General features: G+C 42.9%; 9 protein-coding genes across 12 annotated transcripts; 7 read left to right on the forward strand and 2 right to left on the reverse strand.

The window, feature by feature from the left end:
• The first annotated feature begins 17,588 nt into the window (after window positions 1-17,588).
• Window positions 17,589-29,316, forward strand: zmp:0000000896 (caspase recruitment domain-containing protein 10). Its single transcript, XM_038980775.1, has 24 exons — window positions 17,589-17,809; window positions 20,528-20,770; window positions 21,281-21,418; window positions 21,511-21,697; window positions 22,017-22,155; window positions 22,363-22,551; window positions 22,659-22,778; window positions 22,971-23,096; window positions 23,441-23,611; window positions 23,812-23,910; window positions 24,469-24,505; window positions 25,157-25,194; window positions 25,469-25,557; window positions 25,759-25,805; window positions 25,923-26,043; window positions 26,192-26,369; window positions 26,469-26,592; window positions 26,773-27,013; window positions 27,239-27,305; window positions 27,391-27,493; window positions 27,599-27,757; window positions 27,955-28,067; window positions 28,692-28,807; window positions 28,953-29,316. The coding sequence occupies exons 1-24, from the start codon at window positions 17,803-17,805 to the stop codon at window positions 29,158-29,160; spliced, it is 3,060 nt and encodes a 1,019-aa protein (XP_038836703.1). The 5' UTR covers window positions 17,589-17,802; the 3' UTR covers window positions 29,161-29,316.
• A 1,362-nt stretch (window positions 29,317-30,678) lies between these two features.
• On the forward strand, window positions 30,679-53,944 carry LOC120034369 (trinucleotide repeat-containing gene 6B protein-like). Of its 2 annotated transcripts, XM_038980896.1 has the most exons (21): window positions 30,679-30,957; window positions 32,525-32,612; window positions 32,866-32,887; window positions 35,867-36,226; window positions 36,370-39,039; window positions 39,126-39,281; window positions 39,377-39,561; window positions 39,693-39,755; window positions 43,800-43,958; window positions 44,207-44,341; window positions 44,600-44,824; window positions 45,038-45,133; window positions 45,335-45,530; window positions 45,833-45,985; window positions 46,116-46,283; window positions 46,404-46,547; window positions 50,533-50,625; window positions 50,779-50,994; window positions 51,185-51,255; window positions 51,714-51,853; window positions 52,190-53,944. In XM_038980896.1, exons 2-21 carry the CDS (start codon window positions 32,556-32,558, stop codon window positions 52,737-52,739), a joined length of 5,859 nt encoding a protein of 1,952 aa, XP_038836824.1. In that variant the 5' UTR covers window positions 30,679-30,957; window positions 32,525-32,555; the 3' UTR covers window positions 52,740-53,944. The 2 variants fall into 2 exon arrangements, with proteins under 2 accessions (XP_038836824.1, XP_038836826.1); XM_038980898.1 differs by lacking the exons at window positions 32,525-32,612; window positions 32,866-32,887.
• Window positions 53,945-55,318: 1,374 nt separating this feature from the next.
• On the forward strand, window positions 55,319-66,453 carry LOC120033923 (casein kinase I-like). 3 transcript variants are annotated; one of them, XM_038980320.1, is made up of 11 exons: window positions 55,319-55,668; window positions 59,860-59,950; window positions 60,526-60,636; window positions 60,936-61,084; window positions 61,490-61,718; window positions 61,933-62,103; window positions 62,269-62,417; window positions 62,779-62,968; window positions 63,395-63,534; window positions 63,848-63,914; window positions 64,037-66,453. In XM_038980320.1, the coding sequence occupies exons 2-10, from the start codon at window positions 59,875-59,877 to the stop codon at window positions 63,878-63,880; spliced, it is 1,248 nt and encodes a 415-aa protein (XP_038836248.1). In that variant the 5' UTR covers window positions 55,319-55,668; window positions 59,860-59,874; the 3' UTR covers window positions 63,881-63,914; window positions 64,037-66,453. The 3 variants fall into 3 exon arrangements, with proteins under 3 accessions (XP_038836248.1, XP_038836250.1, XP_038836251.1); XM_038980322.1 differs by having other exon boundaries at window positions 55,319-55,537; XM_038980323.1 differs by lacking the exon at window positions 55,319-55,668 and adding an exon at window positions 55,748-55,894.
• Window positions 66,454-67,283: 830 nt separating this feature from the next.
• Window positions 67,284-78,969, forward strand: LOC120033922 (transmembrane protein 184B-like). The gene is made up of 9 exons (XM_038980319.1): window positions 67,284-67,725; window positions 69,668-69,904; window positions 71,006-71,171; window positions 75,286-75,376; window positions 75,585-75,660; window positions 75,754-75,845; window positions 76,217-76,386; window positions 76,548-76,742; window positions 77,666-78,969. Exons 2-9 carry the CDS (start codon window positions 69,668-69,670, stop codon window positions 77,890-77,892), a joined length of 1,254 nt encoding a protein of 417 aa, XP_038836247.1. The 5' UTR covers window positions 67,284-67,725; the 3' UTR covers window positions 77,893-78,969.
• Window positions 78,970-91,741: 12,772 nt separating this feature from the next.
• Window positions 91,742-109,990, forward strand: LOC120034562 (probable ATP-dependent RNA helicase DDX17). Its single transcript, XM_038981161.1, has 13 exons — window positions 91,742-92,206; window positions 95,150-95,306; window positions 95,603-95,699; window positions 95,885-96,018; window positions 96,595-96,660; window positions 96,793-96,934; window positions 97,057-97,217; window positions 104,026-104,198; window positions 104,355-104,465; window positions 104,614-104,675; window positions 104,802-104,861; window positions 107,957-108,184; window positions 108,393-109,990. Exons 1-13 carry the CDS (start codon window positions 92,151-92,153, stop codon window positions 108,905-108,907), a joined length of 1,962 nt encoding a protein of 653 aa, XP_038837089.1. The 5' UTR covers window positions 91,742-92,150; the 3' UTR covers window positions 108,908-109,990.
• A 291-nt stretch (window positions 109,991-110,281) lies between these two features.
• Window positions 110,282-116,364, reverse strand: LOC120034349 (ADP-ribosylation factor-binding protein GGA1-like). The gene is made up of 17 exons (XM_038980871.1): window positions 116,091-116,364; window positions 115,415-115,499; window positions 114,743-114,818; window positions 114,508-114,606; window positions 114,293-114,416; window positions 114,083-114,183; window positions 113,855-113,935; window positions 113,358-113,495; window positions 113,129-113,210; window positions 112,893-113,006; window positions 112,608-112,751; window positions 112,435-112,508; window positions 112,062-112,252; window positions 111,588-111,793; window positions 111,329-111,498; window positions 111,134-111,244; window positions 110,282-111,002 (listed from the first exon to the last, which is right to left on the reverse strand). Exons 1-17 carry the CDS (start codon window positions 116,254-116,256, stop codon window positions 110,892-110,894), a joined length of 2,073 nt encoding a protein of 690 aa, XP_038836799.1. The 5' UTR covers window positions 116,257-116,364; the 3' UTR covers window positions 110,282-110,891.
• Window positions 116,365-116,438: 74 nt separating this feature from the next.
• Window positions 116,439-123,773, forward strand: LOC120034304 (MICAL-like protein 1). The gene is made up of 15 exons (XM_038980809.1): window positions 116,439-117,052; window positions 117,868-117,916; window positions 118,056-118,197; window positions 118,311-118,405; window positions 118,580-118,704; window positions 118,812-119,359; window positions 119,542-119,584; window positions 119,678-120,824; window positions 121,521-121,622; window positions 121,717-121,843; window positions 122,343-122,433; window positions 122,583-122,656; window positions 122,812-122,926; window positions 123,037-123,080; window positions 123,242-123,773. The coding sequence occupies exons 1-15, from the start codon at window positions 116,910-116,912 to the stop codon at window positions 123,364-123,366; spliced, it is 2,970 nt and encodes a 989-aa protein (XP_038836737.1). The 5' UTR covers window positions 116,439-116,909; the 3' UTR covers window positions 123,367-123,773.
• Window positions 123,774-124,216: 443 nt separating this feature from the next.
• LOC120034116 (DNA-directed RNA polymerases I, II, and III subunit RPABC2) lies at window positions 124,217-126,817 on the forward strand. Its single transcript, XM_038980555.1, has 5 exons — window positions 124,217-124,361; window positions 124,709-124,778; window positions 125,063-125,193; window positions 125,971-126,042; window positions 126,172-126,817. The coding sequence occupies exons 1-5, from the start codon at window positions 124,342-124,344 to the stop codon at window positions 126,260-126,262; spliced, it is 384 nt and encodes a 127-aa protein (XP_038836483.1). The 5' UTR covers window positions 124,217-124,341; the 3' UTR covers window positions 126,263-126,817.
• Window positions 126,818-131,437: 4,620 nt separating this feature from the next.
• LOC120034249 (transcription factor Sox-10-like) lies at window positions 131,438-134,629 on the reverse strand. Its single transcript, XM_038980747.1, has 4 exons — window positions 134,202-134,629; window positions 132,341-132,600; window positions 132,133-132,219; window positions 131,438-132,093 (listed from the first exon to the last, which is right to left on the reverse strand). Exons 1-4 carry the CDS (start codon window positions 134,606-134,608, stop codon window positions 131,438-131,440), a joined length of 1,410 nt encoding a protein of 469 aa, XP_038836675.1. The 5' UTR covers window positions 134,609-134,629.
• Window positions 134,630-141,497: the final 6,868 nt, after the last annotated feature.

Here is a 141,497-nt window from a genome sequence, read left to right on the forward strand (position 1 = left end):
ACACTTATTAAATGCTTGTAATTATACTTCAGTATTCCATAGTAACATCTGACTAAAAAATCTAAAGACACTGAAGCAGCAAACTTTGTGGAAATTAATATTTGTGTCATTCTCAAAACTTTTGGCTACGACTGTACTGTTGCAGCAGCAAACGCTTTTATGATGCATAAATTAATTGTATTTTCTTTTCTCATTAACAAATACAATGTGGTTGTTAATCAACTCTGGCTTTAAATTCAGTTGATACGTTCTCTTTATTTTAATTCCTGAAGTTAGGATATTTTTTAGGCCAATACAAAAACGTGCCACTAATTATTTGTACACTCCTGAAAAAAGGTGCTATCTAGAACCTAAAATGGTTATTTGACTCTCCCCATACGAGAATCCTTTGAAGAACCCTTTCGGTTCCAGGTAGAACCCTTTTGGGTTCCATGTAGAACCCTTTCCACAGAGGTTTCTACATGTAATCCAAAAGGGTTCTACATGGAACCAAAAAGGGTTCTTCCTGGAACCAAAAAGGGTTCTCCTATGGGGACAGCCGAAGTACCCTTTTGGAACCCTTTTTTCCCTAGATTGTAGGTCTTGAAGTCTACATAGCATTGCCATCCATCCCAACCAGCAAGAGCTAGGAACAGGGAGTTAGATGGAGGGGGTTAGGGGGGTGGGTGGCGGGATGCACTGCTGGACACTCCAAAAGGATACAGCCTTGTCAGGAATGCCCAAGAATCGACAAAGCCTTGATGTGCCAGCAAATAGTTTCCAAATTCCAAAGTGGTTAGTGATTGGGCTAATCTTGTAAAACTCCTTGAGCCCTGGTGACCTGGGCTGTTGGCTGTTTCTCAAACCATCAGGCAATCGGCAGGAAGGCAGGCAGCTCTGGAGAGTCTGGGGGTCAATGTGCTGCATTTCATGTCTGTCCCCAAAACACAAAACCACATACCACTGGGCTGAAGTTAGAAGGCAGAAAGAAGAGGGGGTGTGAGGACGTCAGACACCGAAGACACTGTGAGACCAGAACGATGAGGCATAGTTTGGAACCTTGATTTCCCTTACTCATACAACCCTCTCTCAGTCAGCTCCCTCCCTCTCTCCCCCTTTTCCTTATTTTTTCTCCCTCACAATTGCCCACTCCACTCTATCCCAAGGAAAACAGTCTTGGGCTGAGTATGCCGGTTCTTCAACAAAAAAGAGCATGACAGTTTTGGACCCTGGACCGATATTGGTCCCTAAAGGAAGGCAAGACCATTTTCCATCGCTCTCCTCTCTTTTTGTACCCTCTCAACTCTCTAATCCTCACCTTTTTATCATCTTTTCTCATGCTGTCCCCTCCATGCTCTCATTCAGAATTAGAGATACTGATGTTCTGCAGCTGTTGTCAACAGGACCTGGTAGTCCTCATACATTTACAGAAGTCTGTCTGACCTCATCGGCCACCAAATCCATCCTTTACGCCCACTCCTCCTCCTCTCCCTCCCTCCCTCCCTATTGGCTTCTGTGGTTCCGGCACATTCCCCTTCATGGGAAATGGATTTCTCCACTGATCACTTATTTCCTAGGCAACTATGAAAACCTCTCCTGCTATTAGTCTCTATTTGTTCAGTTCTCCAGCTGCAAGGCCTTCCTGAAGTGGGTGTCAGTGAAACCACAGGCACATCCACGAACCCCAGAAGCCTTGGTGCAAAGTTGAAGTAAAATATTAACTGAGGATCTGAGGATGAGAACAAACAATATCCACATCGTTCGGATGTTCAGAATCGCCCAGGATATCTTTGTATAGTGGCAAATTCTGGCAAACTTATAGGACCGTTTTTATGGGATGCCCTGTATGCTGGTTGAGGCATTGGAACATACAGCACTATTGTTTTAAAGTTTTGAGTGTAGACTTGACTGTCACAGAGTGAGGTCTGACTGATTCTGCTTAATTTTTGGTGGCTGTGAAGTTTCTGTCCCCATGGTCTTCAGGTCCTGATCCCTCATGATGATATTGGTGCTCCCACTTGACCCACTTCACTCATAAACCAGTCAGCAGGCCAGAATCCAATCAACCACTTACAGAAGCAACTGAAGTCAGTCACGGGTCAGTCAAGTTTAATAATGCATAACACATACAGTAGTAACACATGGTAAATGGACACATAGATCCGTCAAATTATACAGAATAAAGGGCCTTGGTCTGCATGTCTATGCATTCCTTTTGCATTTCTATCTATTCCTTCCTTTTCCTGTTTTAGGAAGTGCAATTCTCTTGGACTCCTTGTTTAGTCATTTATCCACACATCTATGCTTTTCTTCATACACTCTGTGTGATGTTGTGGCCCATTAGATCTGCCTCAGAATAGCCTACAGTGGCTGGGTACTAATGGAGTGTGATCTCCACAGTTCACAATCGCACTCACACACACACGCACACAGACACACACACACACACACACTGTTTACACAGTGGGAATGAGAGAGGAGTTGAAAAGGACTGATGGCTCCTTTGTGACCACTTAGGGGATCATATATTTTTATGCTCCACTGACGGCTTTTGAGTGTGGGAATGTGTGTGCGTGCTTGTTTGTGTGTATGCATGGATGCATGTGTTTCCTTTCAATTGGACATGAGTTCTGTGCCAATATGTTTTACTGTGCAAAATATGTTTTGATGAGGTATCTATGCAATACCAGTTGTCTTGTCATGATTTACAGTAATGAGATGAGTGTACATTTGCATGCATCACCTAAACAAACCACCTGAAGTGTGACAGACCCTAGAATCGAAGGGATTGAAGGGGATTGCTGGTGGCAAATGAGCAATGTGATGTCATCTGACACCCTGATGTAGAGAGTACAGATGCAGCCTGGGAACAGCAGGCCCTCTTCACACCAGAAGCTCTGAGGTTAAGACGGGAATCTGCAGAGTTCAGAGACTGGGGGGCTTTTCACTTTCATAGGCTGATAAAATATATGCACAAATGCACTAGCATATATACGCACGCACGCACGCACGCACGCACGCACGCACGCACGCACGCACGCACGCACACACACACACACACACACACACACACACACACACACACACACACACACACACACACACACACACACACACACACACACACACACACAGGCCTGAGAACAGTCACAACTGCTTATTATTTTTGGATCCTATTGTAGTCATATACACCCACAGTCGCCGCTGCGTACACAGCAGTCACACATGGGAATGTATACATTATTGAGTATCTCTGTTTGTAAGAGTGATTTGCTTTGATGGCCTCAGGCTGACACTGTTGTTGTTTTCCTGTTGAGATTTAGCCATTTTAGATTGAAACTAGAGGGGGGTTAGAGCTGGACCCATGCCAGTCACACAGACAGAAAGAGAGAGGGAGAGCTGGAGCTGAGCAGAAATTTCACATCCAAAATAAAGCTTGGAATTCTGTCAACCAGTGTTCCATTTCTTTTAAGGGGAGCCACATGAGCTAAATAAAATGAGGGAAACAGGGGAGGGAGAGGGAGAAAAAGATGAGAGAGAAACAAGAAGAGCCAAGAGACATGCATAAAAAGAGGATAGACGGACATAGAGACGTGGAGAGCAAAAGATGAAGGACGATAGAGCATGGAGGAGGGGAGGCCTTGGGTATGCATGAGAGGAGGAAAGTGAGGGAGGTAGAGGGGAAGGAGGGCTAGTAAAACAGGATGAGAAGTCTCTCAGACAGAAAAAGGATTTCTCCTCAGGAAATTGCTTTCATACAGTTTTTACAGGCTGCCAAGAAACACTTTCAGTAGTTTACTGTATATGGTTTTACTACAGTAGAAATACACTAAATTGTAAGATATTAACGTTTTGTTAGTTGATTGTAATAGGAACTCTGACTTAATTTGGAGTTAAAGTTATTGTTTAATGTGTGATGCTGTATTGCTCTTTTCTACCACACATAATTCCAATTGAGTGCTCACTGTTGCAAGTACATCAAAATACTTGTGGACATTAAAAAGTGTTTTCCCACTAGGCACAAACTGGTTGAATCAACATTGTTTCCACATAATTTCAACAAAATTCAATGCAATGACGTTGAATCAACATGGAAAACGGATAAAACTGATTGAATTTGCAAAAAGTAAAAAACGCAAAGACATTTTGGGAACGTTTTTCTTTTTTCCTTAAACTTCTATCCTAAATCCAATGACATATTTAACATTTTTGTTGATATCACGTTGAATTCACATTAGATGACAATTCAATTAAATGTTAATCAAAATGTAACGGTTGTCATTGGTGGAAGGAGAAGAGGACCAAAGTGCAGCGTGGTACGTATTCATAATAATTTAATAAAGAATGAATACTAAACAAAAACGACAAACGAACAGTCCTGTACGGTGAAGCAAAACACAGAACAGAAAATAACTACCCACAACCCATAGTGGGAAAACAGGCTACCTAAGTATGATTCTCAATCAGAGACAACGATAGACACCTGCCTCTGATTGAGAACCATACTAGGCCAAACAAATAGAAATATAACGACTAGAACGAAACATAGAAAAACAACATAGAATGCCCACCCCAACTCACGCCCTGACCAAACTAAAATAAAGACATAAAAAAGGAACTAAGGTCAGAACGTGACACAAAACTAAACTTTGAACTGATGTCTATGTCTAGTGGGTTATCTTTAATAAAGTCATATTGTAGAGTAGTTGTGCTGATGCTGCACTATGTTCATACAATCATCTATCCACTGCACCCAGAGCATAAATCGAAGTGGCAGACCAGTATGCATAAGTCACCACTCCGCAGACCTCATCCCTCAGTTAAGATGAATTATTTGTGTGTGATCACCAGAATGAAAACAGTTTTGAATTATGTTGCATCGACCATCTCTTTAGCCAGCCAAACAAAACAATACCAAGAATATACTGTAGTACAGCATGGGCCAAGAACAGCATGGTCAAGGGCAGGGGGCATAATGTGGGTCTATGCTTGCTTTCCAGTCCCCTACTGGTCTGTTCAAAGCCTCTTCAGCCCTTACTAAAACAAACCACTAACCTATATCTAGAACAGTCAATCAAACATACAGTACAAAGCTGGTGGGATATGGAAAAATACATCAACATATTTTTCAAATACAAATGGTTAATTTCTGTATTTTCCTCTGCCACTCTTCCAGAGCTACCTTGCCAGGCGTGCTATTAAAGTGCATTAGGAGAGCTGTGGAGAGCAGGGCTGGAGTCAGAATCCCTTATGAAACCCAGATGTTCTCCGGGAACGTAGGGGACAGCCAGGGAGGGGAGGGGAGGGATGTACGAGGGCGATTCAGGGAGACCATGGTGGTGCCATTGGGGCAGCGTCTCTTCAGACCCAGAGTCAAGGGTTTCCCTGCAGGGTCTGAGAATTATGCAGCTACCGCTCTGCCATAACCACACTGTGGATGGGATGGCATTGCACAGTCTGTGGTAAAATAGGAAGAGGGGGATCATTGCTATGACAGACTCAATTGGTCTCTGGTATACTGAAGGTTCCTAGTACTAGCATATATTAACCCATTCACTGTGTCACATACATTTCCCCTTCAGATTTATTTGTCCTCTTTGTGTAGAAGGAAGAGGATCTCCTCAGTTAGACTCCCATCCAGATAGAGACAGTGTGTGCACATGTGTGTGTGTGTGTTTGGTTTTACTAACTTTGTGGGGACCAGAAGTCCTCACAAGGATAGTAAAACAAGGAAAATTGTCGGGTCATTTTGCCGGTCCCCACAAAGAACAAGGCTATTTTAGGCTCAGGGGTTAGGGTTAGGGTTAAGGTTAGAATTAAGATTAGAATTAGGGTTAGGGTAAAGGCTTAGGTTTAGGGTTAAGTTTAGTTTTAGGGGTTAAGGTTAGGGTTAAGGTTAAGGTTAAGGTTTAGGGTTAGGTTTAGGGTTAGGGTTAGGTTTAGTGTTAGGGGTTAGGGTTTGGGTTAAGTTTAGTTTTAGGTGTTAAGGTTAGGGTTAAGGTTAAGGTTTAGGGTTAGGTTTAGGGTTAGGGTTAGGTTTAGTGTTAGGGGTTAGGGGTTAGGGTTAAGGGTGCGGTTTAGTGTTAGGTTTAGGGGTTAGGGAAAATATAATTGTGAAAGGGAATAAATTGTTTGGTCCCCACAAGGATAGTAAAACAGATGTGTATGTGTGCATGTGTGTGTGTGTGTGTGTCTGTGGTTGAAATAGTAATGTATGGAAAGGTTGGGTTAGGGGGTACATACTAAGGGACTGTGGGTCAAAGTCTCCGCCCTTTGTTTTTGTTTAGACTGCACCCCTATTTCCGTGAATTCTGACCGGTCAGGATGCCATGCTTGGCCCAGAGACAATGGATCATTGTTCTGTCCAGCCACCGCTTATGTCAGGCTAAAACAGGAAGCCTGACTTGAGTGTGCACAAATACACATATACTCAGACATGCACACTCATGCAGAGACACACATTGAAAAATTCAATCACACACATTGAGAGGCTGTGAGACTCTAAAATTCACCTCTGTGTTTTTACGAGACAGGCTATATATAGCCCTGTGTGTCTCCGGGGTCAGATGATACACTGAACATGACTTGACAGATGATCAGTATCGAGCCCTCAAGGTATCCTGCAATCCTTCCCCTTACACTACTTTTCCTTCTTCCCAGTACGTCTTCCTTTCAGACAATTTTTCCAGGGAAATTAAGCAATAATTTAGGCATATCTTGTAGTCAGGGCTCCTCAAAGAACCAAACAGGGGGTTTCTAAAAGTTATAACTCTTTCAAAGACATATTCTCTATCAAAGGTAAATAGTCTCATATGCACTTATAGTATGAGATGGTCACTTTAACACACCAATCAACAGATACACTACCGTTCAAAAGTTTGGGGTCACTTAGAAATGTCCTTGTTTTTGAAAGAAAAGCTAATTTTCTGTCCATTAAAATAACATCAAATTGATCAGGAATACAGTGTAGACATTGTTAATGTTGTAAATGACTATTGTAGCTGGAAACGGCAGATTTTTAATGGAATATCTACATAGGCGTACAGAGGCCCATTATCAGCAACCATCACTCCTGTGTTCCAATGGCACGTTGTGTTAGCTAATCCAAGTTATCATTTTAAAAGGCTAATTGATCATTAGAAAACCCTTTTCCAATTATGTTAGCACAGCTGAAAACTGTTGTCCTGATTAAAGAAGCAATAAAACTGGCCTTCTTTAGACTAGTTGAGTATCTGGAGCATCAGCATTTGTGGGTTCGATTACAGGCTCAAAGTGGCCAGAAACAAATAACTTTTTTCTGAAACTCGTCAGTCTATTCTTGTTCTGAGAAATGAAGGCTATTCCATGCGAGAAATTGCCAAGAAACTGAAGATCTCGTACAACGCTGTGTACTACTCCCTTCACAGAACAGTGCAAACTGGTTCTAACCAGAATAGAAAGAGGAGTGGGAGGCCCTGGTGCACAACTGAGCAAGAGGACAAGTACATTAGAGTGTCTAGTTTGAGAAACTGATGCCTCACAAGTCCTCAACTGGCAGCTTCATGAAATAGTACCCGCAAAACACCAGACTCAACGTCAAAAGGGAAGAGGCGACTCCGGGATGCTGGCCTTCAAGGCAGAAGGGTTGCAAAAGGGTTTTCTAATGATCAATTAGCCTTTTAAAATGATCAACTTGGATTACACAACTGACGATTTTCAGAAAAAAGTTATTTGTTTCTGGCCACTTTGAGCCTGTAATCGAACCCACAAATGCTGATGCTCCAGATACTCAACTAGTGTATAGAAGGCCAGTTGTATTGCTTCTTTAATCAGGACAAAAGTTTTCAGCTGTGCTAACATAATTGGAAAAGGGTTTTCTAATGATCAATTAGCCTTTTAAAATGATAAACTTGGATTAGCTAACACAACCTGCCATTGGAACACAGGAGTGATGGTTGCTGATAATGGGCCTCTGTACGCCTATGTAGATATTCCATTAAAAATCAGACATTTCCAGCTACAATAGTCATTTACAACATCTACACTGTATTTCTGATGAATTTTATGTTATTTTAATGGACAACAAAAGTGCTTTTCTTTCAATAACAAGGACATTTCTAAGTGACCCCAAACTTTTGAACGGTAGTGTATGTTTTACTGACACACCACAGAAACTAGAGAACCAGGTTTCACCAGTCAAAGGTGGAAGAAGAAGGGGGGGATTGAACGGACGGGGTCAGTTGAAAAGAGTGGACAATAGTGGAGTGGAGTCTTCCAGTTTGAGTCATGGGTGAGTCATAGAGACACAGTGGTTAATACCCTCTCCCTTTCTCTATATATGGATGTCTGGTCGAGACAGTCCATTGTATGAAACAGCCCATTGTGCGCCTCAACATGCACACATTCATGGTCCAGACACGCACACATCAAAACAGTCCTTCAACCGTTGTGCTGGATGCATTAGTGGACTGTGGTTCATTGTGTGAGACATTCCCCTACACAGTATACTGAAGTATGAAAAGATGTCTGTCTAAAACATTAACGTACAAACACAATTCCTAAATAGTGTCACTCACCTAATTATAACAGATAAAATGCACACACCACTAATACAACAGCATGTCCTGCTGTTACCCTGCAACCTCCCATCCCGTCCCCACCACACTCTTCCCATTGTTATGATCCTCATGAGAGATGACACTTCTGTGCCTGTTTGTTGACTTTATTCCAGATTTAGGGGGAATCTCTTGGGCCAAGGGAATGTGAGGAGGGAGATGTTTGCCGCCAAGAGTCGTGAAAAATGTCCCTGTGTGACCTTTAACTGTTGACCTGTCTCCGAGGGTCTAGACCACTCGGAGACATTTCTATGTCTGGCTTCTCTAATACGCACGCGCAAATGTGTGTATGCCCGTGCTCACACACAGTAACAGACACACACTCATTGGCATATTATCTCTGATAAAGAGATTGCCCCCCTCGATAAAGATGAGCAGAAAAATACTATATAAAATAAATAATACAAATACTGAGCTATATTGTATGCTCCAAAGATTATATATATATATATATATATATATATATATATATATATATATATATATATATACATGTACATGTACATGTATCATTTTATACTAATGCAATTGCTCAGGTGGGAGGACAAAGAGACCAGAGGTGGCGGGTTGGGATGTAGGGTTTGAGCCTTAAGGTAGAGGCAATTCCTCTTGCCTATGTTAATGTAGATAAAACAACAAAAATTCTGCATTAACATTCTACTTTTTAAAATTAATCTCAGTTTAAGGAACTGTATAGTGTATAGTGGCACTCGATAAAGTGGCATTTCATGGCATCCTTTTTCACTGGGGTATAAAAATGAGGTAACATGCATGTAAAATCCATTTGTCATCCATCACCATTAGGAAAGGCAAAGAGCTCACAAATGAAAAGAAACAAATGGTAGTTGACTTTCATAAATCAGGCAATGGGTACAAAAGAAACACAGTGCCTTCAGAAAGTATTCACACCCCTTGACTTTTTCCACATTTTGTTGTGTTACAGCCTGAATTTAAAATTGATTCAATTGAGATTGTGTGTCATTGGCCTACACACAACACCCCATAATGTCAAAGTGGAATTATGTTTTTAGAAATGTTTACAAATTAATAAAAAATTAAAAGCTGAAATGTCTTGAGTCAATAAGTATTCAACCCTGTTGTTATGTTAAGCCTAAATAAGTTCAGGAATAAAAATGTGCTTAACAAGTCATGTAATAAGTTGCATGGACTCACTCTGTGTGCAATAATAGTGTTTAACAGGATTTTTGAATGACTACCTCATCTCTGTACCCCACACATACAATTATCTGTAAGGTCCCTCAGTCAAGCAATGAATTTCAAGCACAGATTCAACCACAAAGACCAGGGAGGTTTTCCAATGCCTTGCAAAGAAGGGCACCTATTGGTAGATGAGTAAAAACATGTATATTGAATATCCCTTTGAGCATGGTGAAGTTATTAATTACACTTTGGATGGTGTAACAATACACTTAGTCACTACAAAGATACAGGTGTCCTTCCTAACTCAGTTGCTGGAGAGGAATTAAACTGCTCAAGGCTTTTACCATGAGGCCAATGGTGACTTTAAAATAGTTACAGAGTTTAATGGCTGTGATAGGAGAAAAATGTGGATGGATCAACATCATTGTAGTTACTCCACAATACTAACCAAAATGACTGAGTGAAAAGAAGGAAGCCTGTACAGAATAAAAAATATTCCAAAACATGCATCATGTTTGCAATAAAATGTGGCAAAGAAATTAACTTCATGTCCTGAATGCAAAGCGTTATGTTTGGGGCAAATCCAACACAACACATCACTGAGTACTACTCTGGCTGCATCATGTTATGGGTATGCTAGTCATCGGCAAGGACTAGGGAGTTTTTTTAAATGAAACAAAACAGAATAGAGCTAAGCACAGGCAAAATCCTAAAGGAAAACCTGGTTGAGTTTCCTTTCCAACAGGGTGAGACAAATTCACCTTTCAGCAGGATAATAACCTAAAACACAAGCTGAATATACACTGGAGTTGCTTACCAAGACGACATTGAATGTTCCTGAGTGGCCTAGTTACAGTTTTGACTTAAATTGGCTTGAAAATCTATGGCAATACTTGAAAATGGCTGTCTAGCAATGATCAACAACCAACTTGACAGAGCTTTAAGAATTTTAAAAAGAATAATGTGCAAATATTGTGCAATCAGGGTGTGCAAAGGTCATAGAGACTTAGCCAGAAAGACTAACAGCTGTAATGGCTGCCAAATATGATTCTAACATGTATTGACTCAGGGGTGTGAATACTTATGCAAATGAGATATTTGTCTATTTCATTTTTTTTATACATTTGCTAAAATGCCCAAAAATATGTTAACTTTGTCATTATGGGGTATCGTGTGTAAAAATCTATTTAATCAATTTTGAATTCAGACTGTAACACAACAAAATGTGGAATAAGTCAAGAGGTATGAATACTTTCTGAAGCCACTGTATACCACTTACCACAATTAGGGCAACAATTATGTTTAAAACTACTGGAACAGTGGTGCACTTGCCTGGTATTGGACCCAAGTGTATCTTGTCCCCATGCACAGTGAGGAAGATGGTTCAGGAGGGAAAGAAATGTCCAAGAGCCACAGTTGGAGAATTACAGAACTTGGTTGCATTTTAGGGTCGCCAATTCTCCAAATCTACAATTAGACGCCACCTCCATGCCAATAGGCTATTTGGAAGGGTTGCCATAAAAAGCCTTTATTGACACACACACACAAATGTGAACAACTGGAGTTTTCTAAACAGCATTGGTACTTGTATTGGAACTGGGTGCTATGGCCAGATGAGATGAAAACAAAGCTGGGATGCATATGCAGGAAAGAATACCTACTGTAAAATACGGTTGTAGATGTTTGATTTTATGGGGCTGTTTTGTTTCCGCTAGTCCTGGGGACTTTTTTTTAAGGTCAATGGCATCATAAACTATACCAAGTACCTGGACATTTTAGCCAAAGAACCTGGTTGCCTCTGCCACGAGGCGAAACTTGGTCACAGGTGGATCTTCCAGCAAGACAATGACCCCAAGCAGATATCAAAATCCACAAAGAAATTATTAATTGACCACAAAATCCACATTTTGCAATGGCCATCTCAGTCTTGAACACCAACCCTGTGGTTTGAATTGAAGAGGGCAGTCCATAAGTGCAAACCGTTGGATATCAAAGATCTGGAAAGATTCTGTATGGAGGAATGGTCTAAGATTCCTCCCAATGTGTTCTTCAACCTCATGCAATTATTTTGAAAAAGGCTAAGTGCCGTTGTTCTTGCAAGGGGAGGGGGCACAAAGTATTGAAAACAGGGGTGCTAATAATTTTGACACTTCTCTTTTTGAGATTTTTCTAAATGACTTGTTAAAGGACCAATGTAGCTGTTTTTATCTCAATATCAAATCATTTCTGGGTAACAATTAATTACCTTACTGGGATTGTTTTCAATTAAAATGGTAAAAAATAAACAAATATATCTTCTTGCAAAGAGCAATTTCTCAAGGAAGAATTTTGCTAGGATTGCCTAGGAGTGGTCTGAGTGGGTACGGGAAAACTGAAAACTAGCTGTTATTGGCAGAGAGGTTTGGAACTCTCTTTCTTAATGGTCTATTAATGATGATGTCGCCAAAACTCCATTCTTTTCAAACAGCTCTTTCCCTAAAAGGGCATTATCATAATTTTCACAATTTCCCAGTCTTATGCCAACCTCAGTGTGGAAATATATAAAACCTGGGAAAATCGTGTTTTTGACTGTACTGGGCCTTTAAACAAAATATATTACCAAATAAAATTATTTCCCCATTTTTTTGGAGCATACAATATAGCTCAGTATTTGTATTATTTATTATATAGTCTTTTTTTGCTAATCTTTATCAAATGTCCCAATAATTTCAGATGCGACTGTAACTGGTCAGCCAAGTATTGCTGTTCCATTTTCAACGTTACTGGAAGTCCCTCTAATAGGAAAGAGAAAAATGTCAGTATTTATTGTATTTGGCCTTGCCACAGCTTTCCATTTCTGTTTGTGTGCTTTTTCTCAAATGTGCCTAAACCCATTTAACACAACACTAAACATGTGGTTAGAAAATGCACATTCTAAAATCTAAATGTTTCATGAAGTCTGAGTGGTCAACAAAGCTGTCTATAAATGCAGTTCATATGTGTGGCAGTGCTTACTTTTAGATAGCCATGCATGCTACATACATCCTATAATTTAAAGGTTAATTACAACCACATGTTTCTGGAAAGAAAGTGATAATAATATGGCTGGCATGAGGCTAATATTGAAGAAGGTGATGTTGGGTGGTGCATTTATGTGCATGTGCAAGGTGTGTACATTTTGGGTAGAGGGTTGTTTTCTTGTAGGTGTGTCTCTAAGTGTGAGTGAGGGAGTTCTATAACTATACAAACTGAACCGCTAATGTTAATATGCTCAATTTTTAACTGGGCTTTATGTTACAGTCTGCGTCCTGCGCTCCACAGGGCCTGATGGAAAACACAGGCAGGTCTGTGGATGTGGCTGCTCTGCTACCCATGGCTCTGTGCCCAGATCCCAGTATAGTGTTCCGTGGTTAGCAGAGAGTGTCAGAGTCGTGTGTATAGGTGGCAGGGAAGTCAGGCGCAGGAGAATCAAACTTAAGGTAATGGAGTTGTTTAATAACAATAAATAAAATATAACAATGTCGGTACGAGGACCCGTTGCGCAACAATACAAACACGAAACTGAACATCAAACAATCTCTGACAAAGACATGAGGGGAAACAGAGGGTTAAATACACAACAGGTAATGAGTGGGATTGAAACCAGGTGTGTAGGAAGACAAGACAAAACCAATGGAAAATGAAAAATGGATCAATGATGGCTAGAAGACCGGTGACGTCGACCGCCGAACACCGCCCGAACAAGGAGAGGCTTCGACTTCGGCAGAAGTCGTGACAGAGAGGGAATTTCCTGGAATGGTTACTAGATCTACAAAACACAATGGGCTGAGTTTAATAGTGTTCGATGGTTTTTATGACTGAAAAATTCATTTATAGTGAGGAGAACCATGGAAGGAGAGTGAGAGAAGTTGATCTTCTCTCTTTGTCAATTTGAAGTGCAGTATGTTCCCAGATCACGATTTATTCTTTCACTCTTTAGTGGTAAGTCTCATACTGTATACCCATATTGACAGGCTCATCTCATTAACACTGATTAACATTTGTGATGATAATCGTCAATCCTAAAACTGGCTATCCACGACACATGTAGACAGTGGAGTTGGAGTATGACCTCTGATGTCTGGAGCATTGAGGAACAGACACTGTGTAGGTAAAACACACACACTCAGACATACATAGACACACGCGCACACACAGCAGCAAGACATTTCACCTCGAGGTGGGTTTCTGCACATAGTGCACAGCTGTCTTTGTTGCCAGTAGTTGGACATATACATTATACAACATTGTTCAGATTACTTTTGGTCTTCACTGAAATGTTTTATATTTAATTGTATCCTTTCATCCATTTTTGGTTTTTAAACAATTTAACATTGGCTGGCTCAGAGTCTCTGATCCGTGGCCTTTATACTTCAATTGGCAGCTGGCAGCTTCTTAATAGTGCTTTGGTGATTGACCAGTTCATTCAAACACTGTTCTAAAGGAGCCACTGTTCTAATGGAAGTTCTATGACCTACACACACAAAACAAAATATATATAGTGCAAAATAAGGGTTCTTTGGCTTTTAACCATAGCGGATCCCTTTTTGGTGCTATATAGAACCTTTTTTTAAGGTTCTATAAAGAACCATACTCATATATAGCACCAAAAAGAGTTTCGCTATGGTTATAACCCTTTTTGGTGCTAGATAGAACCCTTTTTAATGGTTCTTTATAGAACCTTTATGGAGAATAGTTATATAAAGAACCTTTCTCAATCTCAGAGGTTCTACAAAGAACCTTTTGGATAACCATGCAAGTAAAAAAAAATCTGGTTAGGCATGTTATATTGCTAAAATTCCATAGGTGTTATTATTGTGTTATTTGACAAGTTGGATCAGGCATGCCAGCTCTGGAACACCTAGTGGTCCCTGGGGGGAGAATTAAGAGCTGATTTAGTCAACAGTTCTCAGTTGACACAAGGCCATACGTGAGTGAGTCTTTCACAAGACACCGTCACTGGCCATAGTCATAATTAACATGTAAAAACATAACACAACAGGTTAGATCAACTTGAATGATTCTCTCACTCATGGTAAAACCACACCACAAAATATTCAAATTAACTGACACCCCTACATTTTATTTATCACAAAAAGATGAACAAACCCTTTTCTGAACTGCAAATAACCATTAAAGGGCACAAACCCTTACCAAATAATCCTTGAGGAAACCTATTTTCTAAGTGTGTAACCCTGTATTTATTTTATTCACCACCGGGTTTGAACTTGTTGCCAAAAAAGTGGACTGAACTCATTTGTGTGAAGTATATCTGTGTTTTGTAATTGCTGGCTAGGCAGCCGTTGACAAAGCAAAACAAAGAAGCTGCCAAGTGACAGTCACTCACCCCTCAGCAAACATCCTGTTTCCTCTGAGCTTGTGAGACCTGCCCAATCATAAAAAAACTATACAGACTATAATTGTTACTAATTATAGGACTTAGGAAATAATGTGGGTTAAGTGAGAGTGCTAAGCTATTTCACAGTGCTGTGTTCTCTCACTCCAACTTTTATAGACGTCTAGAAATGCAGGGGGGGGCAGCACGGGATTTTGAGAAACTCCTGCTCCTTTCCTGTTTACTCTCAGTGCTTCCACTGTTAGGCACGCATGCCTTAGTGAAGTGCATTGGCGTTTTTTGAGGAGCAGCCACTGTGTCTCCAGGAAGTCATTATTTTTCTGACTGACTGAGCTTGGTGACAGCCAGAAGGCTAGAAGCTGCTGTGTTATCTGGACTGGAGTGAGCGGCTGCTGAGACACCTGACCATCACAGTGGGCCCTGCCCTCATCATCAGCCTCTATCTGAGAGTTAATGGCTTTTGAAAGATGTCACTACCCAGCTGACTTATTTGAATCACAAATCACTCGGGGTGAATCCATTGAAAGAGAGCCCCTCCAACTTTTGAAAACAGTGCATAATGCCCAAAGAGAGCCTCCTCTGATGGGCTGAGGAATTTTCTCTAAGTATAGATGCATCCTATTTTTCTCTCTTCTTTGTTTTTCCTCTGACTTCTTTTTGTTTAAATAAAAAATTCCTAACACTCTGACACTCTGGATCCTCCTTTGTGTTGTTGCATCTTTTGTGTTGATCAGAATCTAAAACAGGAACATGCATAATCTCTTCCACATCATATGGGGACAATTAGAGGAGAATAAATTGCAGAGCAAGATTAGAATTTACTCTTTTGTTCTCTGTTTCCCCCCCAAAAGTGAGGAAAGACACATTCTTTGTGGGGACAAAGGGTTGATTCTGCTGCAGCAGAGCCGACAGTGAGGCCCGAGTCAGAGATGGGGCTGTGGGTCTACTGGGTGAAGGCCAGTGTGGTTGTGCTGGACTGGGACAACGCATTCCACCACTGCAGCACTGGGCTCTGGGGCTCTCTCAATGCCCTCTCTGTTTCTGTCACCTCAGAAATGACAAGAATGATGTCCCCTCTGGGCCTGGCCTGTGGCGGCAGTGCTTCTGAATGTGAGAAGCAGGGGAGGGCTTTGAGAAAATATGAGAACGAAAAAGAGATGGGGAGGGGGAGAGGACGTGCTAAAGTGGTTTCAAACATCTATTTCTGAACATTAAGGCGCCTATGAATATCTAAAAACAAAGTAATTTATGTTTTTTTGTTTGTAGGCCCCACTGCTTTGGCTTCTGTGCTGTAGGCCCTTCTTCAGTCCAGCAGCTCTGAGACACTGGTCTGCTTGTTTATTCAGGGGAGGCCCAGGGACCGAGGGTAGCTTGACATGTTCTTTCAGTGTGTCAAGAGAAAGACACATTCGTTTGTCAGGCACCCCATATTTCCTGTCTCACATTACACCCAATATCAGTCTTAACTGTACGCAATAAGTGGGCTTATCTAAATCTCATTGCTAAGGTAGCAGCAGCCTTTCAAAAGCAATTACATAATATTGAAATGAAATGATGTGTCATTGTGTATGTAAGGCATGTTCCCTCTATTGTAGACTGCTACAGCAGTTTTAGGAAAACTGATTCAAGATTTTGTAGTAAAAGAGAGACCATGAATGAGTCAGTGGACCAGGCCAGGGTGAGTCACATGCTGGGCAAAAGCCCCAGGGTATAGCTATCTAACAAAATATAACATAGGACAAATCTGTCCTATATATATTCAACAGAATTAATCAAATATGTAATAAAAACAACTGGTGTTATTGGTGTGAGCAATGGAACTTCCAAAGATATTGATGAAAGAAAGATCAATTAAACTGAGCAACTTTGTAAAGCAGTGGGTGGATTGCTCCACCTTGTGGAAAAGCCCTTTTCAAGCCCATCTTCAAAAGCAGCTTTAACACCTAATTGCGTTTAAGGGAGTAAACTCTAAAAGTTCAACAGTGAAAATGACTGATCTTCATGATCTTAGATCTGTATGGCCTGTAGAATTGGAAGTTGTCCTCTAGCCTAATGATGGCTGGTTACATTTGAACTATGGTAGGCTTTCCATTTTAACAACATTTGTTTAAAGTTAACCATACACTGTGTGCACAGGAATATCGATTTCCAAAGACGTTAAAATTAGCTTTAACGGTCAACTTTGGGCATGAAAACGGTCCAATTTCTCCGCTTTCTCGATTTTCAAACATAAAATTTCGCCCTTGGGTTAACCGGAGATACAATATTTGGGTTGACCTGGCTTTAACCTAAAGTAGCAGGCTTAAAAGAAAATGCCTGAGAGGAGTACCACATCCGGTTTCATCAGAAAAGGAAGCCTATGTTGAATTAGCTGTATCTCTGAAACCCGGATACATCCGGTTGTTGGAAACTCCTGGTTTGGTCATCTGGAATGATCAGGACAGTTGTGAACAATTGCTGATTGGTGGAATATGGTATGTGGAGGCAATTGTGAGGAGGCGGGACTGCAAAATTGGGGAGGACTGTGATACTGCGTCCCAGGTACAACACAACCAGCTTCTCAACGCAATAGCATAGCCATACTGGAATAGTAGTTTACGTTTCTATGTACTCATTCATCCTTTTATGATTGATCAAAATAAAAGTGGAATATCTGTCTGAGGAGTTTGCTTACAACACGATCAATCCTTAACAATGAGTGGTAAGTGGGAAATTAAGATTTCTTCTTTATTTTTAAAATGTATTTTACAGCTGACATTACAGAATTTCTTACCTGACTTTTTCAGATAAAGTTAGATGACTCAATCGGGGGTGAAAAGTTGCGGCACTGAATGACACTTCGCCCTCCTTATTGTCTTGTCAGTCACAGTTATTTTTGGTATTGTAGGCTCCGTTTAAATAGTGTAGTAAATATTCATATTGCCAAGTAGTCTGAGGGGTGTTGATTTTTATTTTGAGATGTTGACACTGCTCTTGGAAAAAGTTGTTCTTGATAAAAAGCATCTCATGATATCGGTTTTCTATTGACTACATGAGTAGTCTGCATGGGCAAAAGAGAGATGACAGGAAAAATTCCACAGGACACAGATGTGTCTCGACCTGTCTGTCTGTTCGCGAGGGGGGCGTGGTTATGGAGCACTTACTTACCCCTCATTGTCCGTAAATAGGTAACTTTAAAACATATATTATGTGCCTTCAGAGTTCTGCAGAAAAGGGGGGTGTCAGCTATGACACGGCATTTTAAATTGGAAAAAAAATCTATTTTGGTTATTGAACTACAGTAAGTGAAGGGGATTTACACCCGGTAACGGAATTACGGTAACGGAATTCGATCATGGGTCCCTGATCTGTACTACTAAACGTGTTGAGAGTCTCAATTGAACGTGTTTTTCTTAGTCCAGGGAGTTGGCACAACTGCTCCTCAGTAGTTGAGGAGATCTTTGTCTGCTATCGCAGTAGGTTTTTAAGTGTGCGATATGAATCACACCAGTGTTTGCATTCTTGAGCTCCTAGACAGATTGAATGTCCTCCCTATCATTGTTTACGACCCACCAACCAACCTTGTGCAACACCAGGAGAAACTTGAGTAAATCATTGGTGCAGATAATGCACCATCAAATGTGTTCATAGTACTGGAAGTTAATCCTACAGCCTGGTATACAGTGCATTCGCAAAGTATTTAGACCCCTTGACTTTTTCAACATTTTGTTACATTATAGCCTTATTCTAAAATTGATTAAATATTTTTTCCCCCTCATCAATCTACACAATACCCCATAATGACAAAGCAAAAACAGGTTCTTAGAATTTTTTGCAAATGTATATAAAAAAAACTGAACTATCACACTTCCATAAGTATTCAGACCCTTTACTCAGTACTTTGTTGAAGCACATTTGGCAGTGATTACAGCCTGGAGTCTTCTTGGGTATGATGCTACAAGCTTGGCACACCTGCATTTGGGGAGTTTCTCCCAGTCTTCTCTGGAGATCCTCTCAAGCTCTGTCAGGTTGGATGGGGAGCATCACTGCACAGCTATTTTCAGGTCTTTCCAGAGATGTTTGATCAGGTTCAAGTCTGGGCTCTGGGAGACTTGTCCCGAAGCCACTCCTGCGTTGTCTTGGCTGTGTGCTTGGGGTCGTTGTCCTGCTGGAAAATTAACCAACAACCCAATCTGAGGTTCTTAGTGCTCTGGAGCAGGTTTTCATCAAGGATCTCTCTGTACTTTGCTCCGTTCATCTTTCTCTCGATCCTGACTAGTCTTCCATTCCCTGCTGCTTAAAAACATCCCCACAGCATGATGCTGCCACCACCGTGCTTCACCATAGGGATGGTGCCAGGTTTCCTCCTGACTTGACACTTGGCATTCATGCCAAAGAGTTCAATCTTGGTTTCATTAAACCAGAGAACCTAGTTTCTCATGGTCAGAGTCCTTTAGGTGCCGTTTGGCATACTCCAAGCGGGCTGTCATATGCCTTTTACTGAGGAGTGGCTTCCATCTGGCCACTCTACCATAAATGCCTGATTGGTGGAGTGCTGCAGAGATGATTGTCCTTCTGGAAGGTTCTCCCATCTCCACAGAGGACCTCTGGAGCTCTGTCAGAGTGACCATCGGGTTCTTGGTCACCCACCTGACCAAGGCCCTTCTCCCCCGATTGCTCAATTTGGCCGTGCGGCCAGCTCTAGGAAGAGTCTTGGTGCCTCCAAACTTTTTCCATTTAAGAATGATGGAGGCCACTGTGTTCTTGGGGACCTTCAATGCTACAGAACTTTTTTGGTACCCTTTCCCAGATCTGTAGCCTCGACACAATCCTATCTCGGAACTCTACGGACAATTCCTTCGACGTCATGGCTTGGTTTTTTCTCTGACATGCTCTGTCAACTGTGGGACCTTATATAGACAGGTGTTTCTTTCCAAATCATGTCCAATCAATTGAATATACCAAAGGTGGACTCCAATCAAGTTGTAGAAACATCTCAGGATGCACCTGAGCTCAATTTCGAGTATCATAGCAAAGGGTCTGAATACTTATATAAGGTAAATAAGGTATTCTGTTTTTAAGCAAACATTTACAAAACCTGTTTTCATGTTGTGGGGTATTGTGTGTAGATTGATGAGGAAAACAAATTACTTAATACATTTTAGAATAAGGCTGTAACGTAACAAAATGTGGAAAAAGTCAAGGGGTCTGAATACTTTCCGAATGTTCTGTAATGTATGTTAAATGCAAAATAATCCCCTCCAGCTTTCATTGGAGCACAGCCAGAAAAGTAAATCCTTCTGCTCCTTCTCACAATGCAGCAGACAATGGCCATAAACTGTATTATCAACATAGTTTGAGTCTGTTCTCTTTATAACACAGAATAACTTTGGCTCCTCTTTCAAACCAGTCCTGTATTAACTTGCTTCCTCTGTACCAGGCATCACAGTATTGGTGAAGGATTATGACACGGGACAAGAAGAGGGGCGGCCGGTGTCCCCGTTCTCTGAGGAGTGCTGTGAAGAGCTATGGGACCGGGTGGAGGGGGTGAGGCACAAGCTAACCCGCATCCTGAACCCAGCCAAGCTCACCCCCTACCTGAGGCAGTGCAAGGTCATCGACGAGCAGGATGAGGATGAGGTCCTCAACTCCACCCAGTACCCACTACGTATCAGCAAGGCTGGTGAGAGAGAGGGAGGTAGAGGGAATTGGTGGGAGCGAAAAAGAGAGGGAGAATGAGAGAAAAATGATGGAAGGGAATGAGAAGAGTGTAAAAGGTAAGTGAGAGGAGGCAGGGAGAGAGGGGGTTGGTCGGAGAGAATGAGGTAAGTAGGGGTTTGTGCCGTGTGAGAAAAAGGTGGTTAGGAAGGATAGCAAGAGGGGAGTGAGAGACAGAGAGAGGGGAGACGGGTATGAGTAACGAGGCAGGAGATTGAGATGAAAGGAATGAAGGGGTGGCCACTAGCTAGGTAAAGGAGAGGGGGAGGTAGACAGATGGGGAGTGAAAAAGACGGGAAGAGAGGAAGAAACAGAGAGATGAGGTTAGAGAGGTGACAAAGAATGACAAAGGGATTACCTGGAATGTGAGTAGCTTTCACACTTGTGTCAGTACAGTACTTACAGTGTCTCCATCTTCAGGATGTATTGTCGTCTTCATCTTATAAACTTTAATGATGTCATAACTGTTAATCAGGACGTTTGATTGACATCCTGCATGGGCGGGGCCAGCGTGGCCTGCAGGCCTTCATGGAGTCTTTGGAGTTCTACCACCCCGAGCAATACACTCAGCTCACTGGACAACAGCCCACCCAGCGCTGCTCCATCATCTTGGGTAAGGATTTGTCCCCAAATATCCCCCTTCCACTCCTGTATGACCAGTGTTCCCCCGTCCCTCATTTACCTCCACTGCTGTGTCCCCCCCAGATGAGGAGGGTCCAGAGGGCCTGACTCAGTTCCTGCTGCTTGAGGTGCGTAAGCTGAGGGAGCAGCTGCGGGGGAGCCGCGTGTGTGAGCGCCGCCTGTCCCAGCGTTGCCGTGTGGCCGAGGAGGAGCGCAGCCGGGCTGAACGCAAGACACTGGACCTACGACATGACCGGCTGCAGATGGAGAGGTACACCACACGGAACCACACATACAGGGCTTAAATCACTGTGAGACAAATGACAGTATGAGAAGCATTAAAGTTTGATTCATTGAACTTCACAGGTAAAACCACACAAACATCTGGTTGTTATCCACAGGGCCCAACAATGTGCACTACACCCAAGGTGAATGACAGTATTTAGACTGGAATTTGAAACATCGAGAATGATATACATAAACTACATTCATGATGAGCCATGGTCCATGGCTGTCATACATTTTTTTAATAGGGATGTACAGTTCCTATGTCCAGTGTACTGAGAGCTGGCTGAATGTGTCTCCCACAGGCTGCGTCAGGACTGGGAGGCAGGCAGCAGGGAGCTGGGCCGGCTGAAGGACAGACACCTGGAACAGGCTGTGAAATACTCTCGTGCCCTGGAGGATCAGGCCAAGGCCTCCGCACGTGAGAGAGAGCTACTGGAACAGGTATAGAGAGGAGAAGGGGACAAGGGGTCTGATGGGTTGTTGAAGGAGAGGGATGGTGACTGGGACAGAAGAAAGCAGCTGGAGAAAGATAAAAGGATGGATGGAGGGTATACATTTTTTTGAAAGAGCTGTTGGGACATGCCTTTATAGGAAGCCTTTTCCCTGGTAGGATTCCCTTGTAATACTCTTACTCAACCTTTTCTACAGATGGAGCAGCTGAAGACCAGACTGATGGAGGCAGAGAAAGAGACTGACAGTAGTCCTGTCTCTATGGCGCCAGTCAGAAGGAACAGTAGTGTCACCCATCGCACGAACGGCACCCCCGCTGTTCCCGAGAAGAGGGAGAAGCCAGTACAGCACATTGACATTAATAAGTCAGGTCACATTGAAACACAGGTGAGAGCCACCACTCAGAGAGAATCTGATTCACCCTCTGAGTTTGTGAAGTTTTCCCGCTCCGACGGTGCTGCTCTAACTCTTGTATTGTTCCGTTTTGACCTCAGGCTCTGTTGGACATCCTGAAGCAGGACCGCAGGGAGGCAGCAGAGCAGAGACACGAGCTGTGTGGCAACATCGCCAGACTACAGGGAGAGCTGGAGAGCTCTGAGGATTTCAGGGACAAGGTGAGAGCAGAGAAAGGGCCTATTCACGCCATTCTGTCCCGTGATTCACTCTCAGAAGTCACTGAGCTGATGACAGTTTTTCAAGTTGTCTTTGTTAAGGTTTCATAAAGTGTTAAAACATGCCTCTTGTATATCAACACAATTGTATTATTCTGTCTTTGATGGTATGGTGTGGTGTGTTGTGTTGTGAAGCTGGAGTCTCAGTGTGAGCAGCTGCAGCTGAAGGTGAGGACTCTCCAGCTGGACTGGGAGACGGAACAGAAAAGGAGCATTTCCTACTTCAACCAGATTATGGAGCTGGAGAAGGAGAGGGACCAGGTCAGTAGGTCTGAGTAGGGATATGGGTTAGAATCAAGTAATCAATGTATGGTAAGGTTTTTGTTTCTGTTGGTTTAAATTGTTCATGGCTGTTTGGAAACTGAATGCACATGCACAGAGGAATATTGAGGTCGGAGTGTTAAGTTTGAGGCCTTTTTGCTGGATAATATAAGGCCCTTCTCTGCATAGTTGCCCCATTACTCACCGTAATACATAATTTTTGTCTAGTCACGCAGGTGTTTCCACTACTCAGTATCTCCCCCACTCAGTGTCTGTCTGTCTCCTCATAACTCATCTCTCTGGCACGTTCTCTCCTCCTCCCTCTGATACTGTAAATCATTCAGGCTCTGCGCAGTCGAGACAGCCTGCAGTTGGAGTATACTGACTGCCTATTGGACAAGAACCGCCTGCGTAAACGCATCGCAGAGCTTCAGGCCAATCTAGAGCAGCAGCAGAGAGAGCTGGAGAAAGAGAAGGACAGGAGCAGGGAGCAGAGTTCCCCCTGTATGCACTGTGTGAGTCTCAGCTACTGTATGTACACACATTCTGTGTACACACTTTTGATTATACTTGCACAACACAAGTGTGTTTTCCCTATTCTGTCAGACAGACAGTTTCACACACTCACAGAAATATGATAATCAAATTACAGTGTGGACCTGTTAGCCTTCTCCTGTACTCTTCTAATGTGATTGTCTCTCTGTCCCTCTCCTAGTCTCACCTGTCTCTGTGCAGCGAGGACCAGTGCTACGGGCCCTGCTGCTCCCTAGACCTCAGCCCTCTGCCCAACGGCACTCACCAGCTGCTCTGCAAGGTCAGAGTTCATCGCCATCTTATCATCTTCATTGGCAGCAGCTAGAATATTAGCAACATTATAGTGTTACCATCCACAGTAGCCACAACATTTATCTCTTCATAATCATGTAATAAATAGTCCTTGAGAAGTGTGGCAGTGTTGCTGTCCAACCCGTCTTTTCATTTGATTCATTCACAGACTTAAGTAGGTACCATTGAGCTGATCCCCATAATAATAATGATCATTTTACTTGGCATGATTATTCATGGTCTACTTACAGAGAATATTATTTTTTAGATCACGGTGAAGCAACTCATGTGTGCTAATTAGGTCACATTGTTGTTTTGCATGGAGTTAGAGATATGATGTTTTATGTATTGTTTATTTCACTTTAGTTTTAGCTACTTCACTTGCTTTGGCAATGTTAACATATGTTTCCCATGCCAATAAAGCCCCTTGAATTGAATTGATGTTGCCAGAGAGGAATTTGTGTAACTGTCAGCATGTTGGTACCTGTAGAATACCTTTCAGTGAACAGATGTTGATGATGTCTCTGTTTTCATTTCTGTGTCACAGTCTCCCTCTACAGACCAAACCCATGACCACTCCGAAGGTAAGCCTATATTTCAATTCAAATCAAATCAAATGTTATTTGTCACATGCACCGAATACAACAGACCTGCAGTAAAATTCTTACTTACAAGCCCTTAACTAACAATGCAGTTTTAAGAAAAATACCAACAAAAATATGAAATAAAAGTAACAAATAATTAAAGAGCAGCAGTAAAATAACAATAGCGAGGCTATATACTGGGGGTAGAGTTGAGATGAATGCAGTGGTTCCCAACCAGGGGTACTTGACCTATCCAAAGGGGGTACTTGAGAAGACTCATAAGACCATAGGCTTACTGGTAAATGCACACGAGGGGTACTTTAAGGGTACTCTGGGCAGAGCAAAATATACTTGGTGGTACAGTAACGGAAAAAGGTTGGGAACCACTGGATTAGGGGATTGGGGTTTTGCAAGGATAGCATTGAAGAAAAGAGCATTCCTGAGTTGATCCCTCTTTTTTTCATGTTTGCTTTATTTATTCTACATTTTTACATCACTGTAGCTGATGAAGGATAAACCTTGTATTTGAACTACTGTTTGAATAAGACATGATAGAAATAGGCATGAATGGCCAGAACAAATGTTTTTTTTTTGACAACTTTGATGAGAGAGGATAGACTTAGACTTCTAAATACATTATTTTGTCTGCAGGTTCCCGCTCAAACTCAGAGGAGAATCTCTTGACACCAGTGAGTTGTTGAATTACTCCACAACACTTTGTGACATGCCAACATATCAAAGCATCATGTCTCATCTAGCATTCATCTGTATTATATTAACAAATGTATTTTTCTCACTGAATAGTGTAGCTGTGAATACACACAGTATATGTGGATTGTTGAATAATTAATCAACTTTTTCAAGTTGTCAAGGAGACAATGAATAGGTTTAAATTGTGGGCCTGCATCGATGCTTTAGTCATTCTCTATTTCCCTTTTTGTTTGTGTCCTGTGTGTTTTACAGACAGTGGACAGTGAGAGGGATGTTAACAGGCTCTCCATCTTCCCCTTCCCTCCCTGTATGAACTCCATCAACCGCAGGGTCAACATAGAGTATGTCATACCCATAGAATTAGGAAATATAATAATTATTAATTTAATAGGATATCTATGGTCATACCATAGGTGATCAACTTTTACATTATTCTCTGATATGGAGATATCACTCTCTTAAATCTCATGTTATGCTGTACATGCATTTAAAACTAAATAAATGATGATGAAAACTCCTCTGTTTTTTTTATCCCTTTACAGGTTTGACCTGGACTCCTGGGGCAGTGATGAGAATGAGAACCTCACAGGTTTGGTTCAGTTCAGTACATCCCTCCTGTCTGTCTAAGTCTGTAGCTACTTGTAATACCTGTAACCCCGGCTAAGTATAGATGTGTGTAGTGATGTCTCATTATGTTGTGTTTCAGGAGTCCAGAGTGAGGTCTCCCTGTCGAACTCCTGTAGCTCCCTGCATTCTCACCTCTTCCCCCCTGACCTTGTCAACCTGCCCCCTGTCCCACCCCACAAACCCAACTACAGCAGTCTCGGGTATGTCTCCATCTCTTTGCTGCCTACATCAGGGCAGCTAATCCAACGTAGTGTAGGTACACTTGCTAACCCTTTATGGTGTGAGATATAATCTTAACTGTATACTGATAAGTGTAATTGCCATCTCTCTTTCCACTTCCTCTTTCAGTTTTGAGCCCCTGTCCCCCGTACCTAGTCCCCCCACTACGCCCAAAAGAGGAAGAGGCAGCCTGGCAGATGACATCACCATCATTGGGGGCAACCGCACAGGCATCTTTGTTAGCAGCATCCGAGCTGGTTCTCCTGCTGAGCAGTGTGGTCTGAAGGAGGGCAGTGAGTTACTGGAGGTGAGAAACAAAGGCATACAGACAGATGGACAGGCAAACAGATAGCAGAAAAACAGCCACACAGGCCTGAGTATAACTGTCTCTCTCCTCCCTGCCCAGCTGGAGAAGGTTCTGTTTGGTGGGGGCAGTGTGCTGATGGGCCAGTGCACTGGAGAGGTGGCCCACTTCTCTCTGCAGTGGTGGACAGAGCCCTCTTCTCTCAAACACCAGACCAACACAGAGGGTGAAGTTCTGAGACAGCTTTTACAGTTGTTTTCCTTGACTGATGTGCTTTTCCAGTACAGTACACCTTTATAGTGTATGGTCTTGGCCTTTATCCAGGCGTCAGGCTGTTTATAGAACAAAAAAAGATAAAAGAATAGAGTATGTGTAACTAACTGCCTACCCCTTTTCCTCTTCTTAGCCTACTCCAAGTTATGTGCCCAGCTCCCTTCTCCTACCTTCTACGGTGCTGACTCCTTCTACGTGCGCGTCAACCTGGACCTGGACCCTCATAGCGACCTGCCCTGTCTGGGGGTGCGCTGTGATGACATAATACACGTCACTGACACCCGTTACAATGGGAAGTACCAGTGGCGCTGCACCCTGGTGAACCCCTGCACAGGCAAGCCCTTGCAGGCGGGGGTCATGCCCAATTACAACCGGTAAGGGAGAGGTGCCATGTACTGTAATAATACCTTTGTGACAGAGTTCAAATGAACATGTTATATAATGTAAGACATTTTAATAAGCATGAGAAGAAGATTACACGTTCCATTAATCTATAACAGACAGTTGTGCAAATGTTTAGCTTTGTTAGACTGCACTCACAAACTGCATGGGACACGTAGTGATAAATGTGTGTCCCCCTAAATATTTCTCTATCTCAGAGCCCAGCAGCTGTTATTGGTGAGGTTACGTACCATAGCCCTGGAGCAGAAGGATTTCAAGAAGAAAGTAAGTCTCCTCTTGTCCCTACTGTGTGTGAATCTCTGGTAACCAAGGGTAACCAGACTACTGATTCCTCCATTCCTCACTGTAGGTATCCAAGAAGGGCTCTGAGCGTGTGCGATTGGTCAAGGCTGTGTCCCCCAGCTGTCGTGGGATTGGTTCCACCCCACAGGTCCTTTACACACTCAGCAACCGTAAGCTCCTCCCATATGACTTTATTTATATTTTTGTTTGTCCTTTGAAGAGTATAGTAAGATAAAAATGCAAGAACCTAAATGTGTGTGTGTGTCTTTGCTCAGGTCACGAGGAGCACCTGATTCCTTACAGTATGGTCAAGCCAATACAGGTCAAGACCAAACGGCCTGTCATCTTCTCCCCCTCCCTACTCTCTCGCGGCCTCATAGAGAGACTGCTTCAGCCAGCAGAGTCTGGACTGGACTTCAACACCTGCCAACCAGGTACACACACACACACACACACACACACACGCATGCAGACACACACATGGTTATTTACATACTGTCACTACACACTCAAATTTCAGAAGCACTAGTTGCATGATTATTGTCCTTCTTGCATGGTCGGCTGTGTTTAAAAGTAATTACTTGTAGATATGTTGTCTCTCTACCGCTTCTCATGGAGTGATGTATTTCAGAGCCAATCCAGGCCACAGAGAGAAATGATAAGAGTGTTTTCCTGCTAGATGCTTCCACCCCAGAGCAGGCTCTTGGAATCAGTCTGCAGTCTATTCAGGATGTGATAAGCCAGGTATACACTCTTTCATTCATTCGCTCTCTCTCTCACACACACACACAAACAAACACTTCCCATGGGGCAAAAACTGGTTGTGTCAATTTGTATTTTTTATTTAACCTTTATTTAACTAGGCAAGTCGGTCAAGAATAAATTCTTATTTACAATGACGGACTACCCCGGCCAAACCCTCCTCTAACCCGGACGACGCTGGGACAATTGTGCACCACCCTATGGGACTCCCGATCACGGCCGGTTGTTATACAACCTGTAATCTAACCAGGGTCTGTAGTGAAGCCTCTAGCACTGAGATGCAGTGCCTTAGACCGCTGTGCCACTTGGGAGCCCCAAAATGTTGCTTCCACGATATTTCAACAAGAAAATGTCATGTAATGATGTTTAATCGACGTGGAAAACTGATTGGATTTGAAAAAAGGCATCAACATAAGGGAATTTTGTATTTTTTTCATCAAAGATTTGATCTAAATCGAATGACATGGTGACATTTTTTGTTGATTTCACATTGAATTCATGTTAGTTGACAACTACACCTAATGTAAATCAAAACTACATGTTGAACTGATGTCTGTGCCCAGTGGGTTACCTTTCCCATATCGGTTTCTGTGTCTCGTCTCTCAGGACAAGCACTGTCTGTTGGAGCTGGGCCTGAGTAGTGTGGAGGGCCTTCTGAGGCAGGGGGTCTACCCTATCGTCATTAATATCCGACCCAAGAACAAAAAACACAAGAAGCTAAAGTAAGTGCCTGACTGACTATCTGTATTTGTGTGTGTTTACAAGACACTTTTAGATCATAAGTTATTCTATTTTTGTAGTTGTATGTTCTCTAATCCAATTTATAAACAGTAATTACAAAGTCTATCTATTTTGCCCCATTGACAGGAAGTTGCTGACCGGGCGAGGGGAGGATGGCGTGATGGAGGAGGTGTGTCAGGCAGACGAGCAGCAGCTGGAGACCCTGCCCCTGCTCTACCACACTCTGGAACCCAACACCTGGAGCTGCACCGAGGATCTGCTGCTCGCCATACGCAATGTCATCCACAGCCAGCAGAAGGCACTGCTGTGGGTTGAGTTGGAAAGGCTCCAATAGATCCCAATGTTATCGCCCAGTTTTATTGTTTTACTAAGCTAAATTTGATACAATTAAAGATAAATTTCACACACACCCATTTAGATACCTAGGTCTACCACAGTAAATTTTGAAGTTTCATGTTCATATGATGAATTAAACCTTACAAGCTCAGTAGTAACGTGTCTTTATGCTTTAATGTTGTATTTCTTGTCTACCTATGCTAAACATCAGCATTCGGCTGTGTTTAAAACAGGACCCCCCCCCCCCCTCCCTCTCATCTACTGTCAACCAATCAAGCCTCCACTCAATTTGACCTCTGCATGCCTCTGGAGACTACGAAATTGCGTCACACCATCCATACGGCACCTCAGGCCACATTTACGATAAAGCATGATGATAGCGCAGCGGTATAATAATGCCGAGGTCAAAACAACTGGGAACTCGGAAAAATACGAGGTCAAATCATGACATCAGTGATCCTAAGGTTGGAAAGTCGGAGCTCTAGAAAGTCCCCCCTCGTTCACGAGATGGAATTCCGAGTTGGATGACCGTTCAAATCGATTTTTCCCGTCGGAGCTCGTTTTTTCCGAGTTCCCAGTTGTTTCCAACGGATTGAAGTCGGAAGTTAGAGATTTCCGAGTTACCAGTTTTGAACACCGCATAACTCAAGACATTTTTCATTAATTTTGACGTTTTTGCTAAGGAGATTTTAGTCGCGCAATTTTGCATTTGACTAGGATATTTGGTGCAGTATTTCTCAAGTGACTTGCCTAGTTAAATAAAGGTTCAATAAAAAAACTAAAAAGGGAATAAATATGCATGAGGACGAGTCGTTTCTCATTCAAACGGCACATCATTGAAGTATCCCTACTGTTGACCAATCGCCGACGACGGGGCGTAGACTTCATCGACCGACTTCCGCTTGCCTCGAGAGAAAATAATGGTGTGCCTGAACTGATGAAAAAAAACATGCTGATGTCCAAAACAAACAAAAACATCACAAAATGTCATCATAATATATGCACGAACTGTTCCGTCTGGGAAGCATGCGGACGCCACTAGGCAACAAAAGAGAAAAACAACAACATGAGGAAATGTCACATAACAAGAGGGTATAAATAAGCAGTCAAATGAGGCTGGTATTTTGAGGTCAGTCTTATGATACAGATAATACGTTGTGTTCTGGAAAAGGTATGATGAAGAGAAGAGAGTGAATGCATTGATTATACTTATTATTATCTCATTCGGGAGCTGACTGTAAACCAAAGATGAGAAATGACTAGGTTATTGATGAGTTTTTGTTTTGCAATATCTAAGTTCACTGAGTTATGGCAGAGGTTGTTCAGTTTTCACTGTCTAGTTATGGTCCTGGACTGTTGCTTTGGCTTACAACTCTTTCTACCAAATTTGAGAAGTGTCATCTCTGATAACACTCTGGCTAATTGGATGTAAATGACGTCACGCTTGGGAGAGAATACGCCCCCTTGCTGCAGAGTGCAGATATCCATCCAGCCCCCCTCCCTCTGGTCAACAACACAAGCTTGCACAGAGAAGCAAAATGGCCGATAGTAAACTAACCGACCTCACAGCGCTTTGCAACCACCAAGAGGTTATACATGTGTAGTTTACAGCGAAAACTACATTCGTACGAAAGGATATACCTTAACTGAATTTCTCGATTGTCAACATTTCGTCTTTTGGTGATGTTATTTCTTATTTGGTTTAGCCTTGAACTACCGTTAGATTGCTAAACTAGCTTTAGCTAACTAGGTCTGCAAGAATTTCACAAAGTACTTTATGTTTGTGATTCCTGAGGTGAGTAACTTAGGTTGTTCATTACAATGTTGTAAAATGTGTGTGCTATTGGGATTTTTCTTACCTTGTTACGTTATAAGCGACAGCTAACGTCAGTCAGCTAAGTTAGCTACAGAGAACGTCACTGAAGTTTTATCGTAGCTTCTTTGGCCTTGTCAGTCACATCAGTCCAGAAACGACAGTTGATTGTACAGACAAGTCATGCTATGAAGCAGTATTGTTTAGTGTGTGTATGCATGAATAATTGAGAAACACACTCAATTCAATTAACATTGCTATTAACTATTGTTGATAGGCACGGAATACTCAGCTAATCAACAGTATATCTGTGTAGCCGATATGTATGGATGTTTTTTTATTTTGTATATATATTTTTTAAAACTGTATGGAGTTTATCTATGGGAGCTGGTTAGCAAACCGGCAACTGTACGTCGTGTTCCTTAACTGCCGCTCAAAGGTTAAGTCAAGTAACGACGTCAGTCGCTCGCACGAAAGGGCTATCTTACAGCTAGTTAGTGTCAATACTATTTTAACAATTTAGCTAGCTAGGTTAACACACATTTGTGTCGTTGCGTGACTTTATTCTCGAGAAGTCTGTTTCGTCCGTTTTTTCAAGTCCAACGCCACCGGGTGTCCAGCTTGGGGCTACTCTGTACTCGAGCTCGAGACTGGAATAGGCCTTTGCAAACGTCAGAGCGATACCACCAGGCAAGCTTCTGCTAGCTAACTAGGTAGCTAGCTGATTTGTATTAAGTGGCACTAGCTAGCATAATGTAACGTTAGCTATTATGGGAATTGTTATTTATTTAATGCCGCGTATAGATCCACATAACACAGTATAAATATTATTTTTTTTACTCCAATATTAGATTGCTTGCTAGCTAGTTCTTTACCTCTGACAATTTTGACCAGCTTAACTTGACTGCTGTCCTTAAATTGTATTTACAGACTAGACTACTACTACACAATTTGGACAAGAGCTTGTCCAAATTGCCAAAGTGCCTCCCATAGCGCAAACTTGCATTGTTTTTGTTTCCCATACATCCACTCAAAAGACCACATTTTCAGTTTACTAGCGTTTTCATTGGAGCGCTTTTGTAAAGCTGAGTCAAACAGGGGGACTAAAACTAAATGCCACCCCGTGATACCTGACCCATCTAGCCAACTAGCTCGCTCTATCCTGCACACACTCACCTTCTCGCCTAGTTCGTTAGGCCTTGACCTACGTGACAATTAAATATTTCTACCAGCAAACGGGTACTCTTTTTATACCAGTCAGGTACTGCCCAGTCTTACATTTCCTCTCTGTTGGTGTGCATGTGTGTTGTATGTTTGGAGTTATAATCGTTTGCTTGAAAATGAATAATTCAGGGTGGCTACCACAGACTGTTGCCAAGGTTGTGTCTGCTTAATACTATAGTTCTGACAACATTAACTAATTGTGTAAGAGTTCATTTTGATCAACTGTTGATAAAACGTTTTTAGGCAAGTCGCAGCAAATGTATGTAACTTGATGTTGATGCCTGTCGCCCAATATCAATGCCCACATCCATTTAAATGTGTCCAGATAGGAGAATCAGGAAAGGGAACAGCAGTTCATGGAAGACAAGAAAAAGAAGAAAGAGGATAAAAAGAAAAGGGAATCTTCCCAGAAGGTATATAGTATCCACTTTTCATCAGAAAACTAGGCCTACATAATTCAGAGTGCTCTGTCTGGTGTTTGATCCAGTTTCATGGCCCATTGAAAGTCAGAGCCACACTGTTCCGGCTGTGTTTTAGTTGTAGTCGTGACGGCAATAATGAGTTACTTGGCCTGCGCTCCATAGTTGCTTGTGGTATTTGCGCTTGACATTCATTACAATAATATGTGGGCTGTTTCATGGCACTGACGGTCTTCTATACTTTCAGGTGACTGAACAAAAAGTCAAAGGTATGTTTTTTGTTGTTGTAGTCCTGTATATACAGTACCAGTCAAAAGTTTGGATACACCTACTCATTCAAGGGTTTTTCCAACAGTCTTGAAGGAGTTCCCACATACAGTGGGGAGAACAAGTATTTGATACACTGCCTATTTTGCAGGTTTTCCTACTTACAAAGCATGTAAAGGTCTGTAATTTTTATCATAGGTACACTTCAACTGTGAGAGACGGAATCTAAAACAAAAATCCAGAAAATCACATTGTATTATTTTTAAGTAATTTGCATTTTATTGCATGACATAAGTATTTGATACATCAGAAAAGCAGAACTGAATATTTGGTACAGAAACCTTTGTTTGCAATTACAGAGATCATATGTTTCCTGTAGTTCTTGACCAGGTTTGTACACTGCAGCAGGGATTTTGGCCCACTCCTCCAGATCCTTCAGGTTTCGGGGCTGTCGCTGGGCAATACGCACTTTCAGCTCCCTCCAAAGATTTTCTATTGGGTTCAGGTCTGGAGACTGGCTAGGCCACTCCAGGACCTTGAGATGCTTCTTATGGAGCCACTCCTTAGTTGCCCTGGTTGTGTGTTTCGGGTCGTTGTCATGCTGGAAGTCCCAGCCACGACCCATCTTCAATGCTCTTACTGAGGGAAGGAGGTTGTTGGCCAAGATCTCGCGATACATGGCCCCATCCATCCTCCCCTCAATACGGTGCAGTCGTCCTGCCCCCTTTGCAGAAAAGCATCCCCAAAGAATGATGTTTCCACCTCCATGCTTCACGGTTTGGGATGGTGTTCTTGGTTATACTCATCCTTCTTCTTCCTCCAAACATGGCGAGTGGAGTTTAGACCAAAAAGCTCTATTTTTGTCTCATCAGACCACATGACCTTCTCCCATTCCTCCTCTTGATCATCCAGATGGTCATTTGCAAACTTCAGATGGGCCTGGACATGCGCTGGCTTGAGCAGGGGGACCTTGTGTGCGCTGCAGGATTTTAATCCATGACGGCGTAGTGTGTTACTAATGGTTTTCTTTGAGACTGTGGTCCCAGCTCTCTTCAGGTCATTGACCAGGTCCTGCCGTGTAGTTCTGGGCTGATCCCTCACCTTCCTCATGATCATTGATGCCCCACGAGGTGAGATCTTGCATGGAGCCCCAGACCGAGGGTGATTGACCGTCATCTTGAACTTCTTCCATTTTCTAATAATTGCGCCAACAGTTGTTGCCTTCTCACCAAGCTGCTTGCCTATTGTCCTGTAGCCCATCCCAGCCTTGTGCAGGTCTACAATTTTATCCCTGATGTCCTTACACAGCTCTCTGGTCTTGGCCATTGTGGAGAGGTTGGAGTCTGTTTGATTGAGTGTGTGGACAGGTGTCTTTTATACAGGTAACGAGTTCAAACAGGTGCAGTTAATACAGGTAATGAGTGGAGAACAGGAGGGCTTCTTAAAGAAAAACTAACAGGTCTTTGAGAGCTGGAATTCTTACTGCTTGGTAGGTGATCAAATACTTATGTCATGCAATAAAATGCAAATTAATTAATTAAAAATCATACAATGTGATTTTCTGGATTTTTGTTTTAGATTCCGTCTCTCACAGTTGAAGTGTACCTATGATAAAAATTACAGACCTCTACATGCTTTGTAAGTAGGAAACACTGCCGATTTTGCAGGTTATCAAATACTTGTTCTCCCCACTGTATGCTGAGCACTTGTTGGCTGCTTTTCCTTCACTCTGTGGCCCAACTCATCCCAAACCATCCCAATTGGGTTGAGGCCAGATGATCTGATGCAGCACTCCATCACTCTCCTTCTTGGGCAAATAGCCCTTACACAGCCTGGAGGTATGTTTTGGGTCATTGTCCTGTTGAAAAACAAAAGAGAGTCCCTCTAAGCGCAAACCAGATGTGATGGCATATTGCTGTGGTAGCCATGCTGGTTAAGTGTCCCTTGAATTCTAAATAAATCAGTGTCACCAGAAAAGCACCATCACACCACCACCTCCATGCTGCACGGTGGGAACCACGCATGTGGAGATAATCCGTTCACCTACTCTGCGTCTCATGAAGTCACGGCGGTTGGATCTAAAAATCTCAAATTTGTACTCCAGACCAAAGGACAGATTTCCACCAGTCTAATATCTATTGCTCGTGTTTCTTGGCCGAAGCAAGTCTCTTCTTCTTATTGGTGTCCTTCAGTAGTGTTTTTATATATTTTATTTATTTAACTAGGCAAGTCAGTTAAGAACAAATTCTTATTTACAATGACTGCCTAACCCGGGCGACGCTGGGTCAATTGTGCGCCTGTTTCTTTGCAGCAATTCGACCATGAAGGCCTGATTCACGCAGTCACCAGAGGTAACTCTGGTGGTCCTCATGAGAGCCAGTTTCATCATAGATCTTGATGGTTTTTGACTGCACTTAAATGTTCTTATTGTTCTGTATTGACTGACCATGTCTAAAAGTAACAGTGGACTTTCATTTCTGTTTGCTTATTTGAACTGTTCTTGGTCTTTGGTCTTGTTCTTTTACCAAATAGGGCTTTCTTCTGTGTCACAACACAACAGATGGGCTCAAATGTATTAAGAAGGAAAGAAATTCCACAAATTAACTTTTATATAATTGATTCCAGGTCACTACCTCATGAAGCTGGTTGAGAGAATGCCATGATAGCTTTGCGCAAAGGGTGGCTACTTTGAAGAATCTCAAATATATAATTTATTTTTGTTTCTGTGATTCCATGTGTTTATTTCTTAGTTTTGATGTCTTCACTGTTATTCTACAATGTAAAAATCAAGAAAAACCCTGGAATGAGTAGGTGTGTCCAAACTTTTGACTGGTACTGTACATCTGTAACACCCTTTCCATTCATCAAACAGGATAAGGATGAAGGAGGAAATAGTCAAGTTTATATTATGTTACATAGCATTAGGATGCATTTCAGCTTTGACTTTATTGACGTGGTTCATTCATTTCATTTTCTTTAAGTGCCAGAATTAACCAAGGCCACCTCCACGCAGTCACTAGCCACTCCTGGCTCTGTGTCTCCCAGCCCTGGCCCCACTCCACCATCGTCCCCCTGCCCTGCAGCTGGGTTCGCTGTTCCTCCGGGCGGGAACAATGCAAACCGGGCGGCTGTGGCCAACGGACAGCCCCCCACCGGAACTCAGCGCTATATGCCCAGAGAGGTGCCCCCACGATTCCGCTGCCAGCAGGACCACAAAGTGCTTCTGAAGAGGGGCCAGCCACCACTGTCCTGCATGCTGCTGGGGGGAGGCAGCGGTAGGGGAGACACACCCCCTCTTTCACAGGGAGATGCCCCCAATGCAACCACATCTGGATCCACAGGTGGGTCAACATTGAAATGAAAGGATGTGGTTTGGATCTGAAGTTGCCAGCAAAATGAGTATTCGTCCAAGTGTAATTAATATGCTGTTTTAACCTTAACACGGTCCTCAAGTTAACAAAGTATGTTTGCTCATTATCTACAGATCCCAATCTGGGTTCACCTTCTCCTTCACCCCCTCACTCCTCACCATCATCTTCAGTCGCTGCTTCTTCAACTTATGCAAATTCCACATGGGGGGTGGGCTCTGGCAGCCAGCCCCCATCTCAGGGCTGGGAGAATGTGATAGTGGATGGGAGTGACCTTGAAGAGTGGCCCAGCATCGCGGGTGGGGATAGAGTGGGTACCGAGGGGGCAGAGCTGGATGGCCCCAACAATAGCAGTGCCTCACGGACTGACAAATGCACCCAACAGCATCTGAGGGCAGGAGCTGGGAGTTCAGACAGTCCCTCCCCACCCTACTCTTCCCCCTCGTCACTCACTGAATGTGTCCTGTCTGGTGTCGTGTGGGGCTCTTCCAGTCAGCCTGGAATTGGAGTGGCCGCTGCAGCAACAACAGAGGGGCTAGTGCTCAACAATTCCAAAGTCTCCTTTCTTCCTGGGGCTCAGGAGAGCCCTCTTAGTGGAATTCCTGGTGCCAACTTCAACCCTAATGCCAACCCTTCAGCCTGGCCTGCCCTTGTGCAGGATGGAACGACAGGGGTTGGTGCAGCTACCACTGAAGCTGTGCCCTCATCCATCACAACATCCTTCTCTGCCAGTACCACCCATACTCATCCACTCTCCTCTGTGAATCAAGCTAGCCATCAGCACCAACTCCATGAAATGCCTGCCAGGGATGGAGCACATCTCCATGGGGACTGGGGGGGCTTGGGGCCGGAGCTTGGAGAAGGACCAAATCAAGGAGGCAGAGAACTTGTAGACAGTGGGGTTGTTGGAGGGAGCGGGAATCTCTCTGCCTCGTCATCCTCCTCCACAACCTCTTCCTCTTCATGGAGAGCCTTGCTCCCCCCCCCTAACCTCAACACAGGTGCCTCTAAGACTGACGGGTGGGACAGATTAGGGGGAGATGCAGCTCAGGGGGAGGAGGCCAACGTGTGGGGCTTCGGCAGCCAAGGTGAGAAAGCTGGTTTGGCAGGAGATGAGGCATGGGTCAGGGGAAATGATGTTAGCTCAAATACCCCAGTGGTATCTCAGGGAGCATGGGATGGGGCTACAGAGGAGGGTTGGGGCGGTACACAGGGGTCGACAGGTGTCAGGGGTTCCAGCAACCCAGCAATAGGAAGTAGCGGTGGAGGCGAGAGCAGCAGCAGCAGCGGAGGTGGTGGTGATGGTGGCATATCCCAGGATTCTGTCTCACCAACATTTGCTACTATGACAACAGCTTGGGACAATCAGAAAGGGGTTGATGCTGTGGGGGAATGGGCAGGTCAAGGCAGAGTAAGTGGAGGCCCCTCATGCTCTAGTGGAGGAGGGTCCAGGGCTGGGAGTCACAATCGGCACCAGGAGCAATCCCGCCACCGCTCCAGCAACCCACCCCCCAACCCTGAAGTGGCCTTAAAGAGCATGCTCAGCCGGTCGGACCTGGATCCCAGGGTGCTGTCCAACACCGGATGGGGGCAGACCCAGGTACAGCAGAATGTGGCCTGGGACCTGGATACAGGAGCAGCCAGTCAAAATGAGGGAAGCAGTTCCCCTGCATTTCCATCTCAAGCCGTTAATTCTACTGGTCGGCCTTCTGCTTACCCCGCAAGCAACAGCACAATGACTACTGATCGATCTGCGGGGGCCCACATGCCTACTATGAACACTGGCCCTGTACCTTCAAAGGGTGGCTGGGATGACGAGTCAAATTGTGCTCCACCATCCAACATGCGGAATTCTGCTTCCTCCAGGACGCCAGTGGAAGATATTGATGGCAGCCGGGGAAAGACGAGTGGAGCCTGGGGCGACGTCGGTACTTCAGAGAGCCATGGCAAAGGCTGGGGCAGTGAGGAGCAGGAGGGGAGAGACCGCAGAGGGGGCGGAGGAAGTAACTGGAGAGATTTCGGAGAACAGGGTGGTGGAAGAGGGAGTGGCTGGGGAGGTGGTCAGGAGGAGAAGGGGACTGCAGGGGGTTGGAAAGAGATGGGTAGGGAGGGAGGTGGATGGGAACAAAGAGGAGGAGGCAACTGGGCGCAGCGTGAACCCAAGACAGTCAGTGGAGGCTGGGGGGAAGGGAGGGGCAGAGGTGGAGGCAACACAGACAAGGGATCTTGGGGTAACATCGATGAGGGAGGCCCACAGAGGAGTTGGGGAAGTGGAGGTGACATGGGTGGCAAACCGCACCAGGACTGGTGCATGAAGCCGCATTCAGCACAGATACCAAACAGCCAAGTGGCAACACTGAAAGCCCCAAATCAACAGCAACACCAATCACAGACCCAACAGCCACCAGGAGGCTTGGGCAGGTCAGGAGGTCCTCCCACCCAGAATCAGAACCAAAGCTCGGGCTGGACTGCTGGCCCCATCCCTCAGACCCCCGTTGGGCCTGCTGAGGCCCCTGAACCAAGCGGGTGGGAGGGGCCCTCCCCTCAGTCCATCAGCCGCAAGATGGAGATTGACGATGGCACTTCAGCCTGGGGAGATCCCACCTGCTACAACAGCAAGAATGTGAACCTGTGGGACAAAAATAGTGCCCCCTCTGGTCCGCCACCGCCACTTCAAGGCCAAACTCAACAGGGTCCACCTACATCCGTACAACAGCCACCACCAAGGAGACAGCCTGCGATCCCAGCTAACCGGGACTCTAACCCTGGCAATGCACCTGGAATGGGTAAGCTATGCCCAACTTATTCCTTCAAAGGCCAACAACTTGTATTTCTGGCAGATTCTTTAATATGTTCTTCTCTGTATTACCAGGCCCAGTTATGTGGGGAGGGGGTGGCAACCTCGTTGGACAATCTGTGGATAATGGCACCGCTTCCTGGGGGCAGACTTCTGATGCACCATCTGGCTGGGGAGACCCAGATAACTCAAGCAAAACTGCTGGTTGGGGAAACCCCTCATCTAAATCTGGTAAGACACTTCAAGGAGTTTTCATTGTAAGGCAAATGTGTTGTTGGTTGTTACTTCTTAGGACATTGCATGACCCCTTTTTGCATGTCCCATAGGTTCAAAGTCAGTGCAAGAGAGCTGGGGCAAAGGAGAGGGCCCAGTTCCAGCCTCTCGACACTCCAGTTGGGATGAGGAGGAGGACGTTGGTGGAGTTTGGAACAGCACAGGCTCACAGACCAGCAGCAACTATAACTCTGGTGGCTGGGTGCAAGGCCCCGGGGGAAAGAGAGGCAACAGCAAGGTATGTTGTGATTAGGGTCTGCTTGCTCAATTTTGTTTTTATATCCTAATCTGTGGAACTAGGAAAGACATCTTTCTGATTGAGGGATTATGTTGAGCTACATTGCATGTTTATGCGTTTGTTCCCTAAAGGGTGGAGGTGGAGACAACTGGATGAACCCAATGACACGACAATTCCAAAATATGGGACTCATGGTAAGTCCTATTATGTCTCGGAAGAAAGGATGGTGACGATGCATTTTCTGTTGACGGGTAGGTAGCATAAACGTAACCACATGTAACATATGGATTTGCATTAGACTCCTCATCAAAAGTCCCAATACAAAGTTACACCTCACTTTTCGAGTTATTATATAGAACTGATCAGAATGCCGAAGTCATGCCGGAAAAAACATTTGCGGGGTGTGACATAATATGGAGGACCCGGCAAGCCAGTCTATTCCCTATAATGCAAACCCTCTGCTTATTGGCTACTTAGCTTATTCTTGCCTGTCTCAAAATACAACACTGCCTCTTTAAGACAAAAAAGCTCTGTACCTGACTCGTCTTTCAATGGTGTCTAGAAATGTACATGTTTTGTTCTCTGTATCACATGCGGCCGTGATTGGGAGTCCCATAGGGGGGGTTTGGCTGGAGTAGGCCGTCATTGTAATTAAGCATTTGTTCTTAACTGACTTGCCTAGTTAAATAGAGGATAAAAAACATATGAACAATGTGCACATGGCTACATGCGGCTCTCGCTTTGATCTCAAAACAACTCCATCTACTCATGTCCGCTCATGCCGTTAACACAGTCCAGTTCAAAGTAAATGGCACAGATCCATATATGGCAATGGTCTATTTGCATATAGAGCGACTGCAGCTCTGATTTGTTTATGCCGCCCCGGGCTGAGTAGTTGTACCGTAAGGGCTGAGTAGTGAGTGTCAATGCAATAGTATTATTCTCTGATGCGTTCTGCCTACATAAAAATCTCTTGTATAGTTCATTTTGTTTCGGTATGTTGCATTGAACGTGGGTAATATTGCGTTGATTCGATCACAATTACCAAAGTAAAGGGAAACGTTGATCGTGTTAACAGGGACAACTCTAGAACAGTGGTCACCAACCTTTTCTGAGTCAAAATGCAAGCTGAGATCTACTGCTCAGGTAAACATTTTTTTTACCTGACTTAAAACATTACCTATGCAACATTAACCAGTTAAAACAGTACTGTAGCTATCAGGTTTGTGCAGTAAGCTATAGGCCCAATACGTTATCACCACATATTTACTTTGCTTGAATTGCCCTGCCAATGCATTTTTGTTCGGGCCATTTTAAAATATATTTATTTTTCAAAATTTGAGGTTGGCTATATGATCACACTGGTAATAGATCCATTGTTGTATTAATTGTGAGACATAGCTGGGTGAGCATACATTTAAATAATTAGCTTTTTATTTTACTGTTCTTATGGGGCCGGCATCTGATGGTCAGTCTCAGCGGAGGGAGGAAGTAGCATACAGCCTCTTAACATCCCTCCGCTCTCCCTTTTCTCCACTGACCAAAAAGGGACACAGTCTTCTAGCTGATGGCAAAACTCGAGTTGCACTGCATTATTGCACAAATTCATGTTACTCCTATGAACAGAGAAAGTGAGATATTCCTCTGTTAAATACGACCCAAGCTGCTAATAATAACGCAAGTCTATAGATACTTTCCTACTCATTCATTACTGCTGCAGTGCCTGTTGTAGCACTGAGTGGAAATGGGAGAATGCTCATTTGATGGCTTTTAAAAGTATTGAATACAAAGTGTTTACAGCGCTGCGTTAAACTTCAACCCACTCATAAAAAAAATTATATCTTTGCTGTATTCGTTGAGTCTCGTCATGGTTTTGAAAACTCAGTATCAACTTTGCTGTAGTTTCCTTTTATGCCTGCTACGTTACTGCAGACACGGTCGTCTGAGCCATCTGATTGGCCAGCGGTAGACCTATAGGGCACTTTATTTGCTCTCTGGGCCCTCCGGGAAGGCAGAGATTGTGCCTTAAGACACACAAAATGGTTCAAAATGGCAACAGTTCTCCTACCTGGCGCACAGGGCAGCTGAATCGGGTGCGCTTACTGGCAACAGCGGTAAAAATAGGAACACAATGCTTTATCGTTAGGTTTTTATTTGGCGATCAACCGGTTGATCATGATTGACCAGTTGGTGACCACTCAACTTTCTAGAGCAGTGAAGTTATATCTTGTGCATCTCTGTGGGCTGATATTTCTGCGCGGCAGTCCCAGTGAGCTGTGCGGCATGCGCGCAGCTTAGAGAGAACATGTGGTTAGCACTGCTTGAGTCAGCCAGTTGCTGTCAACACCTATCTTACAGCTACATTAAAGTAAACCAAAGTTTTGGAAATACATAATGACATCTAACCAGTTATCAAATAATGTTACCAGTATATGCAGTTATCTTAGCAAGCCAGCTAATTTTGTTATTTTTGCCTGCCAGCTAACTAGCCTAGCTAGCCAATCACCACTGTCGACATGGCTAAGTAGTAAGCCAGAGAACACAACAAAAAAGACAGCAGATATAAAGTGAAAAGAGCGGAGACTTAACAATTGACGGCTGAGTTAGCTACCAAAGTCAAAGAGCCAAGGAGAGGACTTCAGAGGGAGAGTCTGCATGCTAATCCAATAGTGATTTATAGTAAGTTAAAGGTGAATAAAAAATTAAAAAATCCAATTTAACCAGGTAGGCTAGTTTGAGAACAAGTTCTCATTTACAACTGTGACCTGGCCAAGATAAAGCAAAGCAGTTCGACACATACAACAACACAGAGTTACACATGGAAGAAACAAACATACAATCAATAATACAGTAGAAAAAGTCTATATACAGCATGTGCAAATAAGGGAGGTAAGGCAATAAAATAGGCCATAGTGGTGAGGTAATTACGATACAGCAATTAAACACTGGAGTGATAGATGTGCAGAAGATGAATGTGCAAGTAGAGATACTGGGGTGAAAAGGAGCTAAATTAATAAATACAGTATGGGGCTGAGTTAGTTGGATGGGCTATTTACAGGTGCAGTGAGCTGCTCTGACAGCTGGTGCTTAAAGCTAGTGAGGGAGATATGAGTCTCCAGCTTCACTGATTTTTGCTGTTCGTTCCAGTCATTGGCAGCAGAGAACTGGAAGGAAAGACGGCCGAAGGAGGAATTGGCTTTGGGGGTGACCAGTGAAATATACTTGCTGGAGCGTGTGCTGCGGGTGGGTGCTGCTATGGTAACCAGTGAACTGAGATAAGGCAGGGTTTTACCTAGCAAAGACTTGTAGATGACCTGGAGCCAGTGGGTTTGGCGACGAATATGAAACGAGGGCCAGCCAATGAGAGCGTACAGGTCGCAGTGGTGGGTAGTGTTAAGTTCATGTTTTAAGTATCCCTATATTTCTGTTATTACGGGGTTATCACTCTGTCAAGAGTGCGCCTGCGTGGGAAGTTTGGTTGTTGATGGACCACAATAAGCCGAAACAGATATATTTGACTACAACATAATCATTTCAAACCTTGCTTACATTTTTATACGATCACGTCTCTTTATTATGCTTGGGAATACTTGGAACAGATTTCCAAAATAAAAATCACTTGGAACTGATTTATTGCTGTTTTTACAGTTTTATGTCCAATACAATTTTTTTCTATATAGATTATTATAATTTTTTTGGCACACACAACTTGACCCAAATAATATCACCAGTTGGGGAACCCTGAAATAGAGCTTGCCGTCTTCACAAATAACGCTCGGCACAACATCTGGTTTCATTCCGAATCCTGCCTTCCACTGGTTATACTAAGCCATCGAAGTCCTCCGGGGTGAAATGAGCACTGCATACAGTAGATGTGCGCACGGTTCCCATACTCCACCAAACACACAGGAGTAGAGGCGTTGCAGTTTTTTGCATGAATTTATATGGTTTATTATTTGTGGATGCACATAGTATCTCACCATGAATTGGAATGTAATTACATGCTAGCATGGCTAGTAGCTAACGTTAGCCAACTGGAATTAGCTAAGTAGCATCAATTCTCAAGATGTTGAGAAATGGGTAGTTCTGAAGATATCCTTAAGTTAGTAAATGTTTAAAAAATGCTAAAACATAAGTGTTTGTAGTGATGGTTAACCAGATCGTGACAACTAAGTTACTAAGTCTTTGATCACACTGTTACTTTGAGTAAAAACTCAAGCGTCCTACTCTTTTAATAGGGCGAGGACTTGAGTCTAGATAAAAAGTTGGAAGGAGATAAGAGAGGGATGAACGACTACAGCGGTGAAATGCGGAGAGGAGGAAGAGGTGGAGGAGGCTACCGTATGCCCAGTTCCAAAGACATGGGGCCTGGAGACATGGGGCCGTACAGTGACAAGGTAAGAGAGTCATACTCCTGTCAAAGGGTTCAAGGTGTCCTTGAAGCTGTGCGAAGCAAAGTTTGCGTGATCCGTCGATTGGCCTAGGTGGAGGAGGCTAGATATGTTGACCCTATCATTAGCTAGCCAGCAAACATCAACTAGCTTTTTTTTGTCAACTAACTTTATAGATATTTTCCTTTTAGCAGCTCTCACTAACTATTTATCATTTCATATTTAACTACTCCTCTGTATATCCATCGTTCCAGATGGGTGGTCATGGTTTATTTGGTGGCAGCGGTGGGATGCCTCTGTCTCGGGGAATGCACCAGCCTGGGATGCATCCCATGAACCCCTCCCAAGGGTTACGCGGACAAGTCCCTCATCAATTCTTGTCTGCGCAGGTACGTTACATGTGGTGTTCCTCATGAATATTAGTGTTTTTATTTAGAAAGTTGCTCCACGTTGGGTATGAGCAGGTCCTCTAACATTCAATAACAATATATTTTCTATCTTGTCTATAGATTACCATTTTGGAATATTGGCCAGGTTGTCTAACAAAACTTTACATTCTTTATCCAAGAGAGCTTTTTTCTTTCTCCAGCGTCCACAGTGCTAATACACATGGTGATGCTTCATTTTTATATTTTTTCACCTCACAGGTGCCGGGCCCCATGCTAAAGCAGATACCCTCTCCTGGCAGCAGTGTCGGAGGAGTAGGTGTCGGAGGAGTAGGTGTCGGAGGAGTAGGTGTCGGAGGAGTAGGTGTCGGAGGAGTAGGTGTCGGAGGAGTAGGTGTCGGGGGAGGGGTGTTCCCACCTCAGCTCTCCCCACAGCAACTTGCAGTGCTTAGTAACATTTACCCCCATGTGCAGCAGTTCCACCTGGTAAATATCGTCTCCGCCTCGATATTGTGGTTCAGGCCGTCTGAACCATTTATCACAATTTTCAAATTTGCTCAGTAATTCAAATAATCTTGTATTGATTGGATATCAAGTAATTGCCACTGTAAAACTGCTACTACACTGGCTCTCTCAGTGGAATAGAATAGTAAAACTACTTTGTGCCTGCCAACTCCATACCTTCCTCCACCCCCCCAGGCTTGTCAGCTCCTTCTGCAGCAACAGCAGCAGCAGCTCCTGCAGAACCAGAGGAAGTTGCCCCAGCCAATACGCCAGCAGCCTGATCCACAGCAGGTTCTGAACGTCCCATAGTAGTGTAGTGCCTTATCACTATACCTATAGCAGTTCAGACTAATTTAAATATTAGATGCAATAGTTGTGCTAGACTTTCAGCATGTAGTAGCTTTCTAGCCAGCTTGTTTTTATTCTCATGATGCAATGTTTTGTTTATGTACATAATTTTTCAATCTTTTCTCTTACCCCATGTCTCCATAGCTGGCTAGAATCATGGCTATTCTGCAACAACAGAGACAGCAACAACAGGGAGTGGTAGGTGGAGGCAGTGGGAGCTCCAAACTGTCCCCATCTCTTGGAGGGGCACCAAAACAGCCGATGGCAGACTCGATGCCCCACCCTGGTATGGGTGGCCCCTTGTCAGATCTTCATGCCAAAACACAGGGGATGTACTCTGGTAAGTTGCTTAGGTTTGGTCTTCGTTATTATCTCTCTAACACATCTCAGTCCAATCTGTCAGTTTTTAGAGCAGTCTACTCAGTATGACATCGAAGGCAAACCATTACTAAATCATATCCAACTAATTTGTGTAAACAGTAGCTCGTATATCACTGTTGCCGTGACGAAAGTCAAACAGCTATTCCGTGCTGTTTGATTTCAGGGGGATTACACTGGCCCAAGTTTTAGCAACACAGCCATCATCTTTGCTCATGACTGTATTGAATGAACCATCTGGCCATGTTTTTCCCGGTATCTCAGGGCTTGCTCCCGGAGGCAACCTGTCTGGGCTGGAGCTGGGCTCCATGGTGGAGGGGGTGAAGGATGGAGGAGGGCAGCAGTCCCGCTTCAAATGGATGATGGAGGGTCACTCTCCGGCCCCTTCTCCCCCCGATACAGCCCATCACAAGAATGGTGAGTCATTAAAATCCAATGTCTAGCTAATGACACAAATAATCATACCAATATAAAGCCGTAAAAGGAAAAGCCATGTCAAACTGACAAATTATTTGTATTTCTGTTTTTGTCTTGTGTGCTATTGCAGGTCCTTTACCCATGGCCATGAACGTTCGAGAGGGCTCCCCATATTCACAGTATGAGTTGCTCGGGGTTGATGATTTGGTAATGCCCCCTCAGGGCCCTTCTGACAACTGGCACCGTACCCCTGGAAGCAAGATGGGCACCATGACTGGGACATCCAGCTGGCCCCCAGGTAAGCTGCTTTCAGTACCCAAAGTGCCTAATGTGCAATTTTAAAATTGACATTATGAAACATTTCAGTTCCAATAAATGTCAATATTGCCAAGCTCAGTAGTCTTTTCTGTGGTGACAGAGTTCCAGCCTGGAGTGCCCTGGAAAGGCATCCAGAATGCCGACCCGGAGTCTGACCCTTACATGACCCCTGGCAGTGTTCTGGGCTCCCATGGACCCTCCAGCCTCAGTGACTCTGACCACCAGCTACTGCGAGACAACACAGGTACTCACTGTTTAATCACTGCTTCTGTGTAAGTATTGAATTAGATTAAACCTATTGGCACACCTTGGGCTGTTGCAGTGACCGTATTACTGCCACACTGGCGGTCACGAAAAAGCATCCATCCACACTGGTGGGAAAAGCATCCTCCATTCGCTATTTAAGTGCATAGATTACATTTAAAAAAATTCCTGCTGCCCCTGTTTTGGTACAGGTGCAGTGGTCCATGGTCCATTATAAATCAAAACAAATTTCACAAATATATATTATTTAGTATATGTAAAGACAAGATTAAATCAAGAATAGTCTGATGGGTGACAATTAGGGTTGCAAAGGGTCGGTAAATGTCTGGAAATTTTCCATGGGAAGTTGAGCACTGGAATTTGGGGGATTTTGCTTAAATTCATAGCTTAAACAGTGAACCTTTTTTGTAGGATACATATAAGGCAATTCTAGGTCTTGTGGCATATTTTGGTTAAACTATCCCCAATTCAATGGAATTGCAATCCTCTGCATGCACATTCTTCCATCACATGTACAACTGATTCTCAAGATCTTGCACACTAATGAGATGCTGTTGAGCCCACACTACTACATTGTCTGAGCCAAGGACTACATGCTTTCTGGTAAGTTTTGATTAAAATACTGGGTGGGGTGAATATATTTTATGATAATTTTTTTGTTAACTAGTAAGTAGTAGCCTACAGCAAAATGTGTTTAAATCATTTCTAACTTGTTAACAATTTCTGCTAGTTAGGTTTTTGCTACCATGTGGGTTTTAGTTTGCTTGAGCCTGCTAACTGAGGTGTGTTAATTCACCTGTTTCCATACATGTTTCATTTTAAAACATTTATCTTACAAAGGAGTTGTTTAATCTAACTGCTTAACTATTTATCTGTACGTGGAATTGTATTTGTTGTTTTTTTTAAACATTTTTTTCCTAATCTTTACAGGAAAATGCCACAGGCACTATCTGATGTGTGGAGACATTTCACTGCAGCTAATGTAGAAGGAAAAGCTGTGTACATTTGCAAGTACTGTGCCAAATCATATGTGAAGAATGCAACAAAGATGCAGAATCATCTGGCCATGTGCATAAAGTTCCCTCAGCACTCACAACAAGCAACCTCTGACAAAAGTCCCTCTACTTCTATTCGAGGTGAAAATGATGAATCAGATACCTTATCGATAGCAACAGCGCATGGTCCTCCTGGAATCAGAAGTTTTTTTGACTCAATGGAGGAACGTAGTCAGAGAAATGCTGATGAATGTCTTGCTCGAGCTGTGTATGCAACTGGTTCACCTGTGGTGCTCACAGGCAATGTGTATTAGAAGAGATTTCTGAATGTTCTTCGCCCAGCATACACCCCTCCAACCAGACATGCTTTATCTACTCATTTGCTGGATGCAGAGTTCAACAGAGTTCAAGTGAAGGTCAAGCAAATCATAGAGAAAGCAGACTGTATTGCAATCATCTCTGATGGGTGGTTGAATGTTCGTGGGCAAGGAATAATTAACTACATCTCCACCTCTCAACCAGTATTCTACAAGAGCACAGACACAAGGGACAACAGACACACCGGTCTCTACATTGCAGATGAGCTGAAGGCAGTCATCAATGACCTTAGACAACAGGAGGTATTCCCACTGGTGACAGACAATGCTGCGAACATGAAGGCTGCTTGGTCTAAAGTGGAGGAGTCCTACCTTCACATCACAACCATTGGCTGTGCTGCTCATACATGGAATCTGATCCTCAAGGACATCATGGCACTGAAAACAATGGATACACTCTACAAGAGAGCCAAGGAAATGGTTAGGTATGTGAAGAGTCATCAACTTATAGCAGCAATCTACCTCACCAAGCAGAGTTAGAAGAATAAGAGCACCACATTGAAGCTGCCCAGCAACACACATTGGGGTGGTGGTGTTGTCATGTTTGACAGTCTCTTGGAGGGGAAGGAGTCTCCAAGAAATGGCCATATCACAGTCTGCTGACACGGACAGCCCCATCAAGAGGATCCTCCTGGATGATGTATTTTGGGAGAGAGTGGTAAGCAGCCTGAAACCTATAGCAGTAGCCATTGCACGGATTGAGGGAGACAATGGCATCCTGTCTGACGTTGAGACTGCGCGCAGATGTATGAGAAGAAATGGGTAATGCCCTGCCCACTTCACTGTTTCTCCAAGCAGATGAAACGGCAGTTCTGAAATACATCAAAAAACGTAACGACTTCTGCCTGAAGCCCATACACACCACAGCGTACATGTTGGACCACAAATATGCTGGCAAGAGCATCCTGTCTGGTGCAGAGATCAACAAGGTCTATGGTGTTATCACTACCGTGTCTCGCCACCTTGGCCTGATGAGTGCAAGGTTCTTGGTAGTCTGGCGAAGTACACTTCCAAGCAAGGGCTTTGGGATGGAGATGCAATATGGCAGTCGTGCCAACATATCTCATCAGCCACCTAGCGGAAGGGACTTTGTGGATCTGAGGCTCTTTCCCCTTTTGCCTCCACCATCCTCCAAATCTTATCAATATCAGCCGCCTCAGGGTGTAACTGGTCCTTGTTTGGGAACACACACACCAAAGCACGCAACAAGCTGACCAATACAAGGGTTGTAAAAATTGGTGGCCATCTGGGCAAATTTGAGGCTTTTTGAGCCTGACAATGAGCCATCCTCAACAAGGTTGGAAAGTGACAGTGAAGATGAGGCCTCACAGTCTGATGTTCAAGAGGTGGACATTGAGGAGGTCCAGGGAGAAGACATGGAAGCCTGAGAGGAAGACAACCAATGCTTTACTTTCTAGACTATCATTTTACAGATCTATGTTGAAAATGTTTTTGGGAGATGTGATGAATCATTCAATATTCACTTTTTTTTTTTGTTCAGTGAAAACATCCCATGTGATGAGTCAATTCATTGAATTAAACTTCAACTCGTAACAAATGTTTTTTCTATTGGAAGGATTTAATCATTTGCAATTGTCTACTTATAAGGTAAAAAGTTTGTTTCTGTCTCCATATGATATGGTAAATATATCCAATGCAAAAAACATACATTTAAATGGTATTAATATTCATTTGCATATATTCCCCAAAATGTGCAACCTTTCTGGCAATATTAGCCTATCACTTGTGAAAATGTTTTAATAAGGTTTGTATCACAACTAAAGTGGCCAAATAACTTCTTAAAATGTAAGCACATTAATCAGTTTTAAAATGGTTTAGAGCCTTAATAGCATACATGAGCAGCGTGAGTTTCAAGTTTGGGGAAGATAATTTTCACTCTAAAAATTCACCTTTTTAAAATAAAAGCGTTACATGCATAATTGCATTCACTGACTTTTGATAATGATGTTTTCCACTAATGGAACATTTGCGCTTATAGCCTACTTCCATGTGCGCATTGCTGTGCTTATAATGTGAAGAAATAGCCTAAATGTTCTGATCTGTTGCGTCAGCCACATTGCGTAAATAACGTTTTTGATACTGGTGGTTGTATTAATTTGGGATCTATTGCTTCCCACAACTGGGGATGCAACAGCACAGGTAGGGGCATTCTCTAATATGAACAACTTTAAGGTCTAGTCCAATAGTTGAGACTGAGCTGTTAACCAAAGCTCTGTAAATTTATAATTTATTGAAATTAGCTGTTTCCCTTGTGTTCTGGGGAACACCACAATCCTGGAGGAGTTTGTGAGTGAGGAGGAAGTGGCTTGCTATTTTGCACATTCCCAGGTTAGAGGTGCGGATGGGGCCAACCCAGGGGCGGCCCAGGGCTCATCAGGAACGTGCACAGCGGTGGCTTGTAGGCTGTGTGGAAGCCAGGAGATGCTAAATGTGTTTGTTAATTAACGGTCAATTACTGTGAGACCGACAGTTACTTGATTGTAAGTCACCGACTGACAAAGTTTCATGACAGCCCTAGGCACACCATATGTTGTATTGCAGTATTTTTTGACACATCCTATCTCTGTTGCAGGGCCAAACCCCTCCCTCAACACCTTGCTGCCTTCACCAGGTGCCTGGCCCTACAGTGCCTCAGACAACCCCCTTGGCAATACACACAGCACAGGTAGTGACAGTCTCTAATATATGAACAACTTTAAAGTCTAATATTTGAGAGAATGAGCTGCTAACCAAGCTCTGTAAATTGATGATATATTGAAATTAGCTATGTTTCCCTTGGTAATTTCTTATGTGTTGAAAGTTGTGCTTTTTTCCACAGCAAAGTACTCGGAGTACAAACCCAGCTGGCCCCCAGAGCCCATCGGACACAATAAGCCGTGGAAGACCAGTCGTGTCAGTTCCCAGCTGCCACGCCCCCCTCCTGGACTGACCAGTCAGAAACAGGCCTCGACATCCCCATGGGGCAGCGGAGCCCCACGTTTGGCCCGGGGCTGGGGAGAGGGCGGGGACAGTCAGGATTCAAGATTTGGGACAGGTAATATTATATATCTGGATCAACCCTGTAGCGATTTTAACTGTTTCCTGGCCAACTTGATACGAAACCATTTATAGCTGTTGGGTTTTCAGAACTCATTGTAGTAAGATATTTATTAGATACCGGCTTTACAACAGAAAAAAGATTGGAAGACTACCCTTTGTTTTTGACTGCCCTCTTTCCTCCGTAGGCTCAGCGTGGAGTGATGGTGTGGCCTCCAGAGGCAGCTGCTGGCTACTGCTCAGCAACCTCACCCCTCAGGTACAGACAGAGAATTGATAAAGATGTTAGCACTAGCACCAATGAGCAGGGAGGGAATGAGCAGAAGGATGGGGGGGGGGGGGGGGGGGCTAGGGATTATGTTGTGGGTGATTTGGAATTTTATGTTTTCTGACCCATCGAAGTGGAAGTTATCACAGCTGTTAAATAAAATGGCCATTGAGAGGGGTGGGCGTGAATTTCTTGTTCATCAGCATTCTCCTTCGGTGTATTCTATGCAAATGAGCCGGTGTCATGCGTGACCCAAGTGTAATTGGATTGTGAAGTTGGCTGATCCATTCAATCAATTAATGATTGCTTGAATGGCGGTGGTATGAAAGGGCTGCTAAGGGAAAAACAGAATGGGAAAATTTTTAATTCTACTGCCCGCCCTTTTACAGTCTCACACTTGCCCACCACAGACAAACTGGTATCCCACAAAGGTTTCTGTTCCCCTACAGATCGACGGTTCCACACTACGGACTATCTGTATGCAGCACGGCCCCCTGCTGACCTTTCACCTCGGCCTGACCCAGGGCAGCGCCCTGATTCGCTACAGCACACGTCAGGAAGCAGCCAAGGCTCAGGGTGCACTGCACATGTAGGCTACTACCCCTCTACACACTAACAAACACCGGGCTGCTGACTAGTGTAGTGCTAAACGCCTGTAATGAAAGATTTACAAATTTGCCCTAATGTTAGCTCCATGCAGCATGTTTTAAAAAGCAGTAATTGCTCAATTTATATCATTGCAATGATTAATATATTTTTTTGCAGTCTTGAGCATTTTTTTCCCCCATTTACACACACAGAGCTTTCTTTTTAAAAACAAGGCTTCAGATTATAATGCTGAATCAGAGCCTGATGACCAGTTAGTAAATGTTCTACTACTTCACCTGTTTTACTAAAGGACACTGCCCTATTTTGTTTTCTCCAGGTGTGTTCTGGGAAACACCACAATCCTGGCGGAGTTTGTGAGTGAGGAGGAAGTGGCTCGCTATTTTGCACATTCCCAGGTTGGAGGTGCGGAGGGGGCCAGCCCAGTGGCAGGGGCAGCCCAGGGCTCGTCAGGAACACGCACAGCGGTGGGCAACAGCAGAGGGGGCTCCCCGGGCAGTGAACAAGCAGCAATAGGAGCAGGAAACAATTTGGGTGGAAACAGCGGGGGAGGAGGGGTTCTGGGTAGTGTGGGGCCTTCCGGCTGGCAAAGTTTGGCTGGTACGGGCAGCTCTCCAGAGGCCACCTCAGCCCAAGGTCCTGGGCTTGGTATTTTTGCTCAGTGGAGCGCCAACGGGGCTGTGAAAGGGGTAGGGGGTGGGGTGGGACGGGTAGAGGCAGGGAGGTCTGGGCTCTGGGGTGGTGTGACCCCAGGTTACTCCAGCAGCAGCTTGTGGGGTGCACCCCAAATGGAGGACAGGCACCAAATGGGCAGCCCAGCTGCCCTGTTGCCTGGTGACCTGCTGGGAGGAGGGGCTGACTCCATCTGACACACCTTCACATAAGTATATATTTAGACACATGACATACACTGGGAAACACACAAATACATATATAAATTACTAAATATAACCATGTAAACACACAAGCAGAAATGTGAGACATGCTTACACACATTCTCATGGCCAGACTTAAGCTATTATATAAACAAATGCAGGGACTGTTAGATGTTTAAGGCCTTTTAACACAGATGAAGATTTCAACTGCTAGACTTGAACCTGAAATTAAAGTATGTTGGTCTGAGAGACTGGCTGGATTGCATTGTGCTTAGTAGGTGATTTGATGACGGACTTACATACACATGCACACACCAAATACAAACTAGCCTTTCGGACAGATGGGCACTGTAACAGCATTACTCGCGTCATATAGGAAAACTACGTGATGCAGGACAACCTGCAGTTTCCATTCGTCCCTTATGGAGACTGAATCAAAACACGTGGAAACACTGCTCTGATTGATGACAGAACTGTATCTTATTGTGTATGTTAGTTTCTGTTTTGTATGGTTGTTTTTATTTTGAACAGTGGAATACTGAAATGTAATTGTTCCTTTCAAATGCTGACCTCCTACTGTTTTCTCTCAATCACGTTTGTTACTGTTACTATGATAATTGTTGAAACTCTGGCAGTATGAGGCAACATTGCATTTCTGAGTGATACTGTGTGTGGAATACTCAGTGTGTGTATGAATGAGACCAAGTGATAAACCCCTGTGTGTGTGAATGTGAGGATAATGTAGTGTGCATGTTACTGCCTGTCATGATTAGTGTGTGAGGCTGCTTACAGAAGGTCTAAAAATATGTTTTGAGTGCATTCGGTATATTGCTGACTGTGTGTGTTCAAGAACATTGGCACTAATGCTTAGTTTTATTTTCTCATTTTAATATTATTTTTGCAGACTCTTTTTTATTGTCCGAACTGCAATAATACATTTTTTAATTTTAATTACAAAGAGCTGAAGGCATATGTATTGAAAAAAGGACATGCCAAATCTTATCAAACTGTGGAGTGGTGGGGGGTTGTTTACAAGACACAGAAAGAGTTAGCGTGCGTTTATATGTTTTGTGTATCGTTTTAAATTAAGACAGGCTTTAACACTCCTGTTCAGTGTTTCGTTTTGAGATTTTACAAAGAAATTTATTTAAACAAAAAGAGAACAAGATTAATAATAAAGATGAAAGTATTGGCTTCTACTTGTCTTGTGGTCATTGAGAATTGTCCATCTATACAGAATGGCCTCTTATCCTCAGGTGTCCCAACACCGTTCACACACGGGTTCCTGTGTCCACGCCACTTCACATGCACTCAAATAAGCCGGTGTCCATCTGCTATGCCATCTTAACCAATCCTATTTACTGTACAAGCCACACAGCCTGTAAGAAGCATGTGCTTCTCCAGTGAAATATCATTTGCGGTGCAATTAGTATGACAGTATTGACTATTAAATCCTGTATGTTAAAAAGAGATGGGCCACTTTGATGGGTGTGGGGGCCACAAAAAAATCAACTCGTGGCTTGCGGGTCTGAATACTGACATCCATAACCACACGTGCAGTCAGAGCCAGCCCTAGCCAATTGGGGAATCTGTTGGTCACCCCCCCCAGTGAAATTTTGTTGGGCACCCCACCTTGCGAACAAAACATTTTGCCATGGGGCGGAGAGAAGATTTAGCAATTTTATAACATTTCCTGCAATTCTACTAATTTTGCCATAGGGTGGAGAGAAATGTTTGTAGTTTTGAATATGAGTGAGAGTGATTAACAAAATCAATGGGGGATCCCCGGTTGGTAATTTGACCATGATTACTAGAAGTTTAGATGGCTGGCAAAAAAAATGTTAGCTGATTAATTGGGCTAATTGAGTGACTGTCAGTGACTGACGTAACAAGAAAAAAACTTGATGCACAACCAAATTTGGAAATTGCACCTTGTGTGTTCCACTATTCTGACTTTCAACATCAAGTTGAGACCCCAACTGAGTTCCACAAAAGGGGGGGGGGCACCAGTTGCCCATCATTGTGCAAAACCATCAGGGTTCAGAGGTACTTTATGGGGACCTCTGCTGTTCTTTCACTTCTGCTGCTTGTGTCCGAACTCCAGGGTGCAGAACTATGGAGAACCCTTTGGTAATGTGCATGAGGACTAATGTCTGGATAGAATCTTCACTATCTCTAAACCAGAACCATTGCAATTTGTTATGATGGCTCTTGTCTTCACTCTATTATCCTTCATAACAATGTTCATAAGAATCTAATCATCCTGCAAATACCTATTCTCTGAATAACTGAACAAAAGCCAACTCTCTATGCTTGTGTTTACACAAGCAGCCCAATTCTGATCTTTACACTAATCTTTTCATATCAGCTCTTTTTCAGCTCTGATCTGATTGGTCAAAAGACCAATTAGTGAGTGAAAAAATATCAGAATTGGGCTGCCTGTGTAAATGCAGCCTATTTTCCGAGGCTGCCTATTCCTCAAATGTGTGACATTTAATAGTTGTAGCTGTTCTATTTCTTTAAGGCAATCCGGGTGCTTCTGACATCATAGATGTTGTCAATGGTGCGTTGCAAATAACGTGAAGGGGAGACAGAACTCTGATAGAGACGGCCATTCGTATTGAAGCTTCACAGGGACTATCAACAGGGAGTACAGCCGATGCAAAAGGAAAATTGGGGTATGAGAGCCACCAGAATCCGTTCCCATCCTTCGCTGCCCGGGGCCCAGTCTGACTGACATCCTTCGGATCAGCATTGCCACTGAACCACCTCTCGAATAAACCTAATATCGTGTGAGTAGTGTACTGGGGAACCGACGAAACCAGGGGGGAAAGGGATCTTGATTCGACCGAACCGGAGTCTTGTATTCAGAGCGTCGCAGAGGGGGAGGGGCGAATAGATGGCTATCACTGGAGAACATAGGGTAGGTACCCCAGTGTAAGGGTGCGGCTAGAATAAAGTCCAAATGTTACATGATCGTATACACTCAACTATTTGTGATGCTTGAAGTCATTTAAAATGGTGTGAATGACTGGTACATGGTTGAAGCGGCAAGCGTATTCTCGGGCTACTTACTAGCTAGGCACAACCACTGCTGTATACGGACAGTTGGTATTGTCACAGTAGCAACCTTTTGTTTGAAGTGTACGGTAGGTATTATTATTATTGTAACCAGTTCGACTTTTGAGTGATCGTAAAAGTCACAACTATTCAACCTAGTTGAGATGCTTCCCTTTTGATTGTTACCAACGCAGCGACAGCTTTCTAAAAGGTGACGTAAGAAAATGTTTAGTTGGGTTGATGATACTCAAATCCGTTAAAGGATTTTGTCCATGCAAATGTTACATTTCACGTTGCCGTACCTAGCTAATACATTAACACTAGGTAAAATAGACTGGCATAATGTAGGCCTAGTTGTATTGTTTCTGAAAAGAGACAGCCTCTTTTCATGTGGTTGTGAAATCCTCCTAGCTTTTTGTCAAGACAGAATTTGTCTTAAAGAGAACGCATTGTAATTCTATGTAGGTTACAGGCCCACACTGATGAAATGATTCAAGTCAGTAAATACTGTGTAGTGTTTCATGGGATTAGTGGTAATGGTTGAATATTGCAATACATGGTGCCGGAGTGTATGGTTTACACTGTAGTTACCAGGTCCTGATTGTTTCCTATCAAAATATAAAGCCTGGCTCTGAACTGTGATCTGTTGATAAAACCTCTCACATGACCCAGTAGGATTTATCAACTGTTAAATAATTAATGTTAGGCCTGAGCTGGGTCTCTACAGTTGAAACCCTCATGTTGTAATGAAACCTAACCCTTTATTAACCCTAATCCATCTACTACCATCACATCTGTAATTCTGTCTGTCACCTAGTCAGCTGATGCTTCTTCTGACAACACTACAGGCAATGGAGAGAACCTCATGCCCGTTTTTTGGAATCATTTCCGGAAAGATGTTTGGTCCCCCTTGGTAGGTTAAATATGCACAACTAGTCCTGCGCAATTGATTACTTTTTTCCATTCCCGAATTGGAATGCCCATTGCCCACAAAACGGTGGTTGACTGAGAATGCTTCTTCTCGTTCTTCCTTGTTCTGCTCTGTCGTGAGCTACTTGCATTTCCAAAGTATTCTGTTGAGAGGAAGTAGACCTTTAATCATGGTGAGGTATAATGTGGTCAGGGTTGTAGGATGGCCTAGGCCTAATTATAGGAAAAACATGACAAGGTCATACACACAATGAAAAACTCTATAGTAGTTCAGTAATGAGAACTGACTGAATCATGCTTCCCATCTGTATGTACGACATTGTCAACTGAGAGATAGAAAAAGCTTTTCTTAGGACACCTAAATTGGCGTGGCGCTCTATAAGTTATGCCTCATATATCCTTCTCCAGGTCTTGCTCTAAAGTTCATTGCACAGAGTCGTTTCTGGGCTTTGACACACATACAGCCCACGCAGCAGCGCCTTTGCAGTGGCTGCAGAATATGGGGTGGTTGAGGGTGCTAAATAAATGATGATGATGCTCCAGTGTCACGTGCAGTTTGGCTCAGAAGACTCACTTCCTTCCCTCCTCGTGTCTGACAATTTCTACTATCCAGGCCCCAGCTGACTCTGGGGAGCTCTCCCGGGCCCTTCCAGGGAGATATGTTGTTGCTCTTTCTCTTGTCTCTCTTTCAGGCCTCATCTTCCATATTTCCCTCTGTATTTCCCACTTTCTCTGTACCACCTCTCCTCAGCAGCCCTACAAATGTAATCATGTAGCCTATCGCTGGAATCCAGACTAGAGGTCGACCGATTATGATTTTTCAACTCCGATACCGATTATTGGAGGACCAAAAAAAGTTGATACCGATTAATCGGCCGACAATTACAACAATACTGAATGAACACTTATTTTAACTTAATATAATACATCAATAATCAATTTGGCCTCAAATAAATAATGAAACATGTTCAATTTGGTTTAAATAATGCAAAAACAAAGTGTTGGAGAAGAAAGTAAAAGTGCAATATGTGCCATGTAAGAAAGCTAATGTTTAAGTTCCTTGCTCAGAACATGAGAACATATGAAAGCTGGTGGTTCCTTTTAACATGAGTCTTCAATTTTCCCAAGTAAGAAGTTTTAGGTTGTAGTTATTATAGGAATTATAGGACTATTTCCCTCTATACGATTTGTATTTCATATACCTTTGACTATTGGATGTTCTTATAGGCACTTTAGTATTGCCAGTGTAACAGTATAGCTTCCGTCCCTCTCCTCGCTCCTACCTGGGCTCGAACCAGGAACACATCGACAACAGCCACCCTCGAAGCAGCTTTACCCATGCAGAGCAAGGGGAACAACTACTCCAAGTCTCAGAGCGAGTGACGTTTGAAACGCTATTAGCGCGCACCCTGCTAACTAGCTAGCCATTTCACATCGGTTACACCAGCCTAATCTCGGGAGTTGATAGGCTTGAAGTCATAAACAGCGCAATGATTGAAGCATTGCGAAGAGCTGCTGGCAAAACGCACGAATGTGCTGTTTGAATGAATGCTTACGAGCCTGCTGCTGCCTACCACCGCTCAGACTGCTCTATCAAATCATAGACTTAATTATAACATAAACAGAAATACGAGCCTTAGGTCATTAATATGGTCGAATCCGGAAACTATCATCTCGAAAACAAAACGTTTATTCTTTTAGTGAAATACGGAACCGTTCCGTAATTTATCTAACGGGTGGCATCCATAAGTCTAAATATTCCTGTTACATTGCACAACCTTCAATGTTATGTCATAATTACCTAAAAATCTGGCAAATTAGTTCGCAACGAGCCAGGCGGCCCAAACTGTTGCATATACCCTGACTCTGCGTGCAATGACCGCAAAAGAAGTGACACAATTTCACCTGGTTAATATTGCCTGCTAACCTGGATTTCTTTTAGCTAAATATGCAGGTTTAAAAATATATACTTTTGTGTATTGATTTTAAGAAAGGCATTGATGTTTATGGTTAGGTACAGTCGTGCAATGATTGTGCTTTTTTTCACAAATGCGCTTTTGTTAAATCATCCCCCGTTTGGCGAAGTTGGCTGTCTTTGTTAGGAAGAAATAGTCTTCACACAGTTCGCAACGAGCCAGGCGGCCCAAACTGCTGCATATACCCTGACTCTGTTGCAAGAGAAGTGACACAATTTCCTAGTTAAAAGAAATTCATGTTAGCAGGCAATATTAACTAAATATGCAGGTTTAAAAATATATACTTGTGTATTGATTTTAAGAAAGGCATTGATGTTTATGGTTAGGTACACGTTGGAGCAACGACAGTCCTGTTTTGCGAATGCGCACCGCATCGATTATATGCAATGTAGGACACGCTAGATAAACTAGTAATATCATCAGCCATGTATAGTTAACTAGTGATTATGATTGATTGTTTTTTATAAGATAAGTTTAATGCTAGCTAGCAACTTACCTTGGCTTCTTACTGCATTCGTGTAACAGGCAGGCTTCTTACTGCATTCACGTAACAGGCAGGCTCCTCGTGGAGTGCAATGTAAAGCAGGTGGTTAGAGCGTTGGACTAGTTAACTGTAAGGTTGCAAGATTAAATCCCCGAGCTGACAAGGTAAAAATCTGTCATTCTGCCCCTGAACAAGGCAGTTAACCCACCGTTCCTAGGCCGTCATTGAAAATAAGAATGTGTTCTTAACTGACTTGCCTAGTTAAATCGGTGTCCAAAAATACCAATTTCCGATTGTTATGAAAACTTGATCTCGGCCCTAATTAATCGCCCATTCCGATTAATCGGTCGACCTCTAATCCAGACAGCTGTCTGCTAATCAACCCGCTCAAGCTAGACACTCACTCAATTAATTTAGTTGTTTGCAGTTAATGGTCATCCTGTATTGGAATGTGCAAAGTGATTGTAAGATGGCCAACCGCTGGTTCAGGAAGAAATGTTCCATTAGTCAAAGTTTGCCTTCGATTTGAGGTCTAGTGAATTATGTTGTATTTGTATAATTTGTTTCAAATTAGCCTATGCCAAGTGTAAAATATAAGACTGTACGGTCATGGTTGCCTCGTAACATCTTGGCCTCTTCTCGTCTGTTTGTTCTGTGTCTATAGTGAACTTTCAACACCATGGATCTGAGAGTGGGGAACAAGTACCGACTGGGACGGAAAATAGGGAGTGGGTCCTTTGGAGACATTTACCTTGGTAAGTGGAAGTGCTCCATCTCCCACTGTTGGCATTTCTCTTCTTCCTTGTACTTTTCTTCATTTGCCTCTGTCTACTGGCCTAGTCCCTATATTGGCTTTTTTCCTCCCCTTAGCCTTAGACTTTCCATTCCCTGGGTGTTCAACCGGAGATTCTTTCCATTCCCTGGGTGTTCAACCGGAGATTCTTTCCATTCCCTGGGTGTTCAACCGGAGATTCTTTCCATTCCCTGGGTGTTCAACCGGAGATTCTTTCCATTCCCTGGGTGTTCAACCGGAGATTCTTTCCATTCCCTGGGTGTTCAACCGGAGATTCTTTCCATTCCCTGGGTGTTCAACCGGAGATTCTTTCCATTCCCTGGGTGTTCAACCGGAGATTCTTTCCATTCCCTGGGTGTTCAACCGGAGATTCTTTCCATGTTCATGGTTCACAAGTTGCTCTTGAGTCTAGCCCTAATGTGTGTGTGTGTGTGTGTGTGTGTGTGTGTGTGTGTGTGTGTGTGTGTGTGTGTGTGTGTGTGTGTGTGTGTGTGTGTGTGTGTGTGTGTGTGTGTGTGTGTGTGTGCACTTCCTCAGGTGCCAACATTGCCACGGGCGAAGAGGTGGCCATTAAGCTGGAATGTGTGAAGACCAAACACCCACAGCTGCACATCGAGAGCAAGTTCTACAAGATGATGCAGGGAGGAGGTGAGGAGAATGGGGGAGTGACTGAGAAGGAACATTAGTAAATTCCTAGTAAATGCCCTATTGAGACGTCTGAGTCTATTGGGATCAGGAAGTAGTGACTGTATCATAAATGGTAAATGTACCCATTTATTGCATTTATTTTATTTCAGAAGTATCATGTTCACCAAAAATAGTTTTGAGCACTGAAACACTCTTTCGCTGAAGTTGTTGTTGTAATGACATTAGCCGTAAAGGACGTATGCGCAAGTAACTATGGTTAGATGTACACTAAAAGCTACTTCTTTGTGCCTGCCTAACAGTGGGGATTCCCTCGATAAAGTGGTGCGGGGCAGAGGGAGACTACAACGTCATGGTGATGGAGCTCTTGGGCCCCAGTCTGGAAGACCTCTTCAACTTCTGTTCCCGCAAGTTCAGCCTCAAAACGGTGCTACTGCTGGCAGACCAGATGGTACAGAACTCTTATGGTGTCATCTTTTCCCCTCAATGTTCATTGTACTGTTTGTCCTCTATACCCTTTAACACTAACTCTGTCTGCTGTCCTAACTTTGCTTGTGCTGCTGTGTCACCCTTTTCTCTTAACTTTGCTGTGTTGTCGTATTACTCTTCTATGGTCTTTGGCTGTCCTTTCTCCACTTCCTGTCCTCCTCATTGTTCTTCCTTTTGCGCAGATTTGTTCCGTTACTTATTGTTGCTGTTTTTACCAATGTTGTGCCCCCGAAAGGCATTGGCTGTTGGAGGGTTTAAATTACGGTTAGCTTACAGTAAGGTTTTAAGGCTTTTACAGACCATGCCAGCAGAGCTTTCTGTTGTCTCGCTTCTCCTTTTCTTCTAAATCCTCCTCTGTCCTCCCCAGATCAGTCGCATCGAGTACATCCACTCCAAGAACTTCATCCATCGCGACGTCAAGCCCGACAACTTCCTCATGGGGCTGGGGAAGAAGGGCAACCTGGTGTACATCATCGACTTTGGCTTGGCCAAGAAGTACAGAGACGCCCGCACACACCAGCACATCCCCTACAGGGAGAACAAGAACCTGACGGGCACTGCACGCTACGCGTCCATCAACACCCACCTGGGCATCGGTAAGGGACTTTTTAAAAATCACCTCCTCCTGTTTGGCTGAAATATCTAAATATCTTCATGAATGTGATTTTCATTTTACCCTCCAATGCTCATGCCTAGTGTTGAGATGTAGTGACTATTGTCCCCTTGTCCTTAGCTTACATATTTTGATACCACTCAATCCTATCTATGTCCTAAATAGCAAATCATTCAAACCTGTCTACCGTTCTTCAGAGCAGTCTCGGCGTGACGACCTGGAGTCTCTGGGATATGTCCTCATGTACTTCAACCTGGGCTCTCTGCCCTGGCAAGGCCTCAAAGCTGCCACAAAGAGGCAGAAGTACGAACGCATCAGCGAGAAAAAAATGTCCACCCCCATCGAGGTGCTCTGCAAAGGATACCCCTGTAAGTGACTGCTAGTATCTGTCTGGGCTGTGACATTTGTATCAACGTGTGTGGACAACTATTTTCCTTCCCCATTGTGTTGTAACAAACGTTTGCATATACCACAGTCTCTCAATCCTGGATATTTGCTCACCCTTCCCTTTTATTGGCATTGCTTGTCTGCAGCCGAGTTCTCCACCTACCTGAATTTCTGCCGCTCACTGCGCTTTGACGACAAGCCAGACTACTCATACCTTCGGCAACTCTTCAGGAATCTGTTCCACAGACAAGGCTTCTCCTATGACTACGTATTCGACTGGAACATGCTCAAATTTGTAAGTTTGCCACACCAAAGCTCTTATTCTTTACAAGGAACTAAGTGCTACATTCTGTCTGTCTACACCAGGGCTCTCCAACCCTGTTCCTGGAGAGCTACTCTCCTGTAGGTTTTCACTCCAACCCTAATCTTGCACACCTGATGTCTAATAATTAGCTAGTTGATAAGCTGAATCTGGTTAGTTACAACGGGTTGGAGTGAAAACCTACAGGAGGGTAGCTCTCCAAAAACAGGGTTGTAGAGCAGTGGTATGTATACATTATCCAGTGTTTCCACATAACCAGAATGATTCTGAAAGATTTGGATGTAGTTCTATGTAGAGGTATGGGTTTACTGTAACCTGTGTGGTCTCCTCTCAGGGTGCCAGTAGGACAGCAGAAGACGGTGAGAGGAGGGGAGCTGACGAAAAGGACGAGCGTATCGTAGGAGGCCCTCGGGGATCTGCTGCACGGGGTCTCCCGCCAGGGCCAAACCCACCAGCTGCCAACAGAGTTAGGAATGGACCTGAGCAGGCCATCTCTAACCCTGCATCACGGGTGCAGCAGTCTGGTGAGCACACACCTGTGCTCTTTTAACTAGAGCTACAGTTGAATGGAATAAACATTTAGGAAATTATCCAAAAAGGGCAGAGAGAGAGAGAGTGTGTGTGTGCCTAACACATTTCAGTTAATTACTATAGCTCCCTCCTTCTGCCAATCAGTGTAATTTTGTAAATGCCGGATCTCTATGGCAAGACATCATTCATCCAAGTTTCATCAATCGGCCCAGTGCTGTCAGATTGCGTGTGACTAATTTACAAATGAACGGAGACCAAGCCGCAGACCACTTCCCCATTTCATTGCGGGGGACAATGAAATGGCTTTTGATATAGATAAATACTTTTGTAAACGCATTGACAGAAATGACGGTTTGCAGTCAACAGTTCTATTTTTAAATAGAAATAGAACTGTCTCCCTTGTATTCTTCCTCTTTCAGGGAACACGTCACCGCGGGCTATCTCTCGCGCTGAGCGTGAGCGGAAGGTGAGCATGCGGCTCCACCGAGGAGCCCCTGCAAACGTGTCATCCTCTGACCTCACAGCCCGTCTTGACCAATCCCGAATTTCCACTTCGCAGGTACGCTAACGCTACCCCATCATACATCATCACAAACCCTAAAACCCAGGTGTCATCCACCTGAGCCCAACTCCTACGACCAACTTTGAGGGGAATATCAACTGGAAAAATGTCCACCCTTCCAGAACAAGATTACATTTCTTGTCAAAGTTTCAGAGAACTTCCTATTAGTGTTTAGCTTCTATATTATGTAGAATGCAGTGGGTTGATTTATTATTTTTAGATTGTGCCACAGTTGTGGCACTCGTTCGCCCTCTCATTTGCACTCCAATTTTCTGAGTCATTTGTTCTCTCCCCTCTTCTCTCTCTGCAGGTCAGCATGCCATTTGAGCACCTGGGGAAGTGAAACCTTCAGCTCCACATGCACTGGATACTGACAGGTAAGGATGTCTCTTTCCCTAAGTTGACACACAGGACTTAAATGTACCTAGTTTGTCAGACAGGTGATAAATAACAAAAAAAACTCTACACATCTGACTAAATACGCAATCTTCCATTGCAGGGCTTCAAGAGATCCTTTGTCCCAATTTTTGTTTATTTTGTGAATTTTTGCCAATTGGACAGATAAGTGGATCTTGGAGGAAAGGACAGAGAATCATAAACCGATGACAGTTGGTCAAGGACTGCAGGAATTTCTCCCCTCCACCCTAACTTTGATGGGATAAACCTGGCCTATAATAGTACAAGGATAAGATGGTGAATAACACCCTCCTCTCCACTGACCTATTTACCCCATGGTAGCTTGGATCATACACCCCTTGCCACACACCTTTGTCCCTCCCCCACTATTCTCTGGGTGGCTGGCAGAGGTAGAAGACTGATTTGGGGGTCGAAAAAGCCAAGCAGGTGCTCCTTTGCCAAATATAGTTGCGGGCACAAACACGTTCCAAACCAAGGAAAGGTCAACTCGAAATTTGGGCTTGTGTGGATTTAGCCATTTCTGTTTACACTGCAAAGACCACACACACAAATGTACCCATGTATGTTTTAACCAGTTCATTTATAGAATAGTAAGGGGCTGTACTCCATTGGTATGATTTACTGTGAATATTTTGTGAATAGATCATATTCATTTGGTGGGGGTCCTGTTGAGGCTTGGGAAATTTGTTTATTATTTGATGTTTTAATTCGAAAAGGAAAGGTACAGCTGAAGAGAAGGAATGGTGAGAAAGATGGAGAGATGGGTGGGTGGTAGATGAAGCCATGAGAAAGGAAGAGCAAGTGATTATTAGCTGTAATGGTGTAGAAATAGTGTTGGGTTCTTTTCCCCTACTTTACCTCTTACTGGGTTCCTAATTCTCTACTTTACCTCTTACTGAATTCCTAATTCTCTACTTTACCTCTTACTGAATTCCTAATTCTCTACTTTACCTCTTACTGAATTCCTAATTCTCTACTTTACCTCTTACTGAATTCCTAATTCTCTACTTTACCTCTTACTGAATTCCTAATTCTCTACTTTACCTCTTACTGAATTCCTAATTCTCTACTTTACCTCTTACTGAATTCCTAATTCTCTACTTTAACCCTCTTTGGAACTGATGTTGCCCAAAAGCCAACACCTCACACAATGATTGAGGTGAACATGCATTTTCTACCCTTCTCCCGCTCTCATTTATTCACCACCTCATCCACACTTGGGTTTTTTTATCCTCCCTTTTTGCCCACTTTGGTCTCCTTTTTGATTTGTGTTCTTTGGTCATAATATTTGGAAGGTTGGTAAGGTCAAAGTAACCATGCTTATTTTAAGACTGTGCAACACTCTTAAGACATGGGAGAATCACAAGCTTATTGTATTTGACCAGAGACTGTGATGAACAAGTTGGCAAATGATGATGGCTATGATTTTCATGATTGTTCTTAACGTCAACTTTTACATTTTATTTTAATGCTTTTCTTTTTGTAGGTCTGATGGGAATGGACGAGCTCTGTACTTGATTGAAGGGGGGGTGCATGAAGTGGAATGGCTTCTTAAATTGTTTTTTTTTACTTCACTGTAAATATATTTTTTATTTCTGTGTAAAGCCAAAATGTGGTTGGTTGTTTTTAAGGTGTAATGTAGAAAAAGACATACTAAATGCATAAATTGCGGCTGGGGATCAGAATATTTGAAAATATTAAGTACTAAATTGGGAGGGATTTTAGAAACTTTTACATCGCCAACTGGTTCGTGTGTGTGTCGTCAGAAGTGTAGTTCTGGTGCATGGACTCTCAGAATTCCATAGGTCCCCTGTTAAGATCACAGGGCTGCTGGGGATAAACTGCAGGCTATACATTTCTCGTGCCTCATTATTTGAGATTGTCCATCTCACTGTTATTTTTCTGAAACTCCATTTTGTTTCTCTTGTGTATGAGGAAACTCTTGAAGTATTGCACTTTGTTTTTCCTCTTTTTGTCCCGTTTATTTTATTCCCAGCAGTTTGTTCATAGCCTGTTGAGAATTTGTCACTACTCTCCCCATCACTCCACTCAAAGCCTTTCCTGGAGGCTGTCCATGTTCTCCACCAAGGACCTGATATAGGGCTGTCTACTTTTCCTTTAAAACAAAAAAAAGCACTCTTGAAAAAGGGGATGCTGACAGGGGTTGACGTCATCGGCGCCTTCTATTTCAAAATAAGAGGTCCCTGGATGTCATTTACCAGCACCCTTGATGTCATTGATGATAACTGGGACTCGGATGCAGTCACAGTGATGTCACAGATTCTGGTAATGACCTGTGTTTGCGACGTGTCCCTTTGGCAAGCCAGTGTGACCCAGTGGCAATGTAACTACGGGGAGGGATAGTGCTTGTCAGGTTATCGGGAGTATACACTTTATGTATTATGTACTGATATCTTGTACAGTTCTTTAACACACTTTAACTTTATTTACAACAGTATTTGTGTATATTTTATGACCTAATAAAAAATAAAACTTCCACTCTTTTTAGTAATTTGTTGAAATGGCTCTATTCTACTTCAGTTCTATGCACTTGTGTACATTGTTTTATTTTTTTTGTATTTTGTTGTAGCTGTACACTGCATTTGGGAAATTACATGTTATTGTATCTAAAAGAGGACCATTTCAGGGGACTATGGAGGAGTGACTGGGTCTGAAATGCTTTTTTTCAAAATTCTAATTAAATTGTCAATCCAGTAATGAGAAACATCTCAGTACATATTTTTCAATCTAAACATACAATAAAGTAAAAGTCACTACACTTGAATACATGAAGATGTCAGGAATAATGAACATTTTACATTTCATTTGCTTTGCAGATACAAATTTAAAAAGGAGCAGGGTTTACATTTGTGAAATTATGTAAGAAAATATTGTTCTTGTCATTGCCTAATTTATAGATTTTAATAAATATTTAAGTTAAATTCTTCTGGAACGGATATATTACTGAAATTGAATGGAAGAAAGCTTGGTTGCCCCTTGATTTGTATATAAAAGTGAAAGAAATTAACTTTAAAATGGGGAAACTATTATCCAAATGTTTTGTGACAAGTTATTTTGGAGCGAGCTAAGTAATTGCGTTTATTTCATTAAGACGTATGTATTTACAATAAAATATGTAATAATATTCGAATAAATTAATTCAGTACCTTTGTTAACTTCATACTACCTGGTAAATTCTTCATACACAAATATTATAAATTTGGGTTTGTACAACGCAAGACCAGCTGGCATATACGAGTTACATCATGGGAAAGTGGCTGAAGGCGATGAAGCTACTGCGCCTGCGTGAAAGTAGGACCTGTGGAGGAGTGTCGCTGTTCTGCTACTGTTAAATCTAAGCGTAGTGAATCGCTAGGAGAGATACAGGGGAATAATGGAGCCGAATTCACGAGTGTTCCCCGATAATGCTATTTTGAAATGATAGTGACTGAATAAAGTTTTTCTACATGAGATGGACTATTAGTACAGACAAAAGTTTGTATTTGCTTAGGCTTTTAAGAGTTTGCGAGCAGCTACCTAACTAGCTATGCTAACGTTAGCTAGCGAGCTAGATAAAACTGTAAACATGGTTTAAATTGGTTGCTCATTTGACGTTATATTGCAGTAATTTTAATTTAGTATGAATTTTATTATTTTCATTATTTTATGAATGTGTGTCTGTCGTAGCTAATAGCGTATTTAGGATACATTTATGCTTGGATTCAAACAGCCGCAGTGTGTACACAAATCAAACAACTGCAGCAGAGGCAGGTAAGCCACCGCTCTTGCTGTGTTTTTGTGTTTATAATGGATGGAAAAGAACTGTTTACAAACGAACGTCAAATGTAACTTTCGCTTGCTGACAGCTGTAATTTCAGCTCCTGTTTTCATTTTGTGGTACAATGACAATTTTCATAATGACATCATCCATAAAGAGGTTTTGGTTGCCTTTTTTTCTGATATGAAAATGGGCAGCTGCTATTGTTTTAATGTTTTTTATTGAAGTCTTTGCATGGAAATTATGTTGTTATTCATTTATTCTCACTACAACGCCCTATTCTCCTTAGTATGTTATGCCTTTAGTATATCTGGAGAGGAAAACTGCAGAAATGTATCTCGTTTTATTTTGGCATCAATGTCAAAAAGCCTATGTTGGATGACTGATAGGATTTAGGTCAAAGTACAATAGATGGTATGAAATACACCCTCAGGCTCAGTCAGCAGGAATTGATGGAGTCTCCCCTGTCGTGTCTATATGAATTATCTGGTCTTTGAACCAAATGAAATGCACCAGACATGGCTCTCAATTACAACTGAACAGCAGTATACCTTATCAATATAACATGTTTGCTGTTTTTAGAAGCCATCAATATTGACCAATACTTTCATTCTTTACTACTGTCTCAACCCTTTCCCCTTTTCTTGAATAATTAAGCATTTGTGTCATGGGAAAATCGCATTATAAACCTAATAGGCATTCATTCTCTAGGTCTATACAGAATAGGCCTACATATTGCTGATATTCAACCTCAATAGTCATCAGTCAATAGTCTATGCTTATCACGAACCAATAGTTACTTGAGAAACCCAACTTGAGGGAAACGAGTGTGACACTCAAATGTAACTGTCCCTCAAATGTAATGCATACAGCAGGCTTTGTCCAGCAGCGTGAGTCACCCATGGCAACGACCTGCCTATATTTAGCTATGCATATTAATTGAATCCCCATTTTTAAATCAGTAGTTTTATTCTGAATGATTAGGTTATTTCCATCATTGGACTCCAGACTGATGCATATAGCAATCGCATTACCTAGTGAGCACCACTAATGCCAGGATTGAGTACAAGGGTGTGGAGTATCTACTGTCCATCTTTCTAATGGTCACTTAGCCTACAGTTTCCCATTAGAAAACTGCTATCTGGCTACTCTGCAATACAACAGTATTACAGACCTAATGAGCAATAGGGGTCTGTCACCTTGCTGACTTTGAGAATTGATCATGTGCTGCTGATGGCTAAAAGACTCAAACCAACATCATAAATGTTCACAATTTTTCTGTCTTTCAATAAATTCCTCATTAGCTATAGGTCCCACTGGCACTGATATACCCAGTCTGTCCTTCAGTGTGCTCCATAGAGATGTATTTTGTGTATTTGTGGCTCTCCTACGCTCGCCCCTGCTCCCAACCCAGGAGGAGAAGGAGAATTTGGGTCAGTGGGCCTTCAGCCCATGTCACACCAATTCGCTCTGTCTGACTGATTCACTCTGTCCCTGTGTTCTCTCTCAACTTCCATCCCCCTCTCCCTCACTCAGCTCCTTCTGGTTCCCCTCGCTCAGCTGCTTCTGGTTCCCCTCTCTCTCCCTCACTCAGCTCCTTCTGGTTCCTCTTTCTCTCCCTCACTCAGCTCCTTCTGGTTACTCTCTCTCCTCTCCATATCTTATTTAGATTTTCTCTATCCACTAGGATGTTAGTTTCAGCTTCAATTGTTCAATTGAATAAAGTAGTAGGTTTTTATTGGTATGCCCGAGACAACCATCCATGTGTGATGTGTTCGATAACCTTGAAAGAAACTTGGGTTTTGGTCCCTTGGGAGGCACACTGTTCCTTAATGGAGCTCTACCTTTTCTACATATTTAGCTACTTCTGTTAATGTGATTGTGAATATCCGGAAAACCCAAAACCCACCATATCCCCCTGTTGTCTCCCTCCAGATGATGGAGGAGCTGTGGAGACGTGGCATGCCCCTGTCAGATCGAATGGAAAATGACCCCCCAGCCGATATGGCCCCAGGGTCCCCGACCACAGCGGCCCCGTCGGGCTCCAACACCTCCTGGGTGCCAGACACCCCCCTGGTGACCCCTGAGGAACCATACTTCCTCATGACCTCCACTGCCCAGACCGTGTCAGGGTTCTTTGTCTGGACAGCCCTGCTAATAACCTGCCACCAGGTAAGGGGCTAGTGAACTCTTTCTCATACATACATACATACATACATACATACACACACACACACACACTCCTATGTTTTTCTGCATGTTGCATCTAACATATGCTTCAACTGTTTGTACTCAAATCATATGTTAGTGTGGTCTCACTGCTGCATAAGATGGATGCTTAGTGCCTACAGTAGTAATCTCAGTATGCACAAATCAAATTGCAGATAGAAACTGCAGAAGCATATCAAGGCATCCCTTCAGATTCCTCACACCTGCCAAGTCCAGGTTGATTATGCACTTTGGAACACCTCAGGCTGTTCAGCCATGATAAAGTAGTTGTGGCAGGTCTTCAAATATGTAGTCATGTTGCCTGCAGACCACTAACCTCCTGTAGGTTCAGAGCTACTGAAAGGCCCAGGTTAATGATTCCTCTCCATTGTGTGTTGCTGCTCACACAAAGGGTTAAAGATGAGCCGTCGCTCTGACAACAGGTGTACCTAGCTCTGCAGTGACATCAGAGAGCGGGGGCTGTTGCCAAGCAACAAAGCTGGTACAGTGCTCTCTGTGTGCGAGCGCCCTACTGTTTGTTATTTTACCAAAGGTGTGTGTGCCCAGGCCAGGAAAGGTGATAGGTGTAGCATTGTGTAAGTGGGAACCTGGGACAGGATGAAGTAGACAAAAGGTACTGATGACAGAGCCTGCTCACCTGAATGGAAAAACACAACACAGATCCTCTCATCACACACACACGCACGATGTCGACTGCTCTCCCCAGGATGTGGGCAGGACCACAAAGTCACAGTCACTGAGCCCTCGTGAAAACACATTGATTTCATGAGACACTTGTTTCAGCTAGCCCATTTTTAGCTAGCTCACGTTGACAGAGCTGAGGTCCCTCTCAGGGAGAAGGAAGCTGTTGAATATTCAAACACAATTACCCTCCTTTCACTTCATTGTCTATTTAATTGTCACGTTTATAGTTTTTAAATTGTTCTCCTACAATGAAGTACATTATAATCTAGCCAGGTCCTTTAGGAGCTGAGATTAAATTATGCCCTCTTCACTCTGTCCTTCTTTTTCTTGTCTATATATCTATCTTTCTCCCTTTGACAGATCTACATGCACCTGCGCTACTACAGCTCTCCCAATGAGCAGAGGCACATAGTTCGCATCCTCTTCATCGTTCCCATCTACGCCTTTGACTCGTGGCTCAGCCTCCTCTTCTTCACTAACGAAGAGTACTACGTCTACTTTGACACGGTCCGCGACTGCTACGAAGGTGAGAACCTTCCCACCCTGTCAATGGTGTATGACTCTTACCTGAATAGAATGCCTTGAGAAACATCAAATACATATAAGTACATTTGTTTTAGAGAGAAGATATACTGTGCTTGCAATTGGCATGGTGACTGGAGAAATGTCCACCACAGCTGTTGCCAGAGAGTTGAATGTTAATTTCTCTACCATAAGCCGTCTCCTACGTTGTTTTAGAGAATTTGCAGTACGTCCAACCGGCCTCACAACCGCAGACCACATGTGTGTGGGCGAGCGGTTTGCTGATGTAAACAGAGTGCTCCATGGCGGAGGGGGTGTTATGGTATGGGCAGGCATAAGCTATGGACAACAAACCCAATTTGCATTTTATCGATGGCAATTTGAATGTACAGAGACACCGTGACGAGATCCTAAGGCCCATTGTTTTAAAGGTATCTGTAACCAACAGTCATAGATTAGGGCCTAATTTATTTCAGTTGACTGATTTACTTAAATGAACTGTAAACTCAGTAAAAAAATTGAAATTTTGCATGTTGTGTTTATATTTTTGTTCTTTATACATTCAAATAGAGCTGTGATAGACATGGTTTGTGGTCTGTTGCTCATCCTGCTGGTCTATGGTTTGATGTTGCAATGGAAAAATGTATTTGCGCTAAGCACAGGTGCATTCCATTGTTTGCAGTACACTGTTAAGGCCGAAACCTTTCTGCTGTGCTACTACATGTTCTGTGTTTTTTAAAGCAATATCACACACGTACGTTCTACTCCATCGGAACAAGTACTCAACACATTTTTGGTAGACATACGTTCGATGATTGTGTTTTTGCATGTGCACTTGTTTTGTGTTCCGTAGCAGGAGTTGGAAACAAAATAATTTTACAATCGTTTTGTTCTGAATAGAACCATTATTTTTTTTCGTTCCATTCCACTTTTTCCGACCTGCAAAATAAAGTTCGACCCCAAAAGATGACAGGTTTATATTGTTCCTTTCTGTTCCTTTTTAAACCTCTGAAATAATATATATATTTTTTTACATCTAAGTCAACATTAAATTACTTCACCAAGTATGCAGTATGGATAGAGCAGCTTTCTATGGAACGGGCAAGCTATAGCTCAGTGAGTTGTTTACATGCGTGATGGAAAGACAAACCAAGTAGGCCAGTTGAGAACAAGTTCTCATTTACAACTGCGACCTGGCCAAGATAAAGCAAAGCAGTGCGACAAAAACAACACAAAGTTACACAAACAAACGTACAGTCAATAACACAATAGAAAAATCTATGTACAGTGTGTGCAAATGTAGAAGATTAGGGAGGTAAAGGCAATAAATAGGCCATATAGGCAAAATAATTACAATTTAGCATTAACACTGGAGTGATAGATGTGCAGATGATGATGTGCAAGTAGAGATACTGGGGTGCAAAAGAGCAAGATAAATAACAATATGGGAATGAGGTAGTTGGGTGTGCTATTTACAGATTGGTTGTGTACAGGTACAGTAAGCTGCTCTGACAGCTGATGCTTAAAGTTAGAGAGGGAGATATAAGACTCCATTTAATCTTTTTCCCCTACCCTCGCCCCAATTGTTAGATATTATGCACATTGATAGCTTGATACCTTGATACGCTTCACTCTATCCAATCAGAGTAGCAGGATCAATGTACAGCCCGTCCTTTTCTTTAAAGACAGGCAAACTGGCCAGTTGAGTTATTTAGACCATGTAGCACCTCACTTGACTGACATGAGAAAGATAATTACAAAAAATACTCTGATCAAGTCATATCCGAAAAATTGCCCATATCTGTTACTAACTCGTTTTGTCCGATTACTCGGCACACCTCTAGCAGGATGACACTGGAAGAAGTTTCTGATTGACAGAGGGAGGGCTTTGCATAGGCGCGGTTTGTTTATTTCGTGGAACTTATTATTCTTTTTTAAATGCTCGGAACGTTATTAACTGGTCCCCATGCTTTTAAAATAATGGTTCTGTTCCGGAGAAGAATAGATCACTTTCGTTCCTGGTTCTGATTTTGTTCCTAGAAAAATGTAGTTCTTTTGCGGTTTTTAGTTCTGTTTTCTGAACCGGTTCCAACCCCTGGTCTGTAGTATCGAGTGTGTGGGAATCTGTTCTGTCCCTAGTGACAGATGGTCTTTGCGGTCTCTCTGCCTTTACGAGAGTGGCCATCTTTGTTCTCTTGTTGTTTCCAAGGCCTGCTGGGATTGCTGGGGAGGGGAAGCCTGTTCCCTAGCAACAGTATGCAAACGACTGAAGCCTTGAGAAGAGTTTTAGAAACCACTCACTTATGAACAGATAAATTGTCTGGCTGTTCTGTACCAGCCGGCTGTATCTCAACATGAGTAACATCAACAGAAATTGGCATTAGCATTTTGTTACAGTGGTTACATAATACAGACAGGTGTGCCCCTTGCTTACCGGTCTCTGCCATCAAATTATTCCTGACAAACTCTATTGTACGTACAATGTACAACCCTATGTCTGTGGGGAAAAGGGGACCTCAGTGCGAAGGTGTGCTCAATGCATGAACGAGTGCTTTGCGCTGCACATTTTGTCTACCTTGTGTCAAAGAGAGTTGTGTGAGTCTACGATGCGTGAGTAAATGCTGTGTGTGTGTGTGTACTGTATGATGTGTGTGAGTGCTGGGAGCGCATGGATTGACGGCAGGGGAGCTGACAGCTCAGCCAGGCTGCACACAGTGGGCTCTCCCTGCCAGCACATGGCACACCGCAAGGGCAGCAGCTGTGGCCCCAGGGCTCCACACTGCTAAATATTGAGGGCCCCAGTGCTGTCAAAGTTACAAACTCTCTCTCTCTCACACACACACACACACGCACACACACACACACACACACAGACAGACAGATGTTGTGTATTTATACATGCATGTTTGCAAACATTCGAATAGCAGGAGTCAATACCATAAGGATGCCACTGGGATTCCAATTATTGTCTGCTCAGACCTCTACGCAGCGATATGTGTGCAAATACAATATACAAGGAAAGCAAATGGAATAGGCAGGGGTCCTTTATGGCTGGAGTTTCCAATGCCAGAAAAGAGACAGAACAGGAGAAAGAGCAGCAAAGCTTCAGGATTGATTCGTCCTGTAGTTGCTTCACCACCCTCAAATTAGCATGGACTGAACACCTGGGACAGCAGCTGAAACCACATTCCTCCCAGTCAATGACACCAATAACAGTGTTCACAGCCAAAGAAGAGACAGAGAAGTCCTAGTGCCTCTTCTGCCCCAATGAACTGGAAGTGATTCAGTCTGACTGGAGAGGATTTTCTCTCAACTCTCCATCTGTCCAAAGGAGTCGGGACCCACAACTGTGCTCTGTTCATTTGAAACAATTTATTTAATTTCCAAATCAATTTAAATCTCTATGAACCATTCAAATCTCTTAGCTAAATAATTTATGCTAATGAATGGATTCAAATAAACAGGCACGTATTAGATTATACCAGTACTGTACATGTGTTGTTAAATAGGATTGTAACTGAATAGTTTTGGACTAAACATTCAGCTGGATGGATATCAATATTTGGGAATCTCTGGAATACACGTTGTCACACACACACACACACACACACACACACACACACACACACACACACACACACACACACACACAGTGGGGGAGGGTAGCTTTGTGTGCACACAGGGGGACAGAGCGATGTTGATCCAAGCTAGAATGGAGGGCGGTTTAGCCAGAGGCCATTGGGGACAATGACTCAGTCGCTCATCTTGTTTTGCTTTCTGCACTGGCCCATGCACTGACACAGCACATCAGCATTCTGCTCATGGGAAATCGGGACCAAGGCCTTAATACTGTAGAGAGGAACATGGCCAATGCCTCTAGATAGAACATGTTTACTTCCGTGTGTGTTAGTGTTCTTTCTCGTAAATGTTTCTGGGTTCTCAAGGGATGCCCAGAGTCCAAACAGACCAAATACATACAGACAGACAGATTGATTTTGGATATGAAAGCTTTGCTGGGTTAACCGAAAGACTGCTGTAATTGCATAGTGGCAACTACCCCCATATTCTCTCAACTCTCTGACACTGCTTACATGTGTTTGTGTGTGTTTCCTCTGCAGCGTTTGTGATTTACAACTTCCTCAGCCTGTGTTATGAGTACCTTGGAGGGGAGAGTGCCATCATGGCTGAGATCAGAGGAAAGCCCATTGAGTGAGTCTCTCTCTATTATCACTCTTTGTCCTCTCTTATTAAAAAAAAAAAAGACAATTCATATACAATCCAAGAATGTCATTCAAACATCCCACAACTGCAGAATAGTAATGTATATCAATACTTTATTGTATGGTTAGAACCTCTTCATTCCATTTGGATCTTGAGATCACAGACTACCAAATGCTTGTGTCTTGGCTGTCTACAGGTCCAGCTGTGTGTACGGCACCTGCTGTCTCTGGGGAAGGACTTACTCCATTGGGTTCCTCCGATTCTGCAAACAGGTATAGTGAAAGCCTTCTTCTTACACATTATTTGTGAGAAACCCTTACATATGAACAGAGTTGTTACAGCATTACATATTCTCTCTCTCTCAGGCCACTCTGCAGTTCTGTGTGGTGAAGCCTTTGATGGCCATGATCACGGTCATCCTGCAGGCCTTTGGGAAGTACAGAGACGGAGACTTCAAGTACGTAGGGCTATGGGACACTGTCACTCATTCTACTCTATACTATATCAGATAATTTGCTTAACCTTAGTTGACCTCAAAGTTAATTGTTTCAAAAGCCACAGAGGGTTCATGTTTGTCTATAATATCTTTACTAGTTTGTACTTTTCTGTATGAACAGTTTAAATGTTATTTGTTTGTTCTCACAGATGTTTATTTTTACATTTACACTTATGTTTGTAAATCTGTTTTCACCGAAATGTCGGGGTTGTAGTTGTCAAGCATCTCAGAGTAGGAATTATATTACTTAATCTCTAAGACAAGACTGTGCTAAGACATCCCTATGTGTTGACACTGTTCTGATATATGGCTGTGCCTCTCTCTCTCTCCAGTGTGGCCAGTGGGTACCTGTATGTGACCATCATCTATAACTTCTCTGTCAGCCTGTCTCTCTACGCCCTCTTTCTCTTCTACTTCGCCACCCGCAACCTGCTGGTCCCCTACAGCCCCATGCTCAAGTTCCTCATGGTCAAGTCTGTCATCTTCCTCTCTTTCTGGCAGGGTAAGGAAACCTCTCGATCGACACACACACGCAATGTATCATAGATAATGCTGCATCCAAGTGTGCTGACCCTCTCTCCCAGATAATACACACAATGGGATTTGACAGTACTCTTATCCTCCTTCCTCGATTTCTCTCTCCCTCTCTCTCTGGGGGATAAGGTATGCTGCTGGCCATCCTGGAGAAGTGTGGAGCCATCCCTAAAATCAACTCTCCCGAAGTGTCAGTTGGGGAGGGCACCGTCGCCGCCGGCTACCAGAACTTTATCATCTGCATTGAGATGTTCTTTGCCGCTGTGGCCCTGCGCCACGCCTTCACATACAAGGTCTACATGGACAAGAGGCTGGACTCCTACGGTAAGGATACAGAGGGAGGGACTATCCATGCAGATTAGAGAGAAAACTGTTTAAGTAAAAGAAATAAGTCATCATTAGCATATTAGTGTGTTCCTGACTAAATGACACAAGCAGTTGCTTATGTTTCTGGAACTGTGTTCAGTGAAGATTCAGGACACTGGTTCTCCATGGTTGCTCTTCAAGTCTATTTCAGTGACTTTGTTCCACTGACCTGCTCTCTCTGTCTCTAAATGTTTCTTCCTCTCTTTTATTCTCCCTCTCTCTCCTCTCCACTCCCTCGGTTTTTTACATTATTTTTTTTGTTGAATCCTTTTTCTCCTCTCATTTATCTTCCATCTCTTCCTTATTCTCCTGTTCTGTTCTCTCGCCCTTCTCCTTTTTTATTGTTCAATATTCATCCTTGTATATTTTCTTATGTCCCTCCTCTCTCTTTATCTGTCTCTCTCTATCTGTCTCTCTCTATCTGTGCTGCACTATAAGGGTCCTTTCCTATTTATGGACAGTACGGTAGGTCTACCACTAGCTCAGCTGTGTTTGGCTTCTCACTGCCACAGTACTTTCTGGTTGACTCCATTTCTGTGATGTGCTCATATTTTGTTATTCTATTCTTTTTAACTGTTTCTGAGATATAGAGCTTAATTTTGTACAAACAATTTATTTTGAGCATCCTCAGGGCTGTCATACATTTGTATTGCCATTATTGTACAGTATGTGCTGCTTTTATCAATGTATTTTGTGATGTGTATGAGTTCTCCCCTTGCAATGCACTAGGAGCTCCACTGCCTGTTGCTGTCTGTTTGGTTCAGTAGTATTATGTGATCCTCCATTTTGTTTACTCATGGCATTCAGGTTGCTCACAGTAGGGTTCCACTCTTCCTTCCATTATCCCTCATCCTCCCTCTATTTCCATCCTCTCCCGGCAGGTCGCTGCGCCCCAATGAAGAGCATCTCCAGCAGTCTGAAGGAGACCATGAACCCCGGAGACATGGTGCAAGACGCCATCCACAACTTCTCCCCGGCCTACCAGCAGTACACACAGCAGTCCACCCTTGAGCAGCGCGGAGGGGCGCCGGTGTCCCGCAGCCACAGCAACCTCAGCACCCGCGACAACGAGAAGACCCTGCTGCTCAGCTCTGACGATGAGTTCTGAGCCCCCCTACACACCGACCGGTGGTACTACTGTGGGGTGGAGACGGGAGGGGCTTTATGGACTCTACTACAGTGCCGTATGAAATCGACAGGCTTGAGTACTTTGGCTGATCCACTTCATTGCATACATGAACATAGTACTCATATTCTCAGTCTATATTGACAATACAAACAACCTACTACATAGAGGTCCATTGTCACATACCACTGCCAATATGGATCAATACAGATACACACACTCGTGCATAGACCATTCCCAGGTGTCTTCAGGCTGTGTTTTAACACTCCAAAAGGCCTACCACACAGAGAAACACTCACCAACCTGCATGCCATTGACATGAGTGCCACTGAAATATTGTCAATTATACAGTATCCCCCCTCACCCTCCTGCCAGCTCTGCGTCTTGCTGAAATGTTGCAAATAGAGGGAGATCCCGCTTGGTCAGCAGGACCCTCTCTAACTTAAGATTTCAGAGTGACTTGGATAAGACACTAAGGGATCCCGAAATTAATGTATATTTTGATGTTTATTGACCTGATGGTATTCTTCTCATTTTAAACGAATCTATTATGAAGGGAGGTTATTATTATATGATGGGTGTTAGTGTGTGTTGGCATGAACAGGAAGGTACAGTGAGGATAATATAATTGTGGGGTTTTGGGGGTCATTTGGGGTGTCTCCCGGAATGTTATGGTTGTTGTTGACGACGTATGAGGGAACAGCTGTTGACAGAGGTTTGGTGCGGATTTCAGATTAAAGAGGAACGGGCTTCTTAGCAGAGCTGCACCCGGCCACAGCAGACAGGATTAGAATCCCGTAATTGGGGCATTATGTGCGGCACAGATCAGGCATGTTTTATCATCACGTTGGTCTAACGGTCATATCGCGCCGAACTGCGCATGTGCAGACCGTCTAATCAAAGGATGTCTTTTGATAATGTTTTTTGGACAAAAATGAAAACTTGTCAGTTTGTCACTTTCATGAGGTTGGAGTAATAACATGTTCAACTACTTAAGACATTGACTCAAATCTAGGTTGTGTCTTTAGATTGAGAAAATAAACAACTAATTTCACTGTTCTCATCTCAAACCTCAGCCTGGTCTGTTTCGTAGGTGTTCCTGGAAGACTTCAATGTTGCACCTCTGGGTTTAGAAACTCGGTGAAGTTGTCAAGGGTATGGGGACCAAGCAATTCTTCCCCCTGGTGGCAAGAGGCAGAGAGATTTCCAGCCCAGCCTCTGGGAGGGGCCTGTTGAGCAGAAATAGTTTCTTTGAATACATAGGCAAGCCTTGGCTATCTTCAGCATTAATATACTTCAGTTATACCTGAATATACCTGCTTTCTTCATCATGGCTGTTTTCTTGTCTTGTTAGGGTTGCTATGTTGCTGCTCAGTGTCACTAGCCTCCTCATTGATGTTTTTCCTTTGAGAGGTCTTTTTGCTGAAGACAACACACAAACAGATAATTTTGAAATGTTTTACTCATAAAAAACCCTCTCACTGACCTGTCAATTCCAAAACTGCAGTTTTACAAAAAATGTAAATAGGAACACTACCCATATTTGAATACTTGAGTGAAGTGTTTTTCTACAGCAGGGGTTCTTAAACGTTTATCTTGAAACCCAAATTAGACATTTTACCGTCCTCCCGTGACTCAAATCTTCCTCTAACGACCCAAATTAAGAAGAAATCTATATGTTATTATAGATGTATTCTCATAACTCGCGACCCGCCTCTCACATGCCCAGGGCCCACTTCGGGTTAAAAAAACCTGGTCTACAGGGTCCAATAAATACAGTACCAGTCAAAAGTTACTACTCATTCCAGGGTTTTTCTTTATTTTTTACTATTTTCTACATTGTAGAATAATAGTGAAGACATCAAAACTATGAAATAACACATATGGAATCATGTAGTAACCAAAAATAAGTTAAACAAATCAAAATATAGCCACCCTTTGCCTTGACAGCTTTGCACACTCTTGGCATTCTCTCAACCAGCTTCATGAGGTAGTCACCTGGAATGCATCTCAATTAACAGGTGTGCATTGTTAAGTTGTGTAATTTTATTTCCTTCTTTAATGCGTTTGAGCCAATCAGTTGTGTTGTGACAAGGTAGGGGTGGTATACAGAAGATATTTGGTAAAAGACCAAGTCCATATTATGGCAAGAACAGCTTGAATAAGCAAAGAGAAACGACAGTCCATTACTTTAAGACATGAAGGTCAGCCAATCCGGAAAATTTCAAGAACTTTGAAAGTTTCTTCAAGTGCAGTTGCAAAAACCTCTCATGAGGACCGCCACAGGAAAGGAAAACCAAGAGTTACCTCTGCTGCAGAAGATAAGTTCATTGGAGTTACCAGCCTCAGAAATTGCAGCCCAAATAAATGTAAGACACATCAACATCAACTGTTCAGAGGAGACTGCGTGAATCAGGCCTTCATGGTCGATTTGCTGCAAAGAAACCACTACTAAAGGACACAAATAATAAGACTTGCTTGGGCCAAGAAACACGAGCAATGGACATTAGACTGGTGGAAATCTGTACTTTGGCTCTGACTCCAAATTTGGGATTTTTTGGTTCCAACCGCCATGTCTTTGTGAGACGCAGAGCAGGTGAATGGATTGATCTCCGTATGTGTGGTTCCAACCATGACGCATGGAGAAGGAGGTGTGGGGGTGCTTTTCTGGTGACCCTGTCAGTGATTTATTATTTAATTCAAGGCACACTTAACCAGCATGGCTACCACAGCATTCTGCAGCGATACGCCATCACATCTGGTTTGCACTTAGTGGGACTATCATTTGTTTTTCAACAGGACAATGACCCAACACACCTCCAGGCTGTGTAAGTGCTAATTGACCAATAAGGAGAGTGATGGAGTGCTGCATCAGATGACCTGGCCTCCACAATCACCCGACCTCAAACCAATTGAGATGGTGTGGGATGAGTTGGACCGCAAAGTGAAGGAAAAGCAGCCAACAAGTGCTCAGCATATGTGGGAAATCCTTCAAGCATTCCAGGTGAAGCTGGTTGAGAGAATGCCAAGAGTGTGCAAAGCTATCATTAAGGCAAAAGGTGGCTACTTTGAGAAATATAAAATATAAATGATGCATTCCAGGTGACTACCTCATGAAGCTGGTTGAGAGAATGCCAAGAGTGTGCAAAGCTGTCAAGGCAAAGGGTGGCTATATTTTGATTTGTTTAACACTTTTTTGGTTACTACATGATTCCATATGTGTTATTTCATTAGTTTTGATGTCTTCGCTATTATTATAAAATGTAGAACATAGTAAAAAATAATGAAAAACCCTGGAATGAGTAGGTGTGTTCAAACTTTTGACTGGCACTGTATATGTCATAGGTTTGAATGTTAAGTATAGGCTACATACATTTAAGTGATTGTTTTAATGATGTGCCCTATGCTGTGTCTTTTGATTAAAATGAATATATTATTCCTGAAAAGACAGGATATTGTATATAAAGTTGAACTAGATAATGGAATATGTTTATTGGTGGGTATAATAATGATAAAGCACAGAATGCTTACTTCTGTATCGTCTTTGCTCCATATTCCTTATATTATTTTGTTTCATACTTTTGTGTTCATTTGTATATTGGTATTATTCTGCTTTATAGATTCTGATGCAATTTTTTGTCTTTGTGGTGTTTAAACAACCGCAAAATAAAAAGACAGATAAAATGGAATATTTTCATTTGGTCCTTTAGTGTGTGTTGAGTGACTACAGAGTGAGAGGAGAGTCAGTGGGATTGATTGATATTGCATTTGTTAATTTTTAGGTTGGCTGCATAAAAAGCTTAAAGTACCACTTTTAGGAGCTGGTCACTTCCCTATACAGAGAAGCTACAGTCTTCTGGTTCAGAGATGTATGATGCTACCAGGCAATGTAGTTGTTCTGTTTAGACGCCAAGTTTCAAGTTTTGTCACGTGCACAAGTACAGTGAAATGCCTTTCTTGCAAGCTCTAAACCCAACAATGCAGTAATCAGTATCAATGTAGTACTAAAAATAACAGGATAGAAAAAAAACACGAGAAAGTAAGAAACTATATACAGGGTCAGTGCCAATACCATATTTACAATGTACAGGAATACTATAGTGATAGAGGTAGATATTGTATGCACAGGGATACCGTGACTAGGCATCAGTATGTATGATAAACAGAGTAGGAGCAGCGTGAAGATTGTATGGAAGTGTGTGTAGAGTCAGTATAAAAGTGTGTGCATGTTCTGTGTTGGTGCGTGAGTGTGCATAGAGACAGTGCAAAATGTTTAATAAATACAATGGTCAATTCAGATCTGTGTCTTACCAGCCATTTTGTTAGCTATTAAGCAGTCTTATGGCTTGGGGGATAGAAGCTGTTCACTGCTTGCCATACCAAGCAGTGATGCAGCCAGTCAAGATGCTCTCAATGGAGCAGCTGTAGAACGTTTTGAGGATTTGAGGGCCCATGCTAAACTTTTTCAACCTCCTAAGGGGGAACAGGTGCTGTCGATCCTTCTTCACGACTGTGCGCGTGTGTGGACCATTTTAAGTCCTTAGCGATTTGAATCCCGAAGAACTTAAAACCCATCGACTTGCTCCACTGCAAAATTTTCTGATTTTGAGGATGGGGGCGTGCTTGCCCCCCCCCCCCTCCGTTTCCTGTAGTCCACAATCAGCTCCTTGGTCTTACTGATGTAGAGGTTGTTGTCCTGGCACCACACTGCCAGGTCACTGACTCCTCTCTGTAGGCTGTCTCATCATCGCCGATGATCAGGCCTATCACCGTCGTGTCGTCAGCAAACTTGATGGTGTTGGAGTCGTGCGTGGCCCACAGTTGTGGGTGAACAGCGAGTACAGAAGGGGACTAAGCACACACCTGTGGGTTCCCCGTGTTGAGGTTCAGTGTGGCGTAGGTTATGTTGCCTACCCTCACTATCTTCGGTCGGCCCTTCAAGAAGTCCAAGATCCAGTTGCAGAGGGAGGTGTTCAGTCCCAGGGTCCTAAGCTTGGTGACAAGCTTGGAGGGGACAATGATGTTGAACGCTGAGCTGTATGAACAGCATTCTCACATAGGTACTCCTCTTATCTAGGTGGGTGAGGGCAGTGTGGAATGCAATTGAGATTGCGTTGTCTATGGATCTGTTGGGGCAGTATGACAATTGGAGTGTGTCTAGGGTTTCTGGAATGATGGCGTTGATGTATGCCATAACCAGCCTCTCAAAGCACCTTATGATTACATATGCGAGTGCTACAGGGTGGTAGTCATTGTGGCATGAAGCCTCAGAGAAAATACTGTATATTAACACCTGAGGGAAGTCTCGTCTCCTATGGTATTTTATTTTTTTAAGTAACAGTAGTAGTAACAGTGGTTTGAATTATGAATATCATCCATTTTCAGAGAAAAGGCTGTAGGAAGCTAGAAATAAATATTCTCCCTATGGTCCTGGTAACTTTGATTTGAAAAGAAACTTGTCTGTGTAACGGTTAGCATTTATAGCTGGCTATCATGAAATGAAGGATTGACGTATCAAAAAAAAAAAAACTGAGAACGAGGGAATAAGTTCAGTTTTAGCAAAGAAGTTGAATAGCAGTTTGGGGACATTAAGATATGACCTCCCGAAGCCCTTTACCTGGTGAGTGTATTTCATACAGGACTTATTCAGTCAACCATGCCAATGCTTTAATGTGTCGTTAAGATATTGTATTTCAGTTCTGTTTCGACCTATCGATGCAGAAGAAATCTATTGAGTAGACTTGAGCAGGGATTCCCAAACGTTTTGGGGCTGGGGACCCCCTTTGCGAAAGCAAATTCATCAGGGACCACATCAAAATCAGAACATTTTGCAGGTTTAAAGCTAATTTCCTACAACTCTACACATTTTCCCATGGGGCAGAGAAACATTTGAACAGTTTTAAAGCTTAAATTACAATGAAAAACATAATTATTAGGGAATACAAGAAGTATTGAGTTGAACACTACTTCATTGATGGAGTACTGTGGTTCCTGGTGAGCCTCACAGGCCACGTTGTGCATCTCAGGGTAGCCTATATTGTAGATTAATAATATTGTATTGTATCCTCTAAACTTGTTCCACAGAACCTTTGGCCAAATTCGTTGAATCTGTTTTTGCTAGTAATATTTATTTAATATATATATATATTTTTTTTTGATCTGGCTTGCAGTACCTCGTCCGCATAACCCCTGGACTAGAGGAGGGCTGCTATTAAACTATTCTTCATAGCTATGAGGTTGTGTAGACTATTATATCCTTGTTGGAAAAACACTAACCAAACCTTTCAAATGTGTCATATACACCCCGCAAGAGGGGACATCGTCAGTAAGTCTCCAAAAAGCAGCAAGTGACATTTTAGAAAACATACCAATAGAGAGATAAAAGGATATTATGGCCCCACCTACTTTGTGAAGCACTGTCTCACCAAAGATGGTGACTGACAACAAATGAGGATATCTTACCTACAACGAAAACACATAAGATACTGTATAATGACACCAGACAGAGAAGGTGATACTAAGAAAGTTGTTACCGAGAGTCAAAAGGGGAAGACAAAGAATGTAATGACAGGAAAGAATGCCACTGATATAAGATAAGCATGTCCGCTGTGTTGATTCAAATCTTGGAAAAATACTTAGAAAATTTGATAGTGGAATATTTACTGACTTTTGGGCCAAAGGACTGAGCAGTGCTATTTATAGATGAAGTTGTACAATCATTATGCATTCATATGCAGTGGGCATCAGGCATGAGTCAGCCATAGCAATCACAGGAGGTTGGTGGCACCTTAATTGGGGAGGACAGGATCGTGGTAATGGCTGGAGCGGAATAGTATCAAATACGTGGTTTCCATGTGTTTGATGACATTCCATTCGCTCCATTCTAGCCGTTATTATGAGCTGTCCTCTACAGCCTCCACTGATAGCAATGGTGTCTTGATTGTTCATATTGTCTTTCTTTTTTTAACACAATGATTTATTTAACTGATGCCTTTTGTTAACAGAGGGAACTTTGAAAAGACACAAGCAATCCAAAAGCACGGAATTGGATCCTCCAAGCAGTAAGTAGGCTATACAGATGCATTTTAAAGTATTTATACAGTACATTCAGAAGCCTTTAACACAATGTAGATGACCTAATTTACTGCAGCACAAGTCTTTGGTATTATCATACCTAGATCTGCATTCTAGAGAGCAACTAATTTAAGAAGTTTACCATTCAAACCCAGCAGATTCGCTCAGTGGAAATTTACTTCAATAGTGGTTACCAACAATTTATTAAAAAGGGCCTACAATCTCTAAGACTGTCTGAGCAATATTTATTCGGTACCCTTAGTTATGTTTCAGTAGCTTGTAAAGTAATCCAAATGAAGCGTGTAAATTAGAAAAATTATCTGATTATCTTCTCTTCCCAATGTTTGCAATAATGAACTTGGTGCTGTGGGGGAAAAGAGGAGCTTGGAAGACTTCTACACAGGCAACTGGGTCAGACAAAGTCCAGCCCAGAGTGAACCTCCTGCTCAGTGTGTATGAAGAGACAGGGTAAGGTAGATAGACGCTTAGTCACCCTGGTGGAGCTGCCTGCTCTGTATGTGTAACGGATGTGAAATGGCTAGTTAGTTAGCGGGTACGCGCTAACAGCGTTTCAATCAGTTACGTCACTTGCTCTGAAACCTAGAAGTAGTGTTGCCCCTTGCTCTGCAAGGGCCGCGGCTTTTGTGGAGCGATGGGTAACGACGCTTCGTGGGTGACTGTTGTTGATGTGTGCAGAGGGTCCCTGGTTCGCGCCCGTGTCGGGGCGAGGGGACGGTTTAAAGTTATACTGTTACATTGGTGCCGTGACCCGGATCACTGGTTGCTGCGGAAAAAGGAGGAGGTCGAAAGGGGGGTGAGTGTAACGGATGTGAAATGGCTAGTTAGTTAGCGGGTACGCGCTAACAGCGTTTCAATCAGTTACGTCACTTGCTCTGAAACCTAGAAGTAGTGTTGCCCCTTGCTCTGCAAGGGCCGCGGCTTTTGTGGAGCGATGGGTAACGACGCTTCGTGGGTGACTGTTGTTGATGTGTGCAGAGGGTCCCTGGTTCGCGCCCGTGTCGGGGCGAGGGGACGGTTTAAAGTTATACTGTTACATATGGAGCGGCTCAACTCACTGATGAAGACGAAAGAAAGAAAGAAAGAAAGAAAGAAAGAAAGAAAGAGACTATCCAGAATATGCTGAGTTCAAAGTTCAATGACTTTATGGTTGTGTTGAAGCACAAAACCAAACAGAGAGCCAAGAGAAAATATGTAGAAGAGAGCAGTCAGGAGACAATCCAATTATGCAGGGGGCGATATCATGAGTTAAGCCATAGCTCAGAGGTGCCAGTTCTGCTTCAGGCTGTAGAGAAAACGATAGGGAACACAGATATATGCTATAGGACTAGTACATACTTGCATGTACAGATGTAGGATCTTAAATCTTAGCCAGTTTTCTACAGCAGGAAAATAATCCTTCAGCAACAGGAAATATGAATTATTTTTCTAAGAGTCAATACATTTTTCATAAGAGGAAAATCAAGTCTGACATTGCAAAGTGGAAATTACAAACTTTAGAAGCCTTTTTAAACCTCAAATACACTATACGTTTTAGAATGAAGATCCTACATCTGTACATCTATCCCATTACTGTAACACAGAGATGGAGAACATGAGGATGACTATCAGATCTCTGGAGGAGAAGCTCAAAACAACAGGTAAATAGATGTAAAAAAAATACATTCATTTGAATATATTATATATTTTCATGTCTATATGGAATGGCAAGCACAAAGTACGGGGCTTCAAGCACTGATACATTTTGATCATACTGATACAATAGACCCCTTTATGTGTTTGCAAACATTGCCGCACGAGGGCGATGCGTGCAAGTTGGTGTCAAAAGAAGGGGAAGTTCTTATAGAACGCCAGAAAAAAACGCCTCTATTTACATGTTGCTTATGAGTGCATTTCACACTACTTTTGGATTATAATTGGATTTTAAGGCTCGTATGAATGTCCTGCTTAATATATTGTGTGCGTCATCATCGCAAATCAACTGCATTATACTTGAAAAACACGTAAACTTCAAACAAAAGTAAAATGTATTTTTGGCTAGCTTTTGCTACAGCCTATTATGTAAATGAGCGTTACTATTCTAGATAGCTATTTTGGATGCAGCAGTTGTTATTTTTCAAAGATCACAACCAAATTGTAAGCGTATGAGACCCTCCCCCCCAAAATGTATTTTGTTTAGAAGTAATACAAATTTTGAATGTTGAATGGGCACAGATAGCGATGGATTTCTTACTGCAGCCAAAAGTCGCGCGCATCTGGGGTCTATGAAGGAAGGCTATCAATAGATGGCAATACATTGATTGATAATATTGATCAGCATCATTATCAACTTAGTTTGTCAAAAATACATTGCTGTGTATATACTGTATAAGTGGCAAACGTTTCATTAACCATATTGTATCGTTATGATGTGGTTAAAATGGACTGTAAGACTTGTCATACGCTTGCATGACCCCTAATAATGGCTCATCTTATTATAATTCAGTTGACAATTTGCTACATAAAGAGACATAACATTACCAATATTTCTGCCACAGCTATCTCATAATCTTCAGCTAGTATGAACTGCATGTGTAGTAAACATTGTATCTTGTTCTGTCACTAGGGAGATTGGTGGAGAGTGTGCTGGGGAAGACATTAGGAAGAGTGCAACTGGAAACACCATCCTGGGAAGAGACTTGTTCAAGGAAGATGTCTATGCTGGATCTGTCACCTTTGAGTGTCAGAAAGAGATGGGAGACATCGTAACAGTGATTGACACTCCAGGGCTGTTTGGCACAACGGTGGATAATGTGGAGATCATGAAAGAGATTGGTAAATGCATCTCTATGGCTGCTCCTTAGCCCAACGTCTCTCTCCTGGTCCTAACTGTGGGACGCTTCACTCAAGAGGAGATAGAAACAGGGAAGATGATCCAGAAGATGTGTGAATACAACATGTCCGTGTACACCATTGTACTGTTCACTAGAGGAGATGACCTCAAAAGTTTTGTTGAAACAGCGAGGAACAACATACACCACACAATTCAGAAGTGCAGGGACACATACATACATACATACATACATACATACATACATACATACATACATACATATACACATACACAAAGGTATATGGACACCCCTTCAAATTAGTGGATTCGGCTACATCAGCCATACCTATTGCAGACAGGTGTATAAAATCGAGCACACAGCCATACAATCTTCATAGACAACATTGGCAGTAGAATGGCCTTACTGAAGACCTCTCCAAGACCTCTCCATCACATTGACAACTCCACGGTGTCCCTCTCCCAGAGTGCAAAGAACATTGGCGTGACCCTGGACAACACCCTGTCATTCTCTGCAAACATTGACTCGCTCCTGCAGGTTCATGCTCTACAAAATCCGTAGACTACGACCTATCCTCACACAGGAAGTGGCGCAGGTCCTAATCCGGGAATCTTGTAATCTCCCATCTAGACTACTGCAATTCTCTGTTGGCTGGGCTCCCCGCTTTGCATTCAAACCAAAAAGTAAATGTTTTGTCTCGTCAGACCACAGAATCTTTTTCCTTATGCTGTCAGTCTTTCACGTACCTTTTTGCAAACACCAGGTGTGCTGTCATTTGCCTTTTTCTCAGGAGTGGCTTACGTCTGGCCACTCTCCCATAAAGTCCAGATTGGTGAAGTGCTGAGACAGTTGTCCTTCTGACAGGTTCTCCTATCTCAGCCAAGGAACTAGTTATGTCAGAATGGTCATTGGGTTCTTGGTCACCTCCCTGGCCAAGGAAGTGCCCAGCAGATCAAGCAGAGATGGAGCTGGTCTAGTATGATCACCAGCAAGGAAGGTTGTTGAAAAAAACCCAGTATGAAACCCCAAGATGTTGTAGTCTATAGTCCTCTTCAGAAAAACCCCAGGATGGAGTTTAAGATACAATAATCATTTGAACAGTTTGCTACTACAGCGGATGAAGGAGAGGAAAGAGCGTGGAGATGTGGAAGTGGACAGCGAGGAAGACGGAAAAGAGCTGAGTGAAGAGGGAAGCGGTGTGGTGAGGAAGATTGGCGTCAAGTATAAAAACTAAAAACACTCCGGTAGCTAAGACATTGAACCTGACTAGAATGAGGATGAATTACCTGCGATGGCAGGTGCAGTGAAGACCGGCAAGTTCTAGCCTCGTCCGATGATGGTAAAGGGTATTCTGGCCTAGTGGAAGTGAGATCTTGAGAGAATGGATCCTTGCCTTCTGGCTGATCCATATGTGGTGTCTAGTTGGGTGGAGAAGAGGTTGGGGACTTGAAATCGGTGAAAGTAACTCGAAGTGGACTCCTGATGATTGTGTGTCTTCCGCCCAGAGGGATGGGGCGTTCCGCACCACGCTCCTCGGGATAAGAACGGTGACTTGCCTTGCTCTCCGGAGCAGGGCGCTGTTGAAAAGAGTGATAACTGGGGTGGCGTTAAGTGTTGAGGAGGATCAACTGAAATGGAAGATTCCTGGTGTCTGTGACGGCCACCGTTTTGTGCAACGCAGCTACAGTGGAGAGCATGGTGAAACAGAGAAGACACTGTCTGTCCTGCTGAGTTTTAAAGCAGTGTCTTTACCCGACTAAGTCAAGTTAGGATGTGTCAGTTATCCCGTGAGAGCTTTTCTCCCAAACCCATTATGGTGTTTTAGGTGCCAAGCTCATGGTCATATTGCAGCAGTGTGTAGGATGGCGATTCCTAGATGTGAGAAGTGTGCAGGGCATGAAACAAAGGAATGTGTAGTATTGGTGTTACCTGTAAGGGTACACATGGTGCTGGAGATCAGAAGTGTCCGGGGAGAGAAAGGCAGGTAAAGAGATCGGGGCGAGTGATCCTAAGAGAGTCCCTGTGAGTAGGCTGAGACCAATACAGAGTGATAGGAATAACGTGCTTCAGTACAGTTGGTTTCTTAGCGTTCATAGCCAATCAACTGTACCACAGAAATGGAACTTAATCACAGAAAATAGATGTTGTGGTGGCAGCTGCAGAGAAGTACTTGTGTACGAAATTTTACTGCAGAAGTGTCCCATCCTCACAGGCTGCCGGCCTAGTGTAGGATCAGATCGGGCCAAGTAGTGGTGAAGTTTTAATGGGAGTAGAGTTAGTTAGTAGGGCAATTTCTATTCCCTTTTCCCCATCTTTTTTTGTGTCACAAAGTGTAATGAACTCACATTCCAGAACAGTAGGCGGAAACACGGACTAGATAAGAGAAATAGATGAATAGGGAGGCCGTGACCAGCCTCACAATCCAGTACTGTAGATGGCAGTGTATTTACCTTTCAGTTGGTTGCGATCCGCCAATACAAATTTAAAGAAGAAGAACTCTAGCTAGCACAGGGGAAGCAGAGTCAATGAGGGGTAATTTGTTTCCAATGGATCTGGATGGCGAGCTGGAAGAACAAGGACAAGGGCTTGAAGGAATGGCGATGTTAGCTAGCTATAATGAGAGGACGAGAAGGACAAAGGCTTCCGGAGTGGAGGAATATGGAAGGTGGATGGGTGAATTAGAATCTATCCTAGTGGTGGCAGGTCGTGTAACACCAGAAGCGGATGCGGTGTTTGATTTTGTTGGCGCGAGTGGAGTTGGTGAGAATGATAGGTGGACAACGGTGAGAAAGAAGAATGGAGCTAAAAGGGCTAGTTGGAAATGAAGATACATTTATTGTTGGAGTGCGTTTCACCAGCAAGGATGTTTTTTGGGTAATCCGTTTGGGGTCTCAACGATGGTAAAGGACACATTGGAAAAAGTGGAGTCGGTCAGAGTGACCAGAAGTGGTATGTTGTTGATTTTGTGTGAGTCACAAGAACAAAGGGAGGAAGCGCTGTGGCTCTACAAACTATCAACGTAGGATTTGGAAAGCTATGATTTTCCGAGTAGGACACCTGAAGTGGTAGACGCACGTCGTCTGACCCAAATGATAGATCGAAAGAAAGGAAAGCCTACTGTTATTGTCTTTTGATCAAGCGTTTCTCCCGACTCATGTAAAACTTGGGTATGTGAAACATGTGGTGAGACTGTATCTACAGAAGCTGCTACAGTGTTACAATTGTAAAAAAAAAAGGACACATGACAAGTGTTTGTCGAAGGAATAAATATGTTGTAGTTGAAGAGTCAGATGAAGCACATTGCTGTAATTGTGATGGGAATCACATTCCCAAGTTCCTGGAGTGCCCTGTAAGGATGAAGGAGGTCGCAGTAGCAAGGATCAGGGCTATCCAGGAGGTCTCCTATGTGGAGGCAGTGAAAATAGCTGAAAGAGCGAGTGGAGATGAGATGGCAGTGGATGCCCCACAGCCTGCAGTGAATGGAGTTTAGGAGAAGGATCCCGAAACACTAACAGTGAAGAAGGTGGACTTTGTTGCGTTTATTGCGCAAGTGATAAATTGCACAGAACAAACTTTTTTTATTTTTTATTAACAATTTGAAGAAACTAGAACTCATTGTGATGACAGCAAACATATTTCTGGATCTCCAGGACTTTACAGACAAAATGTTACAGGGAATACTGAATGAATATACTGAACCTTTGTAGGGATCTGAATATACATTCGAATCAGACTGAAGGAGTACAGTTTGTTTTATTTATATTTGAATATTATAAGTATATTTTTTCACCCTTCCCTTCTCCATATTATTTTTGCGTTAAAGCTTATCAGTTTTCACCCCATCCAGTAGTTGGAGGCATGCACCTCTAACGTTGTTTGTGGACCGCCGTAATACCATAGAAGAAGAACTCTAGCTAGCTCAAGCTAATAACAACAACACTCTGCAGCGTATATAAATATTTGGCTGCAGTTTCCGAGACGTTAAGCTATCACCTGTTTGCGTTGGTTTGTAGTAAAAACAAAAACTAGATACTTGTTCATTTGTCAAAAATACCACTTTATACATGTTCGTTCAATAATATTTAAACAAATTTTGTCCCAGTTTCACATTTTTGTATAGCTAACGTTAGCCAGCTAATGTTAACACAATAAGGGCCTTAACTAGCCAGAGTTACTGTAACGTTGATCGCTTGACATTTTGAACGCGAGAATCTAAGGCTTGCCTGCAAAAACTTGCCCCTGTTCCAGCGGAGAAATATATTATATATATATATTTAGCCAACTAACTAGCTAGGTAGAAGTCAAGTGGTTTTTAAAATGAGGGGCGGTTCATCGTATGGAGATCGAGACAGGGACCGTGGTCGCGACAGGGGGTAAGTCAGGCAGTTCGCTATTTACCTGGAAACCCGAAGATTAATTGCATTGATTTCTACGTCGGCATAAATTAGCGTTTGAATCAGGAAGGTTTCCTCATACGACCTCTGCAAGCCATAATGTTAAATGAAATGATATTTTAGCTTACTTTACCGGTTGTTTTTTTTGCAGGTAGGAATGTGAGAGTCGACAATATATCCACAGGAAAGCATACGCTAACTTTTCAAAGCGTTGGTAGTGCGTTCAGATATCTATCACCTGAAGCATGGGCACAAGATGAAAATACATGTGTAACAGTGTTGCTTCCTTCCTCGCCCCTACCTGGGCTCGAACCAGGGACCCTCTGCACACATCAACAACTGCCTCCCACGAAGCGTTGTTCCCTATCGTTCCACAAAAGCCACGGCCCTTGGAGATCAAGGGAAACAACTACTTCAAGGTCTCAGAGCGGGTGATGTCACCGATTGAAACGCTATTAGCACGTACCCTTCAAACTAACTAGCCATTTCACACCGGTTACACTCACCCCCCCCCCCCCCCCCCCCCCCCACCTCCTTTTCCGCATCAACCAGCGATCAGGGTCACGGCACCAATGTAAGCTAGCCATTTCACATCGGTTACACATGCACGCCACGCAAGCATACATGGTTCTGGGCACGTTACAGGTGATATAAATCTGCATGCATTTTGATAAGGTGATTTTATTATACTTTACTGTGGGTACAGTGCATTCGGGAAGTATTCAGACTCCTTGACCTTTTCCACGTTATATTCTTGTTCTAAAATGGATTAAATTGGTTGTTTCCCCTTATCAATCTACACACAGTACCCCATAATGACAAAGCAAAAACAGGTTTTGAATTTATTGCAAATGTATAAAAAGAAGTTATATTACATTTACATAAGTATTCAGACCCTTTACTCAGTACTTTGGTAAAGCACCTTTGGCAGTGATTACAACCTCAAGTCTTCTTGGGTATGACGCAACAAGCGTGGCACACCTGTATTTGGGGAGTTTGTCCCATTCTTCTCTGCAGATCCTCAAGCTCTGTCGGGTTGGATGGGGAGTGTCGCTGCACAGCTATTTTCAGGTCTCTCCAGAGATGTTCGATCGGGTTCAAGTCTGGGCTCTGGCTGGGCCACTCAAGGACATTCAGAGACTTGTCCCGAAGCCACTCCTGCGTTGTCTTGGCTGTGTGCTTAGGGTCGATGTCTTGTTGGAAGGTGAACCTTCACCCAGTCTGAGGTCCTGATCGCTCTGGAGCAGGTTTAAATCAAGGATCTCTGTACTTTGCTCCGTTCATCTTTCCCTTGATACTGACTAGTGTCCCAGTCCCTGCCACTGAAAAACATCCCCACAGTATGATGCTGCCACCACCATACTTCACCGAAGGGATGGTGCCAGGTTTCATCCAGACTCGACGCTTGACTTCAGGCCAAAGAGTTCAATGTTGGATTAATCAGACCAGAGAGTCTTGTTTCTCATGGTCTGCATCCTTTAGGTGCCTTTTGGCAAACTAAGCAGGTTGTCATGTGCCTTTTACTGAGGAGTGGCTTCTGTCCAGCCACTCTACCATAAATGCCTGATTGGTGGAGTGCTGCAGAGATGGTTGTCGTTCTGGAAGGTTCTCCCATCTCCACAGAGGAACTCTGGAGCTCTGTCAGTGACCATTGGGTTCTTGGTCACCTCCCTGACCAAGGCCCTTCTCCCCCGATTGCTCAGTTTGGCCTGGGTGCCCAGCTTTAGGAACAGTCTTGGTGGTTCCAAACTTATTCCATTTAAGAATGATGGAGGCCACTGTGTTCTTGGGGACCTTCAATGCTGCAGGAATGTTTTGGTACCCTTCCCCAGATCTGTGCCCCAACACAATCCTGTCTCAGAGCTCTACGGACATTTCCTTCAACCTCATGGATTGTTTTTTACTCTGACATGCACTGTTAACTGTGGGACCTTATATAGACAGGTGTGTGCCTTTACAGATCATGTCCAATCAATTGAATTTACCACAGGTGGACTCCAAGTTGTAGAAACATCTCAAGGATGATCAATGGAAACAGGATGCAAATGGCTACCCAGTCTATTTGCATTGACCCCCCCCCCCCCCTCTACGCTGCTGCTACTCTCTGTTATTATCTATGCATAGTCACCTTAATAACTCTACCTACATGTACATATTACCTCGACACCGGTGCCCCCGCACGTTGACTCTGTACCAGTACCCCGTATATAGCTCCGCTATTGTTATTTACTGCTGCTCTTTAATTAGTAGTTATTCTTATCTCTTACTTTTTTTAGGTTTATTCTTAAAACTGTATTGTTGGTTAAGGGCTTGTAAGTAAGCATTTCACTGTAAGGTCTACACCTACATACTTATATAAATAAGGTATTTCTGTTTTAAATTTTTCTAAATTAGCAAACATTTCTAAAGAACTGTTTTCTTTTGTCATTATGGGGTATTGTGTGTAGATTGATTTTAGAATAAGTCTGTAATGTAACAAAATCAAGGGGTCTGAATACTTTCCATTGTCTTGCATTCCCACTGTAAAAAGGACCAACAGTGGTAACCGGTAGAGTATGTTTCAATGTCATTTTATTCAACATGCTGGTTTGTAGAGGTTGTGAGTGGAAACTTTCCTGATCCAAACACACATTTTTGGCCGATGTGTAAATTCAATACAATTCAGCATCGTGTTTCCAGTCAAGATAGCTATATCTCTACTAACTTTAGCTAACAAGAATATCTAACCAAAGATGGATAGCTACAATGAATCTATAAAGACCAGCTACTTAGCTAGCTTGCTATGTAATCCTCTTCATACCCTTTGGGACCAATGGACAAAATGTGATCCCTCCAATTCTTTCTGTCCTTGGCAAATGTTGTGTACAGTGAGTCTCGCTTGAGGTAATCAAATACTAATCTATGTGCTTGTCATCTTGTTAGGAGTCCTCGTTTTGGGTCTAGCAGAGGTCCCCCTCCCAACAAGAAGTTTGGGAACCCAGGGGAGCGTTTGCGCAAGAAGAAATGGGACCTAAACGAGCTTCCAAAGTTTGAGAAGAACTTTTACAATGAACATCCAGATGTCCAGCGCATGAGCCAGGTATTTCCCCACACCAGTGTGCTTCAGTCATGGAGAACCACAGGTGTGTGTGCATTTCTTACAGCACATTCCAGTAGGCCAACTATGACATCTGATTCAACTAATCAAGGGTTTGATGTTTCGTGAATCTGTTTTATTTGTGCTGGGCAGTCTGCACACTCTTGGTCTCCACTAAGATTGAACAGCACTGCCCTATTGACTTAGTCTGCAGTTGTTGCCAGATGTGCCACCCTTGACACTATTGGTGGACAGTTTTGTTCTTATTATTATCTCAGATATTGTTTTCTGTCTTTCAGTATGACTTGGAGGAGTTTCGCAGGAAGAAGGAGATCACTATCAGGGGGTCAGGCTGCCCGAAACCTGTCAGTAGCTTCTCCCAGGCCCATTTTCCCCGTAAGTACAAAAACTTTTCAGTACAACTGATCTGCCCTGGCGTCATTGTGAAAATGCATATCGTTTTCACCTCTGGGAAACATCTATTCTGGCAGGTGATGTGAACTGAACCTTAGTTTTGTTAACCAATGCGATTTATAGTTATTTAGTTATGCTTAATAGATGTTCTTATCCACTTCACCCAGAGTATGTGATGGATGTGCTGATACAGCAGAACTTTAAGGAGCCCACAGCTATCCAGGCACAAGGCTTCCCTCTGGCCCTGAGTGGCAGGGACATGGTGGGCATCGCACAGACAGGTTCTGGGAAAACCTTATCGGTGAGATGCAGCTGTAGCTCCGTCATCATACATTCACAAGAACAGAACAGGATGAACAAAAAGTTACAGCAACACTTAGGAACAATAGCCGCATGCACACTGTTCATATCTGTAGACATTTTTATTAATTTCTTTCTGCCCATTTTTACACATACCCCTGTGTTGACTGCCATACAATATCCTCAGTTATCTTGTCTGCATTCTAGAGCCTGACCGATATGTGTTTTTGGGGGTCTGATACCGATTAAGATTTTTTTGAGGGGGACAAAACGTACCAATATGATATACCTGCAGATATACTGTTTTACAGTGGACAAATTAATGTGAACATTTTCCACACTGACTTTTTAGAAATGGCCATCCAAAAGAGTAATTGTCTAAGAAATATGCTGCAAATGTTATGTCTTACATTGTGACAGTAATGGCACATCATGAGAATGTCCACAAGTGTCCCATTTTTCATCCTATTCATTGAATATTGGTTATAGTGGAATTGATCGGGCTCTACTTCCTTCTATTATTAATCTCTCCTGCTTGATGTGGGGTGTTTATCACCTTGTTGTTGTATCTCCTCAGTATCTCCTGCCTGCCATTGTGCACATTAACCACCAGCCCTACCTAGAAAGAGGAGACGGACCAATCGTAAGTAATCCATTTTGGATGAATCTTACAGCATGTTTCCTATAATTGTTCAGATGTATGGATATCAGCCACTTCCAAAATGTATTATATTCAGGGAGTGTTTTTTTCTATCCCTGTTCTGTCTCTGTGCAGTGTTTGGTTCTGGCACCAACTCGAGAGCTGGCCCAGCAGGTTCAGCAAGTGGTGCATGAATACGGCAAGTCATCACGCATCAAGAGCATCTGTGTCTACGGGGGAGCGCCCAAGGGACCCCAGATCCGTGACCTGGAGAGAGGTAAGGAAAAAGGCCTACACACTAGTCACTATAACCTATATGCTGAAGAAAATACATACTCTTCCATTACGCATGTCTGTCTAAACCAGAGAAACCTACCCTGCTCTCTTTCTCCCTCCCAGGTGTTGAGATCTGCATCGCCACCCCGGGTCGTCTCATTGACTTCCTGGAGGCAGGGAAGACCAACCTACGGCGCTGCACCTACTTGGTGCTGGACGAGGCTGACAGAATGCTTGACATGGGCTTTGAGCCTCAGATCCGCAAGATTGTTGACCAGATTAGGGTGAGCAGGGTTCTCTAGTCACTCAAGCAAAGTGACCCTCATTTTACAGCTGTTATTACCTTATCTCTTTCCAATGCATTAGCAACACATTGACGCATTTCAGGCCTGCCTAAGACCATATACACTGAGTAGGGCTGTCCCTCACTACAAAAAAATATTGATTGACCGAGAGTCGTCCTATTCCTTTCGACCAATCGATGGTCGAAATGTTTGAACTTAATTTTCCATATATAGACACACACACTGTGTTTGAATGAATTCAACTACATACAGTGGCTTGCGACAGTATTCACCCCCTTGGCATTTTTCCTATTTTGTTGCCTTACAACCTGGAATTAAAATAGATTTTTGGGGGGTTTGTATCATTTGATTTACACAACATGCCTACCACTTTGGAGATGCAAAATATTTTTTATTGTTGAACAAACACGAAATAAGACCAAAAAAACAGAACTTGAGCGTGCATAACTATTCACAAAGTCAATTTGTGTAGAATCACCTTTTGCAGCAATTACAGCTGCAAGTCTCTTGGGGTATGTCTCTATAAGCTTGGCACATCTAGCCACTGGGATTTTTGCCCATTCAAGGCTAAACTGCTCCAGATCCTTCAAGTTGGATGGGTTCCACAGCAGAGGGAGCACCCCCCTATCCACATCGACGGGACAGTAGTGGAGAAGGTGGAAAGTTTTAAGTTCCTCGGTGTACACATCACGGACAAACTGAATTGGTCCACCCACACAGACAGAGTTGTGAAGAAGGCGCAGCAGCGCCTCTTCAACCTCAGGAGGCTGAAGAAATTCGGCTTGTCACCAAAAGCACTCACAAACTTCTACAGATGCACAATCGAGAGCATCCTGTCGGGCTGTATCACCGCCTGGTACGGCAACTGCTCCGCCCACAACCGTAAGGCTCTCCAGAGGATAGTGAGGTCTGCACAACGCATCACCGGGGGCAAACTACCTGCTCTCCAGGACACCTACACCACCCGATGTCACAGGAAGGCCATAAAGATCATCAAGGACAACAACCACCCGAGCCACTGCCTGTTCACCCCGCTATCATCCAGAAGGCGAGGTCAGTACAGGTGCATCAAAGCAGGGACCGAGAGACTGAAAAACAGCTTCTATCTCAAGGCCATCAGACTGTTAAACAGCCACCACTAACATTTAGTGGCCACTGCCAACATACTGACTCAACTCCAGCCACTTTAATAATGGGAATTGATGGAAATTATGTAAAAATGTATCACTAGCCACTTTAAACAATGCCACTTAATATAATGTTGACATACCCTACATTACTCATCTCATATGTATATGCATATACTGTACTCTATATCATCTACTGCATCTTGCCATCTTTATGTAATACATGTTTCACTAGCCACTTTAAACTATGCCACTTTATGTTTATATACCCTACATTACTCATCTCATATGTATATACTGTACTCTATACCATCTACTGCATCTTGCCTATGCCGTTCTGTACCATCACTCATTCATATATCTTTATGTACATATTCTTTATCCCTTTACACTTGTGTGTATAAGGTAGTAGTTGTGGAATTGTTAGGTTAGATTACTTGTTGGTTATTACTGCATTGTCGGAACTAGAAGCACAAGCATTTCGCTACACTCGCATTAACATCTGCTAACCATGTCTATGTGACAAATAAAATTTGATTTGATTTGATATAGCAATCTTTAAGTCATACCACAGATTCTCAATTGGATTGAGGTCTGGGATTTGACTAGGCCATTCCAAGATTTAAATGTTTCCCCTTAAACCACTTGAGTGTTGCTTTAGCAGTATGCTTAGGGTCATTGTCCTGCTGGAAGGTGAACCTCCGTCCCAGTCTCAAATCTCTGGAAGACTGAAACAGGTTTCCCTCAAGAATTTCCCTGAATTTAGCGCCATCTGTCATTCCTACAATTCTGACCAGTTTCCCAGTCCCTGCCGATGGAAAAACATCCCCACAGCATGATGCTGCCACCACCATGCTTCACTGTGGGGATGGTGTTCTTGTGGTGATGAGAGGTGTTGGGTTTGCGCCAGACATAGCATTATCATTGATGGCCAAAAAGCTCAATTTTAGTCTCTGACCAGAGTACCTTCTTCCATATGTTTGGGGAGTCTCCCACATGCCTTTTGGCGAACACCAAACGGGTTTGCTTATTTCTTTCTTTAAGAAATTTCTTTTTTCTGGCCACTCTTCCGTAAAGCCCAGCTCTGTGGAGTGTACAGCTTAAAGTGGTCCTATGGACAGATACTCCAATCTCCACTGTGGAGCTTTTCAGCTCCTTCAGGGTTATTTTTGGTCTCTTTGTTGCCTCTGATTAATGCCCTCCTTGCCTGGTCTGTGAGTTTTGGTGGGCGGCCCTCTAGTGGTGCCATATTCTTTCAATTTTTTTAATAGCGGATTTAATGGTGCTCCGTGGGATGTTCAAAGTTTTGGATATTTTTTTATAACCCAACCCTGATCTGTACTTCTCCACAACTTTGTCCCTGACCTGTTTAGAGAGCTCCTTTGTCTTCATGGCGCCGCTTGCTTAGTGGTGTTGTAGGCTCTGGAGCGTTTCAGAACAGGTGTGTATATATACTGAGATCATGTGACACTTAGATTGCCCACAGGTGGACTTTATTTAACTAATTATGTGACTTCTGAAGGTAATTGGTTGCACCAGATCTTATTTAGGGGCTTCATAGCAAAGAGGGTGAATGCATATGCACGCACCACTTTTCTGTTTGTGTTTTTTTGAAATTTTTGAAACAAGTAATTTTTTTCATTTCACTTCACCAATTTTGACAATTTTGTGTATGTCCATTACATGAAATCCAAATAAAAATCAATTTAAATTACAGGTTGTAATGCAACAAAATAGGAAAAACGCCAAGGGGGATACATACTTTTGCAAGGCACTGTATGCACTGAGCTTGTCTGATGCTTTAAGCAAACTGTTTGATTAAATAATTAAGACACATGACTGGCGCACGTTGTCTCGCTCTCCTCCCTACTGTAGCAAAAAGGCACCACAGCACAGCAAGTGTTAATTTTACTGTCCGTGCTGAAGCTGTAATGTCATTTCAGCAATTTAGTTTCTGACCGAAAGGTTCTGTTACAGAAATCCCTATTTTGTTTAGGAAAAACATTCCCTCAACCCTCGCTCTCTTAGGGATAGCCCCCTTTTTTTACATTTTCACGTAAATGACAAACCCAAATCTAACTGCCTGTAGCTCAGGCCCTGAAGCAAGGATATGCATATTCTTGGTACCATTTGAAAGGAAACACTTTGAAGTTTGTGGAAATGTGAATTGAATGTAAGAGAATATAACACAATAGATCTGGTAAAAGAAAATACAAAGAAAAAACCAACCGTTTTTTTCTACCACCATCTTTGAAATGCAACAGAAAGGTCGCACTTCCAGCCATCACTCTGGTTGTAATTCTGAAGGTGTCCACAAGATGGCAGCAGTGTATGTGCAAAGTTTCAGACGGATAACTTGAAGTATGAGCGAACTACATGACATTTAGTGTGAAGTCACCCAGGTACATTTGGGCCAATCGTGAAGGAGACATTTGCTTTCATATTACATTTTTCTGCAAGAATATCATCAAATCTGTATACTTGGACTTTGATATAGCTTTTCCAGTATTAGTAGCCTTATTATAAGTTCAACATTCTTCATAACTCTAAATATATCTTATCATTTTTGTCCAAAATGAAAAGGCATGCTGTCGTACAAGGTTAGTAGCTACATTTTACGACAGATACATGGTTTCCCAGCTCATTGGCTATCTAGCTAGCTTTGTTTGACCCCGATTGGTGCTTATTTGACAAAGTTAGAGTTGTTCAAGTGATGACCGCCCGTGTCATCGGCATGCCATAAAGGCGTCGCTTTCTGACCAAATTTGGTGTCCTATAGGATATACTACACTCCTAATGATATAGTGAAGTCTCGTTACGTTCTAGGATCTCTGAGGAATACATATGAACGTGATTTGACTGGTTGAAACAACGTTTAGGGTTAGATTCTCACAGATTCCTTTCTTTGCAAATTGAACGAGTGGAAATACAAAATCGATCGTGCATGCTATATGGACCTTTTTAGGATATGAAAAAGGATTTTATCTAACAAAATGACACTTCATGTTATCTCTGGGAACCTTTGGATGGTAAACCAGAGCAAGATTTCAGAATGTAAGTACACATTTCACCTTCAGAGATGAATTTATCAAACCTATCGCGGTGAAAAAGTATTTTGTTGTTAGGAGCTCTCCTCAAACAATAGCATGGCATTTTTTTCCGCAGTAATAGCTACTGTAAATTGGACAGTGCAATTATATTAACAACAATTTAAGCTTTCAGCCGATATAAGACACTTATATGTACCGACATTTGTTGTTTTTCTCTAAAATCTGCAATAGCGACACAAGGCGCTGCATGATTTACAACTGTCCTGTTGACGGGACGCCGATCCCTAAGAAGTTTAAGGGAAACATATAAGCATCGCATGCATGTGACCAATAGGGCCTGACCTATAGCCTATCATAATCACATCAATAAATTGGTTATAACAGTTGCTGTTAGATTACAATATTATTACCTTTTCTGACCATTTGGAACAGTGTAAACAGAAACTGTTCTAACGGGGGAAAAATATATACAAAGCCTTTTTTACAGCAGACTAAAACCAGTTTCATGCATTCGTAAATTGCGTTTTATTTATTGTTTAGGCTAATTATTCAAAGCTCCCTTTGTTATTTAATTTGTAAGCTAAAATGCTTGATTGCATTTCAAAACATGAATGTATTGTATGCTGTGTGATGACATGAATGAATGATTGATTGATTGATACAGGAGCCTATATATTGAAATATAGGCCTAAGTAAGTTACGGTGTTAAGACTAAACAGGATGCGCTCTATGGCCTACAGCTCGATAGTGGTTATACAAAGCCTACTAATGATAACAACATTACTAATAATTGTAATATCAATAAGAAGGAGATCAATAAAAAGGAGGGTATAGGAGCGAGAGCTGCGTGCATATTATGTGTGTCAAACAGGTGCTGTGAGATTACAATTAAATTTTTCTGCCTGTTTGGAACAGTGAACAACACTAAATAAGTAATACCAGTCTGTTCTAACAGGAAAAAAAATTGTGACGCCTTTATTATAGCATAGCAAAGAATAAAAACAGCCGAGTCTGTGAAATTGCTTTATCCGACATTTTGCCATTGCATGAGGGCTGGTGCTCATGGAATCATTAGGCTATGAAACAAACACTCCAACAGGCAACAGAAGCAAGATCAGTCTTATTTCTGTAGATATGTACAGATGATTTATAAAGATCGGTCTTATTTCTGTAGATATGTACAGATGATTTATAAAGATCGGTCTTATTTCTGTAGATATGTACAGATGATTTATAAAGATCGGTCTTATTTCTGTAGATATGTACAGATGATTTATAAAGATCGGTCTTATTTCTGTAGATATGTACAGATGATTTATAAAGATCGGTCTTATTTCTGTAGATATGTACAGATGATTTATAAAGATCGGTCTTATTTCTGTAGATATGTACAGATGATTTATAAAGATCGGTCTTATTTCTGTAGATATGTACAGATGATTTATAAAGGTCGGTCTTATTTCTGTAGATATGTACAGATGATTTATAAAGGTCGTTCTTATTTCTGTAGATATGTACAGATGATTTATAAAGGTCGGTCTTATTTCTGTAGATATGTACAGATGATTTATAAAGGTCGGTCTTATTTCTGTAGATATGTACAGATGATTTATAAAGCCAGGCACATTTAACAGTTAGGCTATTGATTATAGACCTAATTAAGTTGGGGTTTCCTCAATTTTCTTAGACAATCAGGTTATGGCTGTTTCCTCGTTGCTGCTGCTGCCTCCGCCGCATTGTTCTCAATCCCAATATGCTGGTTAATTTGCTATAATGCACATAGCAACAAAGGGAAAGGTGCCAATTCTACAGCGCACTGAAGATTGTTTCAGAACTGCGGACAGCGACTGTATCCAACGCGGGAGAAAGCGCATTTGTTATAAATTAATATTAGATTTATTAGTGTTGCACCATTATCTTTTACATAGTATAACCATATACAATTTCAGTATCACGTCTTACAGTGATGGACTGTGCTCTTTCCATGACATAGTTTTCACCTGGTCAGTCTATGACCCCTTATTGATGTCATCCACTATAATCAGTGTAGATGAAGGGGAGACGACAGGTTTAAGAAGGACTTTTAAGCCTTGTGACAAGTGCGACATGGATTGTGTATGTGTACCATTCAGAGGGTGAATGGGCAAGACAAAATATTTAAGTGCCTTTGAACGGGGTATGGTAGTAGGTGCCAAGCGCACCGGTTTGAGTGTGTCAAGAACTGCAACGCTGCTGAGTTTTTCACGCTCAACCGTTTCCCGTGTCTATCAAGAATGATCCACCACCCAAAGGACATCCAACTTAACACATTAGAGTCCCTGTGGAACAGTCTCGACACCTTGTAGTTCATGCCCAGATGAATTATGGCTGTTCTGAGGGCAAAAGGGGTTGCCACTCAATATTAGGATGGTGTTCCTAATGTTTTGTACACTCAGTGTATATTTCAGTAGATGGACTACTACAAATTCTTTATTCCAAATGGCTAGTGGTTTCTAGTCTATATCCCCAAACTGCTGCTATACTGTAATAAAACATCTGATACTGCTGCTAGCTACTGCAAAACGTGCTTGTGTTTTTTATCAAGAGTTTCTAATGCTGCTCTCATCCCAGCCTGACAGGCAGACCCTGATGTGGAGTGCCACCTGGCCCAAGGACGTGCGGCAGCTAGCAGAGGACTTCCTGAAGGACTATGTCCAGATCAACGTGGGAGCCCTGGAGCTGAGCGCCAACCACAACATCCTGCAGATTGTGGACGTGTGCACGGAGAGTGAGAAGGACAACAAGTGAGGCTAATACTTGTTCACTCTACTCCACTGAAACATTAGCGTTAGTGAATGGGACTGTGTTGATGTAGACTGATGAGGCTTGGTCGTAGACCGATGTAACTAACTTTCCAAAGAGCTTTCATTGGCTAACATGTTCGCTCTCCTTCTCCCCAGGCTGCTCCAGCTGATGGAGGAGATAATGGCTGAGAAGGAGAACAAGACCATCATCTTTGTGGAGACCAAGAAACGCTGCGATGATCTGACCCGCAGAATGAGACGCGATGGGTGAGCAAGGGAAAGGAACACACACACACTCTGGGAGTAATTAATTGATTCCATTGAATATAAAATACTTCTGGCCATGGGGTTGTACTACTTCATAACAATTCCCAGTTCTCTGATCATCAAGCTAACAGGTTGGTTTGCTCCTCAGGTGGCCAGCGATGTGTATCCATGGTGACAAGACTCAGCCAGAGAGAGACTGGGTGCTGACAGGTAAGACGTGGTTTATTAGGAGTATTATATGGGCTAGTATAGGCCTAATTGGTTTTGGTTGTTGTCGTGACGCCTTCCTTTGTGTCCCTCAGCTGATCTCTTGGCATTTCCCCTCTCCTTCTATAGAGTTCCGTAGTGGCAAGGCTCCTATTCTTATTGCTACTGATGTGGCCTCACGTGGTTTGGGTATGTACTGTGTGCTCAGAATAAAAGCACAGTCCCTCTGCATGAATACAAACACAGACATATTCCCTCAATGGGCTATGAGTAGGACACCTAATTGTTCTTAGATGTACAGTATACTAGCCTCATTGCATGTAAGAAACCCAAGAAATGTATAGATGTATTGAATTCATGAAATGGCCTCCACAAAACACATTGAAGCAGATTTCTGTGAGTACTGTTGCAACTTTGTTTAATATGAAGTGTGGCTTTCTTGTCAGTAGTATTTCTTAGATATGTATTTAAGAAGTATGCCTTATTTCTGTAACTCATTTTTCTTTGTGGAATGCCAGGTTCCTTGAATAACAGGGCTAGGAAAATCCAACCATTGAGTAGATCTAAAAACATAGTAATTTGAGATACCTTTTGTCAGTGTGTGAAGTATGAACTTAAAATAACGGGTATGGAGAGTGATGCACCCCCTTATGGCAATCAATTTTTATAACCAAATTTTGTTTTGTTTCTGTGTTCATTTATTTTCTTTCATTTTGTTTTTGTTTTGTTTCCAAGTCTCTCTTCCGGCACTAGAAGCGCACAGGCCCACTGGAGCCTGCAGCCGGACCTAGGCATGACTAATCGAGCCTGAGTTGCGGAGAGAAACACAGGGGAGAGGAGGCCTGATTTATCAATCACAGACACAGACATCTCTCCGAAAACCCAGAACAGAGCCCTCAAAAAAACTCTCCCCCTTCCAGCAAACTGACTGCCTGGACGACAGAGGGGGGGGAAGGGTTCTGCTGGGATTCCAAATTTTAAACTGGGGCGGGGCGGTCAGCTCAGAGGGCCAAGAGGGGGGCGGCCTCCCACAAGCTATGCCATCAGCCTGCAACAGTAACGCACCATATGTAGTTCCTTTCATAAATGACACTAATATAGCTACACAATGCTAAGCAGGTTTGTTTTACTAAACAGCTTCAACGTTTTCAGAGGATTTCTCCATTCCCTTTGCTAATATGGAGCATTTTCAAAAAGCCCTAGTTAGACATCTTTGAAGATACTAAATGAGGCTTGGCATCATTGGAGATCAATTGATTGATAAGTAGTTTGCCAGAAACATTCTTCAAGTAAATCTAGCATACAGTATAGCTAGTCTTAAATGGAGACAAATAATTTCCCCAGAGGTTAATAGATACAGTGGTGCGTTACAAGAAGACAGTAAAAGGCGGCAGGCCGAGCATTTGTCGCTTTGCTGGAGGCTCCCCTCTAAACTGCCCCTGCAGCCCCCTATGCAGCCTGACACCCCCACCCCCACCCCCACCACTGGCTGTGCCGGCCTCTCCCTCTGCGGGCGTCATGTCTGGTCCTGGCTGGCAGGAGTCCTGGCCTGAAGGAGCCTCTCTATATACCCCCCCTTCTCTCTGTCTCTCTCTATTCCTCCTTTTCTCTGCCCACCCCTTAATCTATCACACTTTACACTGTCCATTTACCTGTTCATAGTCCACTGTTTAGAGATACATTCTCTTTCTACCTCGACCTATGCTTATTCTGACCTTGGTCATGTGATCCCTTGGCCTTCTTCCCAAATCTTTCATGCTTTCATCTCTTTACTTCAAATATCGAATGACTCTTTGTGTGCACCATGCAAAGACAACCCAGACCTGTAGAAATGATTCAGAAAAAATGGAAACGTTCTACCTGCACTCAGCAAACCCCAGTCAGAATCATGTCCTGACAACATCTGTATATTCGCCCCTCTACAAATGCTCATGTTCCCTGGAAAAGCCCCTTAATGTTGAGTATTTTAGCTCCCCAAAACCTCCACATCACCACCCCAGTGTCTGTTTCTTGTTACTGCACTTGAACCCCTGGGCTCCTGGACACGCTGTCAGTCTGGGAAGGACCCGGGGGGACTTCCCTGGGTCTTCCATTTGTCTCCTCTGAACAGATTTCTACCAAAGACCTTGGATAATCTCAACAACCCCAGAAAATATCCCCCAAACTAGAATTAAACATCAGGTATTCGCTAGAAACAGGAGAGGATGCTTACCATACAGGTAGTTACAGGAAGTCCATATTTAGACCCCTGAAGTATTTGAAGTACCCAACAGTACAGAAACAGTAGCCCATTTCCCCTATTCATGCCCCTGATGACATGAAGAGGCAGAGCAAGGGTGTGGTGTCAGACCCAGTCCAGCCTGGGTTCTGGCTCTGCCACTCCAGTTGGGAGGGATGTGTGGAGGAGTGATGGGAGGGGGGAGGACCCATGTTGTCCTCCTCACTCTCCTACCCCTACAGACCTCCCAGGACTGGTCAGGGGGGGACAGAGGGCGCTAACCTTGTAAGTCATCTCTAATACGGGGTAAGTACCTCACCCCACCTTCCCTGTTCACATCCACCTCATCGGTCCGTAGGAAAGAGACATTTTTAACCCACAGCAGTGTTTTCAGAGCCCTATGTCAACTGTAATGAGAAACAGACTTTTAAAAAAAGTTAAATTCCACCCTTTAAAGAAATCTTACCATTTGCCAGTTTTGTCAATGGATACAGATATACCCCATTTATTTATTTGGAGTTTCAGCCCCACTCAAAATGGGGATGTTCAAGCCCTATTTGTAATTATTTAGTCTATCTGGTATTGGTTGGCTGTTATTGTAACGTTTTGGTCATGAGGAAGCGGTATATTCAGTGCTTGACCAAAAGCATTTGAAATATATAGTGGCTGGAATACTGTGGAGCCCATTGTATTTTTCGAGGAACATAGTGTATTGGTTAACAAATAAAATTGACAGCGTTGTAGTTATGTTGGGGTAAGTAGGATCTAAGTGTTTTTCCATTATGTACCGATTACATTGTTCACTAGACAGGTAAGCGAGGTTTCAGAGTTAGATCTGTGTCTTATGGGTATTGTCTGTACCAAGTACATTTCTAGTTTTGCTTGGTGCACAAAGCAAACATCTTAAAATAGGAATAAATGAACTCTCCATTCCTCTCCCTGACCTTTCCACAGGTGGCATATTGTTGTGAAATGTTTCTATCAATCAATGCTGCTTTTCCTAACTTGTCCTTGTCTCTTCTCCCTCCCCATTGACTAACCCTCCCTACTTAACTCCTTACCCAAGATGTGGAGGATGTCAAATTTGTCATCAATTATGACTACCCAAACTCCTCTGAGGACTACATCCACCGTATCGGTCGTACTGCCCGTAGCACCAACAAGGGTACAGCCTACACATTCTTCACCCCGGGCAACCTTCGTCAGGCCCGTGAGCTCATCCGTGTCCTAGAGGAGGCCCGGCAGGCCATAAACCCCAAGCTGCTGCAACTGGTCAACACTGGCCGTGGAGGAGGTGGGAGAATGAGGGAGAGCCTTCAAGGGAAATGTCTGGGGGGAAAGAGTTACCCCTGTAGATTTTTTTGAAGTGATTGACAGTGGGCTGTTGACTTGAGGTTTCTTCATTGTACGTTGAACAAGCTAGTTTTTTACAGTATGTGTCAGTGTGTCCAGGTATTTGCAGCATTTTATAACTGACTTCATCTTCTCTCTTTGGAATGCAGGAGGCAGGTCACGTTTCCATGGCAACGGCTCCAACGCCAACAACCCCAACCTGATGTATCAGGATGAGTGCAACCGGCGCATGCGCCCCGTGGGCAGCAAGGACAGCCGGGGGAGCAGCAGCGGCACGGGGAGCAGCAGCAACATCAGCCGCAGCAGCATCAGCCGCAGCATCAGCCGCGACAGCCGAGATGGAGGGAGCAGCCGTGCCGGGGACAGGTCGTCCTCTTCCTACAGGGGCAGCAGGGACAGCCGCAGCTATGGCTCCAGCTCCTCCTACAACCAGTACCAGAGCGGGAGCAGCCAGTACAAGTCCGGGAGCAGCAATGGGGGGCAAGATCAGTCAGCGGGGCAGTTTGGTTCAGTCAGCAGGTCCAGTAAGCCCCCTCCACCCCCCTCAGGGCCGCAGCCCCTCATGGCCCAGAAGTTTACCCCAGCCCAGCCCATGATGGGATTAATGGGGCACTCGCCCTTCCAGTTTGCTCCCCCCCCCCCTCCAACCTCACAGAGAAAGTAAAGCTGGGGCTAGCCCTCACCACACATTCATACAATCCCCAACATCAACCAGAAAAGTCAGTTGTGTTAGGATTTAGCTTGTCAGGTTTTGAGATTCTGGAGTACTGTGCTTGAAATCTTGGCCTTAGCTGACATAAATCCAGAAGTGTTTTGTTAGATTGGTGAGCGTTAAAAATAAAAAGTCGGCCGATTTGTTGTGGACATTCAACAATGAACTTGCCTGACTAACAAGCAGTTTGACATCAGTGCTTTGAAAGGATTTGTTTAAGCAAAATAGCTGTACAAATGCTGATTGTTCTTTCAGTAGTTAGACCACAATTGAAGTGGAATACACTTGTGCTTAAATGTAATACTTATACATTTGTAGGTGATAAAAGCATTTTCATTGAGGTGCCGTCTAATTTGTTTCATGTTGCTTTTCCCACAAAATACATATCCAGTGCTGTCAACCGTTAAGTAACTTTTTCAGCATATTGTCCTCAAACATAAAGGTTATTTCATTATTGTACAAACCGGCTTTCTTAGTATAGTGAGCTTCGAATGAGTTGTTTCAGTGAACGAATGTGTTATTTTGCATTTCGGTGTACGAGGCAGGTGCTACCGTTTCTAGACAACTTTTTTTCTCAGCTCATTCAGATGTTGTGCTTTTGGTTCTTCAGCTTTAGTTAGTTTGTACATAAGTGATTATTTTCCCATTTAGAAATTCTCTGAAAAAGGTGATTAGTAAATCAGTTCCAGGACAGTATTTTGAAATATGGTTAGACATTTCCTGTCATGAGGTAGTTATTCGACTTTTGTTTGTTCATTCAAACCATTATATACACTTATTTTAATTGTTTATTTTGTGGGATCATTCAACCCCTCGGTAGCTGGAGCATATATTAACATTTTTGTTTCTCTATTGAACTCTGTAAACCTGTCACACATACTTGTTTCTTCCTAGTGTAGAGATGTATAGGTTTGTGCTTAGCTGCTTCTCTGTAGTTGAATCATTCTAGTATGTAGACAAGACCAACCTGTAAAATCACTTTTTTACTGTCTGGTTTTGTTTTTCAGGTTTCAATAAAGCTTTTGAATGTTTAAAGTGTCTTAACATTTTGTTTCTGTACTCCACTAGGTGAGGTATTGATGGTGCTCCAACTACCATTGTGTGAATGAGCTTGGTTAAGATTGTCAGACTCCTACATCTTAATGACAACAGTTTAAACCAAGAAAAATAACTTAGAACATTATTGAAAATATGTATTCTTTGCAAATGTACATAACAAAAGTTCCAATATTTATAGAGTTGTATTGGAGATGCCTGGTGGAATGTGTTTGGGAGACTCAAGCCTTTGATGATTCAGAAAGACAACTTGACAGACATTCATCTTTCTTTAAAACAGATTTATTCCCAGAACAGGTAATCTGAACCAGCACGGAGTAAAAGACACATGCAATGTCTGAAAAGATTTATCGAGTAACAGGTAAAACCGACAAACCATCCAAATGGACATGATAGTGAAAACAAACCTTAAATAGGACTTCACTGTTAGAATGTCTCATTCTACATGACAAGGATATCAGGCAAACCATTATCCGTGCAGAAGGAGAGGAAGAGTGCTCCATTATCACAGTAAGCAACCCTGGGAGCATGGTGGGGTAAACAACATCAACAGTAATTCAGCAGGATAGTCTACAGCTATATAAAAAGAATGAGACAAAGATGAGCCTTCCCCAAAGGGTCCATTGCATGTCTCCCGGAGCATGAAAGTAAACAAATAGGTTGTCCTTCATTCATAGAATTTATACTATTTGTTAAAAACAAGATATGGCTGTGCAATAGTACTATGTATGTTGTAAAGCTGCAGAGGACATTACTCCAAAGCATAAAGCGAACACCCAGTTGAGATTGGCTAAGCAAGGTAATCAATAGAAGCATTTTTAAAAAGCAAGGTTTATGCAGTGTCTGAGTGAGATGCCACATCTTGTCAATCTGTTGAATGTTAAAGATTGCCCCATGTGTCTGAAGGTGGAAACTGTGCTACAACTCCTCTTTCATCATGGTTTTCCTCTCCTAGCGCAAAGGTTAGCTTGTATTGCAACTGCACCTTCTCCTGGAAAAGAGAATTGAGGGTTGCAGAAATCTATTTGGCTTCATAGTTTATAATTACAAGAAAATGTTCATGTTGGGGATGTCACATGGGTATATAACAGGCCTTCAATGAGTGTCTACACAGTCTAGTACCTTGTGAGGGTTGGCCAGCAGCAGGATCTGTGTGATGGCAGCAGGTGGGAGGATTGGGTTGAAGGGTGGAAGCTCCGTTCCTGATGGGGGCTGTAGCTTCACTCTCATTGTCTACAACAGAGGACATGATGTCAACCCTACACTGACAATGGAACTGAAGGTGAAAAAGGCAGATTAAGAGAGAAGAGTTCTTACGTCAGGGACAGAGGCGTGGAAGAGGATGTTGCTGACTGGAACCGGGGCGGAGGAGAGCATGGAGATGATCACCACCAGCACATCAGCAAGAGAGGGCGGAGAGTCACGTGCAAAGTGGAAGAGCACCCGCAAACTGTGGCTATCAAACACCGTCACAGGCAACAGGCTACCTGGATACAACAAAGACTTTAAAACACTGTTCAAATGTGATGCATTATTAGCATAGCAAGTAGATACTAAAAATATTATAGATACTTACTGGGCTTAATGGACTCAAGTGGCACAAAAACATCTGTCAGGGTAATTTCTATAGGGGGAATGACTGTGTGAACCGGAGAGGTGTCCAACAACCTATCACCTAGGAGAGCCACCGGGTGATCAGGGGAGAAGGCCGGGATAGGACTTGGATTAGTTCCAGATTTGTTCTGGAGATCTCGTAGAGTAGGTTTGAAAGGTTGCTTGTCCCTGAAAATAGATAAAGGTACTACATAAAAGGTTGAACAATGTTGCTGAGTGTCTGTCATGTTGTTATAACAAGTTGGCATGGTCAGCGCCTCATGATCCTTCATATATTGTTTTGCTTCTACAGCACTTGAAGTGACTTCAAATCATAATGAACACAGTGGTCCATCAATACTGTACTAAGCAGCAACATAACTGGCAGACTAACACGGATACGTGACACAAACATCTCCTGCGGTGTAAAACCATCCCATAGTAAAGGGTTAGTTACCATTTGACCTGCAGGCCCTCTGGAGGTAGGGACTGCTGCAGCAGCGTCTTCCCCAGCAGATCCAACTCATCTAAGGCTGAGCTTCCAGACGTGGCTCCAGTAGAAAGAGGCTGGGTGTAGGGGAGCGGATCTGGACTCAGTAGTACACTAGGCGCTGCTGGGATATCAGTAATATCCACACTGTCGGAAGACTGTTGCAAAGAAAGCGACACCATGTGTAAGACATTACACTTGTTAAGGTATAATCATGAACCTGCCTAAGTAATGGTAATCTATCAAGCTAAAAGAGACTCAATGGATTTGGTGTAAATGGAATATTATGCATCGTCTCGCATCATGTCTCCCTGTGTGAAGTCCTCAGTTCTCCACTCACCTGGAAAGAGTCCCAGGCGGTAGAGTCCTCAGGCTGGGAGGCCGGGTTGGAGGTGTGGGTTCCCTCACTCAAACCTGGGAAAGATAGGCACAAAGTCACCCACAATTAACACACACAACATGGAAGTAGCAGAGGTCCTGGAAGACTTGATGTAATATGCTGTCTGCCCTTACCCAGTGACATTAGCTCATCGTCAAGGAGACTGATGCCCATCTCCTGAGAGGGAGCATTTAGGCTGTCTGTTGGAGTGGGGAGTTCTGGGTAGGAAGGAGATGACGTGTCCAATCCCGATAAATCAAGTAGCGCCGCACTACTTCCTGGAAGAGATAAGTGTACAGTGAGAGGAAATCTTTAACCCATGCATGTAATCATATACTCTAGTCCCCTCCTACCAAGCTTCTGTCAAGTGACCCTATCGTCCCTATGGATGCATGTGTCATTGACCCATTGTTGCTCACCTGTGAGCCTTCGTGTATTAGCTGAGTTGTTCCCGTTCACCACCTCTCCCTTCACCTGCTGCCTGTACAGGTTGATGACCTGAGTCAGGCTGTCGTTGGCCTGGAGGATCTCCGCTGCCCGCCCACACACACACACAGAGAAACAATTGTAATATACTGTATATTGTCACCCACATATTCTTCTCTCTCTGTGTACCATACACTTAAACACAATTGAGGAGTGTCTGAAACCTCACCCAGAGCCTCATCATTGTCCTCTGTATCACTGGCCAGTCTGAACAATGTGGGTCTCATCTTCTCACAGCGCTGGTACAAGTCCTAAACACACAAATACACACTATCAAATGTCTGTATCTGCATGTAGTGCTTTGTATACATCATATATAGGTGATGCGGTTATGGCACTGTGGGAGGTGTCTCTGGTTTGTCATAGCATGGAGTTGCTTGTGTAAAGGTGCCACAGACCTGGATGAGCTCTGCATTGCTCTGTGGGTTGGTGGTCCTGTCATAGTCCTCCAGCAGCTGAGTCAGTAGGCTGACACTCTCGTTCACATCCTGGATGGCGTTCACACGCTTGGACAACTTCTCTGCCCGCTTCTGGTCCTGAGACACACACAAGTCAGGAAGAAGAAACCAGGAAGAAGAAACCAGGGAGGGAGGAGGGGGAAGAAAAGTATCCTTTGTCCCTAAACTAAAGGAGTCATGAAAGCACTGAATGATTCTGACAAGGAGACCACCCCTCAGGGCAGAGCGCCCACTTTCTCACTCAGTCCCCTTACATGACTAGAAGAGTACTAAAGCACTTGGGCATTCACTTTCTCTCCCATACTAACACACACACAGACCAGATAATACAGTTCACACTGTGCAATGTGATGTACATCTCTGTATTACTGTAATGTAACAGCCTATATATCTACTTTATTCATACATTTAGGCGAGCTTGAGAAAAGAGACTGTACCTCCTGCACCATTTCCTGGATCAGTTTGTTGGCTGCTTTCAGGTCCTCAGGGTGAGTGCTGTTCAACAGGCGAGTCAGTGTCTACCAAGACACCAGGGAGGAGGAAGAATTTAAAGTTAGGGAAAGGGGTAGTAAATGGAGTGGAGAATGCATGGTGAATCACATTTGTAATGCAAAATTTGAAGAAAAAAAAAATTATGTTTCTTTTGTTTATTAACAATGCCTTACCTTTGACTTCTCCTCATCCTCAAATATGGCATTTTTTGGTCTGGGAGGTGGAAGCAGGAGGAGTTTGTCAGCTGGAAGAACTGGGTCCTGTTTGACAATACCTGGTAAAAAAATAAAAAACACAAACCAAGGTAAACATAACATTAACAACAACTGTGCGTACATCACTATCATAGCTACACTGCAGTCACTAAGTATAGAACAGCTCACCCTGTTTTTTAAGCATCTGGTAGGCATCAGCGATCTTTGCCTCGTCAGGCAGCCCCAGTGTCCAACTATAGATGAGCTCCAACACCTTCTTCTTCACTGGCTCTGGAGCCCGGGTGCCGAGGTACTGAGGGAGAGAGCAGGAGCATGCTGAGTGAGAGCTTATCCAATTTTATCAGACTTGCTCAGTGAAAGGCACAGACAGAGCCAATCATTACCTTCGGAGAGACCACTTTGATGAGCTCATTGAGGAAGCGAAACTTGCCCACCTCACTGTGGAACCTTTCACCACAGCTCTTCATGCATCTCTCCAGCACCTGGTTGTACACACATCACAAGTGAGTCACACAATTAATTTATTCAATATGAATGTAGGCACACACACTAGACAGAAGGCTGTCAACTGTATTGGCTCGGATTCCTTTTACAACGCACTGCCATCACTCAACTCACCACGAGTGCCTGCATGGCCTCCCACTCCTGAGGTGATTGGATTTTGTGAGCCAGTAGCCTGGTGGCCAGCTGGGGTCTGAAATGGAAAATAAAGAGTTTGATGTGGCTGAAGTTGGCAGCAAATCTATCTACCATTGACTATTGTATGACATGCAATTTTACCTCTCCCTCTACTCTAGACAACACCATGTTTTTATTGAATGACACAGATGTCAGCACAGGGTCAGTGTCAGAAATCTTAAAGGTGGAATATGAAGAAATCGCTCTGCCATTTCCTGGTTGCAAAAATTCTAAAGTTTACCTAACTTCAGTTTATGTGGCAAAACAAGCGATGTATAGTGTAGAGAATCATTGTACCATCTAAACATCTGTGAAATATATTTTCAATAACTACAAATATTGTATGAAGCTGGTGTACAAAACCAAAAGTATGATGCAAAAAAACTAAACGTAGGAATGGGACACATAGAACAAATCTACCACTTCTTAGACTTGCTTTCAATGAGAATGACAGATCTATAACTCACATTCCTATGTGAATTTGGACATAGCCCAAAAAGTTTCATATTGCAGCTTTAACTAACAAGCATGTACTCAGTACAGCTACTCCTGAGAGGTGAAAACAATATTGCTAAGACATGTACATGTTATGAGACACTGACATTCACATACCCCTCCAAATCATTGTTGAGCTGGTCACAGAAGGCCTGGATGCTGTCCCAATCTGCGTCTCTGTTCAGTGGATTTGTGGCCTTGTCTAATGGGAGAATTAAGGAAATTGGGGAAAGGGGAAGTAAAGGTTCATCTGAATATTGTTCGATAGTGACACATATCCATGTTAAATTCAGGGAACTGTCAAAAATGGAGATGAACATCAATCAACTCGTTGCAGAACTGTTTTAAAAACAGATAATAGCAAGTACTTTAGCTTTCCAACAGTACTTTGGACACGACTTTGCAAGGGACTCCAACTCCAGTTCTCCCACTAGCTAGGCTTCCTGCATTTGACAGCACACTCACATAGGTAAGCGTATAACACTGGCATGATATGAATTCACGATAGGTGGCTTGCTGGTTCCCGTATCTAGCAAGAGTTTGATGCATTCTCTCTAGTCTAGGTGGTTCTGGGAATCTATCTGGCTAGCTAGCTCACGTTAACTTTACAGTTGGCTAGCTAAACAGCTAGCTAGCTTGCTGTTTATGAGAGGTCTAATGTTACAGTCCCTCTCAGTTTGCACCTTGATTTTGCTTAAACTGTCATCTCGGTCGACTGCGACACGGTTATTTTTCCAAGGATGCATGCTCCAATAGCTCTCTATACAACCTAAATAACTTTAAAAATACTTACTGATACGTGACTCCAAACTCTCAGTGTCAGGCGGCGCCGCCATCACTACGGGAATTCTCTTTACCATGAAAGTGTCTCGCGAGGAACACATTTGAGAGCTCCCCTTCTCACCTCTCCAACAGTGATGGGTGGATGATGAACGCAATGGCAGCTGGCCCTGGCGCATAATAATATATAACACAGAAAAACGGTTATCATACTTTCTAATGAACCTTCTCGATCATACTGTAGTTGTTTATTGCAAACCTGTGCAACCAGTTTCAGATTTCTACCGGTTTTCTCTACCCTCTAGCGGCACAAAGGTGTACTGCTGTACATGTGTAGTCAGTACAGTTACGGTGTGGTACAGTAACGGGTTTGTTTTGGTGTTTATTCTGTGTGATCAACTCTTCGGGATAGTACATTATCTCGGAAAGCCACGATCGCTAAACAACGTAACACATTTATGAAAATGTAAGCCAAAAGTGATTCGAACGAAAAAAATACCTGGGTGAAGAGATTTATTGTTGTGTCAACATTTTACAGCAAATCAACCGGCGAAAGTGGACGTTGCTCGCTATTTTTTACTTCAAGGATCTACTTCGCTGAGATTAGAGAATTTGGGGGAACAACACATTGGAAACAAGTTACAGTGAAGTCACATATGTTTTCTCAGTAAAAACAATGTTGAACTTGGTTTGACTTGGTCGACAAATATAGCCAACAAGCTAACGTAGCTAGTGGGTGTGCTACACAGGGTTGAATATCCAGGATCTGACAGGTTGAGGTTGAAGTGATTGTTGACTTTCTCAATTTAACATGGGAGGATGAAATTCTATCATGGGGTCATTGAAAGCTTTACAAGAATGGTGTCGCATAAAATGCGAAAATTACCCCAATGTGGAGATAAGGAACATGTCTTCTTCATTCAGAGATGGATTGGCGTTTTGTGCCATTATCCACAAACACCGACCTGATTTGATGTAAGTATATCAAATAAATTAGAATAGGAATGTGAACTCTCCTGTAAGCTTCCCCATCCTCTCTTCTACTGTGGGCCATCACTGGCACCCAGTCTCCCACACAATCCTACCCCTGTAGCTCTGCCCCAGTCAATGTGTTGTATGTGAGTACATTGTTGACAGTAGGCCTATAGGACTCAGTTCCTGCCTGTCCTTAGGCTGATCCAGAGCGGCTGGCAAACTCTTATCTTTAGCTGTAGCAGGGACCTGAATCCTGTCACAGTGGATTTGTCTGCCCTGATACACGGAACCACAGCATGGCCTAAGCTCCAAGTTAACTCTCCTTAATCTTCCTCTATCCTTTCCTCTCCCCCCTCCATTCTTTAATGGAAACGTCTCTAATGTTAAACATGTAAAGTGTGGTGTGCCGCAGGGCAGCTCTCTTGGCCCTCTCCTTTTTTCTATTTTTACTAATGACCTGTCACTGGCATTAAACAAAGCCTGTGTGTCTATGTATGGGGATGATTGAACCCTTCATGCGTCAGCAACCGCAGATAGTGAAATCACTGGAACCCTGAACAGAGATTTGCAGTCAGTTTTAGAATGGTTGGTAATAACCTAGTCCTGAACATCTCTAAAACTAAGAGCATTGTATCTGGTACAAATCACTCCATACATTCTAGACCTCAGCTGAATCTGATAATGAATAATGTGGTTGTTGAGCAAGTTGAGGGGACTCAATTACTTGGTGTTACCTTGGATTGTAAACTGTCATGGTCAAAACATATTGATTCCCATCATTTGTATCACATAGTACTATTCTGCTTTTGCTCCAGAGACTTCAACTCCCTCTCCAAAGATAACGTTTATGAAAACAACCATCTGGTGAGTTTTACGTAATTATGTTTTACCTGCATGCATGCATAACTGTCTCAATGCATGTTTATGTTCATACATTGTACTACATCTGTTTATATTGTCCTATCTGTCTGGCATTCAATTATTGATCCCTGTCTTCTACCAGGCATTTGAGGTTGCACAGTCAAAGCTGGGAATCCCTGCATTGCTGGATGCTAAGGACATGGTGTCCACAGAGGTGCCAGACCGGCTAAGCATCATCACTTACCTCTCCCATTACTACCACTGCTTCAACAAGAAGTCTCATGGTGTGTGGCTAAATTGTGTCATAGTCAAATTGTGAAAACAGCACATGGTTGGTTCCACCTGTCTTTGTTTGTCAAATGTGTGTGTATTCAAAGTGTGCATCTTTACTAAGCAGCCGGTCCAGCCAGTTTGAAGACGCCATGTGTCGCAGAGTGCTCCAGTCACTCCAAGACACAACCTGACTCTCTTGGAGGTTTGCAGCCAGCCAAGGTAATGTAATAAAGTTGTTATGAAGCCATTTTTATTTGAATTTGTTATAATTTTTTTATTACTTAATCTCAACTCTGTCCACAAAGTTATTTATCTCAATCTCCTCTTTCTTCCCAAATTCTAACATTTCTTCTTCTTTACTGTTGCCATTGGCTGACCTCCCCTGCTCAACAGTCAAGGACAGAGGAGCGATCCAACAGAGGCAGGCCATGCAGCATTTGTGCCTCCTGCTTGAAGCACGTCCACCTGGTGCAGAGACATCTCACTGAGGGGAAACTCTACCACCGCAGCTGCTTCAGGTAACACTACTGCTCAGAAGGCAACGCTAGTTTATCCTTATCTGCAGACAGGGAAATATAATCTGTGATTTGTGTCCCTCTCATGTCATCCTGTGTTTCTCTTTCAGATGCAGTGTGTGTAGCAGCACTCTCTTACCAGGGTCTTACAAAGAGGGGAGTGAAGTTGGCTCCTTGGTCTGCACCCACCACTTGACAGCCAGTCAAAATGCCCTCCCCGACTACAGTAAACAAACTGGATCAATAGAGAATCTGCCCATATTTGATGAGCAGGAGGTGACACTATCTCAGTGTGGATTAACAGACAACCCTGATCTCTCTGATTTTATTGGAAAAACAGACTCAGATGAGACAGTTATTTTTGGAAGAGGAGAGACAGAGACGGAGGGAGGTGAGAGAAAGACAAGGCACGACACACTCAAGAAGCCAATGCCACCCCGTCCTCCAAAGCCCACTGTAGAAGAGGGAAAGCTTGAAGAAGCAGGGACACGGCCCATTCAGACATCCGAAACACTCACTGTAACATCAGACAGCGATTCGGCTTCTGCAAGCCCTGGACGGCCAGTTCCTGCACCCAGGCGGGTGTTAGACTCCACCCCTCCTCGTCCTGCACCTAGAACCCGTCCACCTAAAGCCATGGACAGCCCCCTTGTTTCTAGTGAGTAAGACTAACTACCGACTCCAGCTTCTCAATTCTGACCTCACTTTACGACTGTATGAAGAGTATGTCATTGTTATCAGAATATTTCAGTACACTCAATTCTGTGTAGACACCCCATCTTCTCCTCATTTAAAACATATCCACTAAATGTTTCTCTATCCATCTCCCTCTCTCTGCAGGTTACCCAGTTGATAATAAAACCTTACCCAATCCTTCTCGCAGGTAAGTTTGTTCATCAGACATCAGACACATTATGTAATTTTGAGTAGAATTGTCCAATTAATGCCTATTTATTTCTTTAACTTTTGACATCAGGTTTGGCCAACCTAGTGGGCCCCGTAAACCCAAAGACCCACCGTGGCTGGAGCTTGTCCAGCCAGGGCCCTGGCCAAAGCTGCCCCCTGCCCTGCCCCCTAGTATGCCCAAGCCCCCACGCTCAGGCTCTATACCCTCCCTCAGAGGGAGTTGGTACAGAGCGAGAGAACCCCCTCCCAACCCCTTTGGGGAGTTTGAGGATGAGGAGGCTGATGATGATTACACAGGGGAAGATAACACAATGAGTGGTGCTGAAGGCCAAGCACAGCCCTCAATGGTAACCAGCCAGACATGGTGTGGTACCAGTCAGTTATCTGAAGCAACCAGCTCACATTGCCAAGCTCATTTAGAGGACACACCCAGAGAAGTTGACAAGTCTAGTATTGCTGGAGCGGATGACACAGTACATTTACCAGAAATTGCTAATGCACCAAAGAAAGAAAGTTTAGCTGAAGCAGGATGCTCACTTCCTGTATCTAATTTAGCTGAAGAACCTTGTTCAATTGGTATATCTGAGTCAGCTGATGTTGGTGGGATAGCTAACATGGCTGAAGCAGCTGGCGCACTTGATGTATGCAATTTAGCAGATGTTGGAGTTGGAGAATCAACCAACTTGTCCAAAGCAGCTAGTTCACTTGGTTTGTCTAATTTGACTGAAGCTAAAACCACAAGTTCATCTTACTTGGCTGAGACTGCTAGTTCCCTTGATGTATCTAATCTAGCTGAAGTAGCCAGATCACTTGGTGTATCTGGTCTAGCTGGAGCTAGTGGGTTCGGAGGTTTAGCTGGAGCAGTTAGTGCACCTAACATATCTAATTTAACTGAAGAAGCTAGTTCATATGGTGTTTCTGAAGCTTCTGCCGGTTCACTTAGTGTGTCTAATTTAGCTGGAGCTGATAGCATATGCAGTGTAACTGGACCACCAAGTGCTCTTGGCAAATCAGATATAGCCCAGAGCCTCTCTTTGCCCAAAAGTGTGTCTGTGCCAGCAATCTCCACTAGATCAGCCTGTACCCGAAGCCACCCCCCACCAACCTTGTCAACCAATGGAGCAGCAGCCAGTCCCTCCCTCCTCAGACCCCCATCACTCCCTAGCATGTCTGAAGTGAGTGACTCTGGCCAGGTGCCCACCCCCTCTCACAGTAAGGTACGGTATAATGCTGCTCTTTAGTCTCCACTGATATCTATGTCACAGCTCAACCTGCCCAAAATACAGAACATATAAGCTTGTATTACACAACACATAAATATTATGCAAAGATATCAGGTTAAGTGAGTTTCAGACTGAAACTATTTTCCAACATGTTAACATAAAAGCCAACATGTTTTTATAAGATTCCTGCATAACAACATTGTCCCTATACTGTAGGTTATAGCCTACTCGAGATAGCTGCTTGGACTGTGTGTGCTTGAATATTACAATTATGGATTTCTGTCACGGTTTTCCTCCTGGGATGAAGGAGAGGACCAAAATGCAGCGTGGCTAGTGTTCAACATGATTTAATAAAGAATAATTGAGAACACTACAAACAACAAAACAAGAAATGTGAAAACCGAGACAGCCCTATCTGGTGCAGACAAAACACAGAGACAGGAAACAATCACCCACAAAATCCCAACACAAAACAAGCCTCCTATATATGATTCTCAATCAGGGACAACGATTGACAGCTGCCTCTGATTGAGAACCATATTAGGCTGGACACAGAAACAGACAAACTAGACACACAACATAGAATTCCCACCCAGCTCACGTCCTGACCAACACTAAACAAGCAAAACACATAAGAACTCTGGTCAGGACGTTACAATTTCACAGAAATGTCTTCAATCTCCAATTTAGCAGGTGTGCAAGGAGAACCCTTTCAATCGTAAAGTCTCCCCATCTGAGTTCCCCAAATCCAAGCCTGCCCCTGGACATGGCTTCCCCCTCATCAAGAGAAAGGTGAGAGGATATCTCAGTGTAATGGAATTAACCCATTATCCAGTGTTTTTTCCAAATCAGAACAGTCCCCTAGTACACATGCATGTCTCTTCAGGTGCAGACAGACAACTATGTCCCAGTGGAGGAGCTGCAGGTGGAGCTGGGGGAGCTGGAGAAACGAATGGACAGGCTGGAGCTGAGAGGGGTGGAGATGGAGAGAAGCTTGAGAAACTGCCAGAATGGTGAGTGTCTGTAGTTGTCACGCCCTGACCTTAGAGAGCCTTTTTATGTCTCTATTTGGTTGGTCAGGGTGTGATTTGGGGTGGGCATTCTATGTTTTTGTTTTCTATGATTTTGTATTTCTATGTTTGGCCGGGTATGGTTCTCAATCAGGGACAGCTGTCTATCGTTGTCTCTGATTGGGAACCATACTTAGGTAGCCCTTTTCTCTCCTTTCAGTGTGGGAAGTTAACTTTATTTGTGGCACATAGCCCTTAAGCTTCACGGTTGTTTTGTATTGTTTATTGTTTTTGTCGGCGTCATTTCTAATAAAAAGGAATATGTACGCTCACCACGCTGCGCTTTGGTCTACTTCATTCGACGGCCGTGACAGTAGTTGTACGTGTATGTGGTGTGCTTATTATTAACATCCAAGTAATTCTTCCGGTTATCATATAAAGTGTTGTTGTGAGAGATGAACTGTTATTGATAAGACTAGTGTCATCCACCTGTTTGTTTCAGACCAGGAAGAGGAGGACATGTTGGTGGACTGGTTCACTCTAGTACATGAGAAACACATGCTTGTGCGCAGGGACGCAGAGCTGGTATACATGTAAGTGCACTGACCTGAAATGATATCAAAGCAAGACAGCACCTTCATAACACCTTTATTATCTCTGCTTCTTTTATCATTCCCAACATATGGACGGTGTTGTAAATTAAATATTTATGGACTTGATGTATTTGTATGTGCACTCCAAGGGCCAAGCAACAGAATTTAGAGGAGAGACAGGCAGACGTGGAATATGAACTGAGATGTCTCCTCAACAAACCAGGTGAGTGGCCAGTCTTCACACAACCCTCCCTCAATTATCTACTACTCCTCAGCAATTATCAGTCTGCTATTTTTAATTATGTGTTACGTGTTGTTATTTGACTAATCTAATTGTTTGTCTCTCCTCATCTCCCCCTCAATCATCATCCCCCCCAGAGTGTAAGTGGAGTAAGGATGACCGTTATAGGGACCAGCAGTTGATGGAGGAGCTTGTCACCATCATTGAACAGAGGAACCACATCATCAACAGCTTAGATCAGGACAGGCAAAGGTGCATGAAAAACTCATAGATGAATACCAAGGGCCATTGATTCAGACAAATTTCATAAAGCAGATATTTGATGCTCTTGCTCATACCTACCAATGGTTTGTCTTTTTCAGGGAAAAAGAAGAAGATGCTCTGTTTTCCATGATCAAGAAGAAAGGTGAGGGGAAAGTATTTTCCTAGTGTTTATTTTGTTGTTGTCTTTCCTGTTTTCTCGTGTCTGTTCACACTCTCTTTCATTCCTATTCCCTCAATACTACACCTCAGACTCCTAAATTTCCTCAGAATTTGATTATGGTATCACTATTTCTCCCTCCTCAGATTTAAGAAAAGAGTCTGGGAAGGACCTGAAGACGTTAAGGGCAAAGTTCAAGCCCATGAAGATGCTGAAGATGCTGAGTCATAAAGACTCTAAGAGCAAAGGCTCTCTAAAGAAGAAGAACTGAGTTGGACTCGGGCTCACCCTGTAAAGAAGGAACAAATAGGTCTATATTTGTTAACAAATACACATTGAGCCACAATGGAATGTCTCATAATTGTACAAAGAAATTAATGAAGATTACGGGTAAGAGATGGAGACTCTTGGACTGTGGATGAGAGTGTATACGAATTAAGAGAAGCCTCTGATGCAGAGTATATGAATTTTCTTCCCAAGTGAAAAAAACTATCCCCATTACACTGCACTTTTTGCACAAGATGTGATTGCTCCTGCATTCCGTAAAGCCTTAATCAACCTAAAATGAATTGCTGCAAAGAATCATTCACTAATGGGATGAAAAATAACTCCTTTAAACATTTATTTTTGCAGTTCAACTTTGTTAAATTATATTTAATAAAACATTGTACTTTGTATGAACAGAATGCATTTGTATGATCATAATCTTTTGATAATGTTTCGATTTTAAATGTCATTTTAATGTTTTTTTTTCTTATGTACCTCATACACATGCCTAATGTATATATTTTTTAAATAGCACAGGCAAATTGTTTTTTTTACCTTTATTTAACTAGGCAAGTCAGTTAAGAACAAATTCTTATTTTCAATGACGGCCTAGGAACAGTGGGTTAACTGCCTTGTTCAGGGGCAGAACAACAGACTTGTACCTTGTCAGCTCGGGGATTTGAACTTGCAACCTTTTGGTTACTAGTCCAATGCTCTAACCACTAGGCTACCCTGCCTAAATATATTTTTTAAACTATATATATATGTTTTTTTTTTTTTATATATCTCGTTCATGTGTTGAGTCGCTTTGCGGAACCATATACTATGGTGCAGTTGTTAGTCCATCAATCAAATCGACGCACCACGCGACCGGAAGTCGGTTAAACGGATTATATCTAGCTGTTAACAACAGCTTTTTGAAGTTCGCTATCTTTGTTTTTGAAAACACTCGTTTTTGACCAAACTAAAGTAAGGGAACATGTCCGACAACGAAGGAGAGTAAGTATATAGGATATTGTTACCTAAAAAAATGAAGTACAACAATGTGTGTCGCATGTCTTTTTAGACTCAACGTAGGGACCTTCCATGTTTTCCCAGTGATTTTTTTACTCAACGTAGTGACCGTTCATGTTTTCACTGGGAGAAAATTACATTCCTGTGTGATCATGAAATCACTGGGAGAACATGAAAGGTTCCCACGTTGAGAGCCTTAAAAGACATACGACACACATAGATTGGTTAAGAACAATAAAACTGGCTAAGTTAGGTGACGTTGCCTCCACACGCCACTGTTCACCTTTTCGTGTATTATTCTTTACACTTTACTCCTCTTGTTACCTCTGCAGTTTTGATGATGGAGACTTTGATGACGCTGAAGAGGATGAGGGATTGGATGACCTGGAAAACGTTGAAGATGTGAGTTTGCCACCTATTTGTTCTTCCTAGTTAGCAAGGTATTAACTCTTAACGTTATCTATAGTAAGCCTCATTGTATCTGGACAGATTTATAGTGTTTGAGTAATCTCTTGTGGTCTGTCATATTTGTATGATGCTTTTTATTTCACTACAATCAATCCATTACTGTCACCTATTCAATGTTCAACAATTTCCTCACCAATTCAAACTCAATTTATAAAAATTCTCCCACCTGCTTCCTCTTTGCTCTCTGTCTGTTTCCTGTGGTCCTGACCTGTTACTAGGAGGACCAAGAGAATGTGAAGATCCTGCCTGCAGGGGAGGGGTCACAGGCCAACCAGAAGAGGATCACAACCCAATACATGACCAAATATGAAAGGGCGAGGGTGCTGGGGACACGCGCCCTCCAGATAGCGTGAGTACACCTCAGCAGTGTTGCAATACGCTAGGAAAGTGAAACTCCCGCTTCTTTTCAGAAATGTCTTAATGCCCTTGAGTCCCTGTGAATATGGTCTGTTAAAAAGAGCCAGTGTCAAGCCTCTTAGCTGAGAGCTAGTAACCATCTATGGGTTTTTCAAATTAGCTTTTTGGAAGTTAATTAAAATACGATACAGAGATGCCCTTTATCGCCTACATGGCTGTAATGCATATTTATGAGTCCACCCATGTCTTGCCTTTACTCAAGACAATAATTTGTCTAAAGGTGAATATCAATATAGAAACAGAGAAACTAGGACTCAACTAGCTAAAAAGACAACCATAATACACATGACAACTGACTGCATTCTAAACTATCAAATATGAAGATAAAGCTAGCTGTTTTGGAAAAGAATTACAACAAAACATTCCAAAGCCAACGTGAATCACATTACACCGTAATGTTTGAAGGAGCTCAGTGCCTACAGCATGTCTGACAAGATGTACAACAAACGGGAAAAATGACAGCAGTGGACACGGAACATAAATCTCCTCCCACGTGAATGCCACGTTCCCAGCATATTACAACAGATATTTGTTTTTGCCTCCACTACAGGTACCACTCACCTTGTGCTCTTGCCATATTCTCTACCTCAGGTGTCAACTGCTGGTTTAGTTGGTGACAGGTAATCTGTTGAGTATGTGGAGGAACGTATAGTCTGATATCTCTGTCATGTTGTCTCTGTCAATATACATAACTTTCTCTGTGATATAGCATGTGTGCCCCAGTCATGGTGGAGCTGGAGGGAGAGACAGACCCTCTGCAAATTGCCATGAAAGAGCTAAAGTAAGCTATGCTTAATCTCATAGTTTTTTTCTAGTTTATGATGGAAGGAGTCTATACAGTTTGATACTTGGAGAGTGCCTGTTACTCTTCAGTATATGATTGAGTGTGTTTTTTCTGTGACTGTTACAGGTGCAGGAAGATCCCCATCATCATCCGGCGGTACCTTCCTGATGGCAGTTATGAAGATTGGGGCTGTGACGAGCTCATCATCACAGACTGAGCCAGACCAAACCGGACTGCCAGACCATCTCACGACCCACTAGGCTGGTGTGAGTGCAAGCTTTTGTTCCAGCAAAGCATTAACACACCTTATTTAACTAGTCAGGGTCTATTTAAGACTATGATTCATTGATTAGTCAAATCTTGTGTGTTACTGCTTGGCTGGAACAAAAGCCTGCATACATACTGGTCCTTTGCTATAACATCACCTACCCCTGCACTGGGCCAACCAGCTCTACAGGCAACCTGCAGAGTGAAGTCATCAATTAATAAGACTTTACAATTTAGGCCTGTGACCTCTCCCACTGTATCTCCATTTATTTTGAAAGCATTGAAACATATACAATCTATGAAGTGAAAGTAGGGCTTCTAAGAGCTATGTACTTTTATTACAGCTGTCATTCACAAGGGAGAATTGTAACTCATGTCTACATTTACATTGTGTTAGGTAAAAATGTAATTGTGTTTTATGAATAGTTTTATGACGGGGAAGAGCAGTTGCTGTGGAAGAGCTCTTTGTTTTATTGTTGTGATTAAATTGTTTTGTAAGAAAGTACTTTTGTATTATTTTTCTTACCAACACAATTGGCTTTTTGCATGCAGGTCTCAATATGTAAGGTTTAGAGCAACAACAAAAAAACAAAAATTCATGCAGAGTTAATTGCAAAACATCTGTTACAAATGGTGCAACTCACAAATTAATTTGAGTGAATAACTTGCTGTAACAGTTTTAACTATGCTCTGAGCAAAACGTCTTTAAATAATCCTCCCAAGAACTGAGATTTCTAAGAGCTCTGTGTCATATTTCTTAGATCTCAACATCATATGTTTTTCTTGGAGGCTGGCGAAAGTACTGAGTCACACTGACATGACCCAAACACAATTATAGACTGAGGAATGTGTGTTGCGCTGGATTTTACTGTATCAGTTGTGTCCTTTACTCTACCGTACAAAGCTCTTGCACCTAGTTCCTCTGAATTTTACACTTAGTACAGATAAAACGCCTATCCAACCCAACACCCCAAATCACATGGATATGTTTTCACAACGGTCAGTGTTTTTTTTCTCCAGTTTGAGTTCCACAGTCAAACAGCTCTTTTTTATATTGTTGTGACAGTTCTACCCATACCTCCCAATGATGGACAGATACTGAAACTGACATAGAACAAGTGAGAGGGTGAGAGCTATCTACATACACTCAGACAGACAAGCACAGTCAGTTCATTGTTTTAGTGGAAATGGGTTGTTACTGAGGCAACGAGCACTACCCAAGGTTGGGAGAGGGGGCTGAAGAGGGATCCTTGCCCAATTAGCAGATTTGGTGTAAGGGGCCATGACACCCCAGTCTAGTTTTACTCTAGTCCTTAGTGGGCTGACATTCCTACAGGCCGAAGGAGTAGAAAGAAAGAAAGAAAGCTATTGGAAAGAGAATGAGGGATGTGCCCAGGTCAAGCAGGAAGAAAATAGATCTTCTCTGCCTTAGTCAACCAGTGCCGTGCAGTTTCTGGCCTGTGACACTTTTTATAGGAAACCATTTTATTTCACCCTCGTTCAACCATCCACATTTTAATTTCTTAGCTATATTTTGCGTGATTTAATAGGTCCACAATGGGGAATGGCATTGGCGGTATCTTTTTGCTTGTTTTTTTGGGTCGCAACGAATTTGGAAGACTCCCTGCCGGAGGATGGCATGACATTCCTTTCATATGGGGGCCCAAGATCTTCACATGACCATTTCCTCAACCACAGAAAAGGGGGCATCGCTAGGGTAGATCCACTCTGATGATGGCGTACGTGCATAATGTCTGTCCTCTGCCCTGGGCCTACACTTAACACCCTCCTTCTGTGTTCTCTTGTCCCCCCCATTCACCTCTGCTTGGAAACTTCTGTCCATTTTTATACCCATTGCACAAAATGACACCATTTGAATCTCCTGCAGTCTCCCTCTTTACCTCCATCATACAAGCATTTTGCCCAACTCTTTATCTCTCTCCAGTTTCGGAATGCTTTAATCCCATTACAGTCCCAACCTGAGCAAGGAGTGGAGTTTGGGGATGGGTGGGGGTGCAGAGACTGTGCAGCCAGTATGAGAGTCCCTTTGTATCCCAGCGAAGCTACAGGCCAGGCAGTTATGGGTATGGCTCCCTCATTGCCCCGTTTCCCTCCACCCCCTGCTCCCTGTCAATGGCTCTCTTTGTCTTACCAAAGTATCACACAGCCGATTAAATAGAGGGAATTAGAGTCAGGCTTAACCCGCAACACACAATCACACACAAGCATGGACATAGGCATATACATACATGATTTAAACTGCTGAAGTGCATGTAGTGGGACCAGTCAGAGCAGTGGACCATAGTGGGGTTCAGTGTTGTCTGTATGGTGCTGTGTAGCCTGTGAAAAGAACAGCAATATAAAGAAAAGGGGTTCTGTGCCTAGAGCTCATGGGTGAGGGCTGCCATGGTTTTCAAAATTCTGTAATCATACTCAGCCTAACTGAATTAGCCATTATCCATTCTCTGAAATTGCTTTTGTTAAGTCTACGAAACAATGAATGAGTCACTGCAAGCTGTGATTACTGCTGTTGTTGCATCGCCTAACCCAAGCCCTAACCCTAGCCTAATTATGTAATGTGAGGAAAATAAGAAAATAATTTACGTTGGCAAGTAGCATTTATGGTATATTGGAATTCAATGTTTGTTGTCCAATGTCATCTTACCTTTCTCAGGGCAGCCGGTATAAAAACATTAGTGGAGACAGACTTTTACAAAAGCAGATAGAATACAGTTTTATTTAGTGTGAGAGAAATTCATTAGTCATCGTGTCGCTAAGGTCTTGTTTCCACTAGTATTTACAGGTTGTTGTTTTGTTCTGCTGGCAACACTTACTGAGAAAACACAAAACACCAAAACAACAATAACAGTCAAGATTTTCAATACGGTGAAGAAAACCTGTTAACAGCTCATAAAAACATAATACCAGCAAATATAAATAATAATTGTAATATTCATAAGAACAAGCAATTCCTAAAGCAAGACGTAGGATTTAAAATGAAATGTCATGTGCTTCAAGGCATAATGTACAAAAACGGCCCAAAAGTAGTTCTGGGCCAAAAGGAAGCACTACCATTATTTAAAATAATAATATTGAAATCACATATATTAGAATAAAGTAAACATACAAGGTATTATTTCACATTACAAGATGAAGGGGCATCCAACTTTAACTACAGGTACTGTTATTTTGGAGTTGTCTCTTGGTACCTCTCTTTAGAAAAGAACCCCTTGGATTGTTGCTATTCTGTTGCAAACAAGGGGTTGGTATTTCATTACATAAAGGCCAGTTTGAGATCTTACCCTCTGTAGACTCGAGAACTCATTCATGCATGCTATTACTCACTCAATCTCAGGCAACTGTGTTTCTATGATGGCATTTCAGAAAAGCCATAAACAGGTAGCAAAAATGTTACAACAACTATCTACAAATCTAACATTTTACACTGAATACTGTTCACTGAGTGTACAAAACATTAGGAACACCTTCCTAATATTAAGTTGCTGCCCCTTTTGCCCTCAGAACAACCTCAATTCGCTGGGGCATGGACTACAAGGTGTCGAAAGCATTCCACAGGGATGCTAGCCCATGTTGACTCCAATGCTTCCCGCAGTTGTGTCAAGTTGGCTGGATGTCCTTTTGATGGTGGACCATTCATGATACACACGGGAAACTGAAACTGTTGAGCATGAAAAACCCAGCAGCGTTGCAGTTCTTGACACATTCAAACCAGGGCGCCTGGCACCTACTACCATACCCCGTTCAAAGGCACTTAAATATTTTGTCTTTCCCATTCACACTCTGAATGGTACACATACACAATCCATGTCTCGATTGTCTCAAGGCTTAAAAATCCTTCTTAAACCTGTCTCCTTACCTTCATCTACACTGATTGAAGTGGATTTAACAGGTGACATCAATAAGGGATCATAGCTTTCACCTGGATTCACCTGGTCAGTCTATGTCATGGAACGAGCAGGTGTTCCTAATGTTTTGTACACTCAGTGTATAGCCACATTTTTTATGTCAAACAATTTAGAAAAATGTGAGGGCAGTGGTGCAGACTTTTCAGTGTAGTAATGGCAAAACATTGACAATATAATGACATTAATAGTAAAGATTATAACAATGAAAATAATGTATTATGTCTACTGAAGATACATACTTAATGACCTCAATTTTGGTTAATAAAAGATTATAATATAAAATAATTATGTAGTATTGTCTTCTTATTCGCTATACAGTTTTGAAATGTGTTAAAGAGACAATGCTGAATCAACATAATAGTCAGTGCCATGGAAAAAAAATATTGAGGTTGATAAATCAATATAGTGTTGAGGGTATGTCACCAAAGAGCTGTAATCAGGTCAGAAAAAATGTGTTGTACTTAATTCAACATCAATGTAGTACTGTAATACAGTGTCATACGGAGAGAAACAACTTAAATAATATTTTTCTCTGTCTTTAAAGTTTTGGTTTCAAAACTTTGGTCATTTTAATTTATAAAACATTTGTAGAAACAGATTTTCTGGACTGTATGCCCTTTGTTATAGATATACAGTATATTCCAATTACAACATAGGCAACTTATAAGTGCATTCTGTATGTCATTTAGCAGACAAATGTATCCAAAGCGACTTACAGTCATGTGAGCATACATTTTACGTATGCACGCATGCACGTGGTTCTGTAGATACAAGAAATTGTAAGAAATATGCCTCTGGGCCAATCACAGAATATGTCATTGATTATATATCGGCTATTGTGTTACATCATGTAATTAGCCAAACAGTTTGTCACTCTGTACTGTTGACATCTTTACATCATAAAACCATTTCAAAGATAAGCCTCTAGATTTAAATACGGATTTGATTTATTCTCTCTTTCTGACCCTAAAAACTAGGATCCAACCCTCTGAGTACTCAACATTGAAGTTATACACCACACGTTACCCCATAAAATCATCTGATCTCCATTCCTCCTTGGACCCTACAGGCCTTCCTGCATCTGGGCCAGACCAGAAGGGGATTCCATCTCCCCACTGCCTCCAACCCAGGTCTCCTTCGCTCTGTGGGTCTGCCGTTGGGGCCAAATCTGCACCAGAGCCCTCTGCTCCCGGTCTTTGTCAGGGCCGCGACAGGGTGGTGTAGACCGGCTGCTCCCAGTGCGTGGGGCTGTGTGACTGTGGCACGCTGGACGGGTCAGTGATGGCTGTATACAGGGGCCTCTGCGAGGGCCCCATGTAGGAGAAGGCAGAGTACAGCCCTGAGGCCTGGCTGGAGTGGGCGTAGTAGGATCCCGAGGCCTGGTGGTCAGCATACTCTGCAAACTGGGCCCTGGAGGCCAGTGAGGGGAAAGCAGAGCTGTAGTGGGGCAGGCTGAGGGGAGTGTAGGTGACATGGGAACCCCCTGAGGATGCTTCGGCAAAGTGTCCCCCCGAGCCGGCCTCACTCTTAATCTGGGCCTTGGAGGGGTCGGAGCCCAGAGGTGAGGCATGATGCTGCTGGTGCTGCTTGGATAGCCACGCCGCAGAGTGTCCACTGGCCGCGGCCAGGGCAGAGGAGATACCGTAGGCATAGGGAGATGCAGAGGACCCTGCTGCTGCCCCTGACCCAGCACTCTGTCCAATCCCCGGGTGCCCATTGGGGGGCAGGTACTGGTCAAACTCGTTCACATCAAATGGCTCCATGTTGGCCATCACCTCGTGGCTGATCTCACCGATGTCCACGTTGCCGAAATCAATGTGTGGTTTGCCTGACCCTGATCCAGAGCCACCCTCCGCTCCTACCCCCATTCCCCCACGGGATCCCCCTGCTCCACCGCCCTCCCGCTTCCCATCGCCCGACTTCCCAGACTGGAGCTCCGTCTTGGGGGTGGTGGGTGGTGTAGGAGGGCTGTGGCTCTGGCCTGTGGGGAGACACAAAGCAAAGATGTCAGAGATATTGTCAGCCTGGCTTGTGGTATATTATTTAGAATGGGGATGTGTGACAAACTGCATCGATAGGGCTGGTCAGACCCTGTGGCATACCTGCAGTATGTGGGTGGTGTCCATCAGCCAGAGGAGACCCCGCCCCCCCGACGTGGGCCGCCACGTCCAGGTGGAGGCTCTTGTAATGTGAATGGCTGACCTCACCCTCCGAGTGGCCGTCAGCTTCAGAGCCGGAGCCGGGTTTGCCATTCTTGCGGCGGCGTGGCTGGTACTTGTACTCCGGGTAGTCCTTCTTGTGCTGCTTCCTCAGCCTCTCCGCCTCCTCGATGAAAGGCTTCTTATCACTCTCATTCAAGAGCCTATGAGGGAGAAAATCGTTTTTGAAATACCAATGATAGAACATTTTAATTTCAGCCAGGAGGAACTTAAATTAGAGATGTTTTGTGCTGCTGGGTTAGGGTTATGCATGTGTCAAACTCTAATGTAGTCAGTCATTCTGTTTGAATGAGGAAATTACAGTAGTCTGAGAACATTTTACAGCATGTATTTTGATAACATGATGACCATAATATGTGTGTTAAGATAACAGTGACACAGTGCTGGTTCCTTACACACCTCCACATTCCAGAGGTCAATAACCTTGTCCAACTCCAATAGAAGAATAATTACATTTTATTTACCAGGTGGTCTGTGTCAACTGGGACATATCACCTTTTATATTCAATCTACTAAGTATTCTAGTATTTTACTTTGTTTAAAATGTCTAACTGGTGTAATGGCAACACACTCATAGGAAATGCTGCTATTCCCCTTGTTGAGCATTAAAGCATTTTTAGAAAAGAACAATTGACACTATTTCTACTGTGGAGATTATTTCTACCTGTCAGTTTTGCCTCTGAAACATTCACTTGATTTTCATCTCGTTCTAAATCGGATCCACCATCTGCACAGCTGCATCAGAAAACCTGCCCACACTAGGGGATTTTCGGCTGGACTGTAATGAAATTAAGACACAGGCTAAAGATGCATCCTGTGCACGTAACATAAATCCATATTACTGATGGTGGAGTCAGGGGGACTGGCATGAGAAAACACTGACCTTTTAGCCTCCCAGTTCAGCATGTTTCTTGGCCAATTATACAATCATGCGCGGGCTCAAGGTCAAGTCTTTATCTAATTAATGTTGCCTCCTTATAAGGTTAATGAATTAGCCTCTCTGTGCCTTCCAATCAGCACGCACTCGTCTGACCTAGCAACAGTCCTCCATATCTGTGTTTTAAAGGCTGACCGAACTAGCCATTCAACCTGTTGACCAGTAAAATCTTGGATATCTTTTTACATAGTAGGTTCTTTAATATGGCACTCTCAATTACAAATGAGAGGGCTGTAAAAGTGTATATCTGCCATAATGGTCTGTGCTTTAAAACATATAGATGAGGGGATTACAAAAACCTCAGTAATTCCCACTGCAGTCATCTCCCTCCTAAACCACCATGAATTAAGTGGGTTATGAAATTGGGCATTCCAGTCACTATAATGTGATTACAAAAAAACGCATAACTATATGTTTTTGGTTTTCTGTAGGCTACATAATCAACATAATTATTTCATTTTTTTTTTAGGTTGTAGGGCTTAAATCAACATTCCTTGGTGGGGAAACTCTCTAACAAGCTTTATTCTGAGCTGGTAGAATATTATTTTAAGATATCTCAGCTAATTTGATTGAGAAACTCATTGCTGTAAAGAAGGGAACCTGCCTTGAAAAATCTAAGATCTATGACTTTTTAAGTTGTTTTGATGTTTTATGGGTCCATAATTCAAAGCTACTGTAGCATGAAGTGTGCTTTGAACTTTTGACCCAGAATGTTGTGACTAAGAACGCATTTGAACTTGTGTAACCCTGGATGTTTATTGTTGTTTATCAAAGCGGACCGACGCTGTAATAAACGCTTTCCCTTACCTCCATAGTTTCCCGAGGGTTTTGCTGAGTTCAGCGTTGTGGAGGTGGGGATACTGGTCTGCCAGTTTTCTCCGTGCGGCCTGTGCCCACACCATGAAGGCGTTCATAGGCCTTTTCACGTGCGGCTTGCTTTTGCTGCCGGAGTTTACGCGCACAGGCATAGGCACGAGTGTCCAGTCGTAGCCGTTCAGCACCTGGCTCACTGCCTCTCGGATACCAATGGGAAAGCGATCGTCGTCTTCATCGGACTTGATGGAAATCCCGCCAGCTACATCGGATAGGGCGTCGTCGCCGACCCCTGTCAGCTGGGGCTGCGGACCGGACAGGGGTGAGTCTCCTCCGCCTGCGGCACTGGATGAGTGACCCGGTGACAAGGAGTGACCGTCGTCCGAGACCCCCGGACTCATTTCTAACTCAGATAAACTCTGCTCCTCTCCCGACATCTTTCCCCTCTTCCAAGAAAGCTTCCTCCCTCAGGTGAGTAACAGAAAGTGTACCGGGTATAGTTTCTTGGCCTATGGGTGTTCAACTACTAAGCCTAGCCCTATCCCTATGTCTGAACTAATGAAGAAGTTCAACCTTTTTCAGGAATATAAACTATTCCTGTTTAAAACTAAAGGATTGCTTCTGTCACTCGAGGTCTCCTTTATATAAACTCCCAGTCAGTCTCAACTCTCAGTCTACGTTCTAAAATTCTGTTAGGATTCCTCATCAAAGTTCTTTCCATCCGTGTTGCTGGTATCTTACGCTGAGCGCGTATTGTGGATCCCAGTTTACCTGTTGATTCCCACCTCTTGCTCCAGTAGAACAGTGTCCTCTCCCTTGCAGTCTTTGAAATTGTAGTCCTTTAGCTAAATACTGCAAAGGACATAAAGTAGAGTATGTATTAGAAAACAATACCCTAGTGAGTGAGTGAAATATAGAACATATTGTTAAACTGGGTGGTTCGAGCCCAGAATGCTGATTGGCTGACAGCCTTGGTATATCAGACCATATACCACCACAGGTATGACAAAACATGTATTTGTACTGCTCTAATTACATTGGTAACCAGTTTATAATAGCAATAAGGCACCTCGGGGTTTGTGGTACATGGCCAATATACCACGTTAAGGGCTGTATCCAGGCACTCCTCGTTGCGTTATGAGCAAGAACATCCCTTAGCTGTGGTATATTCACCATATACCACAGCCCCTCATAAGATATTGCTTAATTATAGCCTGTAGGCTGCTAAGCCTGTGTAGGCTGGGCTATATACATGCAGGTAGCTAATAGGGCTAAAGGGCTAGGCTGTAGCTTGTTTGCTCAGAATACTTTCATTGAATTAGCATATAAAGGATGTAATAGAAATTATTACGAAACGTGCAAAACTGCAATCATATAGAAGCGAATCTGAAGCCCATAATTAGTGCAGACGGTCTGTTATTCTAGCCCAGGCCTCGACTCCTGCTAACAAGCTACTGTTTAAGGTTTGGCACTTATTGCAAGCTCCCCAGAGAGAAAGTGTTGGAATAATACGAGCCCGCACCAGCACAGGGCTTCGATTTATACCTCGGAGCTCTTAGATAAACATGGGCTGGCGCTGGAAATATAAAACGCGTGGGTACGTGTGTATGCGCGTGTGTGAATTGGACACATTCTGTTTGAAAAAGTATAGGCTATGTGTCTGTATGAGGTCAAATGTGTAGTTTTGTCCATAGAATCAACGCCCGCCTGTGTAGGCCAACACGACCTTAACGTTTTGATTAAGCGAACTTGTGAACTGTAATAACAAACTATAGGCTGTTTGTTTTGGAATTGATTTACTCGTTGAATCAGTCATATTGTAGAAGTTAAATGCATAATGGTTGTCTCTCTAGTGCCCAATTGATCCTTTGTAACATTTGATGCCGCTGACATGCACACTGCTGGTGGTGAATTATCAGAGCATTGGCGGGACTGTGCCATCTCATCTGATACCTCAACCACATCCTGTTGTGCACCTGGTGGTCACAATTAACCCCCCGCCCCCTCTCCTTTCTGTACGCCGATTTGTTATCCTGTCCACGCACCTAGCTGTTGCCCCCATGATAGTGTTACATTGGTCAGTAGGGAGAAGAGCATGGGGTGGGGTGATGATGCTTCCTTTGCCACGGCCCAACAGTGTTTAATTACAGCCTTATTAGGCCTAATGGATCGCATTGCAACGCCGTGATCTTGCAAAGAGATTTGACTGGTGCGTTTTAGTCAATAAGGTTCTGATTAATACCAAAATACAGGTTAGACGTTGCCTTTCGTGGCTCTCATCCAGCAATAGCGCGCCTACTAGTATTTTCTCGAATAGCTGGACCATATGTCTGTTACGTTGAAGCTTATTAATAAGTATCTGGCACAGATGTTAATCTGAATAGGCCTATGTCCGTATGGGTAACTGCGCTCGCAACAAACGATCTCCAATTGCGCGTCCGCATATGAGGCTATGGGCCTACTTTTTATATGACAGGAGGACACTCACTCAGGCTACTTAGAATAAAATCTTGAAACTTTATACACTATATATACAAAAGTATGAGGACACCCCATCAATTTAGTGGATTCGCTATTTTAGCCACACCTGTCAGTATACAATCGAGCACACAGCCATGCAATCTCCATAGACAAACATTGGCAGTAGAATGGTCTTACTGAAGAGCTCAGTGACTTTCAACGTGGCACTGTCGTCGGATGCCACCTTTCCAACAAGTCAGTTCCTAGTGTCTGCTCTGCCAGCTCGATCAACTGTAAGTGCTGTTATTGTGAAATTGAAACATATAGGAGCAACAACGGCTCATTCGGGAAGTCGTAGGCCAAACACGCTCACAGAACAGGACCGCCGAAGTACTGAAGCACATAGCACGTAAAAATAGTTTGTCCTCAGTTGCAACACTCACTACGGAGTTCTAAACTGCCTCATGAAGCAATGTCAGCACAAGGACTGTTTGTTTGGAGCTTCATGAAATGGGTTTCCATGTCCGAGCAGCCACACACAAGCCTAAGATCACCATGCACAATGCCAAGCATAGGCTTGAGTGTTGTAAAGATCGCCACCATTGGACTCTGGAGCAGTGGAAACGTGTTCTCTGGAGTGATGAATCACGCTTCACCATCTGGCAGTCCGATGGACTGGGTTTGGAAGATGCCCAAATGCATAGTGACAACTGTAAAGTTTGGTGGAGGAGGAATAATGGTCTGGGGCTGCTTATCATAGTTCAGGCTAGGCCCCTTAATTATAGTGAAGGGAAATCTTAACGCTACAGAATATAATGACATTCTAGACGATTCTATGCTTCCAACTTTGTGGCAACAGTTTGGGGAAGTCCCTTTCCTGTTTAAGCATGACAATAGCCCTGTGCACAAAGCGAGGTCCATACAGAAATGGTTTGTCGAGATCAGTGTGGAAGAACTTGACTGGCCTGCACAGAGCCCTGACCTCAACACAATCGAACATCTTTGGGATTAATTGGAACTATGACTGCGAGCCAGGCAGAATGGAAGCAAGTCCCTGCAGCAATGTTCTAACATCTTGTGGAAAGCCTTCCCAAAAGAGTGGAGGCTGTTATAGCAGCAAAGGGGGGCGTACTCCATATTAATACCCATGATTTTGAAATGAGATGTTCGAAGAGCAGGTGTCCACATACTTTTGGTCATGTCGTGTATGTATAGGCTAATAACGGGTTTGTAATGGACATATAGGTGACAATAATTGATGACAACTCCGGTCATTCGAGTTGGTTGCTGCCAGAACAGAGTTCCTATGTGATTCAATCGCGAATTTTTTTTTTTTCAATGAGCAAATTTCTTTACAGAGAAAGTATTTTCACCAGGTTGTCCTTCAGATTAGTTCAGAACTATGAAAGACACACGGTTTGTCTGTCCTGTGATTATTAAAGCAGGAGTTAAATGCCAATTTATTCTCGTCCACATTGAAAACTCGTATCTAATTTATTGTCAGTATAGGCTCTACTGTATATATATATATATATATTGTGTAGCAAACAGTATATTGATTGTTCTCTACATTCCTCTTAAATGGTGTTTATGATGTCTAGCTTTCCATCAATTAGACTTTTTCTATAGCAACCGTTATTCATTTACATGAAAGAAGTGGACTCCAAAGCCCTTCTTATCGCTTGACCGAACAATAAATTGCCCTTGATTTACGAAAATATTTTCCCATGATTGATGCTGTAGTCTCTTTCCCTTAGTTGGTTGTAACGTGTTCATTTATTATAATACAATTAAAAAACTTTAACATATCCAGAAATGTGGCATAGCCTATCTGAATCTGAGTTTTTTTTTTATTCCAAAACAATTGTCTCTAAAGAATTGAATAAAACGTGACAATTCTATGACCTATTTGTGAATTTGGCCTTTGAGTTTGAGTTCTGATGCAGGTCTAGACTATTGTATGCATTGAACAGTTTGTTGGCACTAACCACTGATCAGAGATGACGAGAACACGTCCAGCTTTTAACGCATTATGAAATGGATGATCTTGTTGACTAACTTTCTCTCAATGAATGAGTATATTAGTCAACCTGTAAATACTCACGAATAAATAAGCCTAATACTGTCAAATGCCTCATCTAGTTGAAAATAGTTCCATGCGTCATGAATGTCGGGATAGTCAGTAGATGTAATTAAGGAGTCAAATTTTGCTGTTAATGGGAAAAGTTTCGTTGAGTTCAACTTGAACTCGATCAATCCCTGACGTTATATCTAAAACTATATTTTTCACTGGTCTAGAAATAATTGTATAACTTCTAAAGGACCGTTTACGACAAGGCACACCTAAACGGAATACATAACTTTAAAGCTGGTTCATAATTGAAATTGTATGTCTGTAGGCCTATTTGTATTAACCTATATAGTCTGTAGCATACACTTGCAAAAAATATATATAATATCTTACTGGGATGCGTATTAAACATGTATTTCTCCTGCCTGTCACGATAATCATCTCCTGCTATAACAGAGCAGGCGATGCCCACTTAACACAGCAGGATTATCCTAAGAGACAGTTTAAATGTAACAATAGTAATATGATAATAGTTATGATGATAATAGCCTAATAATAATAGTATAATAATTTAAATAAAACAATAATTTAGAAAAGATGCAGGTGTAATACATAATTTCTAACTGCACAATTTAGATTAACTTTATGGCTTGATTATTTGACAAATGAAAGAAAGAGAGAGAGAGAACAGCAGAGACAGGAAAGTATTTCAAAAGCTAAGCGCCTTACTTCAGTAATGAAAAATGAGGTCGCCCGCTTAGCACGAGAGTCCGTGTGTTCCCGAGTTTCCAAAGTGACGCTCGCGCTCACTCCCTAGCCCCCTCGCTCGCGCTGCTCATCTATGAATGCTTGCTCTGTGTCGCGCACCGGGGCTTAAAGAGCTCCGTTGTGTGAGGAAAGAGAAAAAAGTGGGGGGAAAAGTCTTAAAGGAGCAGCAAACTTTCACGCATGCAACACCGGCAATCAATGTGATTGGTCGATGATTATTTTGCTCAGTTTCTTGCAGGGCAAGATTTCACTGTCAAAATTAGCATCAATATTATGCTAATATTATCGCTACCTGAATAATGTGGAGACGCCTCGATTGTTTTGGTTAGGTAGGCTACTGATCTATTTCTAGGCTGCAGTGCCATCAGATTCTGTGGAATGAGATGCTGCATTTGGGTTTGGGTATTTCAGACTTCTCAAAAGCAATATCTAGCCTATGGAAAATCCCTTCTGTTGGGAAAATGTATGTGAAATCGTCCATATTTGGGGTGTGCTACTTTTTGACCCTCTTGTAGTGATCAGAGTAGGGCAATTCCAATGTGGAACACAAAAAACTATAATTCAGTAAGAAATATAATTTTGTCAACGTTGTGATTTTTCAGATCCATGTTATTCTCATACGTCATTATAGCCATTACAGATTGGGTAGCAGATTTTGATTTAATGATTTCATGTGCTGGAAGTTTTTATATTATTGATTTAGAATTAGGGATTCCATCTCTAAATGTAGGCATAGACTAAATATCTATATAATGCTCAAATCATAAAAGAGCAATGTTGACTATGATATTTGTCATGTTACATGTATTAGAGAGGGAAATTAGCGGCATGCGCAATCCTTTACTGAGAGATTTTCATTTGCAAAAGCTTATAGGGCCACACCAAAAAGAGACCTTAAAAACATAAGCCATCACTCAATTTCAAATGAAAAAAATGATTTGTGTTTCTGAATAATTCATAAGGCCTGTATTATAAATAGGTCTACCGGCTAGCCTTATGTGCATTTACGCATGAGGTAAACATTGGGTAATGTGAACGCAATCACAACATTGATATTTACCTATACTCCACAATATCCTTGAACGCGTTCCAATGGAGAAATGTTTTCGTCTTATTGTTATTATTATTATTATAAGCCATATATTTTTATAAAATTAAATAGAAGAAGCGTAGGCCTATTCTCTGATGTTATCAAATGTATTTGCCTGTTTCTGCATTTCCTGTTGGTGGTGTGAATTTGTATTTGATTTGAATGATAGGCTACTTGATGTAGTGTGTCCCACAGGAGCTTGTCCAGCACCCTGTCACTCGCATCACTGGATACACGCGTCAACAACTGACTTTGATGTGTCTCTTTTTATCCTGTTTGAAGTGATGTCCGGGGACATCACCTAAATTAGCAGCGGGGTCTCAGAACACACTGAAGCTTTGTTTTTGCACGCTCATATCAGAGTCCCTCTCTGTCACTTGGAGACGAGAGGTCGTCGTACTGGTCCCGTGTGGCTCAGTTGGTAGAGCATGGCACTTGCAACGCCAGGGTTGTGGGTTCAATTCCCACGGGGGGACCAGGGTTCAATTCCCACGGGGGGACCAGGATGAATATGTATGAACTTTCCAATTTGTAAGTCGCTCTGGATAAGAGCGTCTGCTAAATGACTTAAATGTAAAATGTAAATGTACTGGGGGGAGGGGCACGCACTCCACATTCTTAGATTTACCCTATATTCTTGGGTATATTGCTGCACCTGCTATGAGCAACTAATAGACATCGTTGTTGTCTCTTTCAATACAGTCCAAGTTTATTACGTTTGTTATATATATTTTTTAATATTAATCTAATTTTAGATAAAGATTTTACGCACGTTTTACGCACACAAACTAGGCTAAGTGAACAGTTGGCCTATAGGCATTTATCTCTCGATATTTTGTAGTTGATTCATTTAAAATGCACTGACACTGGTTTGTTGGATAGAGCATCAACGTAGACCTAC

The sequence above is a fragment of the Salvelinus namaycush genome, chromosome 41 (assembly GCF_016432855.1).
Source record: "Salvelinus namaycush isolate Seneca chromosome 41, SaNama_1.0, whole genome shotgun sequence".
NCBI lineage: Eukaryota > Metazoa > Chordata > Actinopteri > Salmoniformes > Salmonidae > Salvelinus > Salvelinus namaycush.

What these genes read in the sequence shown, in the direction of transcription:
- zmp:0000000896 (XM_038980775.1), top strand. An exon ending in TGAGAATGAGAACCTCACAG is followed by an intron (nt 25,806 to 25,922) that starts GTTTGGTTCAGT and finishes GTTGTGTTTCAG; the next exon opens with GAGTCCAGAGTGAGGTCTCC. An exon ending in ACACCAGACCAACACAGAGG is followed by an intron (nt 26,593 to 26,772) that starts GTGAAGTTCTGA and finishes TCCTCTTCTTAG; the next exon opens with CCTACTCCAAGTTATGTGCC.
- LOC120034369 (XM_038980896.1), top strand. Translation starts at nt 32,556, where the DNA reads ATGGAAGACAAGAAAAAGAAGAAAGAGGATAAAAAGAAAAGGGAATCT. An exon ending in TCAGCAACCTCACCCCTCAG is followed by an intron (nt 51,256 to 51,713) that starts GTACAGACAGAG and finishes GTTCCCCTACAG; the next exon opens with ATCGACGGTTCCACACTACG. An exon ending in GCTCAGGGTGCACTGCACAT is followed by an intron (nt 51,854 to 52,189) that starts GTAGGCTACTAC and finishes TGTTTTCTCCAG; the next exon opens with GTGTGTTCTGGGAAACACCA.
- LOC120033923 (XM_038980320.1), top strand. Translation starts at nt 59,875, where the DNA reads ATGGATCTGAGAGTGGGGAACAAGTACCGACTGGGACGGAAAATAGGG. An exon ending in CAACACCCACCTGGGCATCG is followed by an intron (nt 61,719 to 61,932) that starts GTAAGGGACTTT and finishes ACCGTTCTTCAG; the next exon opens with AGCAGTCTCGGCGTGACGAC. An exon ending in ATCACGGGTGCAGCAGTCTG is followed by an intron (nt 62,969 to 63,394) that starts GTGAGCACACAC and finishes TTCCTCTTTCAG; the next exon opens with GGAACACGTCACCGCGGGCT.
- LOC120033922 (XM_038980319.1), top strand. Translation starts at nt 69,668, where the DNA reads ATGATGGAGGAGCTGTGGAGACGTGGCATGCCCCTGTCAGATCGAATG. An exon ending in GGTCCGCGACTGCTACGAAG is followed by an intron (nt 71,172 to 75,285) that starts GTGAGAACCTTC and finishes TTTCCTCTGCAG; the next exon opens with CGTTTGTGATTTACAACTTC. An exon ending in CTTCCTCTCTTTCTGGCAGG is followed by an intron (nt 76,387 to 76,547) that starts GTAAGGAAACCT and finishes CTGGGGGATAAG; the next exon opens with GTATGCTGCTGGCCATCCTG.
- LOC120034562 (XM_038981161.1), top strand. Translation starts at nt 92,151, where the DNA reads ATGAGGGGCGGTTCATCGTATGGAGATCGAGACAGGGACCGTGGTCGC. An exon ending in GATCCGTGACCTGGAGAGAG is followed by an intron (nt 96,935 to 97,056) that starts GTAAGGAAAAAG and finishes TCTCCCTCCCAG; the next exon opens with GTGTTGAGATCTGCATCGCC. An exon ending in AGATTGTTGACCAGATTAGG is followed by an intron (nt 97,218 to 104,025) that starts GTGAGCAGGGTT and finishes CTCTCATCCCAG; the next exon opens with CCTGACAGGCAGACCCTGAT.
- LOC120034349 (XM_038980871.1), bottom strand. Translation starts at nt 116,256, where the DNA reads ATGCGCCAGGGCCAGCTGCCATTGCGTTCATCATCCACCCATCACTGT. An exon ending in CCAGATGCTTAAAAAACAGG is followed by an intron (nt 114,184 to 114,292) that starts GTGAGCTGTTCT and finishes TTTTTTTACCAG; the next exon opens with GTATTGTCAAACAGGACCCA. An exon ending in TGCTGGCCAACCCTCACAAG is followed by an intron (nt 111,003 to 111,133) that starts GTACTAGACTGT and finishes TCTCTTTTCCAG; the next exon opens with GAGAAGGTGCAGTTGCAATA.
- LOC120034304 (XM_038980809.1), top strand. Translation starts at nt 116,910, where the DNA reads ATGGGGTCATTGAAAGCTTTACAAGAATGGTGTCGCATAAAATGCGAA. An exon ending in TTTATGAAAACAACCATCTG is followed by an intron (nt 117,917 to 118,055) that starts GTGAGTTTTACG and finishes GTCTTCTACCAG; the next exon opens with GCATTTGAGGTTGCACAGTC. An exon ending in GAGGTTTGCAGCCAGCCAAG is followed by an intron (nt 118,406 to 118,579) that starts GTAATGTAATAA and finishes CCTGCTCAACAG; the next exon opens with TCAAGGACAGAGGAGCGATC.
- LOC120034116 (XM_038980555.1), top strand. Translation starts at nt 124,342, where the DNA reads ATGTCCGACAACGAAGGAGA. An exon ending in ATGTCCGACAACGAAGGAGA is followed by an intron (nt 124,362 to 124,708) that starts GTAAGTATATAG and finishes TTACCTCTGCAG; the next exon opens with TTTTGATGATGGAGACTTTG. An exon ending in ACCTGGAAAACGTTGAAGAT is followed by an intron (nt 124,779 to 125,062) that starts GTGAGTTTGCCA and finishes ACCTGTTACTAG; the next exon opens with GAGGACCAAGAGAATGTGAA.
- LOC120034249 (XM_038980747.1), bottom strand. Translation starts at nt 134,608, where the DNA reads ATGAGTCCGGGGGTCTCGGACGACGGTCACTCCTTGTCACCGGGTCAC. An exon ending in ACACCACCCACATACTGCAG is followed by an intron (nt 132,220 to 132,340) that starts GTATGCCACAGG and finishes GTCTCCCCACAG; the next exon opens with GCCAGAGCCACAGCCCTCCT. An exon ending in CGATGGGAAGCGGGAGGGCG is followed by an intron (nt 132,094 to 132,132) that starts GTGGAGCAGGGG and finishes TGGGGGTAGGAG; the next exon opens with CGGAGGGTGGCTCTGGATCA.